Below are 133,882 nucleotides of genomic sequence, written 5' to 3' on the forward strand. Positions count from 1 at the left end.
ACGCTCTCACCGCCGGGCGCACGGGAACGCCCCGGATCCGGGACGTACCACGCGGTAACTCTCGCGCGAGGCTAGTTTCTGCCGTGCGCGCGCCTCGCATGGTCCCCTTTGCTCCACCGGTGGCATGGCTCCGACCCCGAACATGCCATGCCGCGGAAGGAGGCACGTACACCTCCGACGACGGCTTCGACGGGCACGGGACACCCGATCGGAACCGCGCGCGAAGTCAGTCGCTCATGACTACCACCGGCCCCGTCCGGTCATTCTTTAACCCTCCTGCCGGCTGCCGCTGGCCCCTGCTCGACCGCCATGCCACTGTTTGTCAAAAGGAGAAAAGGCCGGTGGGCGGCAGAGGCGGGGTCCGGGTCCGGAGTCCGGACCAAAGCTCTCGGATGGTGGTGGCCGCCGCCCGCCGCGGGCATGTGACGGCCTCCTGACACCTGCAACGGAAAGATCCATCTGTCCCTCGCCCATCTCGTCCTTTTTGCCCGATCGCCCCTCACCCTCAGATGCGTCCGATGTTTCCTACTGTTTCCCCGCGAGCGCCGTACGTGCGCGCGCCTTTTCCTTCCAGGTGCCCGCGGAATCACCGCCCGGCTTCCTTCCTTCCTCGGCGCTCATGGCTGACTGGCGTCGGCATGTGACCCAGATCTACTCGCAACCAAGTTGCTGCACGGCCCATCAGAGCGAGCGAGCCGGAGGAGATGGTGTGGTGGGTGGAGACGTGGAGTGGTGGTGGATCCCGCCGGCCGGCCGCCGCTGTATTCCTGCAGTCCTGCTGCAAGTGGCGCGTGCAGGAGCGAGCGAGCTCGTCGCGTCCAGCGTTGCGATTTTCGGGTCAACTGGTAGGGGGCGCCAGCCAGGTAGACTAGCGATCCGTGCGCGAGGCGGAGTCCTACGTTTTGCTGGCCGGCGCACTCTGCAATGATCATGTGCCGTGTCCGGCGCGTGGTGCCAATGATACACGCACCACCGTGCACGATGCGTGGCGTGGCAGCGCTTTCCCTGCTTTTTTTTTGCCTCTCTCGGTCTGCTGCCTTTTCCAGGTACTCCTATATACGTTGTAAATGTGATCGATGGCTGCAGCCTATGTCTACCACCGGTGCCTGTTCTGTTGTCCATCGAGCACAGAATTCATCGATTTGGGAAAGCATTTTTTAAAAAAAAAACAGCACAGAACTCATCGATGAACTGCGAAGACGAGATTGTTCCGGTTGCTGGCCGATCACGCGTTCTGCGGTGACGCGATGCGGCATTCGGTTCTCAGGAAGTCGCTGGATCCCGAGCGGCAGCAGGTCGTCGCAGAGGCCCCAAATTTCTCATCCATTGAAATCTCATATGGAAGGAGTGAGCAAGGCCGGCATTGAACGGAAACGGAACGGTGCCCTGTTTCCACGACTACGGACGCATGGTACAAGCACAGGAGCTGGACGAGATGTGCAGAAGAAAAGGCCGGAGTGGTAGATTGATCGGCGAGGACCACACCACAACCAGCTCGAAGTGACGCGGTACCAGATAAGATCGCGCGGTGGAGCCTGCTGCCTAGGTCGCCTCCTCTGATTTTTTTTTCCAAGATTGGAATGAGAGCAGAGAGCTGTGGCACTGCCATTGTGCGTGGTCGGGCCGAGCTGCTCGACGCCCTCCCATGTCCCGTCCCCTGCGTCACCAGTCACCTCGTCAGCTTTTGCAGAGAACGAACATTCCTCTTCCCTGATCGACCAACCCATTGTCCCTCTCGGATTCACCGGCCGCGCGAGTTGCACGGTGGTCATTACGGCTTGGACCGAGGAACAGTCTCGGAAAGCGTGCAGCCTGCAGAAAAGGCACGAGTTGTTCCTGCTGCAGATCGTAAGCACATTGCACAGTCCAGGTCCAGTCCTCTCGTTGTTTCCTGTTCACTTCAGAGCCGCCCTGTCACAAGATCAGCGGGTACAGGGCGTTTCACCGGTCACGTCACCACCGGCCGGCCGGCGGTTACCATCGCCTCGTACGGATCTGTCCGGCTGATCCTGAAAGATAGCGCAGCGAGCGAAGGGCGGGGCTTCTACACGCTGTTCCACACCAAATGGGCAGCAGCCTGCCAGCAGTAAGGCCTCGCCTCATGCTTCAGTCGGCCTCACTGCAGCTCGTGATAGCTCAGCCAATTATAGAGGAACTGTCCGCCGAGTTGGTGGAATACGGGCACATCCTCTGCTCACCATCGGCGGAGCTCACTTGACACGTGATGAAGCCGGGGGCGAAAGATTCGTAGATTTGCTGAAACTTGAAAGTAGGGAGTAGAATGGAACGAACAGATAATTTATTAATTGATTGAATAAATAGTGTTATTATATATTTATATATGGTGAAAGGGTGTGTCCAAAGGACATGTCCCTCGAGGGTTCAAACCCCTTCATAAAAGGTCGGAATCTTTCGTGAAAGGTTATATCTATCTGTCTATAAGAGGTATCTCTCTGTAAGGAGGTGCAAAGTAATTAATCACTAATAAACTTAATTCTAACAAGATTGATCGGCGATCGACGCCTGCCCGGGCCTGCCATAAGCCCAATCGATCGAGGTCCCAGCTCAGCTGGGTTGCGAGTCATGTTTTCTGCCATCTTTCTCGAGAATGTGCCTAAGCATGTATTTTACGAGGAGGAAGATAATTATAACGAGCAATTTTCAAGAGAGTACTCGAAGTATACAGTTACCAAGTCACCAAGTGAGCACACGAATAATAGCAAACGACTTAAACACTCAAGAGCAATATAAAAGAAACGGTAATGCTAGGGATAGAGCGTCCGATCCGTCGGACGCCCTAACCACCGTCCAAGCCGATCCCCGACGCGCAATCTCTCTATATCTCTCTCCCTCTCTCTCCCAGTTCGAGCGCCAGGAGAGCTACTCCGGCCGCCGTCCGGGCTCAAGCACCGGGGCGCGACCTCACGCTGGCCGCTGCTCCCCCCGCGGGCGAGGGTGAGTGGTGCCGGCCGCCGGAGGAGCACCGGACGGTGGTCATGACGGGCAGCTCTGGGCGGCAGGCGGGGCGCACGCGATGGAGGTTGTGCCTTCGCTCCCCCGCGCCTTCCTCTGTCCCGGTCGCCGCTCCCCTGCTAGGGGCGAGCTGTGCAGGAGTTCTGGGCTGCGGCCATGGTGGGCAGCTCCGGAAGATCGCAGAGAAGCGAAGGCTGTTGCAGGGGGAGCACTGGGTGGTGATGTTGCAATAGAGATTTTAGTATGTTGCAATGGGTACCTCATGGTGTTGCAGAAGAGATTTTTGGATGTCTGGGGAATGTTACATGAAATATACGTTCGATGTTGCGGCGGAAATTTTTCCTTAGAATACGATGTTTACATTAAACTATTTTTTTATATTTTTTCAATGTTGCAATCTTATATTTTCTATATTTCAGCTGCTTTATTTTGATATTGCAACGGAGCGTTCCATCTCGATCCATCGGCCGTCCGGCGCTAGCAAGCCCGTAAAAGAAATCCACAACGCCATCACACCCGCACACGACCGCACAAATCCGTGCGTGTATTCTTCCCTACGGGGTTATCTTTTTACGGCCTTGGCGTTGTACTCGTGGCGGGGACGGAGCTGTTACCCTGGTGGCTGGGTGCGTGCACCGTGCACGTAAGTGGCGGTGGTGCTGCCCCCCGGGAGAGGAACACCCGTACGGCGCAGTGGTGGTTCAAATGCAAGTGTGCGTAGCTAGCTGGTGCTCTGGAACAGCAGGTACAGCGGCAGACCGATCCGGCCGGGGCGAGGCGTGAGCGCACGTCGCCGTGTAGCTTGCTAGCCAGACCGAGCGCCCAGCTGCTAGCGAGAACTCAGATCCGAGCCGGGCGTCGCATTTGTTGCGTGCGCGAACCGTGTGATCGACCGCCGTACGCGGTGGTCCTCGCGACGTGCGCGCCTAGCACCAGCTGCGCGCCGCCCCGCTAGTCGATCCGCCGCTAGGACTTGAGCCCGGGAGGGCAGATCTACCAGCAGACCGTCACCACTCACCAGGCCGCCGGGCGCGTATCTATCCACGCATCCTTTCCTTTCTCTGTCCTCTCCTCTCCTTTCTGACATTGGAACGAGTGCGTCCTGTTTTGTCACGCCAATTCCTGATGTGTATGTGTACATGGATAACCGTTGAGAACGTCATAGTTCGTGCCCCCACTCCCACGCTAAGTGACACTTGACACCACGAGTGCTAGTGCTAATCGCAGTCGAGCTGCTCTAGCGCACGAGCCGCAAAATAGCTTGTGTAAGTCTGCATCGAAGCTAGCGCGATGCGCACAATCCTTGTTAAACTAATGAAACTAATCCAGTTTCTCTGTCAAGAATAAGCAAGTAGTTATCCGTCGAACTTACTGCCAGCCAACTTTTCAGGAAGATAAGGCTAATCACAATGGAGGTTTCATGTCCATGTTTCCAAGAATGCCACATCAACTTTGTAGGAGGATGAAACATCCTCTCTCTCAATAGAGAGTTTCATCTCACTATTTCATATGCCAACATACTACTTAAATGCTGCAAATAAATAACCAATAGAATTTACTCAATTGTGTGAAGATGAAACAAAACACTCTCAATGGAGGTTTCACACGGTTTCCAAGTTCTTGGAAATGGGTTAACATAGTTTCATCCTCATGAAACTCCATGAAACTCTTACTTCTTAAATGATGTGCCATGTCATCCAAATTGCTGACGTGGCAGGCTAATTAATGCCATGAAACACCCTATAAAACTCCCATTGGGATTAGGCTAAGTAGTACTACCGCAGGATGCACGCAGACCCTGGTATCATCGGGTCGTTGGATACTGCGTCAGCACTAATCTATTCAGCATTATCCTCGCTCCTACACGCATGCATTTGTGTGCAACTGGACGCATCATCATCATCATTATTTCTTTACGCGATTCACATGCATGTACGCCTACCAAAAGCTGAGACGGCGCGCTTTGCTGGTGCTGGTGACATACCTGCTGACCGCATCTTCATTAGTGGCCTGGGGGGCTTCAGTTTATAGTAGGTGGAAGGGATCAGCAGTTGAGCACTGGCGATGAGAGTGGAAGCATGGGGGCGGCTGGCTCTGCTCAACCGATAGCAACGGTTACAGGAGAAAAGAAAGAAAGGGCAGAAAAGAAGCGCGGCCACTTGACGCTGCGCGTCTTTGTCAATGCGGATACGCACTGTGCGTGCCGGATCCTTTTACTGGTCACATGCTCCTCCATCCTCTCATGCCGCTGCGCACCCTTTTTCAATTTTCACCCGACATGTGCCGGAACTCTGAAGCCTCATGCAGAGGCGGCACGAGGCCAAGGTATAATCGGCGTACGCTGGAGACATTCGGTTTACCCAAGTCACCACTCAAGTCCGGCACACGGACCCGTAATCCACGCGCGCGCTCACGATTCGCGCTATCGAACGAAACCCTCCGTCCGAACCGAAGGCTACTCGCGAGGCGGGCATCTTCGTCGCGCCTTTGGAGGAGATCGCCCAGCTGCCTGCCCACGCGAGCTCCGACAGCGCGCGTAATGGCCGGGGACCCCGTGGCCCGTGGTCCATGCGTGCGTCCCCTCCCGTCGAGATCCGCCGATCGATCGCCTAGCTAGCCCACTACTGCTCGGATCGATCCCTGGCCCTTCTACTACGGGCAAACTTAAAGCGTCGCGTCCCACCCGTGATCGATCGGCCTGCCTCTACCTGCCGGCTGCTGGGCGGCTGATCGATACTTTGCTTGCAGGCCAACCTACCTAAGCACAAAACCGTTCGCCCCCGCGCGGGTGGTCCAGCGCGCGCGGTGTCCGTTGCCCGCGGCCTCGCACGCCAGGCCGGCCGGCGTGAGCGGCGGGCGGGGAGGGAGCTGGCGCCGGCGCGCCACGGCGCCGGATCGCGCGGCGCGTGGCTGCGTGTTGTTGTTTCGTCGCGCGGCCGGGGCCGCGCCGCATGGGCTCTTGGGGTCCCGAGCCGGATCTGGAGCCGTCGTCGGCGCCGTTGCGGAGGTGGACATGCTGTGAGGTGACGACGATGGACCTTGGGATGTAAAGTGGTGACTTTTTAGATACACCTCCAACCTTTCTCTCTAACCCTCTTTAGTTTAAATATTTATACTAATTTTTTAAAATTAAATATTATTTTAAAAATGAAGTAGTATAAATATTTAAATTAAAGAGAATTAAAGGTATATTAAACCTCACCAGTTTTGGGCTGACCAATCGAAGCCCCGGTTTTCCCCCGCCCTGCTACCGGTGGTCCTGTATATATGCCTGTCGTGCATGTGGGCGGGGGCGGGCGTATGACGCGGGGCCTCTTTCTTTCTCTCTTTACGTGCCTGGGTGTACCACGGCTAGCATCTCCCTTTGCTTGCTTCCTGCTGCTGCTGCATATGCTGATCGCCCAGGTCTCGTAGAAGATGATCCACCTTCGGTTTTGATTTTCCTGTACGATGCCTGCATTGAAGCTTGTGGATGGTTAAAGTCGGGGTTGTTTGGGTCCTAGGATTTGGGCTGGGGTTGCTGATTTCATATGTCAATTGTCTATGATGCCCTTAGTTATAAGTGCGGCAGGTGAATGTAGCTAATTCCCACTAAACTTAATTTGGCGGTCTGGTCTTCTTGCAATGCACATTCCGTACGGAGAGAGTTTATGAGATTATTACTACGATCTGGACTCAGTCGGCAGTGACCGATCAAGGTGCTGTACCCAAAATTCACTAGGAGAGAAATGGAATGTCGAGCGAGTCTTCTATGTTCCTAGCGTCTGGAGTGCTCATAAACTTGTATTGTTCTCGAAATATCACTTCGGCAGCACTGTGACGTGGTTAGTGTGTGGGCCATCATTTGGGCACTGAAAATCGTTTGATGCCGGTTGTGAAATTTGAAATATTTCGATAGCCTACAGTCAATTTTCTATTTAAAATGAAAAGTGGTTGACGATAGAGATTTGCCCGAGGGGGTTAACTTGATCCGGTCACCATCTTTTCTACCGCTAATTAACGTACGTTCACCTAATAAAAAAAGTAAAATATTCTAACTTGTGTTTCTATCTTTTGAATGCTAACTCAACCAGGCCACCAATCTAGATGAAACAAGACAACTGTTTCAGTACGAAGATTACAGCCACAGCAGCCGAAGGCACAATTTTCTCCTGCCGCAACCGTATGCTGTCCCCGCAAAACGGGAGGGGCATGGCCGTACGGACCGCGCGGGAGCCGTCACCCTCCCCCTCTCTACCACCTCCCGTAAACCCGCCCGCCGAAAGGCGCCGCCGGCGTGACCGCACGAGTCGGGCCCGGTTGCTCTTGCTCGCCACCCTTGGCCCCGCCCCGCCGTCACGCGGAAATGGGAACCGCCCGGGTGTTACCCCACTGACACCGTGGTCCCACGGGCCACCGGCTTCAAGCCTTCAACTCCGCGACGGCCGCGTCCGCTTTAGCCCCGCCGGTTACAGCTGTATACAGACAGACAGCGGGCGGTAATTAACCGCGCCGGCAAATCCCGCCACCATTAGCCGGGCGGAGCGGGCAAAGAGGCGATTACCGCGACGACAGACGATGGCGGCGCGAGCGGGGCAGCGGGCACCAAGTCACCAACCACCCTTAAGTAAGACGCGGGCGGGGGCGGCGCGGCGCCGGGCGGGCGGGGAGATCGGAGGAAGCAACGGGGTCGCTCGCGGTTAGGCTGTCGTCGTGCGCGGGCGCGGGCGTGGTGGAGTGGATCTCATCTGACGCCGCCACTTGCTGCTACGACTTCCCCATCCCTCCCTCCCCTCATCCCCCACACCTCCCTCCGTCACCGTCCCATCGCCTTTGTCTCCCTCTCTCGCGCAATTCGCCGAACACGCCGCGCGCGCCTCGCCTCCCCTCCCCTCCCCTCCCGACGGCGGCGGCGGCGGCCAATGCTGGCGGCGCGATGAGCGTGGAGGAGGAAGTGGAGGAGCAGGAGGGGGAGGAGGAGGAGCTGTTCTACGAGTCGCTCGACCGCATCCTCTCCTCCTCGGGCTCCTCCACCTCGGCCTCGGACGACGACGGCGCCGACCGCCCGCGCCGCCGCCGGGGCTGCGATGCGTCGGCCGCCGCGCTCGACCTGTGGACCTCCCAGCCGGCGCCCGTCCAGGAGCGCCGCTGCCGGCTTCTCCAGCTGCTGGGTCTCGCGGGGGACCCTTCCCTCGCCCGATTCGGGGCGGGCCGGTCCGCCTCCGACGCCGCCGCGGGCTCGCTCCCGGCCTCTCCCGTCTCGCGTTCCAGATCGGGCGGGGCCGCCCTGGGCTACGCCGCGAAACCGCCGCTAGGGAGCGGCCGCCTGCGGCCGTCGTTGTCCGACGCGTCGGATGCCGCGCTGGAGGCGGTCGAGGAGGACCCCAGGTGCTTGATCAGGAACCTCGACGATGGCAGCGAGTACGTGGTGAGAGAGGAGTTCTGCCTCCGCGAGGTCGGCACGGGGCGGCAGCTCACCGTGGAGGAGCTAGGCCGCTCACCTATCGTTCTGGAGCTTATGCGCCGCCAAGCTTTCAGTACTCCCAACTCCAACTGCAACTCGAATTCCCAAAGTGGCGCCTCAACGCCCATCGAGAGGTCCAGCTCCAGCTCCAGCAACGGCGGGGCGCGTTCCAGGCGGCGCAGCAGCTGGCTCCGCAGCATCCGCTGTGTAGCTGGCTCCATCGCCACCCACTCCCGTGACCGCCGCAGCAGCGACGAGAAGGACACGTCTTCAGAGAAAGGCGGGCACCACTCTGGCTCAGCGACGGATGGCAGCCAGGACTGCGTTCCACGCCATGGTCCTGCCCATGTCAAGGTGCGGCAGTACGGGAAGTCCTATAAGGAGCTCAGTGGCCTATTTACCACACAGGAGATACAGGCACACAATGGTTCCATCTGGAGCATCAAATTTAGTCCTGATGGCCGTTACCTTGCGAGCGCTGGCGAGGATTGCGTAATCCATGTTTGGGAGGTGTTAGAGTTTGAGAGGGTGGGGAAGGAGAAGGAGGTGGAGGAGAATGGGGTGTGCAATCCAGTTGCCATGGTGTGCAATGGGTCATCAGAGCTGATTGTGTCATCAGCTGCTCCAAGTGGGAGCCATTGGGAAAAGACGCTGCGGGCAAAGTTACTGCACAGTGGAGGGTCGGTGAGCTCAGACAGGTTGGTCTTGCCTGAGTATGTGTTTGCACTGTCCGAGAAGCCTGTTATAACCTTCGCAGGGCATTCAGATGATGTGCTTGATCTCAGTTGGTCTAAATCTCAGGTAATGTGCACACATTTCTAGTTTCTCTTCAATTCTAATATGCAAATATTATATTTTCAGTGTCATCGCCAAGTGCAGACTGTAATAGAATGTAGAATGACTGGCACCAGAAAGTAGGATATAATTATATATATTAGATCTGAACTTATTTTCTGTTGTTAAGAATGCAAATGTTATGCAACAATTGTCACATTAGAAACGTTATGATCACATACCAGCTAACCTTATTTACTTTTGTTGGGTTTGGGCATACCCTAACTTGGCATCCAGATCTGGCATAGTATAACTGGTGCACTGATTGAAAGGAAAACTTGATCAGTTGCTATTTAGGCATTTTGATTTTAGGATAAAAAAGTTGACTTTATTGCTCACAAGTGTGCCCCAGCTTTTACCATGTGCTATGTCTTAACTAAGGCACGCTTCCTACAAGCTTTCAGATTGCCACTTTACTGCGGTTTCAATTTCCTTCTCAGTGTGTCTATAAAGTTCAGCACAAAGCTTACTAACTTTTTGGCATTGGGCGAATCTATTATCTGGATGATATGTTGCCTTTTGTCAAAATGTAGACATTTGAATCTCAGCTAACCAGTTTCATGGTACTAAACTGCAAGTCAAGGGTGTCTCATTTCTTCGCTGTATTTTTTAGCTCTTAAGGTTCTGTTTTGTTAATCGATATTTGGTCTTTCTCTGCGTCAGATCAAAGGACGTATTAAGTTGTTTCAAGAAAGTTGTAATGTATAAACATAATGAGTTAATATTGGCGTTGCCTTGTGGGTTTGCTCTGGCACACCTCTTTTAGAAGAGTTTATGGATCTTGAAACAAATGAATTTGACAAAATCATGAAGTAGATATATATCTCTAAGATGAGATGAGATTTGTCTTCTTCTAAATAGATTAAAAATGACGTTGATGTACATGATGGTAATTATTGGGTTTAAAAGTGCAAATTAATTATTCCACCAGAGTTGTTATGTAGGAATTAGTGCCCGTAACTAGTCAAGGTAATATGTGCTCAGATACACTGACAGCAACACACACAACATCTTTTGCTAGGCACTTCTCTTGACACCTCTCAGTCTACTTGCTGCTATCGATAATTCAATTGAATTTAAATGATTCTAGGCACAATAATTTGTTATGAATTTATTGTAGTTTCAGCTATTTCAGCATTCATTAGCTCCATTTTTTTTATTCCTGCAGTATTTGCTTTCTTCATCAATGGATAAAACAGTGCGGTTGTGGCACATGTCAAGCACTTATTGTTTGAAAACTTTCTCACACACTGACTACGGTATGAACTTCACTTCAGAATCACCGCCCCTCTCTATCTCAGCACTGTATTAGAGTAGTCCTTCTGATATCATTTCTTTTGGTTAAGTGACTTGCATCCAGTTCAATCCTGTTGATGATAGATACTTCATTAGTGGTTCCCTGGATGAAAAAGTTCGTATCTGGAGTATTCCTAAACGCGAAATTGTCGACTGGGTTGATCTACATGAAATGGTTACTGCTGCCTGCTATACCCCAGATGGAAAGGTTTGAATTTGATCTACTTCCTAGTTTCTTAATTTTGGTCAACAGGCCCTACTAATTTATCGCATGCTCATCAAATGCTCTAATGCCTTGTCTTAGGGTGCACTGATTGGATCTCACAAGGGCAGTTGCCATCTTTATGATACATCTGGTACACTGGCTTGCTTCTAGTTCTGTTCTTAACTCTCATTCAAAGACCTTATTCTGTGTCTTGCGAGCCTAAACTTATATTTTTCCCTTTCTTCTGAATAGATGATATGCTTTGCTACAAAAAAAGAATCGACCTTCAAAACAAGAAAAGGAAATCCAGACAGAAGAAAATCACTGGATTTCAGGTGCTTATTTCGAATAAACATTTTGTTGTCATGTGAATCATACTGCACCAGAGCTGAGATAATGCTGCTTTGTTAAACTGAATAAAGTTCCTCAAATAGTTTGTCCCAGGGAGTTCTTCAAAGGTCATAATTACATCTGCAGATTCAAAAATCCGAGTTCTTGATGGTTTTGAGCTAGTCCACAGGTTTAAAGGTAAATAATTTCTTATCAACTATTTCTTCATATACGTAAAAACTTTATGCTAGTTCATATCATGTTGCAATCATTATTGACAACAGAAGATCAATTGTATCTGCCTTGTTCTTCTTTTCAAGAGCAGTGCTGGAACATGTCAGGTTCCACTTTTCTGCTATGATTGGCTCTATTGTTCACTTAACATGTTAAAATAGCTCGTCCCTATTGATAGATCATAACGGCTACATAGTTTGTTTTCTGTGCATGTCACTCTCTGTCTGTTTGTTATTAAGAAAAATAATCCTTGCTCAATTTTCGTCTTCTGTTCTGCTGGTTGGTCTCAGCTACATAGTTCTTATGTCTTGCCATATTCCAGGATTCCGAAACACCAGCAGCCAAATCTCAGCCTGTTTAGCTGGAAATGGGCGGTATATTATCTCTGCAAGTGAGGATTCCCATGTATATATGTGGAGAAACAATGACGATTTCGAGCCAAGTAGAAAGAAGGGCACTGTTTCTGTCACAAATACCCATGAACACTTCCACTGCAAGAGTGTGACAGTTGCTGTTACCTGGCCTTTTACCAGCACCACAATGGCTTCCAACAAACAAGAAGAGCTGGATTATGGGTCGGAGAATGACCATATACTGCAAACCAAACCTGCAAAAGCACAGGAGATGCCAGATGTTAAGTACCAGAGTACCAACATCGCAAGTAACAATTCAAATCATAATGGTGACAGAACATCTGTGACTTGGCCTGAAGAACTCATCACACCAGCAAAGCAGAGTCACAGGCCTACTACCTGCCTTGCTGACGAGGGAGATCAAGCTCCAAATCGGTCAGCTTGGGGCCTAGTAATTGTCACAGCAGGTCGTGGAGGTCAAATCAGAACATTTCAAAACTTTGGTTTTCCTGTTAGAGTATAGCATGAATCCGAATACGTAAGATAGTCACTGCCATTCAGTACTGTAGTTTGTGTATAGATAGGAGATAGTGCTCGAGTTTCACACCATTCAGGGATTGGATTTGATTGTTCCTTGCTGCGCCTGCTAGATATCACAGAATCTTCAGCTAACATACACTGTCAGTACTCCTGAATTTTGTATGCCAAAGTCATTTACCCCTAAACTGTACATGAAAGGGAAAGCCCTACAGAGAGCAACAGCATCAGCTGAGTGAGAGATCTTTCAACCGTCAGCTTCAACCTTGTTCCACTCTCCATCTTTGGCTTTTCATCAAAACCAATGATAAAAAAGAAATAGTGTTATATGTTGTAGTGATTTCATGGTGCGGTGAATATTTTTTGACCTGGAGCTTTTTAAACAGCGCTGGCAAATGCAGTTTTACTGCATCTAATAAGTTAACAGTGAGCCTTAGCTTGCTTCACCTTGTTTCGCTGCTTGTGAACATAATCACAATTACAATTTAAATAAAGATAGGCTGATATGTAAGTCTAGGTTGATATGTATTATAGATGTTGATATATTATTTCTGTAGATGATTGATCTAAAATAGAAAAGTTTGCCGTAGAATAAAATCAAAATATCTTACATTAAAACGTATCCAGATTGCCAGTTTCAACTTTCAAGTTTTAATTTCCTCAATCCTTTGTACAAGGAGAAGAATATTACCTTTTTACCTAATATATCAGGAAACCCTCATTAATGGCTCCGAAATTTATTTGTCTCATAATCCTATAACAAAAAAATTTGAAAGTAATGTACAGCGAGAAAAGGACGCCGATCTCTCTCGTTTGCTTGTTACTGATTTTGGACGGCCAGGTGGCCAACCACCCTCCCAACCATAAAAAAGAGAGTAAAAGAGGTCAACTACCTTCCTGGCCACTACCAGTGACACACCGCACACGTGACGTGCCACCTCGCCAGAACCAGACGCTTTCGACGAGCTGAGAAAAAGAGACACGCAAAAAAGAAAAATCAAATTAAAATGCAAGGAATAAAACGTAATAATATAATAACTGCTTGGCGATAATACCAGTCCTCTCCACTGCCCTCCCCCGCCACCTGCCAAAATAAATCCATCTGCTCTCCAACTCTGTATTGCTTTCTGATCAAACGCAAGCCTCTCTCCCACCTCTCTCTCTCTCTCTCTCTCTCTCTCTCTCTCTCCCCCCACACACACACACACACAACGCGACCGCCATTGACGCGGTAGCGCACGAACTCCCTCCCGGATCTGAACAAGCCACCCTGCGAATCCTCACCGGACGCACCAAATCTGGTCAGAAACGGTGAAGAATTCGAACACGGTCTTAAGCATCGTGCACTAAGGCCACACACGTCTATCTGCTTTCCCCTACCTGTTTTTGTGGTTTTTCTCTCGTTTCGGACGATTCATAAGAACAGATCCGCAAGGGGGCTTGCAGATCCTGGAGATCTACCTGTGTGAGGCAGGCCCCTTGTTTTGGATGCCCAGAACGAACCCTTGACCTGAAGATCTGCTTGATCCGTTTGGGATCTGCTTGTTGTTTTTTTTGTTGGATCTAGAGAGAATATGTTCAAGTCGATGGTTTATTACGGGAACACCTCAATCGGAGAGGTTGAGGTGTGGCCAAAGGGCGAGGCGAGCGCCGGCTTGGCCGTGGCGGCGTGGGCACGAGAAATCCGCGTTGACCGCCTTTCCCCGCCCAGCGAGCGGTGCCCGCCGCTCGCCGTCATGCACACGGTGGCCGTCGACGCCCGATGCCTCGTCATGGAGTCCAGGCCGCCCGCCGCCTCCGACGTGGCGCCACTGCCGCTTGTTGCCATGCACGCCGCGTGCCTCAGGGACAACAAGGTATATGCAGATTATTCCTGACATAAATAGAGATTCACACCCAGAGTCTAAAACGAGGAACAACCTGGACACATAAAAGAATCTCCTCTAATTTTACATGGACAGTTTGATGGATGGGATATTTTTTATTCGTACATGACAAGTTTACAGGACCATTATTAATCCTTATTAGATATTTATTAGTGCTGGAATAATTTTATTAATTTTACTTGAACGATCACTCTGGACAAGGATTTTTGATAGGATGTGGACGGATGAGTAAGTATGCACTGGAATTTTGACAGTGATAACACCAACTTGAACTTGCATGATCATCACAAAGTCTTATGTTATATGGACATGGACTCATTTTTCAAGCTATAGAGTTTTAACACTACTTTACTGAGGCTAGTTGAAAGGACATCTGAAACAGAGGTTTAATTTTCAGAAGTGGCCAATCAGCCACTGGATGTCCTAATGACATGTACTGGTTCTTTGGAACTGAGGCACACTAGTCTGATGACATGTGAAAATTTGGTATTTATATGATACTCGTGGACTTTGCATCATTGTCTTTAGCATGAGTTGACAATTATTAACATCATATCATCACTTTAATTGAATCTAAATTTTGAATCCTGAACTCCGACAAGTTGAGGGTACATATGAAACATAATCTGGAGCATCTCGGTCTATAACAAAGTTATTGTTACTCTCAAGTGTTTCTTTTTATGGTTTGCCTAAACTTAAGAACCTGTGCTAATGTTTTTCTCTACCATAATTCATTGGTAAATATGGTTTTTGGCAATACCGTAAGTTGAGTTTTTTGGTGCTTCGTATGGACATGTCCATATCCCGTTAAACTCTGCTGCTTTAGAATTCAGGATAAGCATAAGAATAACATGACAATTGATTCTGGTTTTGCAGTGCTGAACCTAGGTTTTATTCCTTTCTGCTGTTTTTTGGCACCCTTATATTTCTTAAATATCTGTGAGAATTTAAGAGCTGCCTTATATATTATTAGTTACCTCTTAGAGACGTAATGCTTTTGTTTAAACATCCACCTTCAGCTGCCACTTAATTCTTTGGTTTCTACTAGTTTATTTTGGAAACTGTATTTATAATTTTATACTGTATACATTACATTGAACCTTTTAATTTCTTGCCCTTGCAGACCGCAGTTGTTCCTCTAGGAGATGAAGAATTGCATTTAGTTGCGATGACGTCCAGAAGAAACTTGACAAATCATGCATGTTTCTGGGGCTATAGATTGCCATTTGGCTTGTACAATTCTTGCTTGACCATGTTAAATCTTCGATGCCTGGGTATTGTGTTTGACCTTGATGAGACGTTGATTGTTGCCAATACATCACGGTCTTTTGAGGACAGAATTGATGCTCTTCAAAGAAAGCTGAGTAATGAGACCGATCCACAGCGTAGGAATGGTATGCTATCAGAGGTCAAGAGGTACCAAGATGATAAGTCCATCCTAAAGCAATATATAGAAGGTGATCAGGTCTACGATGATGGAAAAGTGTATAAAGCGCAACCTGAGGTTGTTCCACCATTGTCTGATAACCAGCAACCAGTGACACGTCCAGTTATAAGATTACAAGATAAAAACATTATCTTGACAAGGATAAATCCTCTGGTATGTGTTAAATTGCTTGAACTTTATTTGGGGCTGTCCATGGCAGCATATCTATCAAGTATCAACACATAGATTTATTATAACTGCATTGTGTGGTGTGCTTTCTGTTTGGATTTTCATTGCACATCAGTACCCTAAGCGAATGTCATATTTGTACTACCTGGTACATGATAAACTTGCTTCTTTGCGGTATCAAAATCTGTCTCGTAATTTTTTATAAGGCAAAAGATCCTAAAGGTCTTTATAAAAGCAAAAGCTCTTAGATTCATGGAATTTGTCGTACTTTCATACCTATTAGTTATAGCAATTATCAGTCAAACTATTTCATTTTGTGTTAGGCCTGTGGATGAATGTATGAGGAGATATGTATTCTTTCTTAGTAATAGCAATTGTTTAGTATCTTACTGATTTGGTCATTCAAGCTTATTGTTTGCACTCACTGTTTTGGTTGCACAAAAATTACCAAACGGCCAGACTGATCTGTACTGCTTTCTGTAGATAAGGGATACGAGCGTTCTGGTCCGTCTAAGGCCAGCCTGGGAGGATCTTTGCAGTTACTTAATTGCAAGAGGGCGCAAGCGTTTTGAGGTCTATGTGTGTACAATGGCAGAGAGAGATTATGCTTTAGAAATGTGGAGATTGCTTGATCCAGATTCAAGATTGATTAATTCTGTTCAACTTCATGATCGAATGGTGTGTGTAAAATCTGGTACGTTATTTCTCTCGTTTCTTGTAGAATAGTAGATGGCAATACTTGATTGATTCTATAGACCGTAGCCCAGGTGCCCTAACCATTGGACACCAGATCTTATGACCTATCCATGTGTTACATCAACCAACATTTCTGAACAAGTACAAAAGGAGCATAGTGTAATTTGACCTAAGTGTTGTCATAATGAGAAGCTGACAAACTGTCAACATTGCAGCTCAAGTTCTAAATTTGCTTTATGCACATTTTCTTGTTTTTTTCCTAGTTCCATCATACGGATGTTAATGTCAAAGTTACCATCTACAGGTTTGAAAAAGTCCTTGCTAAATGTTTTCCATGATGGTTCTTGCCATCCTGGGATGGCATTAGTAATTGATGATCGCCTAAAAGTTTGGGATGAGAAAGATCAATCTAGAGTTCATGTGGTTCCGGCATTCACTCCATATTATGCTCCTCAAGCAGAGGTGAAGTTCATAGACTGTAGCCCTGTACCACTATGAATATATCATATGGTCACTAACAAAGTTTTCACCTTGTAGGCAAATTGTTCTATCCCAGTTCTGTGTGTCGCTAGAAATGTTGCATGCAATGTTAGGGGTAGTTTCTTCAAGTAAGATTGTTTTTTCTCTAATGTTTCTCTAGACTTTTGTGTGTATTTGCTCTTTGTAACATACCACAGTGAGTCCAGCTGATTTTTTACATAGAATTGCATGGCTTAATTGACAGAGACTTCGATGAAGGCCTCTTGCCAAGGATTAGTAATATTTCCTATGAGGATGAGATAAATGATATCTCATCTGCTCTGGATGTTGGCAACTATTTGATAACAGAGGTAAGTTTGGAATGTTCCTTGCTTCTGTGTTCGCTTCTCAGTAAATAACAGTTCTTTTCATCTTCGTAGGATGAGAATGTTGCGGCAGTGAACGGAAATAGAGATGCATTGCCTTTTGATGGTATGGCAGATGCTGAGGTTGACCGGAGAATGAAGGTTTATGCTTTTCATGACTCAAATTTTGGTTTTCTTTTCCTGAAGTCACCGAATTTTGCAAAAAAAAAACATCCAATAATAATCCGTGGCAGCTATTAGCACAATTTCTGAATAAAATTTGTTATATATATTACTAAATCATTTGACAGAAATTTTAGTTTGCAGAACATCTTATATCGTAGCAGCACAAATCACATATGTCCATAACAAACAGTTTTCAAGAAAACTTTTCACTTTCAGTTCAATAAAGATTCTAACATTGCCTAAAAACACAAAACAGTTCAGACTAAGATGTATTTGTTCCATAACTAAGCAGTATAGATATTTATTTGTTAAAATTATGATTTTGATGTCTGTTTTGAGTAATTTGTTTATTTGAAGAAATTTTCTAGTGAGATGCTGACATTTTTGGAGTCATTTTATATTATTCAAAATTAACTCCCGATACGTCATTATGTTCCCTTATTTTTTTAGTTCTTTATGCCCCCGTTTATTCTCTTATACCCATCTTTTAAATTCTTAACTACTTCCAGGAAGCATCAGGCAGTGCTCAAGCATTTCATCCAACAGTGGCGAGCTTTGTCATGCCAGTGGCCCCTGCCCAGAATTTAGTTTCATCTTCAGTCGCACCAGTAGCCCCACCCCTTGGGATGACCCCACCTCCATTCAACCAACCAGTTGTTCAACCAGGTTTTTCAGATCCACTGCAAGGTTCTCCAGCTAGAGAAGAGGGCGAAGTTCCTGAGTCTGAGTTGGATCCGGACACAAGGAGAAGGCTTCTCATATTACAGCATGGTCAAGACACAAGAGATCCTACGCCTCCACTCCCAGCAATACCACCAGTGCAAGTCCCAGTTCCACCAGTGCAAGTCCCAGTTCCACCAGTGCAACCTCATGGGAATTGGTTTCCCACAGAGGATGGTATTAATCCAAGTAATCTGAATAGAGGTTCAGCAGGTTTCACTGTACAATCTGATTCTATGCTCTATGAGAAAAAGCAGGCACCTCATCCTTCATTCTTTCATGGTGGGGATAGTCCTATGTCCTCTGATAGATTTAGCTATCAGAACCAGAGGTTTTCCACTCAGGTAAGTGATTTGAATAAAATTTTTTGAGTCTGTTTGCTTTGCTAAGTATCCATGTAGACACTTAATGACCACATTTGCTTGATGTAGCTATCACATATTGAGGATCACCACATGCTTCAGAACCATGGACCTCCGAAATACATAGCCTTTTCTGGTATGTTTTATCAATTTACACCCCCACCCCCTTGTCATGTGTTACCACACCTATGCTTGGTAAAAAGATGTTAGGTTAGGTATAAGGTTGGTCAGTAGCCGTTGTTTGATTGGTTTGATCTGATTGATCGTTTTGAGCTTATCTCTACTACTTAATGTGATGATCCAACATACAATTCATATTCTGGAACATCTATAATATGGCTGAATGTAGGCAATTTTCTTCAATATTCTTTTTCTTGTCATCACTGCCACTGCATGCTACCGAACACAGCTCCTACTTCCCATTGTACCTATAATTTTTTCATCCTCTCAGTGTTTCAAAGGCGTCGCCTAGGCGTCCAGGCGGGACCCAGCTTGCGTTGGGCAACAGCCACGTCCTGTCGCCTTGTCGTCCAGGCGTACCCAGCTTACCTTGGGTCGCCTTGTCACTTTAAAACACTGCATCCTCTATATGGTTGTCTCTTCAACACATGATTCACCTCACTGGATCTTTCGGCATCATAAAAATATGGCAGCTATGGCCTTGGTAAATGAGGAGAAGCTTCTTGCAATTGTTTTAATTATGCTGCAGCTAGATATGACAAGCAATATGCAGATGATTTTGTGATGAGTTACTGCATTAATGTGGAATAATTAATTATTCCACATAAGGACCCACTAATGCTGGCCTAATTAAGGAAGCTAGTAATACGATAGACCAAAAATTTCGCTTTTGTTGAGCATAGCCAGGTATAAATATGTTCTTTTAGCATGCATTATGCTCAAGTTTGTTTATGCCATGAAGGTGAGGAGCTATCAACTCGGCATGTTCCCTCAAGGCAGAGAAACAACCAGATGGAATCAGGAAGACACTTTGCACAATATGCAGGGACCTCTGCTGGCATACTAGAGGGAATTGCGCTGAAGTGCGGATCTAAGGTAGTGTGTAGCATTCGATACTAGTGGATCAGAAGATTTGTCTTTAATCTTGGTTGACATTTCCCTTTGTGTTTAGGTGGAGTACAGGTCAACATTATGTGATACTGCAGAGCTACAGTTCTCTATTGAGGTAGATTAGAATCTCTTCTCTTGATTGGTTTCATCATATCAGCAACTTCATCTAACAAGGAAGTCCATGGCTAGAATAATTGGACGTTGTGAAAACAGATGTGCAGAAATAATTATTGTCGATAAAATTTCCTACACTTCAATATACCTCAATATAATTCACAGAGGAGATTCACAAATCTGACCAACAACTGAAATTTACTTTGCTATCTGACTTTCCATTGTCTATTTGAAGGAAAACTTCTCTGTACTATCATCTGCTTGCAATAATCAACTGTACTTACTTTATTTCCCCCCTCTCTCCCTCCCTCGCTCTGTTTTATCGCACCTTGTCCAGGTTTGGATTGTTGGCGAAAAGATAGGTGAAGGAATTGGTAGGACAAGGAGAGAAGCACAGCGTCAAGCTGCAGAAATGTCATTAAGAAACTTGGCTAGTAAGTTTGATCTCATCTTATTTATGTCATTGGTGTTGTGCAGCCAATTGAGTTTCATCTCCATAAGTGGCTTGGTTTCAACTTTAGTTCTTTGACAACTAGGTAGAGCTTCTTTTCATATTATATGTGTCGAATGAGGCAAATTGTCGACATTTTTGTATTTTGCTCATTGCTAAAACATTTCTATGCAGCAGTCTATTTTATTGAGTTTGACATAGTAAATTTACCTGCAGATAAATACCTGTCATCTGATCCAAATAAGATGACTGCTCTGAAAGAAAATGGTTTCGGTAGCAACCATAACTTTTTTGGATACTCTGGAAATACGAGGGATGATATGTTGCCAGTTCCAAGTACTTCTGAGGAATCTCGCTTTATGAAAATGGAGGATAATAACTCCCAAAAAACAGGAGGTTCTGTTGCTGCTCTCAAGGAACTTGTAAGTACCTGGTCGTTTATTAGTTGTTCGACTTGATCTTTTATAACACAAACAAATGATATATATATGAAAACACATTTCAGTGCACGATTGAGGGATATAACTTAAATTTTCAAGCTCGTCCGTCTCCTCCAGATGGCTCACTTGGGAAAGAATCTTATGCTCAGGTTGAAGTTGGCGGACAAATTCTAGGCAAAGGAGTTGCGCTAACATGGGAAGAGGCCAAACTCCAGGTAATAAGCAGTTTCGTACTGAATAAATCAATTTGTTTTCCTTTCGTTAGTTTAGTTTCCGTGCCCTAAGAAAGTCTGGATTCATCTAGTTAATCAAAAGGTTAAGTAACATGGAAAAAGGTAGTTCATTGTTATTCCTTCGAAGGTTAAGTGGCATGGCGGATGGTTCATTGTCATTCCCACATGGCAAAAGTTTTGTAACATATGATTTTGTTATCAGAGATGGTCCTGGTATAAAATTTGGATAGGTTAAGGGCTCAGATCATTAAAAGTGGTTCGATTGAACAAGTTAAATAGTTTATGAGATTATATTCAATTGCCTTCACCTCAGATGTAAATTAATGTTTCAATCAAACCATCTTGGCATTCTAGATTTTCGGAAAGCTAATGTCTCAAACATTGCATTTCTAATGGCCACTCTAGCTTGGATATTTTAACATATCTAGGAATGTATTTTATAGTAGAAACAATATATTCTATTTGTATGTGAGGTTTTAATCTATAATGGGCTTTCCTTGATTGGATACAGTATTTTTTTTTCTTGATTGGATATAGCTTAGATGTTATGTTTCTGCCTTGAAGTTTATATGTTTTTTTTCACTTTGCAGGCTGCTGATGAGGCTATTGTAACGTTAAGATCCATGCTAGGTCAACTTGGTCATAAACGGTCTGGTTCTCCAAGGTGATTATCTGTTGGTATTTGGGTATTTGCATATCTGATATCTTTTGGTGTTAATACCAAAAAAAGACCTATCTTGGCTGATGAACCAGCTATAGGACTTCTGTATTGAATGGAATGGCATGATGTTTCTTGGTTCCAACCTTTTCGTTTGCTAGCCCAGTAGGTCTAAGTCCATATTCATTAGATCTTTTATGTTTATAATACAGTGGTTCCATATAACAAAGTGGTGATCAATGGTCAAATTTGATAGGGAAGGAGATATAGTGTTGCCATGTAGCAAAGTGGTGGTCAGTGGTCCAATTTGGTAGGGGAGGACACAGTGCTGTGCTTGGTGATAGTGTGGACCACACTAATTCTAGGTTATTTCAGATTAGGAAAGAGTGTGCAAAGGAAAAATCGTGGTGTCTTAGCTGGGTTGGGTCATGTATGTAGAATGTCATCTCATGTTCCAGTCACCATTCGACATGAATTTTTTTCGGGTGCAGATTGTGGTTTTGCAGCTTTTGGTATGTATGTCACTGTGTCAGATTAGATTTGCTCATTGTCTTTCATTTGTAGTCTTCCTATTATAACTTCTATTTCAGTTTGATTCACTGTGTCAGATTAGATTTGCTCATTGTCTTTCATTTGTAGTCTTCCTATTATAACTTCTATTTCAGTATGATTCACTGTGTCAGATTAGATTTGCTCATTGTCTTTCATGTGTAGTCTTCCTATTATAACTTCTATTTCAGTATGATTTAAATGACCATATAATTGCCATTTACCACAGGTCATTGGCACCGAATTTTAATAAACGCTTCAAGCCAGATTTTCCAAGGGTGCAGAGGGTTCCTTATGGAACATACTCTAGGATTGAAGGCCATGTTCCTTGAGAGTTTCGCATAAATGATGTGCCTGGGCACTGGACTTTAAAACTGGATGAGACTATGAGCTGTCAGCTCCAGACAAGCAGTGCAAACAATGGATTCCTGGCTTCTAGTGGGCTTACAAGGCTCTTCCCGCCACTGGTGACGAAGACTGTTATGGGAGCGCCAAGAAAATTGAAGTATTTATGGTGGCCATGACTTCACGCAGAATTTTTGTCTGGGCTTCTTCCTTGATATGACCGCAGTCGCCCCATGTTGGTGTAATCATTGTGGATCTGGAAATTTGAAGCTTGAACTGGGAGTTGATGCAGCACCATTTCATTTTGGTGATCGAAGAGCAGAGCTGTAGCTGGTGGACATTTTGATCTCGCTCAGGAAAATCTAGCACATTGGGTGCCGATCCACTCGATCCTATGCTATGCATTTGTGACGAAGGCGAGGTTCCAGGTTGCATCATAAGTGAAATTTCAGGCGAAAGTTGGGACCTAGGCATCCAGCGACCCGCATACTCGGGGTCCTAGCTGTAGATTGACAGGTTTAGTATTAGTTTCTCAGGCTAGGTTGCACAGAACTAATCAGTTGATAGGATCACCAGGATATGTTGATGTAGTCGTCTTTGTAACTGTAGGCAACCAATCTTTGTAGCGGTTGATGAATTCAGTAGCTGACAACATTCGTTGTATGTTGTAGGCATCGGTGTAGTATATGGTTTGGTCCCCTTTGTTTGCGAGGTTGGGAGTATGCCCCGTAATACTTTTGGCCCTTTTGTATCCGCATCGCTCCAGTTTGTGGCGTGCGTTTGATTTATGTCGCCATTCTCCACCAGATTTCACGAGTTGGATTACAATCCCCCTGGTATGACGGCTACCCTGGGCGCACCGCACACCTGCAATCTACATCGAGGAAAGCACAAACGCCGCCTCGCGTACGTGCAACTTCTCTGTACGGGTACATTGCCGACCTCGGGCGTTCAACTTGGACCTGCTTCGACCGCCACCAAGCTGCCTACCGCGGAGCGACCTCGCTGTACGTGAACGAGGCAGAGCAAACTGCCGACCTCGCCGCCGCCGGCGGCCACCTCGCCTTCGGCGACGTTTGCACGACTGCGCTCGGGCCGTCCGGGGCTGCGCGGTGCTCGGCGAAGCTCGGCAGGCGCATCATCGCCGCTTCCGTGCAGCGCGACAGGAGGGCCACCACCTGGCCCATCGTGGGGCGGCTGCTGGGCGCCGCCTGCGTGCAGGCCAGCCCCACCCTCAGGTATCGCAGCACCTCCTCCTCCGGGCAGTTCTCCATGCGCGCGTCCACCATGTCCAGCAGGCTGCCCTGCTCGTACAGCACCCACGCCTGCAACCCGCGCAAGAAAAGATGAAGCGAGAGGCAAGAGCTGGCCGGCATGAAGGAGAATTAATCTCATCTCACCTCTCGCACCAGGAACATGTCTGAGTGGATCGTCTGCGAGATCCTCCTCCCGCTGATGATCTCGAGAACAAGCACCCCGAAGCTGTACACGTCGGCCTTCTTGGTCAGCTGCCCGTGCACAAAATACTCAGGCGCCAAGTACCCGCTGCAGAGTGTGAGACAAATGTCAGGAACAAATATTTTCAGATTCTTTATAACTTCACTAAAATCCCATTTGAAACCTTAGAATTAATTCCACTCTAATAATCATAATTTAGACCTAAATCTAATCATAATTTAGACCTAAATCTATTAAGCTAGTATAGTTATATACGGAATATATTTGTATATTATTGTTGGCTATACGAGCGAGATATTTATATGCTATATTTCTAATACAGAGAAGTGAGCTAAAAAAGTACGAAATAGAAATATACATTTGTGGTGTATAGAATCAATTTCCATCTTTCATCCTACAAATTTAGAATAGGTTTATATCTAAACTTTGGAAAGTGATGGGATGTCAAATTCTAAACCAAATAGTTTAGTTTATTAAATAGATTTTAATTCCTCAAAAACAGGATCCAAAATGAAAGGCTTCTTAATAAGATTCTATTTCTCAGAAGGAAAAAAAAGAGCTTAGTAATCTTCAGCACTGCTTTTACCACGTTCCGACCACGCCTGTGCTAATGTGAGTAACATTGTCCGGAAATAGCTTTGCCAGCCCAAAGTCTCCGATTTTCGGCCTGTAGTCTCTGTCGAGAAGAACATTGCTGGCCTTGATGTCTCTGTGCACGATGCTCGGCTCGTGCTCTTCATGCAGATAGCTCAACCCCTTGGCAGTGCCCACGCAGATGTCCGACCTCGTGCTCCAGGTCAGGCTAGCTCCGTTCGCTGAAGCCAAGGTTAAAACAAGCACGTGCGATCAAGAAGAACGCATTCCAGCTTCAAGTAGATGTCAGATGTGGAAGTAGTTTGATGGCTCAGTTACCCTGCAACGCATGGTCAAGGCTGTTGTTCTCGAGGTATTCGTAGATGAGGATCCTGTTTTTCCTCTGGATGCAGCAGCCCAGCAGCCTGACGAGGTTCGCGTGCTTGGCTTCGGAAATGCTCTCGATTTCAGCTAGGAATTCCTTGATCCCCTGCTCGGATTCAGAACACAAAACCTTTGCAGCAAATGCGGTGCCATCTCCCCATACTCCCTGTGTCAGAAAAAACATGTAACACGGTTTCATCTAAGAATCTCTCACTCTTGTTTTTTTTAACAAAAAAAGGAATCTCTCAGACTGTCACACGAGGGAGGAGGATCTGCTTGCAGTTGAGATTAGCAAAGAATCCACACATAAAATATCCTGGACGCAGTACCTTGTACACAGTTCCAAAGCCACCTCGGCCCAGCTTGTTTCTCCGGTCGAAGTTGTTCGTTGCCGCTCTGATCTCCTTATACGAGAACAACCGGAGATTCTCCAAGTTGAGAAGCCCTGTTTCAGGAAACAAGACAGCAATCCTAGTCAGCTGTTGGACGGCTAGCCCTTCCACGAGATATTTAAAACTTAAAAGGTTCTCAACGCCATGATCTGAATTCTGGAACATCGTTGTCGGATGATGTAAAACAAGAGAAAACATTGGCAGAAAACTATACTAATTCATGTCCAGCAGAAAAGCATGAGAACTCGTAAGCAGGGAGAACATGGAGAAGCATCTATCGAGCAGACAGTCGGTTACCTCTGAAGTCTTGCTCGGATCTGCAGAGGCATCCCCTCAGCAGCGCCATCGTCAGGCTAGAGCAGCTAGCGCCGCCTGCGCCGGGGAAGACGGGGTTGGTTGGCGTCTTGGCGAGCTAGCACTAGCAGCCGGGAGACATTAAATTCGCCATGGCGGCTGGGAGCGAGAGGAAAGAGCCGTGCAGCCGCCTAGCCTTCGCGCCGGCGGCCGAGCTCGTCTTCACTGATGACAAGCGCTGATCCAGAATTTATGGCGCCAACGCCGAAGAGAGTGGTGGTGGGGGCCTGAGCGCAATGAATGTGTGAGGGGGGCGGCGGTGGAGGAGTACTAGTCTAGTCCGGACGGCTGGCTTGACCACCATGTTGACTCAGCGGACGCCGTCAGCCGGCGACGGCATTGCTGGCACGGGGCAGTTGGGGTTTTGGGGAACTGATGCTCCTAGAATCCGGACGTGTCGCTGCCGGAGGGCCGACGCTGCGAGAGCTGTCGGCGTCGGAGACGAGGACTCCGAGGAGCGTGCGGTAGGCGAGAAACCAAAAGCATGTGGCAGCAGATTGATGTAAACTCTCAGCCACAAAACTATCGGTTGGTCATATAGTATTTCCTTTCTAAATTTTGGCCAGGTCAACTCTTGGTTGACCGTCCTGCTGCATCTTGGACTGCATTTTGTTGACCTGGGCGCACGTGCCTAGGGTAACATGTGTGCGTGATTCTGATTGCTAACAGCAGGATAGGGATTTTCTTTCAAAAAACATGATGGGATTGACAGATTTTTAAATTGGCGAAATCACCATTGATGAGTTGCTCTTTCAAGTCACTTACGACTAGTTTTTAAAATAAACAAATAAAAACGAACATCCGTAGCATGTTGATGAGTTGATAACAAATAGACATGCTCTATCGTAACATAACTAAGGCTATCTCCAGCGATGTTCCGTAAACCGATCTCTACCCTATATACAGAGAAGATTCCGTTCTCTACATGCTCCAGTAGCGTTTTCTAAATGGTTCTCTAATAGAGAACGCTACATGTTCCTCTATATACAGAGATTCTCTCTCCTCTTCTCTATTTTTTCTTTACGTTGGATTAAATAAAAATAAAATATGTCTATAGCATTTGAGATATGATAAATACGTACGTATAAAAATTTGGAATAAAATACGTTTCTAATATAGGATTTAATATATAGAGAATGAGATTTAGAGAACGTTGTTGGAGAGAAATGAGATATAAAGGAGAGAATCTTGTAGAGAAGTCTGTAAGTGACGGATATGGAGAAGGATACAGACAGAACGACGGTTGGAGATAGGTAACAGCGACTCGAAAAGACTATTGGATCGGTAAAGATAAAGAAAAGGGGTGAAATCGCGATCCAACGGAATAGCATCTTCCTCTCCTCGCTAGCTGGCTCGGGATCCTGTCGCCCTCGCTAGGCCAAAAGTACGGAGGCCGACGCCCTCGCCATCCCCCTCCTTTTTCCCGCGTGCTCCCGCGCCCTCGCGCCCGCACCTTCATCTTCTCCAACGCGCAGCTCAGGTCAGAGCGCCAACCGCCATTGCCAACCTCAAGATCGAGCTCCTCCCCATCTCAAATACTCCCCACACAGGCCGCCAAAATCAAATACCTTGCACAAGCAGCTAGCCCACGACCTCCTCTACGTATCCCCCGCACCGGCCGGCTGAATCCCACGCTAGGGAGGCCGTGCGCTGGTGGGAAACTGCCGCTCGGAACAGCCATAGTCGACCTCCGAGGTGAGCCCCCGACCAACTTCCGGTTCCAGCCCAAACAACCACCAAAATGGGTTCGCCTCACCTCCCTCATCATGGTGCTTCTCTCGGTTTCTCGCGTTTGCAGCCCAATCGACGGGAACGCCGATTTCACCATCGCGGCGTCTTGGTGACCGTGCCGCCAGTTGGCATCGCCGTGTCCCGCTCGCTCCACCGCCCCGCCAACTGCTCTATCTGCGTCACCGTGACCGCCTCATCGCCCTGAACCCGTAGGTATACCCCTTCGCCGCCGGCGACCTCCCCATCGTCGGGAACATCCAACCTTACGTCATGGCCACTCCGGTCGTGGCGTCGCTAGGAGAAAAGGACTCGCGCGTAGGAGGAAAAAGGGGATGAGACGGACCTGATTTGAATAGGGAGAGAGCCTGATTTGGCTAGTTCGTTAAAATGTACAGAAATATAGAGAGCGAATCTTAGCTAAATGGGAATATGAAGAGTAAGATTTGGTTAAATATTTGGAGCTGCTCTAACAAATACACAAACTATGGTAAGGTAGTTCGCAAAATTCAAGATGGGATTGATCAGCTGCGGTAGCATAAATGAATGCAGGATAGTGTGCATCCCCATCCCGGGCTCTTATGACGGGCCTCGTCCAAGGGCCAGTTTGGGCCAGTTACAAAATGTTTCGTAGTTTCTAGTGTGGGTCTCTTGTCAGCGTGGATTGGCACTCCATGGCCCGTATTGGACTGGGCTGGCAATTTTGGCATTGCTTTCACTTGAAGTTCGACCCAACGGCTGGCTTCTCTGCTTTGGTCGATAAAACTCCTCATCTCTTCGGCCCATCCAGGGCCGTCTTGTTCGCTCATCTCTTCTATGCTCTCTCAGCCTCGCTCTCGCCATCGTTCGGTCCCGGTCTCATGGACCTGCCTGCACTGCACGCACTCGCGCCACCGTCTGGGTGCGTACGGAACAAGTGGCCGGACAGGGGGGACCGGGGGAGAAGCACGGCTCCTTATCTCCTCCTCTCCTCTCGGCCACCGGACCCGACGAAACGCCACGGCTCCCGCACTGCACTGGTGACGCGAAGCTCCGCGGAAGGTGATGGGCGCCTACGAGGGGCACCACACCACATCACATGGGGTTGGTAGGCATGGGGTGGAACGGGAATGGAACCGAGCCGAAAACTAAAAAGGCATCTGGCCTCGCGGCGCCGCCGTCTCACCAAGGCGTCGCGTAGCCGATACGTACCCAAAGAGCCAACCCCCGCCATGTGATCTGGCATTGGCCGTCCCGATACGTACGGCGCGCCAAGCTGTTCGCGCACGCCTCGCCGACGTGCTCCACCATGTCCGGCGGCTTTGGCCGCTTTCGTAGAGGCGGCTGCAATGCTCCATGTCTCGATACGCTTTTTGTGCGCCGCGATCAGTACTCGGTTTTGGAACTGGAAGGCAGTGCGTTTGAGGGGACACGGCGCATCTTTCGTCCGATTCAGACGGTGGGATCCGGTCGTCACGATTATTCAAGTGCTGGTAACAAGTTCAGCCATGTGCCTTTAGCTCCCCGGTCGCGGTATAAGGCTAGTCTCAATGATGTTTCATGAAGTACTAAATTCTATGCTACATCATCAATTTTACTGATACGGTGAGCAGAGAGAAGAATAGAGTTTCACACGATATGAGAGGAGTTTCATCACCATAAAACTCATCTAGTACATTTACGTAGTTTCCAGTCTTGATAACTATACTATAAAACTGTGCACTAAAATTAGCCTAAGCATGAGCTATAAAAAAATAAAAACAAAATTGAGAGAACTAGGGCTGCTTATTATAGCCTGTAAATCTGAATCGGAGCGTGATGAAGGTACTGATAGCATGTGTGAGACCACGTGCATGGCTGATTTTAAATTTACTGAGTGTAGTGCACCAAGTGACATGCTGACATGGCACGTGCATGCAGCGGAGCCACCTGCATTCTCATCTGACAGAGTGTCATTGAATTACTCAGACTTTGACGAGCATTTTAATAGAACAAGGTGAAATTGGGGATTCTTCTAGAGGATGTAATTTAAGTCTTTTACTAACCCGACATGGTTATCAAAGATTGATAAGTTAAAGACCGTTTGCAAGGGTTTATCTGTTTATACCGGTTCCAGGTCCACCTGTTTTGCATAAACTAGTGTACCACATGTGAAACCGTTTCAGGTGAAGGTAGTTTTTTGTTTAGCTTCACCGGTAAAACTGTTCGAGGAAAAACCCTCTCAATAACGGCCATAATATTATTACGTGCTACACCAACTACCGGCCAAACATCAGCATCATTCCAACTCATGCTAACCGGACACCATCCAGCCCGCACATCAGCTTTTCTGCCAATTATAAATAGCCTTCACCGGCATACGCGCTCAGCATCAACCCGCGTTTGCACAAGCACATTCATTATCTTCTCTGCGCGCCTCAGCAACTCTCCGTCCGTTCCCCGATCGAGCGACCTGCCGTCTGCGTGCGCGTGCATGGCGGCGACCCTCCTGTCCCACGTCGTCTCCGACCTCTGCATCGGCAGGCCGAGGGTACTCACGCTGCCGCCGTCCACGCCCGTCGCCGCCGCGCTCGCCGCGCTCCGGGCCGGAGCCGACCCGTTCGTCTTCGTCGACGCCGAACCGGCCGCCTACCGCGCGAAGAGGGGAGCGGCCACGGTGTACGTGAAGGTCAGCGTCGCGGACGTCCTCTGCTACGTCTGCGGCGACGCGGGCAACCTCAGGGACCCCGCGGCAGCGCTCGGCCGGCCCGTGTCCGCCGTCGCTGGCGGCCACGGCGACACCCACCGAGTGGACCCCCAAACAAGGTGCGCGCACATGACAGCCGCCGTTTCTGATTCTTGTTTTGTTCCGAGCTGTCAATTATCAGTCCTAGTAACGAAGTCGGCTAAACCGTTTTGATCAAACTTTGCAGGCTGCTCGACGCCATTGACGTGCTGCTGACCGACGGATGCCAAGGCCTGCTCGTTCCCCTCCACGCGCGCGCCCGCAAGCGGCATCACCAGGTCCCCTCCCCCGACGCCGTGGCGACATCGTCCGACTGCTGCGTGCTGACGCGAGAGGACATCGTGCGCCACCTCTTCGGCTCCATCTCCCACTTTTCCCCGGTCGCCGCGCTCACCGTCGCCTCCCTCGGCCTCATCCGCCGCGACGTGCACGCGGTGCACGTCGACGACGACGGGCTCGACGCGATCCCGCTCCTACGGAGAGCCGTCTCGAACGGCACGGCCGTTGCCATCGTCGCCGACGACGGCGCGCTGGTCGGCGAGATCTGCCCCGGCGTGCTCGTATCGTGTGACGTGGAGTCGGTATCGGCCGCCTTCGCCGCGCTCCCCGCTGGCGACGTCATGACGTACATCGATTGCTCTCTAACGCACATGCCGCCGGAGTTCTTGCTCCGCGCCATCCGAGCCCAGCTCAAGGACAGGGGCCTCGACGCCATCGCCGAGCTCATGGACACCGCGGACGCCGCCTCTCTGCCCTCGTCCCCGTCGTCGTCGACCTCCTCCGACGAGGACTCGCCGTCCGTACGCGGACGACGCCCGAGGAGGATGTCATCTGGGAGCTTCGGGTGGCGGTCGACGGAGGACGTGGTGGCGTGCCATTCAGGGAGCTCGCTCGTGGCCGTCATGGCCCAGGCCCTCGCCCACCGTGTCGGGTACGTCTGGGTCGTTGATGAGACCAGCGGCGCGCTCGTCGGAGTAGTGCGATTCGCCGACGTGCTCGCGGTGCTCCGGGAGCATCTCCGCCCTCAGTCCCAGGTGCTATGCAGATGATCCCCGATCTGCGTATCAGCTTATGTTCATCTAAAGATCTCCAACGCTTAAACAGTTGGGAGTTATTTATATTCTTCTGTCAATCCGTCTCTGTCAAATTCGAACCTAAGTCTGTAAAGTTTGTTTTGACAAGAGCGTACTGTAACTCGGCCCATAAGCATAAATATGGACTAACATAACTGAGCCCATATCCAAGTGGACTGAAGTGTTTCGCAAGGAGCGCTTTTAGCCCAGAAGCTGAAAGTTGGCCCAAAATCTTAATTTGCCCGGAAGCCACAATATGGACCCAGTGAATTGTGGGCTCTCACTGCATTGGGGCATTTCTAGCTTCTCTATAGTCTCGTTCAAAAAAAAAATTTCTCCATAGTCTACTAGCTATCATTATTTTCCCTTTGCGAGAGTAGGGGTGTTGACCTCTTGATTGAGAGCACTACCACGCGCTTGCTGAGAGCAGCTAGAGATTTTAGGACTAGCACAGTTGTCTGTAACTTCTAGCCTTGCTGAGAGAATCGGCAGGCACCCAGCTGCCTTCGTATTTGGGCGTCACATTCTGCTCCAACTCCAGCATGGCCATGGCTCATTAGTCATTACCATGCAAGGGCCTGTACCCAGTATTATATTATCACCTCATGTGTACCCAAAAGCGTATGCAGATCGCAGGAGCTAGTGCTACTAATGCGAACACGCCGCCTCCTTTTGAGCGCAGCCAGTCAAATTGCGCCCTGAACATATGATGCCGGCGACCGCCGTGCGCCCGTGCCGCGAGCACACCCAAAAGCCGCCGTTCCCGTCCGTCACCGCCGCGCCCGCGCGCTCTTTTCCTCTTTCCCCACCTAAAGAACGGAGCCGTGCCCTCAAACTCTCTTGTCTCCCTGACCCTCCCCACTGTCCGGCTGACCGGCTGCTGCGGAAGCCTGTCAGATTTCACACCGGAAACCCGCTTGATCTCGGGAAAGGAATCGAAGCGAGGAACGAGCCCTTCGAGAGTTCGAAACTTGGAGTGGTTAAACTTAACCGGACCCCTCCACGACCAGTACGATCGGATCGAAACTACCAGCATCGCGGCGCCGGGAACGAGCTCGCACATCATTCGGCTTCACGTGGATGCACGGCAGGGCCGCAGGGCAAGGGATCGGTTTCGAGCTGGGTGCCTGTGCTCGGGGAAAACTAAAGAACGGACCGGGCGACCGAGCACGTACGGTACGGCAGGAATGGATGGGCTCGCGCGGGCCGTCTGCACTAGGAAAGCCCTCGCAGTTTTGTTTATGTGGGAAACCCCCCGTTACGCTCATCTCACGTCATCCTGGCCGAGTTTGGTCAGGGGAGCTGCCTGAACAACTCTGCCGCTGTCGCATTTAGTGGCTCGGCCGAGAAATCCTTACCGCGCGTGCAATGCAACCTCGTCTGGCGTTCTGACAGGGTGACAGTGCCTTTGACAGCAAGTAAAATCGGAGTACGCGCGCACCGGGGCTGCCATGCACCGTCCATCCGGCGTAATTCCGCAGCCCCGGCTCCCCTGTCCTTGAGCACAAGGAAAGGTTCTCTCTTCAGATATGAGTAGCACGTACGCTGCATGCAAGCAATTGGCTTTGGGCCCAGGGAACATGTGGTGTTTCGACGCGAATACAAATTGCAGGACTGGGAGGCAGGTGTCGCCGTGAACGCTATTGAAAGGCCGCATGAAACTACCAGCAACAAAGTAAAAGGAAGCGAGGCAGTGATGCTCAATAGATGGAACCGGAATAAATACGGTGTGTAGAGTTGTAAAACTTGACATCCAAGTCCTGAGGCCTGGAGCATCGCGCGATTAATTGAACAGAGAAAAATGCTGACAGACAACTATACTGCATTGAGCCATTGACCCCATGGCGATTGCACGGATCTTACCCTAATAATGCTAAAGAAGAAAAGGCAAACCTACATGAACTGAAGTAAAGGACTCAAATCATGAAGTGGACATTTTCTGTGGGGAAAAAAGAAGACCAAAAGTAACCCGCACTCTAGTGAATTCACTTACTGCCACCGTATTATATGTTCCACCAAACCAGGAGCCATCTGCTACGCCACGGATCGAGCTGCTCCTTCCTTCCTTTCCCTGCGAGTGAAGCCATCTCCCCCGTACACTGTTTGCCCGATCGCTTTTCACGGCACGAAAGCGTACCCTTCACCCACCGTCTTCACTGCACTGCACACCGCACCCGCACCCGCACCCGCACCGCGTACGGCGGCAGCCGGTAGCTAGCTGCCCTGCTGCAGCATCGCAGCATCGGGTGGCTAGCTGCTCGTGCTCCTCGGCGGCGCGACGCGAGTACGCGACGAACAAAAACCCTGGTGGTGTCGTGCGGTGACGTCGACCCGCCAACTAACCCCGACGCCCCCCACGGCTCGGCTCCAACGTTCCCGCGCCCAGAGCCCCACCAGGCCACCAACGCGCGCGTCGCGACTCGCGCAAACCAAACTGTCGGCCGGGCGAGGGCGAGGCAAGGCAACCGCGCCGTTACGGCGGGGCGCGCGGATCCTGGACGCTAGCCGCAACGGCCCGGCGCCGGGCGAGCGGGGCAGCCCTCGGCGGCCGGTCGCGTCCGAGCGCCCGCGCGCACATGGGGGAAGGGGAAGAAGGGCAAAAGGCAGCGCAACTTGCCAGGATGCGGATAAAAACGGCGTGTCGACACGGGCCCGTGGCCGTACGCGTGCTTCGGCCGCGCCCGCAGCGCCATCGCGTCCGTGCTCTCCCATCGCGTTGCACTCGGGGATTTGGGGCGTCCCGGGCTTCCATCTGCCTGCCACTCCGTTCTGGAATCTTGGATCCAGGGACGGGGGCGCAGGCGGGCTGCCCCGCCTGCAGTGCATGTCGTTCCGACTCGGGGCTCTGGGTGGATTCACACATGTGGATGTGGTGCGTCGTGTGTACACAACGGACCCCAAGGCGATTGGGAGCTGTAGCCGTGTTGGATGATACGCCCGCTGTTTTTTTCTTTCAAGCTGAGGTAACTTGTGTAATAACAGTATAATCCCAAAGAAGTTTTTTTTTTTACTGGATGCGGCAGCTGAGGGCCCGGATCAATCAACATCTGGATTCGTCTCAAGAAAGGAAGATAGGTTGTTGTGTAAAATGATCGTTCAAATCTTACCCGATTATGTAGGGCATAGAAATTAAAGAACCACTCATAGCAACGAGTTACTAGAACTACTACCATTTGCAGTTAATACCTTCATTAACAGCCGCGCTGCGGTTATCAATGTCTAAAGCGTCATAAAAGTATGACGTCCCAGAAGCATGTAATTACAGCTCTCTAACTATGTCATTCCATTGAAGAGAAAACTATTTTGACTGGTCCTTTTAAACGTTGGGCCTTGTATTTTTCTCGATTATTTAATAATGAATACCTGGATATATTCAATATTTACTTATACAAAAGGGGAAGAAGACGCGTATTGGAACTAGATTCACAATGTCACATTTACGAACAAAAATAATTATTTCAAATGCTAGTTGTTCCATATAAAATGGTGGGTAAATCTATGTTCACAGTGTCACTTTTATGAACTAAATAAGTATTTGAGTAGTGTGCCTTCAGTGAAAATCTTTAACTTTTGAAACCATAATGTGCACCAATAAGCAAGGCCACCCCTCGTCATGTGCCAAAAGCCAAGCTCTCCATCATAGCGAAAACACAAAACGGATGCCACTGGGCCACAGCGGGGCACTCGCATCAATCAAACAGCCATGCAGAAAAGCTAAACGTTCCTGTTTCCCTCTACCCTTGTCCACAGTATAAATCCGGGCAGCCACCACCCTACCGCCCCTACTGGTGCATCCCCATTGTCCCTTCCGCGCCATTTGTGCAGGGGGCCTGGGCAGCTCTGAGCGCTCTGCGCATCGGGGACTGGGGCTTCTCGAAGGCTTGAAAGCGATCCCAGAAAGAGAGGAGGGGTGGTGTAGGCTACCACCGCGGCCATTCCTGCGCGGGACAGCGGCAGTGTCGGTAGGTGTCCGCTCGCTGCTGGTTACGCCGCCGTTCGTGCTCTGTTCTTCACGTGCGCGCGCGCCATGGCCGGCTCCTCGAGCTCTTCCGCCGCCTGCGCCGTGCTCCTCGCGTCGCTCGTCTGCGCCGCGTGCCTCTTCGGCTCCGGGGAGGCATCGGGGGCGGCGCACAGGGTGGTCGACCCCGAGTGGCACCCGGCCACCGCCACCTGGTACGGCAGCGCCGAGGGCGACGGCAGCGACGGTAAGACCTCGTATGCTCAATTCTCACATCCTTCGTTCTGGCAAAGAATTAGCAATGGCGATTGCATATATTGCACCTTCACTGCACCCAAACTTGTGATCCTTTTTTTTCTTCTATAAAACAGCGAGCAGTAAGCATCAAACTAGTAAAACCATTGGATTCGCATCACTGCTACTGTTTTCCGTTTTGCAAATTGTTCTGGCCGTTGCAACATTTTGGCGGTACCTCGGCGTATCCGGCCTTTAAGATTCGTGCGTGCGATTGTGGCCGGCAACGGAGCATGTGGCCACGGCCGTGCTCCACCGTGTCGGGTCCTTAAACTCGCCGCTTTTACTAGCTAGGAACCAACAACCATATCGGCGTATAATCCACCGACGCTCCGTTACATTTTCCGCCTGACACAGACAAACGGGCCGATGGGCCGGGAAGAATTAACCCGCGAGCCAGTCAAAAACTGCATCTCGTGCTACATGTCCGTGCAGTGGTCAGTGGAGGAGCTGGAGAGTGCAGAGATGACGGCGCGGTCACGCTAGGTTTGTTCTTTTTTACATCGAGGGTAGCAGCATCAGCGTGGTTTTTACTCTGACCAAGTGTACTACAAGTGGGAGCGGTCCTGCGTCTTGCTCATGGCTGCATCTGCATGCGATGCAGAGCAAGATGGGTTATTTTTGGGAGTCAGTTTGGTTACTCTCAGCTCTCAACGGAACTGCTCACCTGCATGCTGTTCCCGTGTCCATACTAGAACCGGCCAGTTGCATGCATTTCTGTGCGTCCCCACAATTATTCTGTTGCCGTCTGCCTGCCGTGATTGTTAGTGGATCTGAAAGCACGCAGTAACCACGTGCATATACTCCATGCTGGTTTTATTACCTCCCTTAATCTTGTAGCTCAATAACTTTCTATAGACTTGTGTGAAACTGACAATGATGGTAGCGGCGGCTCTCTGATCTGTGATCTCTATCGCCGTGTTGATGAACGTACCCCAGGCGGCGCGTGCGGGTACGGGACGCTGGTGGACGTGGTGCCGATGAAGGCGCGCGTGGGCGCGGTGAGCCCCGTGCTGTTCAAGTCCGGCGAGGGCTGCGGCGCCTGCTACAAGGTCCGGTGCCTCGACCGCGGCATCTGCTCGCGCCGCGCCGTCACGGTCATCGTCACGGACGAGTGCCCCGGCGGCGTCTGCGCGGGGGGCCGCACGCACTTCGACCTCAGCGGCGCCGCGTTCGGCCGCCTCGCCGTCGCCGGCGCCGGCGGACAGCTGCGCAACCGCGGCGAGATCAACGTCGTGTTCCGCAGGTACGTAGTACGGCGACCAGCGCCCCACCACGGAATTACGCATGCTGTAAAGGGTAGTAAAAAGCACGCGCGGGCGGCGGCTGCCGTCAACCGTATCGTGCGAACTGCATGCCTTGCGTCTGACGATACTAGAAATGCAGACACTTGAACTCTGTCAAAAAGAGATTCTACAGTACTGTATACTTCCTCGCAATGGTACCACAGAGAGTAGTGGACAAGAGTTAAAAATGTGCTGCTGTCAGACGAGGACCATGAGGTACGCGGATACCTGATACCTCTGCAGCCCCTGGCTGCCTGCACGCAGTAGTTGGATCTTGGACGTGCCATTGGCCATGGGCGCACCACCAGGAAATCAATGCGCGCGCCACAGAGTCCACGCTGTCCGTACTCGCCCATGGCGTGCGACGGAATGGATAGCCGCAGTTCGCAATGAGCAGCGACGGCCAGTAGTAACCGTAGGCCGGGTGAATCTTCAGAAAGGAAAGGTGTTCGTGTTACTGCTAGCTCGTACTGACGGGTGGGGTTTGTTCGGTTGCAGGACGGCGTGCAGGTACGGGGGCAAGAACATCGCCTTCCACGTGAACGAGGGCTCCACCAGCTTCTGGCTCTCCCTCCTGGTGGAGTTCGAGGACGGCGACGGCGACATCGGATCCATGCAGCTCAAGCAGGTAACAACACATCAACCTTTCTTCAGCTCACACTTCACGCCGCGTACAAGTCGAGTCCATCTCTCCGCCGGCACAAGTGCGATTCGACGGCATTTTTCCTCTGTAATCCGTGGGGAGGAGTTCGGCGATTTCTTTTCCTAGGGACAGGCAGGTGTTCGCGGGCAGCGACAGTGCGGCATGTGAGTGGGACCCCCTCTTTCTCACATGCGGCTTGGGGGACACGGGCGATGGTTTTCTGGACGGATGGGCCAGCATGGGCCGCAGCAGCTACAGGCCTTTTCTGTCTGTTCCCCCCTTTCTTGCTGCTTGCTCGCGACTTTTCTTTCATCAACTTTTTGTCGTGCGGTGGCCTGTGGCCCTTGCCGGCGGAATAAGTTACATCTCTAGGGCTCTAGAAATCTAGAATCACATGCAGGTCCTCTCCTCTCCCAGACAGAACAACGCCACGGGGAGCTAGCTGGTAGAATGAAACTTGATACTGGTCGCAGCTTTTGCCGGGCAAGTCTAGTGGTAGGGCAACAAGACAGAGTTCTGTTACCCCTACGCCTGAAGCAAATTGTACTACTGCAGTTCCTTAGGCAGATAAAGCCAGGGTTTATATGTCTGAAGTTTTTCAGCTAAACCTAGCAGTTTTTGCTTCGCCCTTTTTACTGCAGTTCCTTAGGCAGATTGAGTTGACAGCTACACATGCCCCTGTTTATTTTGTCGAGAGAATAATCTGTTCCTTTTTCCCTACGGCGTGCTTCTGCTTGTGCAATAATGCTCTACTCTACTACTCCCTTTTTTAACAGTACTCCTCCCATCATGTTGGGGCTAAAGATGACATTGAACTTGTCTTCCGGTCTTACACTTGTGGATTTCTGGGGTGACTGCAAATTGCAACTTGGCTGTGGATGCAGGCAAACTCGGCGCGGTGGCAGGACATGCAGCACATCTGGGGGGCCACGTGGAGCCTCACCCCGGGCCCGCTCGTCGGTCCCTTCTCCGTGAGGCTGACGACCCTGACCAGCAAGCAGACGCTCGCGGCCCAGGACGTCATCCCCAAGAACTGGGCCCCCAAGGCCACTTACACCTCCCGCCTCAATTTCGCGTAGAGAATATATTCTCGCGTAGAGGAGGCCCGCGTGTTCTCAGCCCGCGGGGTAGTCAAATGGGCTTAGATACGGTCATTTTTAGGCCCATATTGTTTCTGTGCAGTGGGCTTGTGCCCATATTAGTGTGTGTAGTAGCAGGGGATGCATGAGCAGGTATTTGGGCCCTGGTAGCCCTCTCCATCAAAAGCGGGAGAGAGAGCGTGTGGGCCGCATGCTTCCTGGAGGATGGAAATGGGGGGAGTTCCGGTGAAGAGCGGCTGGTTGGCATACTTTTATTTCCGCGTTTTTCGTTTGTGACCGTTACTACCATGCCCTTGGTACCACGAACTTGTTTACATGGGTTGTAACTTATGCACTGTAAACTATATCTTGTATTGTTCGTTCATGTTATCTGTCGAGGAACGGATCCATCTGAAAAATTATGCAAGTTCGCATGATCCGCTGTTACTGTTCACTGTCGCGAACTATGTGTGCTGCCCTCTGCGATGCTTGAACTGAAACAGAGCACTGTCCATTAACATCTAGCACTTTGGTAGCTGAAAAGATTTACTGAAGCCAGGTCTTTTTCTACCCTTCGTTTTCAATGAATGGGTGCATGCCCATCGGGATCAGAATCGTATCAATGGCAGTAAGTTGGGATACCATCGTCTCGTTGTTTGTGAGAACTTCAGCAAAAGTTGAATGGATGCTTCTGCACTTTCCAACGATCGGTGCAATCAGAAATCACGCCAGATGTGCCGCGCATGAGTCAGTTCCGATGCAGTTTTCGTACCGTATCTTCAACGTGAAAGCAGCACATTCAATGAAGGTGCCGATTCAATGCTGAGCTAAGATTTACTAATCTGAAAAAAAATAGAATTATACTTTTTATGGGATGGAGGAGTACGCGACATCTGATCTGATCATCTAAGGGTCCCGTTTGTTTTAGTTTCTGCCGATTTTAATAGCTTGATTTTGAAAAATTTAAAAATTATAAATCTTAGAATCGAGAATCTAGCTGATTGTGAATTCTAGATTTTGAATTCTAGAAGTCATCTAACTTTTAAATTTCTCAAAATCGAGCCTTCAAAATTGATTATAAGCTGAAACAAACAGAACCAAAATCCTATCACTTGAAATTGAAATCAATGGCAAACATCCGATCTGTTCACTTGATTCACATCACAAAGGTGGTTTGACGAAGAACCTAAGGCCCAGTGACCTATGCATGAAACATGGGTCTCATGATCACATGATGTATGGAAATGGGCATCCAAATCCAAAAGATAGTTTAGTAAAGGGTTATGTGAACTTTAGCTATAGTTATGGGGAGTAATTTAGACTTTTCCAATCCAAAACATATGCACGTCAAGGTTGCTACAGAAAATTGCACCTAAACTTTTTCGAGGAAATTTATCTTGCTCTACTGCGAAAAGAACGGTACGTTTGGATCGTTGCCCTCTCGTTTTTGTGTTTCCTGAACCATAAAAAAGGTACAGTGAACTAACAGAATGACAGCTATCAGCCTATCGCAGCGGCAAACCGGGGAGAGCACAGAGCTGTCACGACTCCCGATTCACACGAACAGTGCGAGACACAGTACCGCACCACTTCCAGGAAAGCATCGGAGCGACGGGGGCCCACCGGCCGGATCAACAAGTGGACCTGGTCCATAGACCACGGCGCCGCAACCCCATCGCCGAGTCGGAGGCATTTCCGCCGCGTCGCACTGGACGGCGTGGATCACGTCGCTTCGTAGACCTCGACCACCCGGCGTAACTCAACTGCTGACCTCCCCCCCTCTCCTTTTAAACCGTGTCGGGCCAAGCGAAGCCGAACCAGCAGGGGAGCGGCCGAGCAGCAGGCGGAGTGGGCAGTGGGGCGGCCCGCCTGCGGCGAGGGTCGTCTCGAGAAGCCGTAAGCCCCCCTTCCTCCCCCCCCCCCCCCTCTTGAACCTTCTAGAATGTACTCGAACCTCGCTGCGGCCGTGCTTCGTTCGAGGGCGGAGGTTGATCTGGTGCCCTTGCTCCTTCGCCTTGGCCCTTGGGGTCCCGTGGGTGGTCGGTTCAGTGCGGGGTTGGCGCCTTGTTTCTGATCGAGCGGGGGGGTTTGCGTAGGTGGCGATCGGTTATGCTGTTCCGCGATTTCTCCGATTTCAGTTCCCACTCGTTGCGCGATTTCAGTTTTATCGTTTGTGTTGGGTGTTCAACCATGGCAGTTCGGTTCGCCATTGAGGGGGTTTTGGGGTGGGTTTTCTGATTAGATGGGTGCGGCGCCCTGGAGCAGGTAGCTTCTAGATTTTTTTCCCGTATCTTAGTGATTTTTGAAGAATTTTGCTGCAGAGTCAGGGCGATTTCTGGCAATGTCGTTTCTACGATTTTATCTTCTTCGATTGGGCCTTGCGTCCCAGTTCGCGTTTTGCTTGCTTGAATGCATGAGCGGTTGTTCGAACTGATGTCCCAGTGTGTTTCGGAAATAATGAATCGGCTCGGCTCGCGCAAGAGCAGCAGTGGCTGATATGCTGTGCTCTTGGGTTTGCTAATGTGATTATGTGACAAGCTTCCTTTATTTGGCCCCAATTCTGCAAGCGAATGTGTGAAGTTGTGGTTGCATGTCGTTTGTTGGTTATTCAACTATTCTATCTAGACACGTTAGTATCTGTGATGCTCAGATTGCTCTCCTATCAACTCTTTGCGTGTATTTATTTTTGGTTTGGGGATGGTTAGGGCCTTAAGGAATGGGTAGTGTGGCAGCATTGGTTGTGGTGGAGTGTAATTGTCATCTGTTTGCTAGTAATTTACAGCTTGCTTGTACTTGATCCATACAGAGACAAAGTGATATCCAATTTTGCTGAGTCGTTTGGATTATTCTCTTTTCTTTTCGGTTTTATGTTTGAGTTATTTTTAGCTTGTGACGATTGGTCTTGTTAATTAGTCCAGGAGGGTAACTCATATGCCATTTGCTGGTTCTGAGAATTTTATACCAATTTTGGTGGGATATATCTCTCTCTCTCCATAGATACTGTTTCATCAATATGTCAATATTTGATGAATGTTTTGAGAGACATTGAAATCATGATCACAGCAAATGGTTTGTTTGCAAAATTGTTCGCAGTTACTGGTTTCAATGTTGCTATTATACCTATCCTTCAATGGTTTGTGTACCTTTTTCTCAAACCCAAACACCAACTTGGATGAACAGGACCGCTTGTGAGACCCCACCGAACACTTACTGGTTAGCTTAGTTCATGATCCATTTGTAGCTCTTTAGTATATGAATCAGTTTACTGTCATATTGGCATTTTATCATGTATTTAAGCTGTCCAACCATTTTTGTTCAACATTCTCTATGGTTTCTTGTGCTGATAACACTAGTTCTACACTTAGTGTTTTTCATTTTATATATCCTTATCATGTGATGAACACTTACTATTCTTTTGCTGGGCAGGTCTTACAGTTCATAAGAACCTTTTGGGAAAGGTCCTCACCATGGATCTATCACATTCACTAACTTCATCCAGTGACAATGAAACCAGGGCCCTTAATACATTGCTTGATGTGTTTGGATGTGCCTTTTCACTTGATGATATAGCTGATGCGTATGTCAAAGCAAAGGGTGATGTCAACAAAGCTGGAGATTTCTTGACCGACCTTCAACTTTCGTCGCCTCGTATCAGTGATGTCGAGCCAAGTGTTGAGACTAACATTTCCCAGACTGACAAGGTGGTTGAAGAAAACAATATGGACAATTCAAGCCAACCAAGAACTGTTTCCCAGATTGAACAGGCAGTTGAAGAAAAGCATACGGAGAATTCAGATCAAACAAGAATGCCTGAAAAGTTGCAAAAGTCTAGTGCTGCATTTGGTACTGTCTCCAGCATGTTAGGAAAAGAATCTGCCAGAGCTACAACACAAGCGAATAGAGCATCAAAAAAAGACAAACCTCTAAAGGTTGAACTGCCAGAGTACATGCGTGATGATTTTAAGGTGAAGTCTGATGAATCTGGTTCTGCACCAAGGAGAGAGACTTTGAATAACAGGGATGTTGAGGAGTTTCTGTTTTGCATGCTTGGTGAAGGATTTAAGCTCAATATGGAAGTAATTCGTGATGTTCTAGGTTAGCATGTCTACTATTTGACCTGCATTTTGCCCATTCATTTCATTTTTCCAAGATATGTCTTGACTGTTTCCAATTTTCTTTTGCAGGTAGCTGTGGATATGACATTAAGAAGGTACTGATACATCATTGTTGTTATTGTATATTTTGTGTCACTCCTATTTGTCACAAATGTAGTGAAAGGGTCTAGAATTTAGACTTAACTCTTACATTTTCTAAGAAGAGTTTAGACTTTAGATTACATAGTTTCATCTGTCATTACATTTTCTTCTCAGCCTAGTAATATAGCTGATTGGCTGTGTTTACATAGTTCTATTTGTCATTGCAGTTTCTCATTGGCCTACTGATATAGCTGTGCTGTTGTATGCAGAGTATGGAGGAATTGATGTCATTTTCTGAAAAAGATCTAGACAAGAAGGCAGAAAGCAAAAGTAATGCATTACAAGTAAGACTTCTTCTGGCCTCTTCATCTCTAACTTCTAAGCTCTGCTTCTGTACCTGCACACCTTGTTAATTACTCTGCATTGTACTATATATATTTAGGTGTTCCATTACATTCTGTTTGGTGATCTTTATCCTTAACTCTGAATGTAGATTTTTTTTTTTGCTATCCATTTTTGCCAGGTTGGATTACCCACCATTTCTTGTACTGATACTCAATGGAATATGTATAATACTTAAAAATTACCATTTGGTGCCGATATATTTTCTATTTACTGCATTTTGATCTGTAGCATATATCTTTTAGGGCCACCCTTTCTTGCTTGTCATGGTATATGATTTGTTGTGTTTGTGTCGGTTAAGATCTTGTTTTGATCCTTCCGAATGGTAGCTCTGCTCCCGATCAACTGTTGGTCGTTTTACCAATACTCCTACTGTGCTACTTAATATAATACATGAGAGTTCCCTCTGGATGCATTTGGCATTTGTTTGGTTTGGTATAAATATCTGACTGATTGTAGCCCATAATATATCTATGGTGCAGGATGTGGCAGTAGAATGTTCTATTTCCAAGGGAAAATGCTTAGGCTCACAGTCAACCCTTAGGTTCTACTTATTCTCTCATTAATTGCCACCCCCCCCCCTCTATTTCCATTGTGGAGCTGGTAGTTATTTTGCTTTCCGTAACTCCTTTCTTTGTAGTACCCATTCTTCACAAGAGGGGATGCAAAGGTCAAAACCACAGATTTCTCCGGGAGAGTTGATTGAAGCAATCTTCACCGTACCTGGAAGATTGGAGGAGGAGCCAAAACTAAGAAGATATGAATTGGGTGCAAATCGAAGCAGAGTCCCAGATCAGAAACCAGTCTTGAAACCTCTTGAGGACATTTCAACATATTCTACTAATTTTCCTGTCAAAGTTTCCGTAGGTAGCAAAGGTATACTCAGCATACTACTGCTTTCCTTTTTTTTTCTGAATTCAGGTTGGTTATGCATTTTATGAGAAGTATAGTGAGTAAATCTTTGTCCAGTTGTCTGCTACTATTTCTACATCTTTAATCTTTTGCGCCGACATACTCAGTTAAACTTGTAACATATTTACTGTTTAGACTTGAAAAGGAACAATGTAAGATCTCTTAAGTGAACAGATAAAACCAACCATAATACAACCTTTCCAGCGTCTTGACATATGCTGATAATTACAACCAACATCAGTATCAAGCTCTCAGTCATATTAGTTCTTTGATTCTGCTTTGTTGTACTGATTTTTTTCTGTTATAGTTCTCTTTATAAGTCCATCCACTCTCCACGTTGGAAATGTAGTCTGGCTATTTTTTCTTTTGGTACTGAATTCTGCTGAAACTTAACAAATCAGCAAGTTCTCACCTGTGTTCCATGCTTTAGTCAAACCATACTAAGGATGCTTTTGTTTAGAGCACAAAACATTTGTCCCGAATCAGAACAAAGAGCTTAAATGTTTTTCTGTACATGTTGATAACTTGGGTTAAAACAGCTAACATGAAATCAAGCCCCCCTAAATAATTTAAAGCCTATGTTCATACTTTGTGTCATAGTGAAATGTTTATCAGATGATATCATTCTGCATTTCATGGAAAATTCTTATAACTTAATTTGAGCTGTTTGGATTTATATTTAGAGCCAGCTGTGAATGAGGAGGATTACCAGAACTACCGCAGGGCTGCAAAGCAGCATTGGGATATGATGAAGCAGTACTATGAGAAGGTAAGGGTTCCAAGATGATCATTTTTTTGAACACGGACGTCATCCATTTTTTATTTCACTTCTGTTAAATATATGGTGTTTATTTATCACTTGTGCTCTGCTGAAATTGCAGGCAGCTGATGCTTTTAGGGAGGGTAACAAGAAAGAAGTCGATTATCTTATACAGGAAGTAAGTGTTACCCTTCTTTTTGGGGGAGAAGAGAATGGTGGGAGACTACTTTCTTAAATCACTTTTGGGTAATATGCATAGGAACTGCATACAGCTGTTGGAGATTTTGTTGTCGACCTGCTTAATGCCTTTGAGCTACTCTAGATTCTAATAAAAAAGTGAATAATATAACCTGTTGTCAAAATTATTAAACATAAAACATGCTAAGGTTTTATCTTCTTGTCTGGTTATGATGGCTACATAAAGACCATAACATAATTTAAGAAAATGAATTACTGACTGAATATATTCTATACTGAGTATATTCTATGTTGGATATCAAGGGTAAGCGATGTTACCAGATGGCTCGGCTGGCTGATGAGAAATCTGCTGGGGAGATTATTAAGTCCAAGTAAGTCTACTATTCCTCTTGTATGTTGGTTGGAACTATGTTTTGTATTTTTGTATTGAATCTGTTTGATCCTTAACAGAATCTTGGCTCAATTTACTCCCCACCCCCAAAAAAAAACAATTTGAATTGATCAAATCTACCCCCTAAATGAGTTTTTTTGTCTTTTTTTATCGCTGTGTAAAATTGGAGGTTTAAGTCCAAATTTTGTGAGGTGATAAAAGGACATGATATCCTTTGTTAGAAAAATGCTTCAGAAAATTTTCATCATTATTTTTCATGCAAATTTATATCGCTAGAGTTGATTTAGTATTAAATGCTTCTAACCTGTACAACTAAAGAAGAAAGATTGTTAATGTATTTTTCTAACATAAGTGATGACGTTGAAATTAAAACTCAACAGGCTCGAGAAATGAAAAAGAAAAATCTCATTAGGGGGGAAATTAGACCAATTGTAATAGTTTGGGGGGTAAAATCGAGATGAACTTTTGTTAAGGGAGCTAGGCGACAAAATAGATTGTTTAGGGTATTAAAATGGATTTCTTCCTTTTGTACTCTTATCAGAATGTGAACTTATGATGACAAATTATGTTGTACTGCAGGGAAGCAGAGTCCAGAAGTGAAGTTTGTCTTGATCTGCGCTCACAAGATCCAGCAAACGTACCTAATCTCTTGAGATTTCATCTTAAACAGCTGGCAAACATTCCATGTAAGATCAGTGCATGGCTTTTTGAGTTTATCAATTCTTTTGTTGCGAACCATCTAAATTTTATTTATGTTTCATGTTTGCAGCTATGGATTACCTAAACGTTATTATTGGCGTTGATGATGGCAGTTTCAAAATGGGACAAAGAAGAAGAAAGGTGTGGTTTTATCAGATTATCTGCTAGATGACTATTACTTCTGATTTTTGCACTACACCTATTGCTTAGCTGCATGCATGATTCTGAAGTCAATCCTCGGGGTGAACTTTGAGTTTTTACTTGAAGAGTTGACGTACTAGTATTAACATAAATATCTTAGGGTACTGCTAGTATCAAGTGATGCTTATGCTTTGTATCGACAAGATATACTTCATTGTGTTTGCTCTTTGTGCACTATCTTGTAAGATCCTTCATTTTTACCCCCTTGGTTCATATCCAGTCAATGTGGCAAGAAAAAAAGTTTATAAATATCTGAAAGTGATAAGAATAAGGGAATCTGCAATGTAGTAACTAGGAGACCACGCTTAAGCTTCAATATATATTTGTTCAAAGTCAGTATGTAGGTATTGTAGATGTTGTAAATCTCTGCTCACCATTGATTAAATCCCTGCTCCTCGTGGCTTTTGCCTTCTCCCTTCTCTCTGACCCACTCCAATGGCAATAAGTACGTTGTGTGCTGGTCTTCCAACTATCAGATGTTTTGTCTAGTATGTTCCATTTGTACGAGATGCCTCAGAATTCTTGTTTAGCAATTAGCATAATTCTATCTGTAGCTCACGTAGATGCTGTTACATGATTTCATCTGACTAGTTTGATTATTTGAATATTGGCAGGTGATGAAGTATCTGGAGAAGAATTCAATCCAGTGGACTGAAGAAGAACCCCACTCTGGGAACATCCTCGTCCGTATTAATCAGGTGGGAAACCAGCAGGGATAGGTTCATGTACAAAGGTGGCGTGACACAAAACTGACAGAAGATGATAATTAGCTCGTGGTACATCTTCAAATGCCGTTTTGAATATAGGTGCTATCTGTTCTTTTGCAAAAGAGCCATGTAAGCTGCCACTACCGGCATTCTTGTTGCGCGCACGTTGCAGACGTTTTGAGTTAATTGCTACCTCACTAGTGACCCCAGAGATGAGAGAGGGAACACAGGTGATCGCCTGGCAAAAGTAGTAGCGTAACGGTTAGATATTGAAACATTGCCAATAGGCCCAATAGGCAATACTAGCTTGTATGCTGCGAGTGCGCATGAACGTGTGGACAATATTTTCTGATCTACCGCCAATGGTCCGTTGCAGTTTCGAAAACCTGTTTGTTTTGTGGTTTTATAGCATAGTTGCTGCTGGAGCTTTTTTTTTCTTGTTGATTTTCCTCCGCACCCCTTTTTTTTTTGTTCTCTAGTAGTCGTCTTAAGCCTGGACTGGCTTCAGTCGCGTGAGGATTTGAAGTTGTTTGTATTTCCTTAAGCTTCTTCTTCTAATAAAAATTACGGCGAGTCTCTTGCTGTTCCCTTAAAAAAAAAACCTGTCCGTGTTCTTTCTAGGATCAAAAGCTGTGGTCATTGTTGGTTTTCAATTTTCATCTTGAACTCTATCATGCAATCACCACAGTTCCGTTACATTCACATCTACTATGTACAGAGCACGTCAGCCACTCGGCTCTCTTGTTTCTGCACATGGCGCATGGCAGCTTTGTTGTGTGCGCTTCAGAGGTCAGAACAGGAGCAAGCAGAGCAGCACGAACACGAAGAGGAAGAACCATATGTGATGCAGAGATCTTTCGACCTCCATGTGCCGCCGTCTCTGCCTGGGGTTCATCAGGTGGTACGGGCTCGAGTAGTACATGCCCGGCGGCTGCGGCTGCCCACGGAGCAACCACGCCAGCACGGCCACCGCCATGCCCCCGAGCACCCCTCCGGCCGTCGAGTGCATCATCCCGCGATCCCCAAACGGCGGTGGGAGGAGGGCATCGTACTGCGCGGCGTCGGCATGGCGCCGCGCCTGCGGTGGTGCCCAGGCCGGCGCGTCGGTTTCCACGTTCCGGTGGTGGTGGTTGCCGCCGCCGTTGCCGCTGTCTTGAACGCTCTGCCGCAGGGCCGGCCGGCGCGGGATGCTGCTAGCCGGGCCGCGCGGCGGCTTCTTGGCGCGGGAGCTCCTGCCGCGGCCGTAGAGCGGCACGAGCGCGTCGGGGGACACGGCGGCCTTGCACACGGGGCACCGCCGCCTCGCCGAGCTCCCGGTGCCCGCGTCGGGGTGGGGGCGCAGCCACTCGTAGATGCAGGGCCAGCAGTAGAGGTGGCCGCAGAGCGTGACCACCGGCTCCGCGGCGCACTCGAGGCAGATGTTGCAGTCGAAGCAGCCACCTGCAGCCGCCGCCGCCCCCGCGGCCGGCGCGTCCCCGCCGCCAACGATCCTCTTCGCCGGTTCATCGCCGGCGCCGGCCGTGCGCGCCTGATCCATGTCCTACTTCATGCGCTTTCCGCAAGCACAAGGCTGGTGGGTCTCTGGCGCTCCGGCTTTGCTGTCTTCCTCTTTTGTAGCACTGCAAAACAAACCAGACGGTCATGCCATCACCGGCGAGTGGTGACGAATGAGAGGAAAGGAAAACGACGCACATCACAGGGCGCCGACTTGAATGCCGCATCGCACCAATCAGGACATACGGTCGGACTGTGCGAGGCGACTGGTGAGGCCGCAGCGAAACAAAGAAGGATAAAGCGGGCCACGTAACTTCACATCTGCGGCCTCGCCGTACAGGGTCATGTGCGAGATTAGATGTACGTGCGTGTGGGGGTGTCAGAGTGTCACCGAAAGGAAGGACCATCGAATCCCCAAGAGGAGAGTAGCGACGGGAGGGATTGATGGGTCCAGAAACTCTCAGGATCAGTCAGATGCTGCTCAGCAGTCAGCACAGCCTATCCGAAATCCAGAGGGTCCTAATCACGAATTCAAGGTACACGCTCCAGACAAGCAAACAGCAACGCCAACGGCAGCTACTGCTCGCGCCCAAAAATGTCCGATGCCCGATGGTAACCTGACAAAGAAGACGTGCGTTAACCGCAATCACCCTTGCTGTATCCGCAAAAGATCTTCTTTTTTCACCGCGCCTTCTTGTCGTCTGATGTTTTATTTTTTTGAAAGATGTTGCCGTCTGATGTTACCCTTCCTTATCCGGCAACCACGGTTGGCCTGATACAGACATGTCCTTGGTGGGAACGATCAGGCTCCACGCAGGTCAAGACTGTAGACTGTAGTAGCTGTCACCCAGCGTCCATGATTGCCTCGCCTTGAGATGAAGGTGCCAGGCATTCAAAGTTTCTGCTGCTCAATCGGATCAGGCTGCATGCCTGCCGGGCTTGATTTCGGACAACTATGCAGGTTACTGGACAATGACAGGATTAACTCCTGTTCTCCGTCAAGGAGCGAGCAAGAAAAGATCAGTGGAGCAGAGATGACCACACAACAACTGGTAGGAGGGGAGGGAGGGAGGAGGAGAATATAGCCGTGCGTGCATCTGTACCGTAATCCTCAGTCTGATCCTAGTCAATCAATTATTGCTATAGCCTGCCTGTAGGAGCAATTGACAGGCAACGACAGGGTAGGCTACTCAGCTACTGATAGACACCGAAATAATTATGAATTAACTCGAGTATATAACACCGGATGTTCAACGGAGATGAGCACCGCAAATGACTTGTTTTTAATCATATCTACTGATCAGAGAAGACAATAACAGAAAGCAAAGATAATGGTTGGTTACACCTTGAGATAAGATCGGGAAACAAGGAATAAGTTTCTCAACGACTATCTCAAGGATTTTTTTTCCTTGAATCGTACAGGCTCCATACTCGCAGACCATATGGGCTTGACACAAACACAGAGAGAAGTGCGATAGGATCGGGAAACATTGCTCGATTTGGGCAGCAACTTGGAGGAACTTTTCTTAAATTATGCAGGCTCCACACCTAAGAGGCAGCATCATATGCTACTGATAAAGTTAAGTGTTTACATGTAGATTTGGTTCTGTCTTATCATCATCGCGCACTCTCTATTTCTATTCTGATCCAATCAGTAGCTCGAAGCGAGCAGCGTTTCTATAGGGTTCAACAAGCCAAGCACAGACGGATTCAGTCCAAGTTTGATGGTTTACACTGTCAGTCAATACCAAGGTCAGATGGTTCTCCAAAACCGATGTATAGAAATCGTAACCTACACTCGTATCAATGTTTTGGATCTAGTTAACCATAGCACTACTTTCAAAAAAAAATGAGAAGCCAAGCATAGCACTAACACACCTTGCCCGCAAACAAGGCGCCGTTAGCCTTTCAGCTTTTCATTAGGTGCACTCAACATTTTGGCCGATCCGATTATTGTTGTGTAAGATTGAAGCAACATCCTGAAGTTTCTTCTACTCTAATATTGTGCGGTCAATTACATTTCGTATCAAAATTAATGGTAGAACAATTGACAAAATGTAAAATCGCACGCAATAGAACGCACCTGTCTCAAATGGGATGCAGATTCACAAACAGGGAAAACCAGGATCGCATCAGGAACCTCGTATCAGGAAACTAGGATGATCTTAAGAAGTTATGACTTGCAGTTTACCGAAAGGTAGCTGTCAAGAAACGTTTGGTTTCCTTGCCACAAACATAAAGAAATAAAACAGCAACATTTGACGTCCACAAAGAAAAGATTTGTGCATGCATCCCGTCAACAACTGCACCAAGAAAGTAAAAGAAAAAGGAACATGTATAACCACAGCAAGTGAAGAACAGACCCAGTAGCCAGATCCATGGCGATTCATTCGGAAACTACATGCTGGCTAAACGGTGCGTTGAGAGAGGAAATCATGTTGAAACGGGAGCAATTCAAGAGCAGCGATGCTACATCGATCCCCATGGGAACGACCCCACAAACTCCCCTTAGAATGCGAAGCAACAGCACCGATCCAAATTACCATGAGCACAAACACAACAATAGCAAGCAGAACTTATTCCTAGCAAGAAAGTGAAAAACACTCGGATCATCGCATCACCATGAACCACCGAACCAATAAGAATTGACGTTGCAGGAATCATCGGCTGACCTGTGGCAGCAGAGTGCAGGTGACGTCCGGGCTCCCTATCCGTCTGCAGGTTGAGGAGTTGGCTGGCGCAGGAACAGCAGAATGGTGGTCTAGATGCAGAGGAAAGATACTGGCACCGGCGCTAACAGCTTTTGTGGTTGCAAGGGACTTGCCAATTCCAAGGAGGAGGAGATGAGGAGGGCGGCGGTGGATGCGCGTCGACGTCAGCCGCGGTGGGTGCAGGCAGGAGATAAAAAGGCGGGGAGGCTGCGGAATAAAGAAGAGGAGACGGAACGGAACGCAGGCGGAGCGGCGGTGCTGCAGGGGCCGAGGTCGGAAGCGGACGCGGACGGCTTCCCTTGTTGGAACTCGGGAGCACCAATTGGTTGGGTCATTGGCTGCGGATTTTTCTTTAACCTTCAACTTTTTTTTAGGTGAAAAACTTGCTCTTATCCGGAAAGAAACCGTTAGAAAACCCGGGTAGTTTATCGGCTTGTGAATTGTGATGTGATCGTCCGGCGACGGAAAATCTACCCTCGAGTGATCCTGAGAGGCGGTAGCGTGCGTCCGCGGGCTTTTGCCTTGGCGTGCGAGCCTGGGCAATGGGCATCAATCAGCTCAGGCACGCCACTCTGTCCACGGATCGGCTGGCCAATGGCCGCGGATCCGGCCGTGCTGCAGGATCAGCCAGTTCGGCGCACGCGCGGCCGCGTCAGGCCGAGCTCCCGGCGGCAACGGCCGCGCAGCTCGTAGGCGTTCGCCGCCGCATTTTTCAGTTGCAGCTCGTCGGCTAGATCACCGCCTCTTTTGCCTGCACTGCTCCGCTAGCGTCTTTCGGAGTTGCGCCGAGATCACACCGATGACGAGTTCCCAACCGCAGAAGCAACCCAAAAAAGGAAAAGAAAAACCCCTGCTTCCAAGCAGCTTGAATTAGCGGGCCGGCCCACCATTCTCCAATCAGAACCGGTGCCGGGAGCGATTGAGCGAAACTGAAACCTCCCCACCCGGTCGCTGATCCCGTCGTCGACCTCTCGGCTCTCGCGTGAACGGACGTCGGCACACGCAGACTGCAAACCGGCAGCCAGTGTGCTTCATCCGATCGCACCGACTCCGGCAGAAAGGCCACGATAGTTGCAAGGGGCCCCTGAACACTGGGATAAACACCGGTAGCTCTGCCGCCGTAGGTGCCTAGCGTCTAGATCGAGTTGGGTGGCAGGGCACCAAGGGTTGTCTGGGCCGGTCCAGCGGGAATGTTGGTTTCGTTGGCTTCGTGCCGAACTGACGTGAGCGCGTAGCCCACATCGACTTGTGTGTTCTCAACTGCAGTCGCTGTTCTCATGTCTGAATAAAGGTGCATCCGGTCATGTTTATTTCCGATCCTGGCTGCAGCTTCCCATGTGCAGCAGGAGGAACCAGTATCGTGGGACTTGGACTCCACTGCAAGCTGTGCTTTGACCCAGACCATTGCAGTTTCAGTCTCCAGTGAAGTTTGAGCTGTCCTCCTCCAAGTCCCTAGGGCCCTCAACTGTAGTACAAGTCTGAAGAACTTGTTCAGCCACACTTACTTCGGCTCATTACGCTGGCTTATGGGTGATTTCGAGGCGGGGGGCATCATTCGATGGTTATTAGCCAAAGAAAAAAAAACCATTGCTCATTGAATTAAGTTCCAGTGCCCATTTACCACTCGGCCAAACACAAACAAGCCATGAATCCCTGCAAAGCCCACGAAAACGTCACCGGCAATAGCATCCAGGCCCAGCTCCAGACCCATTAACTTGGTCTGAAACAATCATGACGAGAATTTAAGATAAGAACCATTAGGATTAGGTGGCTACTGTACGATTTAGCAGATCTGCATACAGTTACAACCCAATGAATGAAACATGGAGCCTTTGCGCTTCCTTCCATCCAGAGGACTTCTCATCCTTGAATCGCATTTATTCCATGTTATCTCACATTATTATCTACATACAGCTACTCCAGCAGCAGTTCAGTGACAACGGTATACCCATACCCATCCATCTACATATTGTAGTTGTAGTCCAAGGCTAAGCGGCTCAGATTGAGATTTCACCTCCCATCAACATACTTCTCGATGCAGGTGATCAGGGTGCTCTCGGGCACAGCCCCAATTACCGCATCCTTCTTCTCGCCGTTCTTGAATATCATCATTGTGGGGATGCTCCGGATGCCAAACTGGGTCGCAATGTCAGGGTTCTCGTCTGTGTTCAGCTTGTAGCATTTCAGCTTCCCTTCGTACTCCTTTGAGAGCTTGCCGACGATGGGGTCTATCATTTTGCACGGTCCGCACCATGAAGCCCAGAACTCGACGAGGACAGGGAGCTCGCTCTCCACCACAAGCGATTGCCATGTAGATTTGCTCACATCAGGAACTGAAAAGGAAGGAGGTTTGGAGTATATAAGGAACATCAAACACCATGACATAGGACAAAACAGAAACTACTCGATGCTGCTAATAGGGCCAACAAATTCCACATCAAAGTTGACGCACAACTATTCTACAAGCAGTCAAGAGAAATTTACCTCCGTGCCTTGAACTAAATGAATGAATGGTTAAAGTTTATGCAGGTGGAGGTTCTTTTACTTCTTTAAATTTAAGGATCTACCTTTCATGCTTAGCATTAGGATTTTTACCAGAACTCTAAAGATTTGCACAAGCCTAGCATAGAATTACATGAACAGACCTAATGACCGCAAACACTAGATTTAAGATCAGAAATTTGAATTCGAAAGGTGTTAACAGACTACTAAAGGTCCATTTGAATGCGTAAGGAAACTTTAAGCAGTGGCTATACGGAACAGATAAGGAACCATCTTTAATGCTCAATAAGATCATCTGTAATAGAGAAAGAACGTGATAATTTATATGCTGGCACTGATTCAGAACACATAGCTTTCTAGCTCAAGATGCGATCCATAAGCATTTTTCCAGAGATTTTGAGAATAGGTCTTGCTAAAGCAAATTCATTGTGTCCTGTATCAGGCAATATTTTTATTGCTACATCTCACAAAATTCAAGTAGGGTCCAGTACCAGTGTGCAACAATTACCATCGGAGTTAATGGCTAAATAAAATTAGCTTCAGAATAAGAATAATACCATGTCTCAACAAACACACTTATGTGAAAGCATAAATAGAGCCCTCTTATCTAATTGTATGCCATGTTTTCCTGTATTTGGTCAACTTTAAAAATGGCATGTTCCCGTATTTTAGGCGCGTGCTGCCAAAAGTCGGCATAAACCAGCAGCCATAAATTGTGATGTTCAATTTATAGCTTTCTTCAGAACACGACAGAGTGATGCCACATTGGTAGGTATTTACAGGTTCTAACTTGAAAATAGCTTTCACGCCTTTGCGTACATGCAGAGGAAACCTAGAGTGCATACCCACATACATGCATTACAGAATTGGTACACATGATGCCCTTATATACATCTCCTGTTATGTACTTATGTTCGATATGCGCACATAGCCAGATACATGCATTGGTGCACAAAGACATAGGTCTGCGCTGCACAAAACGGTAGGTGATGCAGCTTGGTTGTATAAACATAACATACATGCATGCAGGAATACAGATACTCGAACAAGCCATCGCTCATTCACGGCTGCTTGCTTCACCATCTCATTGTTACCCTGCTGGCCTGCTGTTCCTACCTCCTACTCGTCTAGAAATCAGTTCCAATTTCCAAGCAACAAAAATTGCGAAAACCCTAATTACGTTTAAAAAACTCCCAACCACACGACAGATCACTAACCCAACAGCCTTAACAGTTTACCCGCATCACAGGGCAGTTCCAGAATCCAGATCAGCGGCCCAGCGCCATTTCATTTCAGATCGACACATGGAATCAAAGCCTAGTGGCAGGGGAGTAACCTACGCGAGCATCAATTTACCTTGGATGGCGGTGTCCTGGCCGCCCTGGGCCTGGCACACGACGGCCGCGCCGCGGGAGCGCGGGCGGGCGCGGAGCGCGCGGCACGTCGGCGGGAGGCCGCTGCGGAGGGCGACGCGGGGCGGGGAGGCGGCGGTGACCGGGGAAGGCGACGAGGCGGGCGCGGCGGCGGAGACGGAGACGGAGACGGCGACGGCGAGGCGGGAGGCCATCGCGGCGGATGGGAACGGGAGTGAGCGGGTTGGAGGAGCCGAGGAGGGAGGAGATGAGACGAGGGGAATCGGTGTGGAAGGGAAGGTTGTTGGGAGGGAGTTGGAGTGGAGGAGTGAGATGGGTGGACAGATAAGTACAGATCGGCCGGGGGCCCCGCGGCGGGGGACGTGTGGCGCCGCCGCGTGCTGCCGATGTGGACGCGGGACGGCGTGAGTCGCCCATCAGTCCATCACCATCAGAATTCGCACAAAATCTCACGTAAGTTGTGGTGGGCCGGTGGCGTTTCGAGTCCGAGGTGAATTGAGAGCCCACCAACGTGCAAAATGAGCCCAGCTATCCCAGCCCAGCCCAGCCATTCAGCCAGCTGCCGGCCTCGACCGGCGGCCAGGTGGTGCTTCGGCTTCAACCCCTGACGCGCGTAACTGGCGGTGGCGGGCGAAGCTAATGGCCGTCCGTGCCATGCCGCCTCCGCCTCTGCCTCCATGCGAGGCAGGCAGCCAGGCGCGTATAAAGGGCAGCCAGAGATTCGGATCCACCTGTCTGCGTCTCCGTTCGTTCGACGCCACAGGCAAGGTACAGGGGCTTGTGAGGAAGAGCGAGGAGGAGGAGGACCATGGTGCACGGGACGCTGGAGGTGCTGCTCGTCGGGGCCAAGGGCCTCGAGAACACCGATTACCTCTGTACGCACCGGCTAAATCTTCAGGATCAGTCCCTTTTCCTGTTCTTCATTCAAGCTTAATGTTGTGGTCCATGGGGGACCGAAGCATTTGGGTTAGCAATCATCGTTCAGCTAATCTTTATTTAGCCCTATTAATTGCGTTGCTAACCTAGATTTGTTGATTAATTCAACATTACTTGAGTACCTATCCGGCCTTCGGTGGCTGTTTTAGGGGGAAATGATTTTATGGGTTATTTTTAAGGAATAATTTCTTTTTCCTGCCATTGCAAAGGGCCCAATGATTTTATGGGTTCTTGGCACACGTGTTGGCCTAGAAAGTCCTGGGAGATTGTGGATTTTTAGCAAATATTAGTAGATTTCACGTTTTAGGGTTTGTGATTCTTTTTTTGTGAGCATCAGTAGCAAAAGGCCACAGATAGGACATGAGAGATTATCTTTACAATCAAAAGTTCTCAAATCAGCTGCGGCTCTTGTTTATCTTTTCTCATTTTTTTTTCTCGAATGCTGGTAGGCTATTCTGTGATGAGTTTTTTAATGGCAAATTGATCCCACAGGCAACATGGATCCGTATGCGATTCTCAAGTGCCGATCACAGGAGCAGAGGAGCAGTATCGCATCTGGTGCATATCCTCATCTATGTGTACTTTTTCCTTGTCATAGTTAGATTACTTTCTTTCCTCATTGTGCTTATGCATTTTCTGAACATTTCCATGTTCTCATATTATTGTGTCCTAATGAGACCTAATGGTGCAATTTGATGATCAAAATTCAGAAGTACACTAAAACATTGCATTATCTTGTGCAAATTCTGTTTTGTGGAATATTAGAATGCAGGCTGTGCTGTAATGTAATCTCCTTGAACAATAATAGACATCATGTAAAAGTTGTAGTATGATGCAAGTCAAATGACAGTATCACAAAGTTTCAGGAATTTAATGACATTCCCTTAAAAAAGAAATAATTCATAACTTATTTAGCTAAAACAATACTAGGATGGTGATAAAATAGTGCTCGTAAGTTGGATGAAGGCAATTGTATGGGTAAGAAAAGCTTTCTACTGTGTTGAACGTTTGTATCTTGGTTAACTAATGCAAAAAATATTCATAGTTATTCTGCATAGAAAAAAGTTAGGGGGCTCAAATTTCTATTATGATTCTCTAAAGACTAAACAACCATGCTATTGTCTCGAGTACATATATAACTTCTCTAAGGTACTGTCTGATACTAACACTAGCAACTATAACATGATCATGCATACAGGAAAGGGAACTAACCCTGAGTGGAATGAAAACTTTGTCTTCACTGTGTCCGACCAAACTGCAGACTTGTTAATCAAGCTTATGGATAGTGATACAGGCACAGCAGATGACTTTGTAGGTGAAGCAACGTAAGTAAATATCGCAGTGGAATTCCTATTGTAAATCATGTCTGCAATTCTACTTTCTTTTTTGGAAGAAATCAACAATTGGTAATATTGGTATTAAATTCGTCATAAGCTTTGCAGAGCATATTTCCTGAAGTTACTACTCTTTGTTCTGCCATTGTGTTAATGTTGATTAGCAAATTGTAGTGTCGTAGGTGATTCAAATTTTGAAGAGCCCAATCGAATTGGTTTCTGCAGGATTCCGCTGGAAGCAGTGTATTCGGAAAGGAGCATTCCACCAACGATCTATAATGTTGTGAAAGGTGAAAAGTACTGTGGGGAAATCAAAGTTGGTCTCACATTCGCTCCCGAGGTAGTTTCTGAAAACCTGCCTCTATGTATATATTTAATTGAATATTAAAATACCCGAATCTAACTTTTAACTCGAACACCTTTTCGGGTATGCCCTCGCTTTTGACTGCCCACTTAAAAGTTAACACGACCTCAAATATTTATGATTTTACCATAGTTTCTAATTATTTGGTTGGGAAAGTTATCAAAGTAACAGTTATATGTAAGTACTATTAAGAATGAATCCTTCAATACTATTTTGTATGATAAATTTAATTTACTTCAGTTTTCCTCTTTATATATGCCCATTCAAGGATTCAATTTTGTTTTGTAAAAAGCTATGCAGCACAGAATTAGGCAGATACAAGTGTTCATAGTTACCTTAATTAGGCCATGAATTTTGGCAGTTTGCTACATTAAATTATAATGTTTCATAATTCATAGCATTTCAGCCCGTCGATCGCTTTCACATTATGGTGAAAATATGAACTATGTACCAGCCTGTTTGATATTTTTCTGCTGTCCAAATTTCCTTATCTGTGGTCTTTTGCATAACCTGCAAACTACCGAGGTTCATACCCAGTCCAGGGCAAGGATTTCTTTTATAACATCCAAGGCTCCCATTGTTCGGTCGAAATAAATTGTGATGAGTTCCTAGTTTTTAGGCACACTCCATAATTGAGGATTGTAGCCTGAGAACCCTACGATGCAGTGGTGTCAAGTCCTACCAATTATACATCTGTGCTGATATGCAGTTAGCAGTATTGAAGCTACTGGACCATTTGCCTGAAATGTTTTCATTGGATGTGCAACCTTGGAATCACCTGAACATGAATTTTCAGTCTTGTAGCTTTGTTCAACGTTCATCTAACATGAGTAAACATTAGAGATGCTCTTTTACTCGTCAGTTGCTCACATGAAACCTGGTTGCAGAATACCATGGTTTAAATCCTTACTTTGCCTTGACACGCTAGTATTGGGCTGCAAACAGAAAACGCTGCAGCTTTTCAGTAAGCTAACTGTTGTTCTTTATATAGGATACGCGCCAGAGGGGTCTCCCTGATGACTGCGGTGGATGGAAGCAATCTCGCTAAGAAGAGCAGCAAGATCTTTTGATGTTTCACCAGAGCACAGCAATAATTCGTGTGCTTGAGGCCTTCAGCCCTCGAACACGTTCATGCTTGTGCAACATGAAATTCAGTTGATTTGACTTCTTTAATTGTTTCAAAATATATGTCATTAGTAAAAACAGCTATATATTGTTGTATGTATCAATACAGTTCCTCAAAATTGGAAATTTCAAGGGTTGTCCAGAAAAGGAGAAATTTCTTCATGAATAAGTACGTTTTCTCCAATGAAATTCCACCGTTCTAGAAGGAACGAGTAATTTCAGACGTTACAGTGTCACTATCTCAATGACAGTGTGCAGGCTTCCAATTTCCCCACACTAGCGCTGTGGGTGGGCACTGGGACTGCGAAAGACAGAACAAAGAGCTGGTCATTCATAGTAGCTGGTGAGATGAGACAACTCGCCAGAACTTAAGCCTGACCAGGCTCACCATGTCCCTTTGCTTCTCTGATCACAACACACGAGACCATGAGAGGGACACCAAGGCCCCTCAAAAATCACCACATCCACCACCACCCCAAGAAGAAGAACAATGCAGTCTGCTCAAAGCCTCAAAACTCTCGAGAGAAATTTGGAATGGGTATGACTTCACAACCTTTCTACTAAGTCTTACATCGAAATGGCATTAGTACATCTCGTGTTTCCATGATCTCCTCTACTTTTGTTAAGTGCTAACTAATTACAACACCAAATTGCATGCTGCATCCTCCATGTGCTTTATTGCACAACAGCACAAGAACACAAGAAAGACCAGAGAAGAAGAAAGCAGCAGAAGAAGAAGCAGGTGCACGCACTCCTCAACTATTGCAGTCCTCGGCATGGCAGCACGGGCACGGTTAGGGTACCTGAGGGTTGACCCGCTGAGGCTTGAAAGCTAGTTGTGCAGCGGATTGGGGCCCTGGGGAACCAGCCTCTTCGATTCACCTTGCGCCGCCCACGCGCCGACGTCGCCGCCGCCGACACTGGGCGCCGTCCGCGGCGGGACGCGCTCTGTCCACAGCGCAGCACCGCCGTGCTCGCGCGCCGCGGCCTCCACGTCCGACTTCAGACCTCTGCCGCTGCAGGTGAAGGTGGTCAGCTCGATCCCCATAAACAGCAGCAGCAGAAGCATGGCCGGCGATGGAGCGTGCCTCATGGTTCAGGAGCTGGCTACTAGATGGAGGAGCGGATCGGAAGGGTGGTTTTCCTAGCTTCTCTGCGGTGGCAGCTCTGCAAGTGCAAGCTAGCAAGAGAGATCGCCTGGATGGCCACCTGGAGTTCGAAGTCGATCAGCTCATGGCTGCTCAGAAGTCAGAAGCTTCAGCCTTCAGATGTCAGATGACCCATGGGCTCGGGTGAAGGCAGCACACGTTTATATTTTCCTTGGTTCGTGTGGTCATTTATACGCATTTAATATGGTGGTGCCGGTGGTAATGGTTCATTCGGTACAAGCCATGCAGGAGAAAATGCCCGTATAGTTTGCATATTTCTATAATAGCTTTATTCTCTTTACTTTTACAAGGCGTATTTGATTCCGCTAGGACAAAGTTTTGATCCATAATTGCCTAACTAATTGTTTTTTTACAAGGCATATTTTGTTTTGTTAGGACAAAGCGTTGACTCGATTTAAAATTTTTTTTGTGATGTAAAACTATAATTGTAAGAAATATTATGTTTTAGTATTAATCCAATGACATCAAGTTTGTATCATACAGGTTATATATCTATGTAATAATTGTTGGACAATGAAATGAAATAAGCCTTAAAAGGAAATATTTTGTAATACAAATATAATAAGATCAATTTTGTGTTATAAATTTTATATTAATTAGAGTAGGTGTTGGTCCAAGGTTTGTGCTAATGAAAGGTACAGTTGTAGTTTCAAACGGAGGGAGTACTTCATTTCATCACAAGCATCCATTAGGATATTTGTATAATTTCCAGTATAACATTTTGAGCAGATCTCCAACACCCAGGTTTGACCGTTTGAGTCACCTTTAACTTGAACTTAGAGGTTCTTCTTTTCTCTAGCTTGGATGTCCTTCCATTTTGTAGAAGAGACAACGTTTTGCGTTACTTGCCCGCATTGGCCTCGTGTCCATAGGCTACAGCAGCTCCAACTATGGTACGCGCCAAATTATCATTGGAAGTAGTGGCTCATCATGCACACTCACCATAGCGTTTACTTGCTGCTCACAATCACAGGATAAAAAATCTTGCGATATCATTCACTTTAAACGGCTTCAATATTGTCAGGAGTGGAATGTTGATGAACCATTTTAATTACTCCTAATTTTCTTGTTTAGTTTGAGAAATACGGTAAGCACGAAGAATTCTGTCATCTTGTCAAGTTCATTGGATGATTTCACTTTAGACCACTTCTCGAAGAGTCAATTGCACAGACCAAACACCTCATCATAAAAAAAAAGAGAAATACTGCAAACAGAGAGCAGTACTCTTTGTTGATTAAGCGTATCGATGAAGGCTAGTCGCCCAAACTGTTGGCTCTAATTGCAGGCCCAAGCCGACGACGGAGCCTCGCGCGCGTTCAAATGGCTGTGCGTATCGGTTGCTGCCGCTGCTGGCCAATTTATGTGGCTGCCGGCCGGCCCGTTGATTGCCTTGCCATTAAAATCCTTGTACCCCGTAGTTGCAATGAGCTGGGCGTGCAGACCGGAAGGGACGCGCTTCTTTGATGGACGCTCAGTGAGCTACACTTCTGTTGGGCATCGACATCGAAGTTGAGGTCTTGAGGAGGAGGAATGTGGTGTCATCTGAAGCAGATCCGGTTGAAGTGTCACGTGACTGAACATCTGGATCAGGAGACGGCACGGCGGACGGTTCTTCCACAACAGCTGGCTCTAGTGGTGCCCGTGAAACAGGGCTACAGGGCTACAGGACTACAGGAGTAGGAGGCGTCGGCGCGGCAGCCGGCGATTTTTCCTTCCATGTGCGTGGCTGGCTGCAGGATCGCACAGGCACGCGTTAACCTGAGGCACTGGAGCATTGATCCCCGTCGTTGCCCGCGTGCTGCCGCCAACCAACGCCGGTGGCTTTTCTCACTTGACTGACTCCATGCTCGCGCAGTCGCCGCCGGCTCGCCGCCCCGTACGTGGTCACGGGCTCACGGCACCGCGCCGCAGCGTTTGGATGGGCCGAGCGGCGCAGCTGGTGGGTTCACTGGGCTCCCTATTCCACCCGGAGCCTAACTCGCATCTCGCTCGGCCCAATAAACATTGGGACCCCCCTCACCTTCGTTCACCTCTAACGTGACGGCGAGACGAGAGGATTCTGGCGACAGATGCGAGAGGGAAGAAGAGAAGAATTCATTGTTGATTCAGACAAGGCGAAAGGGGGAAATCTCAGCCGAGACCATCAGGTCCAGCTCCCGCGGTGTGATTTGGGCTCAGCTCCTAGTCCCCCCTCCCTGCGCCGCCACCTGAGCTCTGCTCCCACTTGTCTCCCGTGATTGCGTTCCGTCTCCTCCTCACAATCTAGCACTCAGCACCAATTCTCTATCTCGGCAAGGTGAGTCGGCTGCTGAGAGCGTGGAGCTCGTTGGTTAATCGGTTCTGAACTTCTGATTGCTACTGATCCTGCAGGTAGGAACTAGGAAGGCATGTTGAGTGGCCACGCCGTGACACTGAGGGAGAGGAGCCCCTCCGGCGCGCGCCTGATCGAGGATGTCCTGTCGGAGGCCGGCGACGAGGAGGAGGCCGAGGCCACCGCGCGGGTGCTGTACCGGGCCTCGTTCCAGGAGCTGATGCCCGGGTACCTGCAGTACGACACCATCATCTGGGCGCTGATATCCCTGCTGCTTGTCCTGGCGTGGGGGATCGGCCTGCTCCTGCTCCTCTACCTGCCGTACAAGAGATACGTGCTCAAGAGGGACATCCTGTCACGCCAACTCTATGTCACCGAAAATAACATAGTGTACAAGGTAACCGTAAACGGCAGTCCTGCTGTATTGATTGGTTGGTTTGGTTGTGCTGGAGTTGTCAAAAATTGGTGCTCAATGAGCTTGAAATGTTCGCAGGCGACCAGACCTTCCTACTTGCCGTTCGTGGGGATAGTCGAGAAAGAGACTAAAATACCTCTCCATTTGATCGTTGATGTTATAATTGAGCAAGGTAGATGGAAGCATAGGATCCTATTTCGATTTCGACTACTGGCATAGTGACATGTTACTTCTTCTTCTTTAGGCAAACCAATAGTAGCAATACACCTTCTGCATTTTATTGTGCTGAAAATACTGTATGATGCCTTTGAAGATTCATATAGTGAAAGTCTTCTTTGATCTTTGTGATGGATGAAGCTTTGGAAACATTTTTTTTCTCTAATTCACCTCTATAGTCTATACTATCTTGGTGTTTCATTTGCAAAATGTATCTACCATTTCTATTACATACTTCGGTCATGTGCTTTTTTTTTTGTTAAACTTCACTGAAGAAGCACATGTTAATGAATTTTATTTATGTTATATTTAAGATAATATCTGCTTTTCGTGCAGTTCATATCGCATACATGAACTTGAACAAAAAGCTGTGAAACGACCTTGATTGTATGTTTCTGAAAAAGAAAATCAATTATGCAGGCTGTCTACAATCTGCTTATAGCTTATACACATTTAGAATAGAAAGCATAGCCCATGGGAAACCTGCTCCAGTGGATGAACTGCAATTTCATGGTGTCCATAATCCAGATCTTCTGAGAAAGGTATTTACTGTGTGCAATTGCCAATAACTGATCTCTTATACCACCTTATATCCATAGTACTGTTTTTATGATTAAAAATAATAATCCAGTTTGGGGTTTTCTGCAGTCATAAGATTAGCACATGTATACATATTCTTAGCTGATTGTTTGCTGCTGTCTGTTTCATTATTTTGTGAAGGTTATTATCAGAGAAGCTTCCAGGAGAAACCAAGAAGTCCAGATTCAGAGAACTAGATTGTACTTTGGGGAAGGCCCTTCCTGTATTCCACCAACTAGTGGATTTCACTCTCCTGGTTCAAATGTAGTGCTTTGGCCCTGTACTATGTGCATTGCTCCTGCTAGGTGTCCTTGATTCTAAGGGTGGAATTAGTATGTGCAGGTCAAAGCTTCCTCAAGCCGTGATGTCCTCTATTCTAAGGGAAAAGTTCCTGACGGTATATTGCTCCACAAGCTTGAAGAAGTTAGTCGATCAGTAAAGGTACAGGACTTTAATATCTGTAATGCCACATCATGTAATTCCTGGTGATAGCTTAACATTCTCTATTGTCCTGTTGTTTTGTGCAGAATCTTGAGTCTCTCCTCATAGGATCGCATACCAGAGAATGATCTGATAGATGATCAACACATATTCTGATATCATCTTCTATGATTTACTCTCAAACATGGAAACAACTGGAGGCACGAGTCGAGTCCTGCCAACACCATGGAAAATTATGGAACAACTGTTGGTGCTGAGAATGAGTTTCTAGTTTGATTTCCTGGCAGTTATTTGCTGTACATAGGTCATGCTGATTCTTCCATGTTTCACAATTCCATGTACAAAGAAATACAGAATCAATGGGTTGGGTTGCAAAGTAGATCAACATACATGTAAGCTTTGTTTACTATCCAAAATGGTATTTGGTGTTAATATCTTGCCTGATGTGAATATGCTTTGTCAGGCTCTAATTCGGTGATGTAGAAGCATAAGATCTTTGAATGTGAATATTGAAGAGTTATGCATGGTGCAACTATTACGCCTGTTGAACTCAATGCTGAAGCCTGTGGTGATGATTAAATTGCCATTGTGTAGTATAAATGGTGTCCAATAAGAGGTAACATCGTTTTTTGGGGGGTTTTAAACCAACCATTTGAAGGTGTAGAACTGCATGCTTGGTCCTGCTGCTTGTTCTAACCTGATTATTACCTGCTCGTTATCTCCCTCCGTTTTTAAATACATGATGTTTAGGACAAGCTAATTATAGTCAAGCTTGTCCTAAACGTCATATTGTACCATTCTGGCTAAATTCAAATAATGTGCACGTTTTCCAATAGTTAACCAATGAACAAAATCAGTAAGCAATTTCTGATTACAGCTTTCCCAGCTGATTCTACCATACTACATAAGATTGAAAATGTTTACATGTACCGTACTAAATTAATAGCGTGCATAATTGAACCCCTGATGCAAATGTGAAGGACGGTTCACCTTGATCGAAATGTACATATAGTTTAATAATTTTAGTTCTAGTTTTAAGTGCAATTATACTCTATACAAGGATTTATAGCTGAATCCAGGCCACAATGTCCATTTCACTTTATTATTCTAACTAACTGCAGACAGCTAGAAAGCTTCATGGCAGCAGTCACAAACTCTATGCATTCTTGGCTTCTGCATCTGAAGTTTCCTTTGGCTTCTCCTCACCATCTTGACTACTGCTTGCATATTTGTCATCTATATTCCGCATTTCCTTTGGTTGCCCAGCATCTTCATGGCTGGTTCTGTTTTTCAAACCTACTGCATCTGCTGCTTCATTTGACTTCTCTGTTGCATCTTCAGGTTTACAACTATTCTTCCCGTCTACTACCTGAGGTGTTTCCTTTGGCTCAACTGCTTCTTCAGTGCTACTACGGTTCTTTACAGCCGCTTCCGGTGTTTCCTTTGGCTCAAATGCTTCTTCAGTACTACTGTTCTTTACAGTCACGTCTGGTGTTTCGTCTGGCTTCTCTACTGCATCTGCTTGGCTACTCGCATTCGTGGCATCTGAATCCGGCAATTCCTTTGCCTTCTCCCCGTAGCTGCTTGTGTTCACATCGACATCTGGTGTTTCTGTTGTCTTCTCCAGAACGCTCCCTTGGTTTGTCGCTCTAGTTTCTTTTGGTTCTGGCACATGGTTACTTTCAAGAATGCTTGCATCGATGTCTCTTTCAGTTGTCACAGTACTCCTTGCACTATCTCCCTCTGCGACTGGAACGGTCTTCTTGATTGTTCCAACTGTAACGTATTTGCTCTTGAATTTGTACTCCCATTCTTGCAAGGCCTCGGCCTCAAAAGGGCCTAACCCTGAAATGTCACTGGTTAAATCACTTGGTTCAAATGACATCTTTGCCAAAGCCCTACTTGCGTCTCTGCCTGCAAACAATGCGTATGGGCCACCAGGTCCATAGAACATCCTGCAAAAGCGAGATGAAGATGAAGGAACATGTTGCAACCAGGGTTATGTAACGCTCAGGGGGCGCTATCTGTTCCCGTAAAAATCAGTTGTGGAAAAAAGTGCTCAACTTGGAAGAAAAAGGATATAATATTGTTCAGAACCAAGTAATTTGATGTTACTTGGTTGACCATCCAACTCTTCTCATGCTATCAGATAAGCTATTCCTTTCTGATGAATCTTCTAAAAGGGTAATCATACTCTCTTTTTTAAAATCTATTATCTATGATATTAGGACAAGCTAATTAGTTCAAAGTCACATATTTTAAAAATAGAGGGAGTCCTGATTTTTCTCTGAAAGGCCATATCATTTGATTAGACTGGGAATCACTCGAATATCTAAGCTCAGATAGCTACAGTTCCACATGGACAGTCTAGAGTTTGACAATGGAAAACGCCTTGCTGAGTTTAGGTGGCCTCAAGCACTCTCGTTCACATGAGAAGTGAATTTTATTTGGGACTGATCAGTATCTAAAAACCACAAGCATGTTCCCACCTCAAATTTTTGTAGTTCACTATTTGTGTATCTTCAAAAAGTCGCATAATTACAGAGTAATCCGCTTCACGTTATTCTGGCTAAAATGTGAAGAACATAGATATGCTCATTTAAAAAACAGGGAATTAAGATGAATTAAGCATCCTTATAAAAGTTGATTTTTTTCCCTCCTGCAGAACAAGAGACTTTTTCCTTTTATTTCACATGGAAAGGTAGTAAATTCTGCTTTTGCACGGCGAAAAAATTGAAATGGTTCACCATTCCGTTGCTTGTGCAGATATGGAGATAACTAAATGAAAAGACTTAATTTCCCGCACTAACCGCCATCCTTTTGCTAATTTGCTTTTGCAGACATGAAGATTATAAACTGAAGATTCCTATAAGAACTTACTGAAGCAACATCTTGCAACTAATGCTTAAAAAAACAGTACTGCAGATTACTTTTCTTGCTCCTCCTAGCCTCCTAGGGGAGTTTTGTGTGAAGAACGCATGTACCTGCTCTGCGTGACGTCGTAGATTTGGCCCTTGATGGCCATGAGCAGCGGTTTCTTGGGGTCGGACCCATCGTAAGCTCTCAGCTCCTCCTCGGTCACCACCCCGAGCTGCACTGGTGGCGGCAGCGGCCCGAACGTCCTGTCCTCCCCCTCGTCCTCCGCCACTCGCCTCCTCGTTGACACCTGCGCCGGCCGCACGAGGACGCCTGAAACCACGACGTACAGCGCGGCGACCGCCGCCACGGCCGTGAAGAACGCCGCAGGGGTCATCCCCGTGTACGCCACGATGGCCGCCGCCGCCGCCTCCCACCACTCCGCCGCCGCCATGGCCATGGACGGTCGGAGCAAGAACCGGCCGGGGCTGGCACCGGCAAGGACGAGAGTCGAGAGGGAGTTTGTGTGAGCGACAGAGTATGGTGGAGGGAGCAACCGCGAAAACAAGCGGAATGGGGCGCGCGAACCTTGTGGCTTTTCCTTTTCTCAGAGGGGTCCGGGGAAAATCGCATGGTGGACGGGACTGGGACACTGGGTGTGGTCTGTGGACGGTGCGGTGGAGTCGACGACGGTGGCGACCAGGCGGGAGCCTGCGGGTCAGCGTCGGAGAGGGGCTTGCGACCGCGCGGTGTGCCGGTGATGTTCATCTTTTCACCATCCTATGTCCTTGCTGAAGTAAGAAACGGAGAAAAGAAGAACCAGATTCGGAGATTGGAGAGCTGGAGGTAGGTTTGCAGTCAAGTCACATTTTCTAGAGAACAAAAAGTTGCCAAGCCACATTGTTTGACATGAAAAAGCGGAGTCGTGGTTTCATTTATTTATAACATGAAAATCAGTGTGTCAGGGCGAAGGCGACTCTCTATTTTTCCTTTCAAATTGGTGGGCTGGGGAAATCTCAGTATTGGGCTTCGGGAGACGTTTGTGTGGAGCCAAGCCCATGTTGTGGAAGAGCCCAATATCCAATTGATTGGAGAAAACTGGACTGTTTGGGCCGTTCTTTCTTGAATCCTCATTTCAGATCACCGTAGATATGGCCCATGTAAAGACTTGCTGCATTCTGAATCTTCTTCGGAGAATGGAGAATTTCAAGAGCTAGTGTGTACATTACGGTGATGGAACAAGCCCGTATCTAGATGGTCAGAGTTTCATCTAACGAGAACGAATCCGATTAGTATCTCGATGTGAAAGGAGAGCCTTGTGGGTACAGGTGGATACATCTACCTCACTTTCATTTTATCATGATTTTTCTTGCTTTCGAGTCCAGACTCCAGATTACTTCATTTAGATGAGTTTTGAGTCAATCTAGAGAGCCAGAGAAAAAAAGCTTGCATCCTTGCTCCTACCCAAGAGCTATCATCGATTATAATATGACAAGTATAAAGTTTGGATACATGAGGTATCATTTTTTTAGTAGTTGAATATTAAAACCTACCAGGTTACAATTTATAATCCTGAACACTGAACACAGAGGCACTTGTGGTCTTCTTTTCTTTTCCCAACTAACTACAAACATATAATCCTGCTGCGCCATGGCTGATAGCCACATTATGCATTGAAGAATGCCGGCGCTGTGCTGTATCCATCGCTGCAGATAACAACGACCCTGTACCTGCCCTACTTGTCTTCATCTGCTTGCACTCCCGTCAGTTTATTGCGCGAGGGAACTTCAACGATATCCGGCGTGATCATATGAACGCTGCACGATGGAAGCAATTCCAAAAGTCGACTAGCAATGCATTTTTGTTGTACGAAACCAGCAACGCAGATCATATCAGACCTAATTTTTGGAAACTCCCCAAATAGTGGTTGCTGTTAGCCAGTGTCAGTGTGTCATTATGTCCCAATCAAATGATTGCCCCAATTTTCAAAGGTTTTTTGACATCTAACGCGAATGACCTACGGTTTCGTAACAGGATCAGAGAGTTCGCAGTCTCCAGAGACGTCAATACTTAGATCTCCCAGAACAAGTAGATTCGCCAAATCAACATCGCAGCTGACTACCTTGAATTGAAATGAGAAATTTAAACAAAGAATTACAGAGGTCATCGCTAAAGCTTTCAAGCAAGTTCACCACGCGAGGATGAAGATTCCTTCGTTGTCTGCTCACCTTGCTACAGGGACGTCAGAGATGTTGCCGGCTACGGTCGATGGTGAAGAGTGTGGGTTCAGCGCCTGGTTTCGCATCAGAGCCTGCAGGTTGAGGCCTAGGTGAGCCTCCGACAGCTCCGGGAGCGGCGCGCTACCATCCAGGAACTGCGTGATCTGCCGGATGCCGGGGCGCGCCCCGGGCAACGGGTGCGAGCACAGCAGGCTTAGCTTCAGCACCAGGCTCGCTTCTTCCACGGCGAAGTCACCCCGGAGGCGCGGGTCCACGGCGTCGGCGACCGTCCCTCGGCGCCACTGCTCGGCCACCCAGTCTACCAGCAGGTGGTGGTCGCCGTGCTCATCTTGCACGACCGGCCGCCGCCCGCAGGCGACCTCCAGCATGAACACGCCGAAGGCGAACACGTCGGATGCCTTGGATGCCCTGCCGGTGTGCCCGAGCTCCGGTGCGAGGTACCCCATTGTGCCAACCACGTGCGTGGTGTGTGGGTCGGTGCCATGGTCATACAGTCTCGCCAGGCCGAAGTCGCCTAACCTCCCGTTCATCTCGGCGTCGAGGAGCACGTTGCTTGCCTTGATGTCTCGGTGCAAAACCACTTGCTCCCAGTCTTCGTGGAGGTACAGTATGCTGCACGCGACGCCTTTGATGATTCTTAGCCTTTGGCCCCAATTCAGAATAAGACTATTTTGATGGTGCAAGAACTTCTCGAGACTGCCATTTGGCATGTAATCGTAGACCAGCAGGAGCTCACCCTGTCGCCGGCAGTAGCCAAGCAGCTGGACAAGGTTCCGGTGCCGGAGTTGGCCAATGGTGACCACCTCGGCGACGAACTCCTTCATCCCCTGCCTCGACTCATGCGATACCTTCTTCACTGCAACCTCCACGCCGGACACGGGAAGCACTCCCCTGTACACCCTCCCGAATCCGCCGATGCCAAGCAGGCGCTCGTCGCAAAAGCCGCTGGTGGCGTGGAACAAATCCTTGTATGAGAATCGGTGCGGGCCGAACGTGGCCTCCCAGTCCTCTTTAAGCTCTGCGTACTTGTGCCACCGCCGGCGGATCACAAGGACAGTGATGGCCAATGCCAGCACGAACCCCGCTGACGCAATCGGCAACACGATCTTGAGTGTCTTCGACGGATCAGGCTTGGGCATCGCCACCGGCAAGGCTGGCAGCTTGGAAATGTTGAGCGGCGGGGCTGGGCCGTCCATCTTGAAGCTCCAGGCGAGCACGTAGTGGCGGCTGGAGACAACGCCGGTGGACGACGAGAAGCCGACGAATGCTTTTTCGCCCTCGATGATCGCCGAGAGGTTCACCGTGGTGGAGAGCAGCGGCTTCCTGGGCTTGGGCAGCTCGAGGGGAGCCATGGTGACGTTGACCAGCGAGGTGCGCGCGTCGAAGTCCACCCACACCTGCGCCGCCGTGCGGTTCAGCAGGCTCATGTTCCGGAACGCGCCGGTGCCGTCCTCGTAGTAGCCCGCGTTGTCGGCGACCCGGGACACGAGGCCGTTCACGTTGACCCCGACGTGGTTGTCGCTCATGTCCCCGAACTCGGCGTTGACGATGGTGTCGAGCTCGACGGCCAGGAAGTGGTTGGTGGCGTTGCCGTTGTTGGCCGCGTTGGCCAGGCCCATGTACTGGCTCTGCAGCGCCGCCGAGAAGTCCTTGCTCTTGGCCACGACGAAGGCCAGGCCGGGGCTGCTCAGGTCGGCGTACTCGCTGGCGATGCCGAACACGTAGGCGGCCGAGAAAGACCGCGCGGCGCCGCCGCTCGCCGCGTCGCGGTGGAACCGCAGAGGGGAAGGGTAGAAGGCGTGGCCCTTGAGCAGGGTCGTGCCGTTCGTCAGCCGGAGGAGGCCGTCGGCGGTGATCGCGGCCGTGCCGTCCAGCGTGAGGCTCGCGCCGGCGAAGCCGTCGAAGGTGAACTGGTCAACCGCCGCGGCCGCCAGGCGAAGGCGATGAAGAGTCAGGGAGAGAAGCAATGGAACGTGGAGCATGATTGGCATGCTAGGAGCTAGGAAGAACGGAACGATCAGTGTGATTAGACCATGGTTTATCCTAGACCTTCTGATAGACAAGTGATGGAAGACGATTAGTCTGCTGTCAGCTGTGCTATTGGACTTTGGATGTGCGAATTGTCTTCTCAATTCCCTTCAGCATGACGTACAAAAAAATAAAAAATAAAAAACACAATTGAAACCAGAGGATAATGCTAGGCCAAAAGCCCAAAACTGATGTGGTCATCGTTGCACGGTCACCCATGAAAGATACGGTTCTGCTAACAAAATCATCTAGAACTCTGCTAAAACGCGTCCCCTTCTCTGTTTATAATTTCTTTTTTTTAGAGAGAGTGACCCATCAATTTTGTTTTACGCATGCTGATCGAATGGTTGTGAAACTTGCTTGAAATCTTATCGTTAACCGAGAAACGCATGGATTCTATTCTCTTTGCAAATTATGCCTACAAATGCCGAAATGTTTCCTCGAAATTGACTTGGATCAACGTTTATTTGTCCATCTTTCTTTCAAGGGAAAAGTCCGATTTACATCGTCGAACTATCGTAAAAATCCGATTTTCAACCTTCAACTGTAAAACCGGATAACAGATGTCATCCAATTATTGAAACCAAACAAATTTGGCTCTTAGGTGGTTTCGAATGTGGTTTTGTATTTTAAAAAATTAAAAAATTCTAATTACATCTAAAAAATCAAAACTAATTCATTTTAAATCAAAAAAATATGAAACTAGTATCAAAAATTTTCTAAAAATATAACCTATTGCTCTATTTGAATTTTAGTTATTCAAAAATAATAGACATAACTATAAGCAACCAAATATTGTGAACATAAAAAAATTGGATCTGAATAACTGACAAATATCATGCTAATAGATAGGTTACATTTTTAGAAAACTTTTGATACCCATTTCATATTTTTTTGATCTAAAATAAATTACTTATGAATTTTTTAGTTTAAATTTGAATATTTTAAATTCTCATAAAATGGGAAACCACCTTCGAAGCCACTTAAAGGGCCAAATTTATCCGGTTTCAACAGTTAGATGGTCTCTATTATCTGATTTCGTAGTTAAAGGTTGAAAATAAAAATTTTATGATAATTTAAAGGTGCAAACCAGATTTTTCTTTTTTTCAAGGCTTACTTGTCAGTCTTGCCTTCTCTGCAAAGTACTTTTTTTTTCTTCTCAAAATAACGGAAGTACTTAGTCTAACTTTGGGCCCTTAGAATTTGTAGGCCCACTGAATGCAGATTTGAAACAGAATTTGTAAATATGAGTCGGCTCAAAAGAACACGGGTGCTAAAAAGACTGTCTGTTTATTAGGATGGCCATCCTCGTTCTTGTCTCATTGGCCCATTCAGTTTCTCGTTCTTCTGAATTTCTTCTGACAGCTTGTTGATCAAGTCGAAAATGTTGGGACGGCCCACCATTGTGAAATAAGAGCCCAGCCCACTGGAATCACAACATCGAACATTGAACATTGTTGAACTAATGAGACACGACAAGACTTATCTACAGTTCTATAATAACTTAAGGAATCACAACATTGAACATTTATGATGGCATCTAAATCTAAACCATGTGACATGGGTGGGTGGTAGGATCACTCATGTTTGACCTTCCTGCTTTATATACATTTGGATAGCCGAGAGTGCTCTCTGGGCTTCCACAAGTCCATCAACGCGTATTGGCAAGCATGTGCCACATTTTGTTGACAGAGTACCTAGGCGTAATATTAGCCTAAACGGTAAACACTAAACGATCGGCAGGTGCCGTGCAGCGTGTAGACTGTGTAGACAGAATTAAACGAATTACACGTTTTTTACTATATTAATAAAAAATAGCTACAATAATAATCACAACTCAAAAACTTAAGAAGGTGAACATCAGTAATCATAGACCAATAGGTAAGCAGAGTTTTGAATATTTAATTTGCTATACATGAATCAATGATCAATTAACATGCTACTTGCTGATTCAACCTACAGCTCCCTCAACTCTTCATCGCCTAAACATTACTTTAGTCGCTCAACTCGTCTTGCAAAACCATGTTGCGGTCGTGTCGTGGCAATCATGTAGGCCGTGTACGACCGAATTTGACCATGTAAACGAGCTGCCCGTGTAATCATGGTTTTTGCCCTAAACTGCACGGATGACTACCAAGTAACGTTTACGCACTGTATACTCGTTCTACACGGCCGTGTAGGCGAACACAGGCGCACCATGAGTGGTGTCCAATGTAAGGCACTCGAGTGACGTTGTAGAGTTAAGAATATGGCATGTCAGCTCAACCAAGGTCTTCGCGGAAGAGAAATTGGTCATGTGCACACGCTTGAGCTTCTTGTGACGGTGATCCGACATCTTCCTTAGATTTGAGGGCTCTTCAGGAAGCGAGATACGCTCCATGCCTTCCGACCGCACCTAAAGATGGGTAACCAGAACTGAAATAAGGATTCTGCGTGCAATGCTTACTTAATATCTTTGCAGGGTTAACAATGACTTACATTCAAGTTGAAAGTCTCCAGGAAGGAGAAGCATTAAAAAAAGAAACCAGAGAAAAAACATCGTATGCCTGTCCACCAGAGCAATATCCAAAGACTTGAGGTGAAGGAACTTGCTAGGCACCACTGGTGTATTGACTGTCTGCAAAATATCATGTCGAATTTAATTACATTATAGTGTATTGCTTGTATAAAATAACTATAAGCAGTCGCCGCATTTGTTCATACCTCAGCGTCAGAATATAAGGTAAGAGTTTCAAGATTTGGCATGCCAGATGGAAGCAAAATCGTTCATATTTCTTAATGCGTGATGCTCCCAAAAGCGAGAGTTGTACATTGAGGTCACCTGCAAAGCGAAAACTTGGTAGATTCGGAGCTTTGATCTCTACGCATGCAACCCGATGCAGGTTAACACCTCCAGATGGCTAAGCTGCTGCAGGCAAGGTATTTTCAGGCAAATGATTCCATGGCAGAGCTTGAGTTCCAACCGCTCCAAAGCAAAAGAACCGGAAAGTAGGCATTCTAACTCGTCCTCAGCAATGCACACTGCACACGATCGAGTCTTGTCAAGCTTCTCAAGCAACCAAGTCTGACTGTGGGGTGAAAGTTACAGCTGCCAAGGTGAAGATATCGAAGTGAGTCTCCAGTTCCATCAGATAAAAGTGAGCATGGAAAGTTGTACGTTGCAGTTCTTAGACACAGAGAAAGGTACAGTTCTTCAATCCCTGGTTTAATGGCAATCTGAAGCCAATTCGGGTGGAGGAAGGGGAAGAGAGGGCGCGGTGTTGCAGCCCCGGGGCCGGTGAGGTCGTAAAAACTCAATCCACGAAAACAGCTTACGTTCACTCTGCACACTGAATAAATTACACCTACACTGCAAGCTGCTTACGTTTTGTTCTCGCTTCGGCTTCGCGTACAAGATTATAGTAAGGTTGCAATGGTTTCTAGAATTGAGTATTTAAGCTGATCTTCCTCGCTTTAGATCAGTAAGGTGGGACTATCTCCTGTACTCTTATTGTTACGGTGGAGTGAGCTAACTATGACCACGTTTGACCTACGCGTTATAGAGGCGCCCGCGGCCGCGATGGGGGCGGGGCGGGGACGATGGGAAACAGAGTAGAGGAAGAAGATGAACAGTGAATTTTTAGTGGGCTGTAAAATAACTTGCTTATCTATCTGTTTGATGTATAGGGACCCCGTGGTTGCAGAGGTCGCGGCCCAAACCCCGTCGTTCCACCCGTGGATCAAATCTCTCGTCGCCCCTGACCGCTCGCGCGCCGCCACCTGTAGCGGCGGCTACTCTCGCGCCCTCGTCTCCTCCGGCGGCGAGCCATCTCTCCTGCGTCGATACGCCCGTCATCATCTGGGACGGGAAGACTTCGCGGCCCTCCTCGCTGACCTCAGCATGCAGTCTGCTGGTTTCGGCGAGCCACCTCCGCCGGATCTGATCTCCGCTCCGCAGCAGGTGAGCTGCTCCTCCCCTATGTTCTTCTCCTCCTTCGTCGATTATCCCGTTGCTTCTGAGAGTCTCAAACTCCTCCGTCGATTTGGGAAGAAAAAGAAATTGATGTTGCGCTAACAGTGCATGGCTAAATTGACATACTCCGTCGATCGATCGATCAAGTAGTGTGTGTGTGTGTGTTTTTACCAAGTCCAAAAAAAAAACACCCGTAGTCCGTAGAAACAGAACTTATCAAGCCGCATCCACCGCTGGCCAATATTCGGGAATGAATTGAACCCGAGAGATGGCAGAATACGCACTACTGCTAACAAGATAGTCGGGTGGAGCCCCCTGTAGAAAAGCGAAGACTGCTACTGAAAAAGAGATGCTCCCAAACAGACTGGAAGCAGCAACGATAATGAGGTTTTTAAGTTTCCAAGGTTAGAAGTTTGGGTGAGTTTAGAAGCTACAAACAAGTGTTGGCCCTCCCAAAGACAGGCTCCGGTCAGCACTTCCGTGTAAGTGTATACGAACAAAGCATCAATGGATGAAATCATCGATGCTCTAGTGGCAATTTACTAATCTGAAAGTCTGAATTAGATGCGCGCTTCTATTATTTATATAGTTGCCCTGCCACTTCCCTCCTCTCACAATTCACCTCTTTACCTCATCACCCTTCGCCACCAGCATAGGCAGTAGCAATGGCAACCAGGTATTGCAAGATGCTGCATAGTGAACATACTAGCTTGAAAGATGCCTCTCTCTGACGGGCGTGCATACATCACCTGACCTCAGGGTTGCAGTGGTCACCGGAGGGAACAGAGGAATCGGGCTGGAGATCTGCAGGCAGCTCGCGAGCAGCGGCGTCCTCGTCGTGCTGACGGCGCGAGACGAGGAGAAGGGCTCGCGGGCCGTGGAGGAGCTGCAGGGGTCCGCCCTTCCCGACGTGATCTTCCATCAGCTAGACGTCGCCGACCGGTCGAGCATCGCGCGGCTGGCGGAGTTCATCAAGACCAAGTTCGGCAAGCTCGACATCTTGGTGAGTTTCCTTTCTAGTGCAGCAGCTTCAGGCGAATCGTTACAGGGGGTTTTCAGACAGTCTCAACTCTCACGGTTTGGGCTCTTCAGGTGAACAATGCAGCCATTGGTGGAACAACCATCGATCCTGAAAGGTTGAAAGAGCTCCAAATGCAGAATCCTGAGGCAAGTCTTCCGGCAAATAGTCTGGATGATTCCTTGCATTTTGCAAAAAAAATATATATATATTGCGCATATGACAAGATATGCTGGATCAACATGTTTCTGCAGGAAGATGTAAGAACTTTCGTGGATGGTTATCTGGGAAGCCTGCAACAAAGTTATGAGCTGGCCAAGGAGTGCTTGGACATAAATTTCAACGGCACAAAGGACGTTACAGAGTGCCTGATCCCCCTCCTCCTGCTGTCCAAGTCAGGAAGGGTTGTGAATATTACTTCACAAACTGCGCAGCTTAAGGTAGCTTTAATTCAACCACCAAAACAGTTGTATAACTCTTAGCATCCGCAGCTACATTCAAATTTGAAAGGCGTATCAGTGCAAAAATTGAACCTAAGCAGACAATGAAGAGTTCGCAAAAGTAGAAGTTTGTGTAAAATTTTTTGAACAAATTCATTACACAATCCTGTTAGTTCCTCTAGGATTCTTCTATTACTAACGCCACAAAATGAATGACGTTCTGCAACTCTTTTCTTTTTCTCAGTTCATGTCAAACGAGGGGGCGATAAAGGTGCTAAGCGACATCGACAGCCTGTCGGAGGAGAAGCTCGACGAGGTCACCTGCGCCTTCCTGGCGGATTTCAAGGACGGCAACCTAGCGGCCCGTGGGTGGCTGCCGGTGGCGTCGGCGTACGCGGCGTCCAAGGCGCTGGTGAACGCCCACTCGAGGCTGCTCGCCAGGAGGCACCCCTCGCTGGCGGTGTGCTGCGTCACCCCGGGCTTCGTGAGGACCGGCATGAACTACGGCATGGGGCTGGTCTCCGCGGCGGAGGGAGCCCGGCCGCCCGTCGCGCTCGCCCTGCGGGACGAGCCCGGCGACTCCGGACTCAACTTCGAGCTGTTTGATGAGTGCGAGTTCTGAGTGAGGATGAGTGTTCAGATAAGCACGGTTGTGACACGCTGCTGTTCTTAATATAACACGGTTTGAGATTGAGAGTTCAGATAGTTTCGTACTCTGTCAGTCTGTCTGATGTAAAGAGAGAAGAAAAAACATGGTTGAGAGCTGAACGCCTGAATCTGTCGTGTAAACACAGATGGATCGAAGTTTCAAATCTTCTTAGTTGGTTCCTGTGATATCGTAAAACAATAATGGCATCGCTTGTTAGCCGATCAGGTGATCAATGTGTATCTTGGGGTCGGAGCTTTCCCCGTGCTGACCACGTGTTGGTTAACCACGGCGACCGTGACGATGTCGGATTGCCGCCGGTGCTGCTTGCGCGGCGCCGCGGCGAGAGACCAGGCCGCAGCAGAGTCACGGCATTGGGGCGTGGGCCGCCGGGCCGCGCGGTCTCGGACTTTTGAGTGGGCCACCAGCCGTGCACTGTGGGCCATTCTTCACACAATTTCCATTGTGAATCTCTCTCGATCCGCACGCATTCCTCCACGTTTCCGACTCCAACACAGGCGGGCCCAGGAGTCGAGTCCGACTCCGACCTCACTTTCGTCGAGACGACGCCCAATAAAAACGAAACCCCCCGTGACTCCGTCACATACCAAAGATCCAAAGAGACTCTTGCTGCGAGCCCTAGTTCGGGAGGAGCGCCGCCGGCCGCGCCAGCCGATCAAGATGGACAAACAGATGGTCTCCACGTTCATGGAAATCACGTCCTGCGAGTCGCAGGCGGACGCCGTGCAGCACCTCTGCTCGTGCCGCTGGAACCTGGACGAGGCAATCAATCTCTTCTTCAGCACCGGTGGCGCCGGCGCCGGCGCCGGCCCGTCTGGTGCGCCCGCCCCGATCTTTCCCAACGAGGAGGTATTGATGGAGGAGGAGGAGGAGGGCGACTACGGCGTTGGTGTCGGCGGCGAGAACGGCGATGACAACGACGTGCGCGCTCCTATCCGCGCGCGCGTTGAAGCGTTGTACGAGGACGACGCGTACTACGGCGATGGCAGCACTGCCCACGACGACCACTCCTACGGGGAGGCGCCGTATCCAGCGCCGGTGCGGATTGAAGCGACGGGGTGGGGAGATGCGGAACCCGGCGAGATTGAGCCGACCGGGTGGGGAGAAGCGGAGCCCGGGGATGGCGGACAAGCCGGAGGGGAAAACGTCTACGGCGGCCAGTTCCCCGACGACGCGGAGCAAGAAGATAGCTGCAACAACGAGGACGACGGCCGCATGGGCAGCAGCAACGAAGAGGACGACGGGCAGGACAGCAATATGAGCTACAGTGACAACGAGATGAACGACGACTACGAGATCGACATGGAGGAAGACGACTCCTACTACGACGCCTCGCTAGCGGAGGACGACACGGAGGATGGGGAGCAGCCGCGGCCGGCGCGGCGGCAGCAACAGAACTCGCTGGCGGAGATGTACCAGCTCCCGTTCGACCTGATGTGCGGCGGGTCCTTCCACGACGCCAAGGTGCGCGCGGCGAGGGAGGACCAGTTCCTGCTGGTCAACCTCCAGACCCGCAGCGGCGTCGGCGACTTCCAGTCGCAGCTGCACAACCGTGACCTGTGGTCGGACGAGCGAGTCAAGAACGTGGTCAGGGGTAGCTTCGTCTTCTTCTTGGTCCAGAAGAGGAACAGCTACCTGCACCTGGACGAGTGCGCCAAAGTGTCCTCGTTCTACAAGCTCGAAGACGACCAGCTGCCCGCCGTGCTCGTCCTGGACCCCATCACGGGGCAGCTGCTGGACAAGCGGAGCGGCGCCATGACACCGGACGAGTTCATGGAGTACGTTGACGGGTACACGAAATCGAAGCCGAGCACCATGTCCATGCCCAAGTTCGTCAAGACAACCTCCGCGCCTGCTGTTGCGGGCGGCGAGCAAGAACGGCCGGCACCTGCATCTGCCGCTGCGGCCGTCGAACAAGAACCGGCAGCGCCTGCGATATCTGCACCTGCCGCTGAAGGCGTCGAACAAGAGCCGGCAGCGCCTGAGATCTCTGCACCTGCCGGTGCCAGCTGCAGCGAGCAAAACGACGACGACGAGCCCATGGAAGGCGAGAAGATGTACAAGCTGAGGATCCGGCTCCCCGATGGCACCACGGTCGCCAAGGAGTTCGGCTGCAGGCGGAGGGTCGCGTCGCTCTTCGCGTTCTGCAGGTCGGCCGTGCAAGGGCACTGCGGAGGGGAGGCGGAGCAGCAGAGGGCGTTCCGGATCATGAGGTTCGCCCGCGGCGGCTTCGAGGCTCTGCAGGGCGGTGGCGGCGAGACGTTTGAAGACCTGGGGCTGAAGTACGCGGCCGTGTCGGTTGTTTTCGATGCGTAGGCTTGTCATTAGAGAATGGGCACAAATAATAGTAGTCCACGCCGTCGACGGTGTCTCTCACGTAGTACTGCTACTTATTCATTTATCACCGATGCGCTTGGCAGTATTATTCATTTATGATTTATCACAGTATCCACGACAATTGTTTTCTTTTACAATAATTTCTATTTTCTCTGTTCCCGAATAATTTGTATCTGTGTTGTTGGGCTATGTGGTCGTAGTCAAAATACGAAAACGGGGGTCCGTGTCTCCCCCCACCCTTTTTCTCAACACTTTCTCGGCTGCAGAGTCATCCTCGCGGCTCCTGGTCCTGGATCAAGCAACCTGAGGTTGGCAAACTCAACTTTAAGAACAGATGCAATGCGCTAATGCATGATGTATTGATGCTATTGCTACCCTGGCCTTGAGAGGCTGAAACCTCGGCCAGGAATCTGCCGGTTCTGAAACGTCAGAGCTTGAGGTCAAGCACGCCCCCCCAAATCATGACCTGCATACTGCTGCTGACCAGGCATCCTCTCGCAACACAAGTTTTGAAAACGACCATCAGCATATAAACGAACCACCCATCTGTCTGCAAATGCCATCGTTTCAAGCCTGATCCAGTAATCCGCCCGTCTCCACTCATACAACCGCTGCTCTGCCGCTGCGCCGGATCAGCCGAAGATCATGGAAGGAGCCATCCCCAAGCCATCAGAGAAGAGGTGCAGCCAGGAACTCGACAAAATTTTCTGTCCGATCAACAGCGGCTGAGTGCTGCATCTCTGCTACCTGCTGTCCTGATGTGTACTTGCCCTTACCTATCTGCTTGGCCTTATTTCCTTTGGGTCAGGGTCGCCCTTGTCACCGGCGGGAACCGGGGCATGGGGTTCGAGATATGCCGGCAGCTGGCGTCCAGCGGGCTCGCCGTCGTCCTGACGGCGCGGGACGAGAGGAGGGGCGCCGAGGCGGCCGGCAGGCTCCGCGGGCTCGGCCTGCCGGACGTCGTGTTCCACCAGCTGGACATCGCGGAGCCCGCCAGCGCCGCTCGTCTGGTTGACTTCGTCAGGAACAAGTTCGGCAAGCTCGACGTACTGGTATCCCTCTTCAATTTCAACTTTCCTTCCCCGGCCACGACGTCATGAGCTCACGCTTCCGTTTCCGTGCCTGCTACTTCTAGCGGCCATCTTGGTGGGCGTAACTCGTCGCATCCTCGACGTGTTGACCTAATCGCTTCTCGCGCTATGCAGGTCAACAACGCAGGAATCATGGGGGTGACGATGGAGGTCGGCGACGAGGCAGCCGTCAAGGAAATAATGGTACAGTAAACAGTACTGGCAGAACCCTCCTCCCTTCTGCTATGTAGCAATATTCTTGGATTAGCATCTAAAGTATCAGTACTTCTTGATCCATGTTAACCACTGACTCAGTTCAGTTTGGCCGCATCAAAACAGCGTTCAGGTAAGGATCAGAACGAGATCGCGGAATGGCTGAAGCAGCGAACCACGCAGAACACCCAGCAAGGAGAGGAGTGCCTGAAAATCAACTACCACGGCACCAAAAACGTCACCGAAGCGCTGCTCCCACTCGTCCAATCCTCCTCCGATGGAAGGATCGTCAACGTCACTTCAGCGTTTGGGCTACTCAGGGTACGCGCCCTCGTACATCACAGATCATCACACTTGCAAGTTAGAACAGAAAAAAAAATCTAAAAATAATCCAAAATCTTACATGTATCCGGCTCTTCGATTGGTCCAGTTTTTCAGCGGCGAGGAGCTCCGGCAGGAGCTGAGCAGCATCGGCACTCTGACGAAGCAGCGGCTGGACGAGCTGTCGGCGCTGTTCGTGGAGGACCTGAGGCGCGGCGAGCTGGGGCGCCGCGGGTGGCCGGCCGACCGGGTGTACGCGGCGTACCAGGCGTCCAAGGCGCTCGTCTGCGCCTACACGAGGGTCCTCGCGAGGGAGAACGCCGGGCTGCGGGTCAACTGCGTGCACCCGGGCTACGTCGAGACCGAGATGAACTGCAACACGGGGAACCTGACGGCCGCGGAAGGTGCCAGCGTCTCAGTCGCGGTCGCGCTCGACGAACAGGGCGGCGTGACCGGCGCCTACTTCGACCGCATGGAGATAGCATCTTTTGTCTAGTCCTGGAGTACAACTCGCAAAGAGAAAACAACGTACTCCTACAGATATAAAATCCTTTGACCCTTGTAGTTGTATCGTGACAAGAAATACAAGTTAAAATATCACCAGCCAACAGAATGAAAAAAAATCTTACTACTACTAAAATGTAGGCTCCCTTCAAAATCTCCATATGAAGCCATTTAGGATTCTAGGTGGATATTCTAAAAGATAAAAGAAATTATAGAAATTCTCTAAAAAAAGCAAAACATCTGATCATCATTTGTTTCTAAAAAAACTAGCAAGGTGCCCTATGCAAATAGCGCGGTTATCTAGTTTTTTTCCAAAACTTTTAGATTTTTTTTTACTTTAGAAAATTTGAATGCAAATAGTTTTGTTTAGTTCTATCTTTGTAATTATTTTGTCCTCATAGTCATGAGACAGAGGTGCAACCTTTATTTTTTTTAATTATATTTTATGCTATATTTTTGGATAATAATTTAGAAGAAAATGATCTTTTGGGTATTACTGGAAGTAACTAAATATCTATATATTTTATATTGACATCAATATTATTTTTTCAAAAAAATACTTGTGATGTACAATTTTTCTTGAGTGTTCTAGTTACCGTGCATGATAAATAAATTATCCCTACATAAGTGGTTCAATATAGATACCACCAAAAGTATAGTATATTTTCTTTTCATTGTCCTCCAATCACCCCTTAATACAGCCCGGTAATGCATGCTCTCATATTGTCTTAGGTATAGCTATCTACATTATTCTCCTAAGAATCTTTGCCCGTTTTACAATGGTAATCGAAGATGTACCACTGATAGTGCACGCCGTTACTTTTGAACATTATCCATGGCTTTCTATGGACCAGCGGGCATATCAAACATGGATTTTCAAGTTGCTTTGTTCTATATCTCGCATCATCACTCTACAGTGCTGTATCATCTACGTTCCTTCTCTTCTAGTTTTTAGCTCTTGACCATCAACAATTGATAATGCTACATAGCAAAAGTTACTGTCTCGGTTCTTCTCGTTGTCGTTAGTGGCGATCACAATGCTTTAGTAACAGAGACAATCCAATCTATGTTAGAGTATTCATCAACCTTATTAGAGTAATCATCAACTTGATGACTGAGCTAAGAGTATGTCGTGGCTACGATATGGCTGTAACACAGTGCAATCATTGCTATGCCTCTAATTTTATCAGGCTAGTTACCTATGGGTTTTCTATGTTTAGAGACTCTCGTTTGCTCATCATTTTCCAGATCAAAATCACTTCTTAGCCACTTTTCTATCTTCTAATTATCAGAGTATGATACTATTTGACTAAGCTTCTTCGTGGCTAACTCATCAATTTTCTCTTTTTTAATTAATATGGTAATTTTAAATCAGCGAATGTGATGGCTTCTTTTAACACTTTGTTCAAAATTCATACACAAATTAACTACTAATTTTATTAATTATAATTCTAAATTTTGCTATTTATTAATTATATTTGACATAAAATGTTGTGAACTTGTAGCCCCATTTATAACTCAAATTTGGAATTTTATTATTTGCATTTGACCTATATTATTTATTTAGTGCTTCTTATTTCTTAACCACTATACAAATCAACTACTAATATTTTTCTATATTTTAGTTCTTGCATTTATTTACTTATTAGTTATATTCAATATGGACTCTTTGATCAGCTATTAATTTTCTTATATGTTGAATTTTGAATTTAGCTATTTTGCTAGTAATAATTTTTTTATAAATGCTAATTCTAATTTTCTTATTTTTATGATTCTTAATTTAGCTATTTACTAATTGTATTCAACATGGACTCTCTGGTTATATCTTATTTTTCTTTTTTATAATTCCAAATTTACCTATTTACTAATCATATTCGGTTGGACTCTTTAGTCATATCTTAATGACCTATATTATTTATTTAGTGGTTCTTAATCACTATACAAATTAACTACTGATTTTTTCTATATTATAATTCTTACATTTATTTATTTATTAGTTATATTTGATATGGACTCTTTTGTGAACTGCTAATTTTCTTATATTTTTAATTTTGAAATTTAGCTATTTTGCTAATAGTAAATTTTTTATCAATGCTAATGCTAATTTTCTTACTTTTGCAATTTTGAATTTAGCTATTTACTAATTGTATTCGACGTGGGCTCTTTGGTTAAGTTTTAGTTTTCTTATTTTTTTAATTTCAAATTTAGCTGTCTACTAATCGTATTCGGTATTGATTCTTTAGTCATGTTCTAATTTTTTAAATCCAAAAATAGCTATTTATTGATTGTATTCGATATGGACTTTTGAGTTAATAGATATAGTTAGATCTTCACAAAATCCAACGATGCAAATTCTTCTGTTTCTTAATTAACGTGGGAATTTCTAGACCCTCTCGGCGAACGGGGTGACTTATTTTAACACTCTCTTATTAATATAATAGAAGATTACCCACCTATGCTATTACGAAGAATTAACCTAAATAACCCCCTACATCTATACGTAAATTACCCACCAGTGCTATTACAGGAATAATTAATATAATAGTATCCTACCAGTCACATCCAGCATAATAAATCTCTCCATAAAAAATAATAAATCTCTCCGAATAATTAATTCTAAAATACAGAACAGGTTATATCTACCCTAACTAATCTCTCGCTCCTTCCTGATCTCTCTTTCTTATTTAAATTAGAGAGAATCTCTATCCTAAAATTGTTCATTGCGAGGCATTCGATGGCACCGACAAACATGCTCCCCTGCAACTACCTAGACCTAGACGGCATCACCGTCGTCATCATAACAACCTTCAAATCTGCAACGATGTTGCAGAGATCAACCAGTAATCTCCCAATCGCCTCCCCTTTTCTATATGCACTAAACCACACATGGATTAATTTTAGGCAACACAAATTGGATATTAGTTTATATTAGCAACGTACGCAACATACATACATGCAGAGATCATATAGGAGCCGGCCAACCTAGATAAGAATCAGAATACCGGCACAATTATAGATAATATATAAATCATCTATCCTACCTCATTTGGTGGAGTTAACCCCTAAATTACACCAGGGGATGTACCCTTTTTCAGAATTCAGATATATGCACAAGATCATTTTAGATACCTTTTTGTTTCACTAGCTATTACACCCTAAATACTTTAGATACCTACTTCCGTTTATCACACGTACTGAGCGATATAGGGAAAACTGGAACAGAGAACATCCTGGTGAAAGGAGCGACACAAGAGCTGACCAGGTTGGAAACAGAATAATATTACCGTCTTCTTTTCGAGGACGCGCTATTTACAAGGGACAAAACTTCAAAGATGCTATGATGACATGTCATTTGGTTGGTTGGACACCTTGACCTTTTTGTACCATTTACGTGTAACACCAGTGAGGAAGAAGATGGTAAGAAACTATCACCGGGCATACATGACATCAATGGTATGATGTTTCACTACAGACAGAAGCAATTGATGTGACACATAAAACCTAGACTACACTGTGGGGGAATTGTTGCAATTAATGATTTACTCATTATTCATTTACATGTGAACTAACAATTTGCCATTTTGAATGTAGTTATCTGCACGCTTGAATTCCAAAAGAGGGGCCTCCCACATGGCCATATATTCAAGTTTCTTTGTACCTGCCACTGGAGAAGACAGGAACCATAGTGATTTCTCCTTGTGGTCGTAGATATTTGAAATAGAAACAAATTTAGCAATTTTCAATCATATTATGCATTACAATCTTCAAATAGTACTATTGATCTCGCTCCTAAGATTAAAATGTTCATTAACATATTATGTACTATTAAAATATTATGAATATATGTTGCAAAATTGTGTGATCCTTCTTATGATGCCATAAATGTAAGAACATTAACACATACAAGGAAAAAATAACAAATTTGATAGATTGTTCACCCCTTTGAAACAAAAAAAAGCTTCTAATATTAATATCACCTACAAATGCTAGCCCGTGTGGAAGCATGGGTTGATGGACTAGTAAAACAAATGACAATTTGTTGAGAAATGTTGTGGAGGAAAATTTTCTTTTACCACGTATTTGTTTTATGTTCTCTCTTCTACTATTGAAAAATAAAGGCTTTCCTTCAGCCCTTTTGTCTGTTGTATTTGTGCTACTAGTCTACTTGCATGTGAAAAACGAAGATAACCTGAGGGTTAAATTAAAGTACCGGCTAGACTAGAAGACTAGTCTCTTTCTGTCTCTACAAACACTGGTCTAAAAATGTCATTGTAACTTGTAACCGATCAGCCATGACTTCAGCGAGGATGTTGCGTCACTTGGTGCATAAAATTGTCGGCATGACGAGAGGGGTGACGACATCACCAAGACGGGAGCCTACTGGGGGCGCACCACTATATATTGCTGAAGAGCCTGCTGTCGGTGGGGTATCATTGCAAGCACAAGCACACCACTCTTGTCTCTGCAAAGTGTCCCACTCTGACTTGCACAAGACAGACCTCGGCCACCCAAAAAAATGGAAGGAAAAGTACGCTGCCAATATGAAAAAGAGTGAGCATTTCGGATTTTTCTGTTGTCTTCTTACACATGTTCTCAGCACGCCGTGGATCTCTTCTACAGAATAGTATATGTAATTCCTCAGTCAAAAGCACATAGTACAACACAAATAGTGTCGATGTTAATAGACTAATTATGAAAAATAATTTCATAATATATAATTGTTTTAATTTGTATTGATATAATTGTAGCCAAAATTTTATAGCGGGGATCGTACATCACATCGATGTTCTAAAAGACTTATATGAGCATGTAGATAGTAGTCTCTTAATTTTCTGTGTATCCTAAAACTTCGAGACACCTATTTCTCTGTTTTTTCAGGGTTGCCGTGGTTACAGGAGGGAATAGAGGAATTGGGTTAGAAATATGCAGGCAACTTGCTTCCAAAGGAGTCACGGTAGTATTGACAGCGAGGGACGAGAAGAGGGGTGCAGAAGCAGTCAAAACCCTTGGAGCGCCCGGCCTATCCAACGTCGTGTTCCATCAGCTGGAGGTTGGCGATCGGTCGAGCACTACGCGCCTTGCTGAGTTTATAAGGGAGAAGTATGGCAAGCTGAATATATTGGTAATGCCTTTGATTCTTTTCCAACGTCATTACATGTGAAGGATTCTGATTCTGAAGTTATCCTGAATCATTGGTAGTTGCTGGTTTGATTCTTTGCAGGTCAACAATGCAGGAATTGTCGGGACTACAACAGCGATCAGCGACCCGGAATCTTTTCAGCAAGAGGTCAGCTAGCTACCTTGTAATAATCACGATTCAGAATTCACTACCAATTATGTTTATCTGCAGAATTTTAATATATTTATTACCTTCTGAATAGCTCTTACAATAAAAGAGAGAGTAACAATTTTTGCCGCATGGAAATAGCTTGCAGGCATGGTTGGCATGGAAAAGCTTGAATGGATCAGGAAACACACCACGGAGCCTTACGAGAAAGCAGAGGAGTGCTTGAGAACAAACTACTATGGCACCAAAATTGTCACAGAAGAACTTCTTCCTCTCCTTCAATCCTCATCACATGGAAGAATAGTTAACATATCCTCTTACTTTGGACTACTCAGGGTAACCGCCTCCGAGAGATGATTTAACAGTTAGGTTCAGGTATCGCATTTGTATTTGCAAAATTCTAATCTTTTTACGCGGCTTCAGTTCTTCAGTGGCGAGGAGCTTAAAGAGGAGCTCAACAACATTGATAACCTATCCGAAGAGAGACTAGATGAGCTATCAGAATTGTTCCTCAAGGACTTCAAGGATGGTCAACTGGAACCCCATGGATGGCCTGCTGAAGGAGGGTACCCTGCATACAAAACGTCCAAGGCTCTTGCCAATGCTTATTCGAGAATCCTTGCAAAGAAGCACCCAAAGTTATGCATAAATTGTGTGCATCCTGGCTACGTCAGTACAGACATCAACTTCCACACCGGAAATCTCACGGTCGAGGAGGGCGCAAGGGGAGCTCTGGTTCTGGCTCTCGTATCCAAGGGAGGCACGACCGGAGCGTTCTTGGATTGCACGGAGGTCGCTCCCTTCGTGTAGTTCTGTACCAGGAAAGGATAAAGCTTGAGCTACTAGGTTCCTAGCAGGATACATGGACTACCAGTCCATCAACCTTCGTGGGTGCACGGGCTAGGAATCATAGAAGAACATGAAATTAATGGAGAAGTCTGTGGCAAAATTACTGCATGTTCAAGATTTACAAAGTGGAGATCTTCCTATTAATTATGCTCACGTTTTCAAAATATAAATGCATTTTGTGCACGAGGGCACTAGAGATGCTCTCTCCGGCTGAGATTTATGGTAGACTTTTGGTCCATGCTCCAATTTACAATCGTCTGATAGTGTCTCTCTAAAATTCACATCCAAATGTGTTCTCGAAGAATTTTTCCTCCTCGTGTAGTTGAATTCCTGGGTTGGGCCGCTTGGGGTTGTTTGTTGGGCTGGGTTGTTTTCCTTAGACTGCCAAAAACGGGATATACCGCTTTGGCATAAACGGGACATCACGTAAAAAAAAAAAGGAAATGTGAAAACAATCAGGAAAACCCCCAAACCGTTTTCGTCCCAAATTTGTATTTGATATCCTGTATTTCATACCACTTCCGAGTTTGTCCGAGAATATAAGAAAGAGCGGGTACAATGTAGAAAACGGAGCATGACACGGAAAGTGATTTATCCCAACCGTTTTCACCTTTTTAGAGACCTCAAACTGGAAGCTTAACAAACCAACCAATACCAGGCGTCCGGCGCTGGAAAAATCTTGCACAGCAGCCTTTCGTGCCCTACCAAAGCACTTGGCACCTGTGACGGATGCAGTGGCGTCCCCTGCATAGTGTTGTTCCACAGGAACTTTTTTTCTTCATTCAGATCATCAAGGAAAACCTGATCCAAGTTCCAACGGAAAGCGATGAATTGGTCAAGAATATGAAAGCGGTACGACCTTTGTACAACAAGCCATACTGCCAGTGACGAGAGGGGTGACCTCAAACAGACAAGCAGAGCCTCCAAGCATGCAGACCACCGGCGCTATACATGCGGACTGGATCCTCCAAGCTCAGTGACCCAACTCCCGTCTCCACTCTCTAATCTACTGCTCACCTGAACACCATCTTGCGCAAGAATCAGCTGTCCGTTACACATGGAAGGAAACGCAGGCAACCAATCTGAGTGAGCATCAAATCTCTTTGGCAGTAGTATCAAACAAATAAATCTTTCACATGCCATTTGTGGTACTAATGTCACTTTTTTTCTTTGTTTTTTACAGGGTCGCTGTGGTTACAGGAGGGAACAGAGGAATTGGGCTGGAAATATGCAGGCAACTCGCTTCCAATGGAGTCACGGTGGTACTGACGGCGAGGGATGACAAGAGGGGCGCCGAAGCAGTCAGCATCCTTGGCTCGCTTGGGCTATCCAACGTCGTGTTTCATCAACTGGACATCAGCAATCCATCAAGCGCTGTACGCTTGGCTGATTTTGTCAAGGAGAAGTTTGGCAAGCTGGATATATTGGTATGGACGTGTGGTTTCGCTTTCTTGTACTGCAATCTATGCGTAGTAGTTCAGACAGAGCTAGAGATAAAGATGAGGGCGATTAATGGGTGTTTAATTTCTGATTTTAGCTTTGCATTACTGGCGTGTGTCGGTTTTGTGCTCAGGTCAACAATGCAGCAATTGCTGGGACGACAAGAAGTGAGGTCGACAACCCAGAAACCTTTCGGCAAGAGGTTAGTTAACCAGTAACTTCTCAGAACGCAATCCTCAAACAGAGTTTTAGTGTACATATTTATAAAAGACAAAAAAATTACTATCAGAGAGTAGTATCTTTTTTCAGTTTTGGAAAAAAAACTAAACTGTAAAAGAAATAAATATTTTTTTTGTTGCGTGGAAACAGATCGCGGGCATGGATCTCATGGAAAAGATTGGTAGAATCAGAAAGCACATCAGGGAGCCTTACAAACAAGCAGAAGAGTGCTTAAGAACCAACTACCATGGGACTAAAGCTGTCACAAAAGCATTGCTTCCTCTCCTACATTCCTCATCCCATGGAAGAATTGTTAACATATCATCTCGCTACGGACTACTCAGGGTAACTGTCTACAAGAAATAGCATACAGTTATCTCACAACTCATCAGTAAAGTAAAATCAAATTCATCATTTATATTTGCAAAAGAGGATAAGTTCAAAAAATTGCAAAAATAACAATAACATCTCCATCCTGCTCAAGTTTTTCAGCGGAGAGGAACTCAAACAGGAGCTCAACGACATCGACAAATTGTCTGAACAGAGACTGGATGAACTGTCTGAATTGTTCCTCAGGGACTTCAAGGACGGCCAACTGGAGCGTCGCGGATGGCCTACGGAAGGAGGGTTCACTGCATACAAAGTGTCCAAGGCTATCATGAATGCTTGCTCCAGGATACTTGCAAAGGAGCATCCATCGTTGTGTATCAATTGCGTGCATCCTGGTTTTGTCCAAACAGACATGAGCTTCCAAGTTGGAGATCTGACAGTCGAGGAGGGCGCAAGGGGAGCTCTCATGATGGCGCTCGCGCCGAAGGGAGGCATGACTGGTGGGTTCTTGAACCTCACAGAGGTCGCCCCATTCATGTAATATTCATGTAAATTTTAGTCACTCTCTTGATAAAGAAGTAAAGATATTTCAGATATAGTGTAAAGGTCCGAGATTACATCCTTTATCTAAAAGATAATAAAAATAAAAAAGGCTATTGGTAAGCCTCCTCTTTTTCATCCTTCACTTTCATGGGATGTCAAGAAAAACTTCCTGCAATGGACTAGGAATGAAGAAGAATGTTAACACCAGTACTCTCATTTCATAGTCATGAATCCAGAGCCTCATACAGGGAAAAAAAACGTGCATGTGTTACAATCACAGACTGACAAAAACCAAGCTGTCAGAGGCAGAACAAGAGAAGGCGAGGAAATAACATATATTTGCAAACTACTAGCTGAAAATTGCAGAGATCGTGTATATAGATATATGGTTCTATTTTTCTTTGCTTCACTGGTAACGGTTGTTCTATGCCGCTTGTGGGGGGGAGGCGCTTCCTACTCCGCCGCCCCTGCATCCGCCGGCGGCTCCGGCGCAGCCTCCGCGGCCTCGTTCTTCTTCTGCGCCGTCTGGATGAGGTGGTTGTAGCTGCCCTTCTCCTTGAACAGCTGCGAGAAATGGATCTTGCAGTAGAGGATGCCGTTGAGCGCGGCGTAGGAGGAGGTGGTCAGGATGCAGCCCCCGTGCGAGCACTTGAAGCAGCTCTTGTGGTAGGACTCGCCTTCCAACGTCATCTGAACAAGAAGATCAAGAGTGTCGACATTATTAGCTGTTCTGATTTGATCAGATAAATTTGATTTTTTTTTAACAGATCTGTTGACAGCCTGATATCATGTGCTGCTTTTTCAGTCACGGAACAGCATTTCTGTACCTTCTCCAATGGATACACAGTTTTTTGGCAGGCTGCGCATTTATCTTGAGTTCCAGAGAATGCAGACGATAGCTTGCTCGGTGCTTTTGCCTGCAAAAAGAAATCAATTTCACAGTGTAAATATCATTCAATTATTATTGGTGCTGAGAGCCTGAGGCCTTTTATAACTTTTGAATCATCAGTCCAAGCAGATTTTCTGAACCCTACCTGGTCGTTCTTGGTTGAGGATACACCACCTGAATGACAGAATAAAAAATATCAGAGATGTTTGAGAAGGTACTCTGTTGTAGCATTAGGTTGATTTTTTTTTCTGATGTATGTTACGGCATTACCTTGGAATTTCTTTGAGAATGTCCCTGTCTCTTTGAAGAGCTGCTCAAAGTGGGTCTTGCAGTACAGGACACCATCCATGGAAGAGTAGCTGCTAATCTATACGGGATGCAAACGTACAATTTTTTTCTCAAATCAAATAAAAAGAAGGAAAACTAAGCGATTCCTTCCCAATGCAAATGTAGGACAAAACTATGGGCCGTGCCCACGTACCGAGAGCGTCCCCTTGCAGTGGCTGCACTTGAAGCATGTCTTGTGGTAGGAGACCCCGTCGGCGGTGAGGAGGTCGATGAAGTGCACCGTCTTGTCGCAGGTTTTGCACTTGTCCTGCGTGCCGGTGAAAGACATGATGGCGGCCTATCTGCCAACACGCCGGCCTGGGCAAAGCCTCTCTCCTCTCTCTCTCTCTCTCTCTCTCTCTCTCTCTCTCTCTCTCTCTCTCTGGCTTGCTTCTCGTCTCAGGCGAGGCGCGTCCCCCGGCCGGCCGGCGACGAGCAAAGGAACGGCGCGGGTGGGAGGAGCTCGACAGGTTCGCTCGATTCGGATCACGAAGCAAACGTCTCGCGGGCGAGATGGATGCTATAAAGGACAGGGCGGGCGTGAGCCGCGGAGCAAAGGTAGGAGGCGCGAGCGGCTGTAAACCGCGCAGACGAGGTCAACCGAAGCCTGTTCTTTTTTAGCTTGGGGAGATCGATCTTTTTTAGCTTGGGGAGATCGAGGGGTGACGCCCTCGTGCCAAGCCTCCATGGCAACCTGCGGCTTATCCCCTGTTTACTTCTCCTATTCTTCTGGGCGTGTTGTCTGGACGGACGAGACGGTCGTTCTCGTTGTAGGGGAAGGCGTGCGAGCCACGACCACGAAGACGACGTGGTGGGATCGATGTTCTCCCGTTTCCCGCTGCCACCGGTCGTGTCAGGCAGTTCTTCCCCCCAATCCCCCCGTTTAATTTGGCAGCGAAAGATGGGAGAACGGTGGGCCGAGAATTGCGGTCCAGAAATTATTGAACGGGCCTCGTAATGGGCCGAAAAATGAACTCTCACGGGCTTTTTTTTCCTTAGATCTGCGAGTTTTTTTTTCTGATGGCCCTCTCATGTTGAACCACGAGATTGAAAGAATTTGCTGCTCCAATATAATTAGTTACCTGGAGCGTTCCATACCCTGGTGACAGTATGCAAGGGACAAGCCCAAGCTTCTGTCAGTGCCAAACTCAGCCATTGCTTGTATTTTGTTGCCCTGAACGTCGACAGCAAGAACCCATGCCTTGTGTTGCCTGAAGCAATAGAGAGTGCTGCAACCGCCACTCCATTTCTCGATCGAGATTGATTTAAGAAGCTCTGACTATGTGGTCCAAATCCAATTCCCAGTCCTCCCAAGCTTGTGGGCTCTTATGGACCGAGTAGCTGGGCCAGGCTTTCAGAACCGTTCTAGGAGATAGGGCGGGGCCAAGAAACAGGAAAAGGGGGAAATCCTATCCGATTTACGAAATTTTTTCCTTACATAACTTCAGTATTCATGCTATAAGTAGCTGCGTGGCTAATATGATATGAAGGAGCAAGTACTATGATATGGAGGAGCAAGCTAATATGATATATGCAATGGCTAATATGTATGCTATTATCCTGGATTTAAGCCTAAGAAAAAACTACAACAATTTTTGTAGCTTGTTCTATTGATTTGCTACTCCATCTGTTCTGCTATGTCCTCGTCCATGATCTTAGGAAAAGTTATCTGTCCATTAAAAAAAGAGAAATGTTACATTATACTAGGCACATGCATGCACATTGACTTTTACTTCGAACAATATTTTCTTGGACATTGAGCATGGTGTGCTATGAACACACACATTGCAGAATGGGGAGAGTATTGTGAACAGTTTCATCTCAAAAGGCACTATTGTGTGAAACAATTTGGTTAACTGGGTATGAGACAATACAAAACCTAAGCTTATAAACCGAGCTAATTGTATATCCGTCCTCACTAGCTCGTGGTGCACTCTCCAGCTACACAACCTATGGGATATCTTTTAATGGAAGATAACGTGCCCGTCATTAGAGAAGCGCGTATGATGATTTCTCATATGCTGACTTTATTAATCTCTAGATCTATTAGTCAAGTCTTCCAAAGATGTTTATAAATATAAAGTTATGTCCGCTAGCGGCTGCTTTTTAACATATTTCATTTTCAAATCTTTCTTGCTCCTTTCTCACACCATCTCGATCGTTACACTGTTTCAAACATCCATCATTTCTGAACTGCCACTTCTCATACTTAAATCCAGGTTAATTGTGGACTTCACTGACGACCAATGGTCCAATACCGTCTGGCGTCTGTACATGACACTTCAGACTTCCTAATTGTCATCCAAATCACTCAAGTCAACTAGAATCATGCCCCAATATTACATATCCTTAGCATTCATACCCCGAGCATGATGATATGTCAAGAAAAGACCTCAATGTTACCTCGGTCTTCATGTCTTCAATGCACCAAATTGAAATCCGACTAGATGAAGTGCAATCTTATCTCGAAGACTAAACAAACGTGAATCTGTGACCAAGATTGGATGTTGGAGGTGGAGCGACGAAGAGCGAGTTTGTTTTTTCCTCTGTTCAAATTTTATGTTGGATCGCAGAGGAGTTTAAACTGCATCAGCATCTGAAACAGACACGCGAACTCCAGTAGAATCCGTTTACCATGGATGCAGATGCAGATGCAGCGTTGGCAGGAAACTAATGGGCCAGCAGCGAGCCCTTGACGTGGATGTACGGTACATTGTCCGTATAATGTGTAGTATACACCGCAGCACTACTAATGCCACGAACAATTACAGACATGCAAAAAAACCATGGCAACAAAGAACCACCGAAAATACTTAGTACACTGGATCTAGATACGTATGCGTGTATTGCTACTGACGCCAATGCGATCATCCAGAGAATTTTGTAATACGCTTCGCAGGACATGCAGAGATGTATATCAGCATGCATGCGGTATGTATAGAAATGGACAGTGCAGTATACTGTCACAATCTGGAGGACATATCTAATAACGACCAGAAATGCTATAGTCTTGAGGAACGTATTTTTTCAGCCGGCTTTTGTCGAGGAACAACTTTCGCTTTCCCATACGTACGTATGCAGACAATATATAAGCCAAACATGCATATTCCAGCCTCATTTCCTCTATGTAGAGTTAGATCATAACCACGGGGGATAGAGAGAGAGAGAGAGAGAAACATCAAAAGCAGTAAACAAACTACTAAGCTCTCTGATTTCATGCCAAATTCCGGAGATAGCACTGCGGATCCCTTCCTCTGAACGAATGAGGCTCGCCACCTCAAATTGTCCACCTCCAGTATCACCTTTGTTGCTCCCTGCTCAGTTGCAAGCAACACGCCGTCCCTTGCCGCCAATGCTTCTGCCATAGTCACATCTGCAATGTTGGTGTAGACGCGAGCCACTGCTGCCAAAACCTTGCCCTGGGAGTTCCTGAGCACCACGCCGCTGGCTCCGGATGCTGTCGCAACAGAGTAAGAAGCATCCGTTATGAAAGGCCTTGATAAGTACTTACTCCCACTGCTCAAATTATATGTTTTTGTTTAAGAGACTGTTTGGATTCGTGGACTAACTTTTAGTCCGGGTTATATCAGATGTTTGGATGTCAGTTAGGAGGATTAAATATGAGCTAACTATAAAACTAATTGTATAAATGGAGACTAATTTACGAGATGAATCTATTAAGCCTAATTAATCATCATTAGCACATGTTTATTGTAGCACAACATTATCAAATCATAAACTAATTATACTTAATGGATTCATCTCGCGAATTAGTCTCCATTTGTGCATTGGTTTTGTAATTAAGTTATATTTAATACTCCTAATTGGTGTTTAAAAATCTGATATGACAGGGACTATAGTTTAGTCCCCTCCATCCAAACACCCCCTAAGTCAAGAATTCAACTTTGACTAAGATTATAAAAAAATGCATCTATATTTACAATACCCAATTAGAAATATTAAATCCACCATATCAATGTTGATAGTGCATTTATCTCAGTATTATCGGTGTTAGTATATTTTTAGAAAACTTGATTAAATTTAAAAAAATTAACTTAGAACAAACTAAAGCGAACCATATTTTGGAACAGATCTGGAGTACTAAGCAATTCCCTACAATGACTGGTAGGGCATTATATTTTACAATGGAAAGACCCTGTACGAGGATTAATTTTCTTTTTCTTGAAAGCCCAGGATTATTAGAGAACGACGAACATAAAAATGCTTGCCCGGTCAGAATGATATGTTTTCCCCCTGCAAAGTCTGGTTTACTTTCTGGTGGATGTGACATCTCTGGGTGTAACACTTTTTTTTGACTGACCTGGTCTCTTATACTGGACTGGGTACTTGGTATTTCTCACAGTGTGACGGTGAACCCGCGAGAATGATCTAGTGTTTCTCAGCTGAGCAGTTCTAGTTTGAGAGAATGCATGACAGCTAGTGAATCCGGGAAATCGATTATTCGTTCTGTTTTATACACTTTATCTCCCTTTGTAATTGAAGTTGGCTTCACGCCGGCTGTCCTCTGAGGCTCTCAGTCCTCTCCTGACTCCTATCCCTCTCAATCCGGAATTTATTTTTTAGAATAATCAATCCGGAATTTGTTGACCATGGCCCAAATTAAATGAGTTTTCTCATGTCCAGAAAATCCTTTCACTCCTCCTCGCCAAGCCGCCGCAAGAGCCACCCTTGCCGCCTTGCCGGGTTCTCCAGCTTGGGTTGGTGTGCTCCTGTGCAGCGTTCGGGCTCCTGACAATGATTCCATTCAAACCCATTTGAAACCTTGGAATTAAATTTTATTTTAATAATTATAATTTAGATACAAATCTATTAAACTAATATAATTATATATGGATATATTTGTATACTATTGTTGGCCATACGAGTGAGACACTTGTATGCTATATTTCTACTGTAAATAAGTAAGTGAAAAAGTGCGCTATAAGTTACAGAATAGAAATATAACTTGGTGGTTGATAAAATTAATTTCCATCTCCCATCCTATAAATTTAGGATAGACTTATATCTAAACTTTGGAAAATAGTGGGATGTCAAATTCTAAACTAAATAGTCTAGTTTATTAAGTAGATTTCTATACCTCCGGAATTCAAACAGACCCTCGTAGAGGTGAACGTGTGCACGAGAGTCAAGAGTGTTTTTTTTGGGGGGGGGGGGGGGGGGGGGGGCGGGGATAAACAATATGGCTCATCATTCTCGTGCGATTATTGTCTGGAGAATACTATTTTCAGTCCTACAATGAACCACTTGTTGGTCAGAAAAGAGTGCGAAGCCTAGAGAAGAGATATCCACGGATCTACCTGAAAAGTAAAAGGAGATATAGCAGAAGGAAGCGACACCGACTACAATCAAAGCACGTCGACTTGAGTGTGGGCAAAGATTTTTACGTTAGTCATTATCTAATCCTCATACCAGAACTTTCCATGATAAAAACGGCCTATCTACTGGTCAGTACTGCAAACTGCTAACACTTCACCAATGCAAGGTAAGTAAACAGCCACGTTTTCCTCTCGTAACCGACAGCTTGGTGGCTTTGGTCTACGTAACCGTAAGTAACAGTTGGTGTAACTTTCTAGGAACCTTTTGGGTCGTCCATTTGTAAGCAAAAGTCGTTGAAAAATTTCTGTGGACGGGTAAAACTGAACTGTCTGGCTAGTACGTGGTCACTGTTCTGTGACTCCGCGAGAGGTACATACCACCCGGTATTTTTGTAAGGACGCCAAGGTAGTCGGTATATCGAAAAAGGTGAAATCATTTTCTTTGACATGGAGAAAGCAAGAGAAGTATATTGGGGTCGGTAGAATCACCGGCCAGCGACTGCAAGCAGCACGCACATACTACGTCTTTCTGAAGAACAGAACGCAGATGAGAGGAAAAGCAGAGTAATTCCTGGGTGGTCGCACCATCTTTCTGCAGAACAGAACGCAGTATGGTCTATTCATTTGCAGTACGAAATAGTACAAATCAAACAACTTGGCTGACTTGTGAAGTTGCGATGCCTCCATCTCAAGAACATAATAATGCTGTTTGCCAGTGATGTGAATGAATAAGCGCACCGATCGAGATCGTAGTACCTCCTCCCACCACTAGATCGATGACTAGAAATCTACAATATCCAGCATGCGTGACACGAATCGAATCGCTCCTTCTCTTCGCCTCATTAACAACTCCCATTATGGGAGTGTTTGGGTAGAGCCTGCAATTCCGAAGTCCTATTGGTACTGCAGCGGTCAGCGTCGCAGTTGTTGTTGCGTACCAACCCGGCCGTCCGGTTCCGGTACTAGGTATATACAAAACGGCTAGCCAAGGAGAAAGCGAGATGCGTGGACACGTCTGAGTCCTGACACCAAGCAAGACCATTTGTCCATTGCCATGCATGTGCTCCTACTTGTACTTGGTCTAGGTTTTACCAGAGACCTGCAATTCTAGTATCTTAATTTGTTGTTATCACTACGACTAGATTGTATTGTGCCGTTGTCGCCGCAGAATGCGATGGTTGGATGCCCTGCCATTTTCATGAAGTTGTGCGGTAACTTCAGAAACATTGATGCCTCACGACCTGCAACACATTGGCCACACAGGAAACACACAAGTCAGATGGAACAGGCAGAGTGTCACCGGATCTTAATAAGGGCCAGGGAGAGCTTCAAGCTTCAAGGCACGGTCGTACTGCTGATCCAGGCCCTGCAGCACGACTCGAGATGGAGTTGCTGATTTCGGAGGCAACGCTTGCTGCTGCTACAGCAAGAGTCCTACTCCGTCCTGCCTGTCCATCTCACGTCGCCATGGGTCGATGGATGAAGTCTGAAGCGCACAGCTAGCTGGGCCACACGACGGACGGAGAGATCGTCGCCAATAATTGATGTTTTTAGCACGTAGCTACACTAAAAAAATCGCTTTGTTCTTCCCTTCAATGAGTGTGGTTCGAGACCGTACCTCCGATGACGGTGAGACAACACGCAACTCTCAAGTTTGTCGCTCGTTTTAGTTGTGCTTCCGACTCCTTGCGACGCCACCAATCATCGGCTACAGTCGTGATGAACCGGCTGGCGGCTGCGTAATGAGGTTTGCCTGTCCGTGCATTTCAGGCGAGGCGAACTCACCAGAAACTTTTTTTTTCTGTTTTTTTCACGGAATCTGGACAAGTGCATCCATTCGTCCAAGCAACAAGTGCAGTGTCTGTACAAAAGAAAATAAAAGCAAAACACTAGTTGACTCTGACTGAGAGAAGGCCATTGCAGCTTGACTACCACCTACTGATATGCAACTCATCAGTACCATAGGCAAGGACTTGTAGAAGACCACAAGTATATGCACTTTTTTCCCCAAAAAAACAAAGCATTTGTAGTAGTTATAGGTACTGACCAATCATGGCTGGAGTTTTAGCAAGTGATTATGCTTAAGGCGAATGCTTTTATTTGATTAAGTACTTTGTTCTTTTGAGTACTATTTGAACCAACTATTGTAAGAAGTATTGGCCATATGCATCTTTAGACGTAGGGGCTAGGATAAGCTTTTTGTTCCATCTTACTATTACTAATAGAGGCATCTTTGGAACCTCCACTTGAAGCCACCTAGAATTTTAGGTGGATACTGAATAAATAGAGAAATTCATATAAAAACGGAAACATCTGGCAATCAATCTGACAATTCTAGTCATAATAGTCTAATTATAATAGTCATTGGATCTGTTATTTTTTCTAATAAATTGCCCACCTCTGCAATTATGAAAATAGGTAAAGTAACCCCTAAATATGTATATAAATTACTCACCTCTGCCATAATAAAAATAGGCTAAACTAACCTCTAAATATGTATCTAAATTACCCACCCCTGCCATTATAAAAAATAATCTAAAGTAACCCCTTAATCTTCATGTAAATTACCCACATATGCTATTATAAGAATAATGCCAAATATCCTCCTAAGTTTGTATATAAATTATCTAATTATGTCATTATTAAAAGTTAAAGTAACTCCTAAATCTAAATCTAAATTATATAATTATAAAAAACTCTTAAAATGCACCAATATAAAATTCTTAATTACAATCTCTATCATTATTAATATATTATTTATGTTATTTCTTATATAAAATACTACCCATGGACCATGGTGCATGTTATGTACGGGGAAGATATAAGAATACCAATTTTTATAGTATTCGCATAGCTTAAACAGATGGTTCAATTAAATACATATCAAATACAAATGAAGGTGTCATACAAAGTGAAAATATTGTTACTAACTATAATATTACAACTAGATAATGATAAGTATGTATCTTTAGAGTATTGTATGTTAGAATATTTAATAGATAAAAGAGAGCATGAGATAGATAATTATAATTATTAGGTATGAATTTATTTTTATATTAATTCTAATTAGCCTCGTGCGGGAGCACGGGTTGATAAGCTACTTATCTAAAAAGGTATTGGCGAAGTATATATCGACCTATAGTTGTTCCGCATTGTATATACTCCCTCCGTCCTAAATTACAATTCGTTTTGGCTTTTCCAGACACATAGTTTTTGCTATGTATCTAGGCACAGTGTACATCTAAGTGCATAGCAAAATATACGCATCTAGAAAAGCCAAAACGAATTGTAATTTAGGACGGATGGAGTACTAATGACCAGTTAAGTTACTAGTGGTCAACTTGGACGAACTTGATATTATTTTTCTCCCCCTTGCTCATGAAAGGCATGCAACTAGTTAATCTGCACGGTCATGACCGACGTAATAGCACCTTGTTGTCCACAAGCTTATATTAAGTTTAACCACCAATCAGCAAATTAATCCAACGGCCGGCTTCAGAACCTGTCGTCTTAGGCGAGAAATTTTCCAGCACTTGCTCATGAGAGGCATGCATCTCTGCATGCAGCAGTTATTTTAAAAAAAAATATTACATCAACCTCCATAGAGATGCCCATTGGCTAATCAACGCGTGACACCCAATCCACAAGCTTATTATTAACTTCAGGCACCAGTCGGCAGATCCAACAGCTTCACGATTCGTCGCTTTCCCTCCCAGTTTGTATCCCGTCAAAGCATGCCGGAGAAAAGATTCGTGGGTCTCGATCTGAACCGACGGCGCCAGTATTCCGCTGTGTTTTCATGCTTCGCTTTGCAACACGCATGCTGCATTTTCAAGCTTTTTTCTCTCTCTATCGTGTGGTCACGATCTCACTCTACACAGAGAGAAAAGGACGATGCTGGTATGCTTGGCTCATTGTCTGCATACGTACAGCCTCTTTTTGTAGCCGACAATAGCCCGCAGAAAATACGTTCCATAAGACTTGGCATTATTTCTGGCCGTTAGAGTATCATCCGGATTGTGACAGTATACTTCACATGTCCATTTCTCTAGACCCCTCATGCTGGTATACATTTGCATGCCTTGCGAAGCGTATTAAAAAAACTACAAATTGGGAGGAGTATCTCAAGAACCATGCAACTTCTGAAGAAGAAAAGGTGTTCATCAGTACACAGACAAAATTCTCTGAATGATTGCATTGTGCTGGCGTCAGTAAGTATACATGTATTCTACGTATCTAGCTTCAGTGTAAGTATATTTTTCTGTAGTTCTACGTTGCCATGAGTTCCATTAGCTCTTGTCCCCTGGACGATATGGCCACCAAATGGATATGTCTGTATGTGTTCGTTATGTTAAGTATACTTCGTTGATACGGACACTGTACCCTACATCTACGTCAGGGGCTCGCTGGCCCATTAGCTGCCTGCCAACGCTTGATCGATCCATGGGGCGGATTCTGATGGAGTTCGCGTGTCTGTTTCAGATGCTGTTGCAATTGAACCTCCCCAGTTGACTCTGCAATCTGATATAAAATTTGAACAGAGGGGGAAAAAAAAAAGAGACCCGCGCTTCAGTCGCTCCACCACCAACACCATTTCTCGCCGCAGATCTGGTCACAGAGTCACGTTTTGTTTAGTCTTCGAGATAAGATACAGCTTGATGTAGTCGGATTTCAGTTTGGTGCATTGAAGGCAAGAGGACAGAGCTAAACATTGAGTTCTTTTCTTGACGAAACACACACACACACACACATACACACACACACATATATATATATATATATATATATTCTTATTATGTAGTGGAAACGCCTCACCCCTAATTTCTCGTATTTAGTCAAGTTATATATATATATATATATATATATATATATATATATATATATATATATATATATATATCCCAAAACACCATGCCATCATCTTACTCAGGATCTGAAAACTAAGGGTATATAATATTGTGGCATGCTTATAATTAACTAGAGAGATTTGGTTGTATGAAAACAAGGAATCTGAAGCGCTATGTACAGACGGTATTGGACCATTGGTTGTCAGAGAGGTCCACAACAAACCTGGAATTTAGTATGAGAAGTGGCAGTTCAGAAATGATGATAAGGAAGCTTCTTCTACCGTGCATTGGCTGCATGTACCATTCATCTCTAGTTCCCTGCACCGGCATCTTTGAAACAGTGTTACGATCCATGCAACTCTTTTTGTGCAGTTGTTCTTGTCCTAAAAAAAGAAACGAAGAAAAGGTTAGCCCCAGTACTACCTGAGAGGCCACTGTGCACCGCATGCCACCGTAAACTAGCAATCATGGATGAAACTTCTGTAGAGTGGGATGGGGGCCTAGCTCCCAGGAGGAATCATGGAGTAGTGGCGGCTACTGTGCATGTTGTTAACAGGCGATAGTGGAAGGTAGTGGTCATAGATAAATTAAAAGTAGTTGAATTATTATATTCAAAATTGATTTGATTAACTCCGCATGTGGGGGGACTACTAATGGTATAGCTGCTTTGCTTCTTCCGTCGTTTACCCTGAAATTGCCAGTGATAAACTGAAACATGTTTGAGTGGTTGGTACATGTCATTAGTAAGATTAAGATACTCTGGTTTCAGCAGCTGCTGTTAAGATTTTTGGAATAGTAGGATATGGTTGGACAAGGACTGTCGTCAGACAGGCACACAGCACATAGCATTACGCTTTCAACCATGCCGCCATCAGCGCCTCACCGGAAATGTCCGCGTGGTGGCGATACGACGTGCTACGCACACCGCCGCTAGCAACATTGGAGCGAGGCGCGGCTCGAATCTTCCTCGGAAAGCGTTGCGCGCTAGAAAATGGATGGAGGGCGCTCTCGCGCGTTCCATCAAGTAGAAAAATCCAGTGCACGGGGCGGGGCCACCCCTGCCCTGCTGCGTGCTGACAGTGCGGCTCTATACATACATCATCACCGACTCACCGTGGCACGACCTCCCCAATTTTATCCCCACGCAGGATGTCGCCAGCCACGGCGGACGTGTCTACGCACTCTAATATTGTAGGAGTTGTTACGATCACAGACAGAGCGTGCATGGCTGTGCGGGTCAATCATATCATCAAACTTTCATGGCATGCCCATGCATGCATCTACGTCACGGTGAGCACTGTGCGGACGCACCGCTCCATCTTAGAATCGGTATTCGTAGCCGGTAGCGGATTTATTATGCTATTTTAAAACCTTAGTTGGATCTTAGCTCAAACTAGTTTGTATAAAATATAATCTACAATATATTATCCAGAATATATTAGATGTGCAACTATAGTTCCTCTAATATGAAACTCTCATTCCATACAAATTAATCTTGATGGCCGAATGAAGGGGTATCTTCGTCCCCGTACAAAGCCGCCCTCGCCGCTCCACATCAAGCCGGAGGATCGAAGACTTGCCGATGAGCCACGAAGACTCCAAGGGACCGGCACACCGAGGTACAAGCTTGATGTTCACTCAAAAACCATCACAAGATTACAACATCTTGCTCTCACACTCTCTCTAGACCTAGCCTGGCACTACACCTCATAAAGCTTGTGCTAAACCTAAGAATTTGATCAATGAGCTCCTTGATTAGCTTGAAAAACTTCAACAAAGCTTGTGCTAAATCTAAGAATTTGATCAATAAGCTCCTTGATTAGCTTGAAAAACTTCAACAGAGTTAGCTTCTCACGAACTCCAGCAACCTCAAATGATCCAGGTGAGGCCTTATATAGGTCATAGGTTAGATTGCTAGCTTTTCTACCAAAAGCCCTAAAGCATCGGTTAAACCGGTTGGCACTGTCAGTTTAACCGCTCACATTTAGCCTGCATGCTAGCCGCTGAACTCCAACATTCACCTTCTGCTGACCTCATTCACCGACGAGCGTGGTATAACTGGTCGTAGAGAACTTTTTAAGGTAGTTAACTCCCAAATCTCTTGATCAATCTAAATGACAATTGCACCGACAGCTTCTCTATGAGCGTCGGTTAAACCGGTCATGTAGTCAGTTTAACTGGTCGTTGTGTCATTTCTGCACTTGATCATCATTTGAACTTTCAATGCACCGACCCGTTATTTTTCATGGGCATCGGTTCAACCGGTCCTTTGTCCAAATCGTCGCTGCGGTTATTTGGACACCCTAAATATATTCTATCTCTGGTTTTTCGCTTCGATTTGGACGTCTTGATTGCGATTTGAACTGTCTTGTATATGGATTGGACTACATCCATAGGGATAGGGCCATGTTACTTACCTACCGTGTGCGGTTTAGTTCGACATGGAGGAAGTAGCATATTTGTCTATAAAGGAGAAATAGCGTATTTGGCATGCAATTGGAAGAGGCCCCTCTCGTAAGAGAGCATCTCCAACAGTTCATACCTCATACCTAAAACATACTCTATTTTCATTACCTATAACTACTTTTGCATTTTTTAATAGTTATTGCAGCAGACTGCTAAAATCCAATCACCAAGAATAGGGTAGAGGGATCAATCCCCTTCGTTTAGGTGAGAGGGAGGTGTATTTCGGTGATTAAAAAAAATTAGGTAAAAGGATTGGACCGTGGAACACTTCCGATCACCAAAATATCAATTTTTTATATCAGAAAGAGGAACGACTAATTTTTTTGCTAGCCACGGGGATACAGAAGACTTGGCTGAACTTCATCACGTTACGACTGAGACATGATTCATCTCGCAAAAAAAAAGAAAATAAATTTTTAAATAAAGTGAAATAAATAAAGCGTTTTCTGATTGTAATGATCATTTCAAAAGGGTTTATGGGTGAGACTACAAACAAGCACGACCTATTCGTGCTGCGCTTTTCTATTCGACCAGCTGGGCAGCCCCATGCGGGCACGGACGGGCGGCGGCCACGTACACCGCATCCCCGATTTGTTTGGACCCCCCAGCCCGCCGGATCATTTGCTGGGCGACGCCGTGCAGCCGCCGCGCCAGCAGATAAACCCCTTTTCCTAACTCCTGACAGCCAGGCACCACCTCGCCCCAGAGTCCGGAGCCGAGACAAATCGAAGCATCCGCACACGCATGCGCTCCCGTGACACGGACCACCGGAGTCAGTGGCAGGACCGGCTGGGAACGGGCGCCGCCGATGAGTTGGTGCGCGCGATCCCCCTGGCCGGCTGGCTCGCCAGGCTAGCTAGCTGGAGTCAAGCCCGGCCGCGCCCCACTACGTCCCCATGCATTGACCCAACGCCCGTCGGTGACGGACGCGCCCACGCCGCGCGGCGCGGGAGGAGAGGAGGTCCGCCGCGCCCGCGTGCCCGTGATCTCGTGGACGCTTCGCCCCCGCGCGGTTCGGGCTCGTGCCGTCGTTGGGGCAGGTGCGTGCGAACGCGTACCGGCGTACGGCTCCGCGCCGGCCGTGCGCGCGTCGGCGGTTCCGCTTGCCCCCACCTAAACACGGGCCCGGCGGCGGCCGCCGCGCTTACGGGCACGGCCGGCTTAATTGGGGGTGGCGCGCACCACGGCACCGGCGGTACCCGCCGGAGTTGGCCAGCGAATCGTGCGGGGGATGGGCGCGCGGCGTCGCGAGCCCAACGGTCCGATTTGAAACCAAGCCAAGCTTTCAGCCTATGGGCGAAACTACCTGTCATGCAATTGCAAAGCGTTGAATAGCTGGGGGAACGTGATGACCTCCCCGGCCGGGGCTGCATGCAGTTCGCGCCTTCTTTTGGACTTGGCGCACGCCCGCGTTGAATGCAGGGCAAAGGACTCGGCGTTTGAGTGAGAGAGTCGGTCATCTCCTAGTCCTGGACTTCTTGGCTGGCTAAGCCGGAATGCTAAGCTGCTCCAGCTCCTGTTACATTCTTAGCTTCTATTTGAAGCAAGTCTCTTTCCGCTGTAAAGGGAAGGGAAGGGTCGCAAAGTCAGATAAATATTTTTGCGTTTTAGACCCTGCCGCGCGCTTTAGGAGCAAACGAGGGGGGGAATGCAAAAGCGCGAAGAAAAACGAAGAATAATCCAGGAGCCAAGGATGATTCTGGGCTACAGCCTACAGGTGTCTTCCCCGTTACGGTGGATGCCGATTTTACCGTTCGAAATGGCCATCCAGGGGCAGACGCGTCTCGTGCTAGTAGCTGCCAGTTATGTAGAAAGTGACCCACGTCCAATATGGGGAAAATTTGCCGAGCCGAGGAAAGTGACGGCCTCCGGGAGTCGTCGTCCTAGTCACAGGCTCACTCACTCACAGGCGCCCGCACCCCCAGCAAGGGCGCGTCTCGAGCCGCATGCTACGTCACCTCTTCCACTGGAAAATTTCCAAAGCTCTCGAGTGTGGTAGCGGCCCGTGCTTACTTATTCTGCACTTCAAACAAAGGCCGTCCTCTCGCAGCTGGCCTCGCCTGGTACCGGACGGATCACTGGAGCAGTTGAGCGTGTTCGTGTGCCAGCCCCGTGACTAATTCCAATTTTCCAAGGACTTGCATCGCACGCTGCGTGCTTACTGCCTCGCTGCCTGTGAGTACTGAAACTCTGTAGGCGGATGCGGAAATTCAGAGAACGCTAATCAAATCGTCCTACCAACGTCTCGATTTTTCCATAATGCAGCAGACAGGTAGCGCGAGGAAAATTTTGCTGTGATGACAGCGCCTTTTGTTTATTTCGCGGCAAAAGAGGGGGGGAGAAAAAAAGAGAGAGCAGAGAGCAGAGCATGGGGGCCTTCGCCCTTCAGGGAGGGTTTCGTGCCTATAAAAAGTCCTACCAACTGCGCGTCCTGTTGACAGGCCCCAGAGCGCTCCATCCCGAAGGCGTGTAGCCGAAGCCCAGCCCCTCCTGTAGCGGCAGCTAGCTAGCTGGTCTCCCTCCCTCCCTCGCTCCCTCTCCTCTGCTGCCGCCGCCTCCCTCCTGCTGCTCGGAGTCGGGGGCTCGGCTCCGCGAGCTCGCGGCGGCGGTGGGCATTCTCCGGCAATGGGGTGCAAGGTGTGCGACAAGCCCAAGCCCAACTACCGCAAGGGCCTGTGGTCGCCGGAGGAGGATCAGAAGCTCCGCGACTACATCGTCCGCCACGGCCACGGCTGCTGGAGCGCGCTCCCCGCCAAAGCCGGTAAGACCAACCATCTGCAAGCCGCCGCGCGCGCTTCTGCATTTCTGTCGAGTGCGAGGGGAGCGTAATTCAGGGGGTTTCGGGTGCATTGCACCCGGAATTCAGAGCTTGAGCGGCGGCAATTGCCGATCGGTGAGGGCAAGAAAGAAGAACGGGGTCGTTATCCGGAGGAATTCCTGTGGGCCGGGCCGGCCGGCTCACTCTGAACTGGCCAGCTCTGAAAGAGAGAGCTCTGTCGCCTGACGTTTCTGGCACACATGTATAGTGTAGTACCAGCAGCTTCATTTCATCTTATCATAAACAAATGCGCATTGGTCTTGGAACTGAGAATTCTCCGTGGCGTCTGCGTGCGTGCAGGGCTCCACCGGAACGGCAAGAGCTGCAGGCTGCGGTGGATCAACTACCTGCGGCCGGGGCTGAAGCACGGCATGTTCTCGCCGGAGGAGGAGGAGACGGTGATGAGCCTCCACGCCACGCTCGGCAACAAGTAAGCGCACTGCAGCCTGACGCCGCCTGTTCCTGCTCCTCCACGCCCGCGCAAATGATTGAGGCGACACACACTTCTCCACGTTGCCCCGCCCTCGCTTTTGCTGGCATAATTCTCGTCCACACTGCTAGTCCGCTACGTAGCAGCAGCAGCAGTAGCCGCTGCCGCGCTCCCTACCCTTCCATCGTTCCTGCTGTCCCGGCCCGGCACCGGCCGAGCTGGCGGCCTTCTGGAACACGCAGAAAGGAACAGGCGGGACTGAAAGGGAAAACCGGTGACAATGGCCGCCGGGGGGACCTTTTTTGCCGTAGTGGAGTCGATGCTGACGTGCACGCTCCACGACGCTGCACATTCGAATTTCGGAGGAGATCTTTTCCCTTTCCTGCTCGTCCCGCTCCGAGAGTGCACGTTGCGAATTCGATGATTAGAACGGCTCTCCTTGGCGTAAACATTTGTTAATTGCGAAAAAAGTGTGGGCCTCTTTAGTGGCGCAACAGGGACAGTTTTTTTCTTCTTGAACAAGAGGGTCAAGTTGTGCCGGCGAAACTAATTCGGACCTCAGCTTGGAGACGCTAGCTGCTAGCATGCCATACACACTACAGTGTGGAGTTGCGTCCGGCAGCACGTCATCGCGAACCCGCTTCTCCTCTCTCTTTTGGTTTTTTTTGGCCTGTTTGAATTTGTTTGTCCTCTTGTTTTATTGGGTGTACAGGGAATCGGAGCCCTTTCGATTCGTGGAAACAGTGACGATAACATGCCGTCGACTTCCTTGGACAGTTGGACCAATCCGTGTCGGCCTGCGAGTTAATGAAACAGCTGCTTTGACAAAATCCGAACTGGCACGTAGCAGCCAGGAGGCTCACGAGAAGATTAGATTCTTTATTGGGGGGGGCCCTCGCAATTATGCCCGCCAAAAAAAATCAAAGGCCCGGGGGCCCCACGTGAATAGACTACGTACACGCTTGTCGCTCTCAACCAAGTGACACATTTTTCTTTTGGCCATCGGCGGCACGGGGAAACCTCTCTGCTCGTAATGCGAAAGCGGGGTGTTTCCACTAACCCCACCGACAGAAAACGGGGCGCTTGATCGAGTGAACCGCAAGGCTGTGCGTGCGTGCGTGACATGCGAGCCTGACTGTTTTGGTTTATTGACGCGCCGAATTTCTGGCTGCTGCAGGTGGTCGAGGATCGCACGGCAGCTGCCTGGCAGGACCGACAACGAGGTCAAGAACTACTGGAACTCGTACCTCAAGAAGAGGGTCGAGGGCAAGGAGGGCCCGAGCACGCCCGCGCCGGCGGGGACCAGCTCCGGCGCCGACTCGGAGGACTCGCAGAGCGCCAAGCCCGGGGACGGCGCGGCGGCCACCGACCGGCCGGCGGACTCCGGCGGCTCGTCAGAGCCGCGCGAGTCGTCGTCGGCCGACTCGAGCTGCCTGACGGGCCCGCCCGCCGTAGCCTGCAGGCCCCACGCGGCCCCCGTGGCGCCCAAGGTGATGTTCGCGGACTGGCTGGACATGGTGGACATGGACTGCCTCGGTGGTGGCCCGGCCGCGGCAGCACCTGGTCTGGACGCTGCTGCGGGCGTGGTTGGTGCGAGCGCCAGCACGGGGGATCGCGACCAGCACCACCAGGTGATGAGCCAGGGGTCCGTGCAGGTGGATGGCCCATCCGGTGTCGACGTGTCCCTGCACGGCTTCGGTGACAGCGGCGCCAGCTGCTGGGAGTTCCAGGAGCACTTCGACGGCATCGATCAGATGAGCACCACCGGCTTCTGCGACCTGCTCGCCATGAGCGAGTTCTTCGGGCTCAACTAGGCTCGGCGCGTTGGTGGTGATCGTTGGTGAAGGGATTTGCGGGGGGGTTTTTTCATAAAACTTTATTTAGAAGTTTCGGTGAAAGGCTTGTTTGTGATTGTAAATTATTGTCGTGTACGTATAGAGGAATTTAAAAGCAGATAAAGTCAGGGGCCATGACGATTGTTGCTACCGTGTAAAATATTGCCGTGTTTGGTGCGGTTTGCTTTGGAGAGTACAGCACCGACGGAAGGGAATGAAAGAGAATTAGGAATAGAAGAATGTTATAAGAGTTGCACGCTTGCCTCTGGCTCTTGGGCCGCACAATTTGTGCTTTGTTAATTCGAAAATGGGTCATCATCTTTTTGTGCCTTTCTTTTCTTTTTTTTTTCTGGGTGATGGGAGCTTATTTCTTATTGCAATCATCTTTGTTAGCACTGTATCAAAGAGGAATCATCGATGCAAATCTATATTCCACGGGCCCGCTTCGAGGTGGCTACTTTTCCCCCCCTCCATTTCATTGGCGTGGGGACGCTAGCCATGCGTCTTTACACTATATTGTCACCATGTACATATTTGTATTAAGATACTCTTATGATAGTACAACTTTATTTAGGATAAAATGTATATTTTTGGAAATCAAAGTCTTCATAAAAAGCTAAAGATGCATGCCTTGAGACAAAAACAAGAATAGTCTGAAAGGTTAGTACTGAGTAGAAAATAGATAATTACACATTGAATAATGTCAAGCATGGGGTGTGGGATCATTCGAATTGTTTAGGGTTTATGAACAATCTTAATCGCTCCACCATTAACTTAAATTTTATCAATCTAATACCTGCAATTTCTTATTTGGTGTCAAATTATATATGAGCTGGAAATCTGATTAAATAATCCCTGGACATTGAAAGCCACACTAGACAAGTTGTACAATCCTAGGAGCCAGGCTCTATGATGGTATACACACATGAGTTATGGATGCCAAAATGGTGAAAAGGAAGATATATATATATATATATATATATGTAGTTGTTTGTGTTGTTCAATGTGAGTGTGTGCGTGCCTACAGGCTTTTGTAGCTTATATTCAAAAAGATAGTTCGAATATTCCAGACCCCAAGCAAGTAATTATAACAGACTTTGGGGGTGTCTCTGCAATTTTCACCGGAAGACCGCAAGTCCGCAACGCGCCTAGCCCGCTGCCCGCCTACGCAGCGGAAGTGCGGAGGTTGCCACTTGCCAGGGCCATTCTCGTAATTCCTCCTCCACTAATCCTAACCCACCGTTGCCCTAGCTTCGACGATCCGGCGACGCTCCCCTCCCCTCCTCCCTCCCCTCTCGCTCCTCCCCCACCCACGAACCCTCCTTGAGGGGCAAAAAAGGGGGTTCGAATTTGCTCCTGATCCAAGCGCCAAGCTCCTAGATTCCGCCTCCCAAATCATCTTCCCGATCCGATCTGCCAGTTCCCGTTCGATCCCGCATCCCCCAGCAGATTCCTGCGAAGATCTGAGTCCTCCTTACCACCATGGATCCGCGCGCCAGGTACCCTCCGGGCATGGGCAACGGCCGCGGCGGGAACCCCAACTACTACGGCCGCGGACCGCCGCCGCACCAGCCGCACCAGCACAACTACCAGCACCAGCAGACGTCGGGGGCGCATCACCACCAGCAGTACGCGCAGAGGCAGCAGCAGCAGCACCATCAGAACCACAACCACAATCACCACCAGCAACAGCAGCAACACCACAATCACCACCAGCAACAGCAGCAGCAGCAGTGGCTGCGGCGTAACCAGATCGCCCGCGAGGCCGTGGGCGCGGCCGGTACCAGCGAGCCGAAGGCCCTGGTGCCATCCACGGCCGCCGATGGCGTGGATTCGAGGTGAGACGACTCGAACTTAGGGCTTTGGTGATAGCATCGTGTTGCCGTGGTGCGTGGTGCTCTTTAGTATGCTGATTGCTGAAATTTGTTCCCCTGGCGAAATTGAACCAAATGCAGCTTGATGCTTGCTATCTGTGCGAGAACCATGATAATTTATGTTTCACATCGGCAATTATGTGGTCTATAATGCCTAAACACGTGTTCTGACTTCTGATGCCACATACGTTGGGATGTATAAAACTAGGGTTTGCTGCATTTCAAGTTTGTAATTAAACTGGGTCGGTAGTATTACCCTGTACCTGTAGCTACTGATATTTCCCAATTGTTTGGTTGATTTATTGCTGATGTCACATGATTATTAGCAGTAACTCTTGTGGAAATATTTGTTCAGCAATTATGTTTGTTTCTGTGCAGTTCACAAGATTGGAAGGCTCAATTGAAGCTGCCGCCTCAAGATACACGCTACAGGACAGAGGTATGGCATTCCCAATCCCCCCCCCATCCCCGCCCCCACCCCACTCCACACACACAGCAACTAATTGTATCAGCATAGGCATAGAAACATTTAGTTCTCTTCTGCACCTTGCCCAGTTATTGATTGTTTATTGTGGGGAAAAATTTTGACGCAGGGCTCCATTTTTTGCTGTCCCAGTTCTTTATCCATTGTGCTGTTTTAGAAAAAATCCAGAAGCTTTTTTTAGTTTTTAATGTCTTACATTACAAAGTCACAGTGGAATAGTAATTCTGATCACCTGACATTTCTGAGAGACCTACTCATCCAAGAATTATCTTCAAGGACACCCATATCTTGTAGTTATGTGTCACATGGGCGGTTGATAGTAGCTATTTATATTTGGGCAATTCCTAGTTATGTGTCCTATTTATTACTAGGATCCACTTCAATTCATGCGTAGTGATGCCAAGGAAATATGATTCAACTATGCGATTGTATGTCGGCACTAGGAAGTAGTCTTTATTATGCATTTGCACTGGTACGGTTTAACTCGTAAATGTTATGCTGCCCAGCTTTCTAAAGAATAAGTGAATAAGACATGCTTTTTGAATAAGGGAATAAGAACATGTCTTTTTAGGTTTTGTTTTCCAAACAGGAAAAGAAGTTCTGACCAGCTATGATTGGATTTTTATGTTTTTATTCCCCCATTCTTGCTTTACCACCTACACTTTTAGTCTTATGTGGAGCCTTATGCTGTGCTTGTACCACCTGCACGCCTGATTTATTATCTTCTTTTCCTTTTCTTTTAAATTTTATTCAGGATGTTACAGCCACTAAGGGAAATGAGTTCGAAGACTACTTTCTCAAGCGTGAACTCCTGATGGGGATATATGAGAAGGGATTTGAAAGACCCTCTCCTATCCAAGAAGAAAGCATTCCTATTGCTTTAACTGGTAGTGACATTCTTGCAAGAGCGAAGAATGGAACTGGCAAGACTGCTGCATTTTGTATTCCTGCTCTGGAAAAGATTGATCCAGATAATAATGCTATTCAAGGTCTCTTCTAGACTCTAGAACTTTATTTGATATCAAACGACTCTTGTATGGTCTAAGCTCTAAGGTGTTAGGCAAACCTGTGCCCATGTGATTGCAATCGTCTAATAGTTGGTGTAAGCTTGATCTTGTGTACAGTTGCATCGTTCTTTTTTTTTAATTATTCAGGTGCCTTTTTTATGTACATGGCTTTTCTTTGATATTTAGATGTACTTTCTTGTCATTTCATATTTTTTATAGCCATGTTTTATGCTTGAATAACGCCTCTGTATGATTTGCAGTTGTTATATTGGTTCCCACTAGGGAATTGGCTCTACAGACATCACAAGTTTGCAAGGAGCTCGGTAAACATTTGAAGATTCAAGTTATGGTTACCACTGGTGGAACCAGCTTGAAGGATGATATTGTCCGTCTGTACCAACCTGTACATTTACTTGTTGGAACACCTGGGCGTATTTTGGATCTTACAAAGAAAGGTGTTTGCATTTTGAAGGACTGTTCGATGCTTATTATGGATGAGGTAATTTATTTGAAGCTTTGTCTAAATGCTATAATGTTGCTACTCATGTAAATGACCAGTTTTACCAGTCTTGTGCTACATGTTATTCAGTAATGTATCTTGCCACTTGTTTAATCCATTAGTGTCTACACTTTTCATTAACAACCAATACTAGTGACCACCAAAAGCAAAAATTGTCAAGAAGCCACTGAACCATTGGAGTGCACCCTAATTAGATTACCTAGTGTTGGATTCTGCCTGCCCCTATCGAGACCCGGATTTCACCCTGAACTTGTTTATCAACCACCTGTCTTTTGCAATTCAACATAGAATGAGATTTTTTTTTTTAAAATCTGACAGGGAAAATCTGAATATTAGATCTAACTCTTAAATAGCAGGGGTTTGTGTTGTCTGCAAGGTGGTGGTAAGCTCTTTCTTGGAACCAAGCTGTTTATTGTGTCTGTCAGTTGGGCTCTGTCAAGTTTGTTGCATATAAGATGTGTAAAATAAGAAAGAGCAAGGTGGCTAGAATGATCCTAATTCCTAACCCTTTATTTAATCCTAAAAAATAAAATGAGAGATCATGTGCCTAGATGCTAACGAGTCCATTTAAAAGGATCAAGTATGAAGCTATGGTTCGTAAGCCAAAAGTAAAGTTGCCACTGAACTTATTTTTAGACTTCTGTTGTTTTGATTGTTTAATTATTGGGATTTGGTCCTTCGGTCTTGGCCTTTCCACAAAAATAATACTTGTCCTATTTTCCAGGCAGACAAGCTTCTCTCTCCTGAGTTTCAACCTTCCGTGGAACAGTTGATTCGCTACCTCCCTGCTAGTCGACAGATTTTGATGTTCTCAGCAACATTCCCTGTGACGGTTAAGGAGTTCAAGGACAAATATCTGCCTAAACCTTACGTGATTAACCTTATGGATGAACTTACACTGAAGGGAATTACACAGTTCTATGCGTTTGTTGAAGAAAGACAGAAAGTTCACTGTCTTAACACCCTCTTTTCCAAGGTTTTGCTGATGAACACCTCTATCATTTCATGATGTTTATTTGACTTGGCATTTTTCTTCCCTCATAAATCATATAGCTTACATGCCATTCATTTCTTCATTGTTTTGGTACAGCTTCAAATCAACCAGTCAATAATATTCTGTAACTCTGTAAATCGTGTTGAACTATTGGCGAAGAAGATCACAGAACTTGGTTATTCTTGCTTCTATATTCATGCGAAGATGCTTCAAGACCATCGTAATAGAGTTTTCCATGATTTCCGTAACGGGGCGTGCAGGAACCTTGTTTGTACTGGTACGTTGTTAATTTTCTTGTGGGCTCACTCTCACATAGACTTTTTCCTTATATGCAAGCTTCTCAGTAGTTCAATGTCAGTTTTAGTCACTTATTTCCCTCCCTGTTGCCATTTGCCAGTTGGTAGCATAATTCTGAACCATTACATACCGTTAGGTTGGTCCATAATCACAATACGCACTAACCAAGGAAGTATTAGACACAAGCAATAAATCAGTATGAAATAGCCATCCATACCCATACTGAGTGACACAATACAACCCGCTTTCTTCTTCCAAAGTAATTCGGGGTAGAGAGGGAAACATTGCACTTTATTTTTTAACTATAACTATGCTCTTTGTTTCCTCAATAGACAAACATTTTGAAATGTATTCTCCCAAGGCTGTAGACAAGTATAGTGAAATAGAGGGAGTGCAATAAGATTACAAACCTTTCTGCTAATTTAGTTCATGAAGTGAAAGCTGAAATGATAAATCCTTTCCATGTTTGTCAATTCTGCTTTTGGCAACTTTTTGTTATATTAATTGGTTGTTAGAATGTTAAGGTAGTTTGGTTTACTGCTTGGTTTCTGTTTCTAAAAGATTTCTGTCCCTTTTCTTTTGCAGATCTTTTTACAAGGGGAATAGATATTCAAGCTGTCAATGTCGTTATCAATTTTGATTTCCCGAAGAACTCTGAAACATATCTCCACAGGGTAGGATTGAACAAACTGCGCCTTTTATTTGTTTTCATAACCTGACATTTAAGTGTGGCATGTAACGATGCTTCTTTTGACTCACCATCTGTTTTGGCAGTTTTGAGGCACTTTGAAATAAAAAAATGCTTACATTTATTATGTTAATGGCTTATCCTTATTCATATTTAAGAACCAAATATATGACTTGCATTTTACTCGTGGCTACCATCTCTGGCAATTTTAACGCTCCTTTTGGCTTACCAGGTTGGTAGATCTGGGAGGTTTGGCCACCTTGGTCTGGCTGTGAATTTGATCACCTATGAGGATCGGTTTAACTTGTAAGAAGATTTTCCCACTGCAAGTTTGTTGACCTTTTTTATTTCCCACTTTGTTCTGACTATCATTTCTTGGAACAGGTATAGGATTGAACAAGAGCTTGGGACTGAAATAAAACCAATTCCTCCTCAGATAGACCAGGCTATATATTGCCAATAATCTGATAAAGTTTTCACCCTCATTCATTTCTCCAGGAGTAATAAGGAGAGAACTTTTGTAAATACCAGCTCATCAGGTAAACCCTTTTCTTTAAAGAAAATTGGGTCTGTTGTCTGTCTCCATGATCCATTAGCACCTGGTACCAAGTTCTTTAAGCATAACTTCATAAAGCCTCAGCAACGCTGTTTCAACTGATCTTTGCATGCTCCATAGACTGGTTCAGTGGTTTTGTTGCCAGAGCACTTAAAAATTGCTCGTAATGTTTGGTAAACTTCACAGTTTCAGTGGTGTAGTGCTAACATTTTTTTATTTTAGAAAAACATGTGGAAGTATGAACTAAGTAATTTTTACTGTCGGCTAGGCTAGGATGTTTTGACCTGCAATTTCTACTTGTTATTAGTCTAGCTTTAGTTTCTGGCTCCTTGGCAACTGAGTTCAGACCTGATCTCCAATGAGCCATCAACTTCTTTAACTGCTTTACACATTTAATATCTTGTCATTCACATAGCGGTGGAGCTTTGCATTGTTGTTTTAGATTATTTATACATGAACTTAAATGGTTTAAACTTCAAATCTAAATTCAAACCTGAAAATCTTAACATTGTTGCTGGAGGTAATTTAAAGCATGTCACTCATTTGGTTTCTACCCTGATATAAGATTTCAGTTGGTTGTGTTTATGTGTTTGGTGTGTTTAAGCGTGTGGGAAGAACCAGTATCCAAAAGCTTAGTTGACCTTCTGTTATGTATGCAGGTTTTATGGTGCGAACTTCTGTGGCGCATCGAGACAATTTAATGTTGGTGGATGACGTGAGATGAGGCATCCAACTTTTCTGAAAACCTTGTTATACTGACACTATTATGGCTATCTGAGGGCGAACGTCCTGCCACATTTAGGCACATAGTAGTGCATGTTGCTAGGTGCCTGTTCCTAGGGCTGTCCTGATCTAGTTTCTTTATATTTCTCGCTTATTTTTTTGTCAGTCTGTGTCGTTAGCTGTTTCTCACAGGACATTTTAACCCTGTTGCTGGTTCTGGGCTTGTGGCCTGTGGGTGCACGCAAGCGTGTTTCCCAAGTCCAACTTGGTGCTATGTGCCGTGGATGGGTAGTTGGGTGTGACGAGTCCCCCATTGACTTGATGTCAGAAGTCTGGACTGTAGTAGTTGCCTTGAAGTGTGGGTCGTCTGAAGTGGATACAAGTTTGCCAATAATATGTGGTATGCTGCATTATGGTACTCAATCTTCCCTTGCAGCCATGCCACTTGGCTTCGTGCCATGTCGTCATTTAGATTCCGCAGGCCTTAATTGAGCATGTAATTGTCGGATAGAATGTTCTTCACCTGTCTTGTGCTGAATTGATGTGTCAGGCACAAGCAACTTGTCCAGGTTATGGGTTCTAAACTGTTTCTTGATGTTTTTATCAGAATAAGATACTTTGGTATTCTCCGTTGTTTTTGCACCTAAACAATTGCGGGGCCAGAGGTGCTCTGGTTTGAGGAATCCTTGAAAAAGTTGGTTTCTTTAATCATTTTGAACATATTATATATGGGTGGCCACCTGGTTGCCCTTGTTTTAACGATCCTTTTCCGTGGCTTAACAATGAAGCCTTTTCGTTAACAGGGATGTTTGCTTATTTAAAATGGTTAACGTCAAGTTGCCTGTTGATCAATCCGTTTATGTGAAATTTGATTTTGTTCGTCGCCATCACACCACACGTGGCTGGTGGGATTCCCTTGTCTGTGCAGGTCCATATATGGTTCAGAAATCTCAACATATTGGTGCCAAGAACAAAAGGGTAACATGATCATACGCAATGAACGATGCAAGTTTCGTGGACTGTGCATTGATTCACCTTCTCTATCTGGACGAACCCTTTTTAAGCCATGGCTTTAGCCCGGTGAGCTGAAAGCGGCAAAACGATCTCTCCGTCTCTCCGCCCTCGTGATGCGCCTTTCTTTGGCTTCAGTCCGGGCAGCATGAGGGCAGTCAAGCACGCTATCTTGGGAATATTCAAACTCCTGCTCGACTCCCATGGAAGCAAGAAATAGCCATATGCTTCTGCACCCCCTTGCATGCACACAGCATCAGTAGGTCTTTCCTCATTTCTCCTATTGATTTTGCAGTGCCATGTTTGTTTTGATATTTTAAGCGTTGCCCTGCCTGCCGCACCTCTTTTTTTTAGATAATTTTCTGTCTGTCGCCATATATGAGGGCAGCAACAAATAGCAGTACCTTGGCTTCACAATTTGATGAGGTTGATTTGCATTTGGACTACCAGATACAAACGAGCAACCAAAAGAACCACCGAATTATGCTTTGCCATAGGGGATCTCGATCCTCATGACAACAGGACTAGATGTTCTTACCCGAGCACAGGGCTAGAGGAGGGGATTCTGAGCTCTCTGGGGACTTCATGCGGGCGAGTTCTTGAGTTCCATCAATACGCGTAATCTCATCGGGAAAGTAGTAAAGCTTCTCGCATGATTGAGCCAGAGCACTCGCGCAGCACTCCTGCCACGCCTGCCCGGACCATCCATCCTTGAGAGAGAGAGAGAGAGAGAGAGAGAGAGAGAGAGAGAGAGAGAGAGAGAGAGAGAGAGAGAGAGACCAGTGTGTCCACGCTACATACCCTGTGCACACATACAAGTACCTTGTACCGCCAGCAGATTTAAAGTGAGCAGGAGCAGTGTAGCCCTACCAGCGTACACATACACTGTCAGCCAGCGCGCCCAGCGGAGAGAAAAAAAGAAACCGAGAGCAGCGGCAGCGGTGCGGTCCTGTTGTGTCCTGAGCCCGCGAGCACCTGTCCGGCCGCATCATGATGGCGACGCCCCTCGCCACCCTGCGGCTGCCACTGCGGCCGGCCAGCAGCAGCAGCAGCGACGGCCAGCGGCCGCAGCGAGACAGGAACTCTCTGAACTCCGCATTTACTCCGGCCCCCTTGCTCAAAATCCGAGCTACACTCGTAGGCCAGGCCCCCGCATTGAAGGCCACTCCATGCCCTTTACGTCTTCATCTCCGCGTCGTCGTCGTCGCCGGCCGGCCCGATTTATTTACTCGGCCGCAGTGTGGTACACCCCTGCGCGTCCCTGCTCGTCGGCTCATCGCAATTAGTCTAATCTAACTTACCACAAAAATAATGTTTCAAGCGATCCTTTTCTATTCCTTTCTGTTCAACAGTGTGCAGTGAGATTAGCAGAGTAGTTTTTTAATATAGTTTCTTCCATCCATAAGCTTAGAGTTACATGGCAAATCGACAGGCATATCCTATGGCGGCCACAATAAAGTTGAGAGGGCGGGACCATAGAACATTGGGAAAATTCCCTGTAAGGCCCAGGAGCAAATGACGCTTCCTTCTATGGCCCTGCAAAACTGAGACGCCCTTCTGTGGCCTCCTTTTTATTTTCGTTCCCTTCCACGGCCCTCCCGTTACATCTGCAGTTAAGTCCCAGTTAAGTGACTGTGAAAAGACAATAGTACCCCTGCCGCGCGCCCGCCCGCCGCCCGCGCGCAGCCGCGCGCCGGCCCGCTCGTCGCCGCCTGCCGGCCGCCGGGCCGCCCGCCCGCGTGCCCGCGCGCCGCTCGCACGCCGCCCGCCTGCCGCAGCCCGCGTGCCCGCGCGCCGCCCGCGCCCGCCCGCGCCGCCGCCTGCCGCCCGCCGCCCGCGCGCCCGCCCGCGCCGCCGCCTGCCGCCCGCCTGCCGCCGCCTGCCGCGCGCCGCCCGCGCGGCCGCCGCCCGCCGCCGCCCGCGTGGCCGCGTGTCCGCCCGCGCCGCCGCCTGCCGGCCGCCGCCTGCCGGCCGCCGCCCGCGCGCTCGCCCGCCCGCGCCGCCGCCTGCCGCCCGCCTGCCGCCGCCTGCCGCGCGCCGCCCGCGTGGCCGCGCGTCCGCTCGCCCGCAGCCGCCGCCCGCGCCGCCCGCGTGCCCGCGCGCCGCTCGCACGCCGCCCGCCTGCCGCAGCCCGCGTGCCCGCGCGCCGCCCGCGCCCGCCCGCGCCGCCGCCTGCCGCCCGCCGCCCGCGCGCCCGCCCGCGCCGCCGCCTGCCGCCCGCCTGCCGCGCGCCGCCCGCGCGGCCGCCGCCCGCCGCCGCCCGCGTGGCCGCGCGTCCGCCCGCGCCGCCGCCTGCCGGCCGCCGCCCGCGCGCTCGCCCGCCCGCGCCGCCGCCTGCCGCCCGCCTGCCGCCGCCTGCCGCGCGCCGCCCGCGTGGCCGCGCGTCCGCTCGCCCGCAGCCGCTCGCCCGCGCCGCCGCCCGCCGTCGCCCGCGCGCCGCCGCTCGCACGCCGCCCGCCTGCCGCAGCCCGCGTGCCCGCGCGCCGCCCGCGCCCGCCCGCGCAGCGGCCTGCCGGCCGCCGCCCGTCCGCCGCCGCTCGCACGCGCCGCCGCCCGCACGCCGCCCGCCCGCCGCCCGCCTCTGCTCCGGTCGGGGCTCACGGGATCGGATTGGGGGAGATGTGGTCGGGGACGTGCGTGGGAGTGGCAGGGGTATTTTAGTCCAAAAAATTTTTGCTTCACATCTCAAACATCAAGTTCTAACAGATTGGCTTAACGGGTCTGACGGAAGGCCATGGAAGAGAAAAAAATAAAAAGGAAGTCATAAAAGGGTGTTTCAGTTTTGCAGGACCATAGAAGGAAGTGTGATTTGCTTCAGGGCCTTCCAGGGAATTCTCCCTAGAACATTACCGTGTTGGGTTGGTGGTGTCAAAGTGAGGTGATAGGAGACGATCTAAATAGAGTAGCAAAGCTAGGTTAACATGGGGGATGGAGGGATAACTGTGGATCTACGCCGGGACACTATAAAAATATGAGACGGTAAAGCGTCCATAGATGAGGAGGAGAAAAGGAGGCAAGGTTGACAAAAAAAAATCTGGGTTTACTTTGGTAACATCATTTTCTCATCATGTCTGAAAAATAATATAAAATTAGTTAGGATAATTCCAATCCATAGTGTCCATCCGTAGTGTCTATACTGCTATATTACTATATTAGTAAGACACTTGTTTAATAAACTACACTCTATAATCTAGATTTCTTAATGTGGATCTTCAATAAATTCACTCTCTTCTTTTTTTCATATATCATATTCCTTCTCCATTTATTACGGTGATGTTACTCTTTCCTGATGCAAAACTTAATAATATTTTATGCATAGATTTTCGTGTTGAAATTAAATTTTACATACGATCTGATTTTCTCTCTCTTTTATTACAGCAAGCTATGTTTGTACACTCGTACCACATGCTTTCTTTACTCCAAAATAAGTGCACTTGTACTTTAGCCTATGTCAAATAGTTTTAAATTTGATCAACTTTGTAAAAGAAATATTCCGATACTAATGACATCCAATAAGTATTACTAAATTTTTCATGGAATACTTTTTAAATTTTTTTTGGTGTTATAAGTATTATTACTAATACTCTTATTTACAATAGTTTGATTTTTTGACACCTGGTATAGTTGTAGTATATCTATTCATATATTCATACAAGTACACACGCACACCTCACTCTGAACTCGAATGCGAGCTGGTGGGCGCTACAACTAGCGGCCATGAGCTACGAGCTCGATTGCATGATAGTTTGAATTATGATAAAGTTTGAATTGTACTGATTTTAGGAGAGGAAAAGTTAGTGCCTGGTAATGCTGCGACTTTTTCGAGGGTTCGTTTGGGAGAGCTTTGGTTGGCTCCGGCTCTCTCTGACAGAACACTGAAGCCGTTTTTCTTTCTCCTCTTCCTCACAGAGTCTCCGGAGCCGGCAGGAGCTCTCCCAAACAGATAAAAACAGCTCCGGCTCCGGATGCTCTGGCAGAGCGGCTCTCCGGTGGATCGTAAAGGAGGAGCCGCAGTAGAGCTAAATTTTTTAACTCCATCGTCACAGTGGAAGCCATTTTAGCCTTCGGCAACGTCCAGCGCTCCAAACCCCAAACCCCCGTGCCAGGGTTTCGGCCGGAGTCGGCTTTGGAACAGACGGTAGAGCTGGGCCGTTGGTGTTTCCTTTGAAGAAGAGGCTCCTCATCTCAGCCTGGGTATATTGTTCTGTACTTGGACAGGGACCCTCGCCCTCACTCATCAGTCAGCCCAGCGCCATATCCAATCAATCAGCCAGGTCATGGGCATGGCCCGATACGCAACGCCAAAACCACTGCCTCCCTCCATCATCCTCGGCCCTCCCCTCACGCCACCCTACGCCGTCGTCTCGTCGCAGGCAGCAGGTGAAAATCTCCGGCATTAAAGTGCGCCCCGGGGATCCTCCTCGGCCGCAAACAAAACCCTCCTCGTCATCCGCGCCTCCCTCCCTCTCCCCCTGTCTCGCCCAAATCTTTTCTTCACCACCCCAGCACACCTCTCCCCTCCTCTCACATCACACTCACAGCACAGAGCGCGTGTGCGCGCCGCGCCATCTCTTGTGCTTGGCGTCAACGCGTTAGTTTCAGCGCGCGCGCGCGCGCGTGCGTGGGAGAGGAGAGAGCGATCAGTTCGGCCGTCGGCGGCCGGCGGGCGGCGGCCGATGGGGAGGGCGCCGTGCTGCGACAGGACCAAGGGGCTCAAGAAGGGGCCCTGGACGCCGGAGGAGGACAAGCTCCTCGTCGACTACATCCAGGCCAACGGCCACGGCAGCTGGCGCCTGCTCCCCAAGCTCGCAGGTCAGGATTCCAGATCAATCTATCCAACCTCTCTTGCTCCAGTTCTTCGCAGTTCCCCCCGTCTTCCTCCGAGTTCTGCTGCTCGGCCTAGCTCGTCGCCTAGCTGCTGGCCCGTGCCCTTGTCCTTATGTGTGTTAGGCAAAATGTTTGGTTTATCCGTCAAATTCCTCAATCATGATACGTATTCTGGGATGGAATCGTACTGGTCAATCCGTGCTCTGCGCTCGTGCCACTGGCAGGCAACACACGGTTGTGTGCTCCGCTCGCATGGTCTCAGGCAGCTAACGGCTCGCGTTTGCACGCATGCAGGGCTGAACCGGTGCGGCAAGAGCTGCCGGCTGCGGTGGACCAACTACCTCCGGCCGGACATCAAACGCGGGCCCTTCAGCCCCGAGGAGCAGAAGTCCATCGTCCAGCTCCACGCCATCGTCGGCAACAAGTAAGACCAGCACGTTTCCTCTCTGATGATGCACTCACCTAGAGCTCGCACGGGCAGCGTACTGCCCGGCGCAGCGTGCCACTGTTGCTTAAAGCGTCGCCGCATTGAATGGTGGCGCCTCCGCCCATGGCGTCGCGCCCAAAACCGGTCGCGTTGAGCTTGCCGGATGTGTAGCGGAGTAGTAGCTCGTATTTACTAGAGCCTGGTCGTGTTTCTGCCATGGTAATTGGTCTTGATTGGTCTTCCTGGTGATGGTTCTGGTGCCTCAGGTGGTCCATGATCGCGGCGCAGCTGCCGGGGCGGACGGACAACGAGATCAAGAACTACTGGAACACGCACCTCAAGAAGCAGCTGCGGCGGATGGGGCTCGCCGAGCCCCCGCCCGGCCCGGCCGCCGGCTGCCCCGCCGCGCGCCACATGGCGCAGTGGGAGACGGCGCGGCTCGAGGCGGAGGCGCGCCTCTCCCTCCTCGCCTCGTCCTCCTCCGGCGCCACGGGGACCACCGCGGCCACCACCACCATCTCCGCCTCCTCGTCGTCGACCTTCGCCGCGGCCGGCGAGAAGGCGGCGTCCAAGCCCGCGGACATCTTCCTCCGGCTGTGGAGCTCGGACATCGGGGACTCGTTCCGCCGCAGGGCGGCCGCGCCGGCGCCCGTCAGGAGGAACGACGTGGTGATCATCAAGCAGGAGGCGCAGGCGCCGCCGGGCCCCGGGGACGACTCCTCGGCGGCGTCCAACGAGACGGAGGCGCTGGAGGAGTACCAGATGTTCCTCGACTTCGCCGGCGAGGAGCTGGGGCTGTTCCACGGCCGGCACGGCGGCTTCTCTCTGTTCCCGCCGCACGACGACGTGCTCGCCGAGGCGTCCCTGGACACGGCGTTCTAAGCTAGTGAAGACGACGTAGCCATCGCCACGTACGTACGTACGTACACGTCTACGCCTCCGCATGCGCGCATGTATGCATGTATATACGTACGCATGTGTCGCGTATCGCGTGCGTGGCACGCACGTGTGGCTCGACGCATCAGGGAATTTTGGGGTTAGGGCAGCAACTGCCCGTTTAGCTTGTTAACTGGGGTTGGTTAAGGCAGGACATCAAGGTGTATTATGGCTTGTATTGAGATTCTCTGGGTGCATTGCATGGCACTGGAGATGCTGTAATACATCTAGTGATGTTCTTCAGTTGATTTTGGAACTGCCTTTTGCACCAGAAGCAGCTCACTGAACCTTTGTTTTATTTTAGGATGGATCTCATAAGTTTCTCTCATATTCTTGCCTACGCAACTTCGCGTACGTATCATAGGACTGTAGGTAACATGGCATTCGGGGACGATTGCAGGGGCAACATGGCATTTGGGGTCAGAAGTAGTTCCTCTGCAGTGGAGTCCATACATCAGTGAGAGAGCGAGTCCCTGTGCACTTTCTCGGGAACAAATGTCTCATAGTTACTTATTAACACCCTCACAGATATTAAAAATGTACTTCCTCAGTTCTAATAATTGACGTTTTGGCGTTTATTTGCTTGTCTAGAGAACAGTTTAGTTTTGGGGTTATTCTAAGTTAGCTGTTTCAAGCTTTAGTTGCATATTACTTTATTCGAGTCAAAATACATATTATTTTAGGATTTATGTCTTGCCAATCTTTTTAAAATTTGACAATCAATATATAATATACAATTTGACATTTGTAATACATATTGCTGGACTCAACACAAAAAAACACTTTAAAAATATTTAATGATGTTTCTTTGAAATATCATATTTTTTATCAGGATGATCAGTGAAATGTTCACCTCGTGATCATGTTGATATCCTAAACAACATGCTTTTCTGAATCAAATAGAGTTTATTTTATATTGTACTCCCTCCGTCCTGTAATATAAGGTATTTTAGAAATTCTAAAATAAATTAAGATAGAGAATAAAAGACACATGTGCCCTCCGAGATGTGCCCTCCGAGAGCTTTTCGTTTACCAATCATAATTAAAATTGTTCCTAAGATTAAGCAGGGGTGGAAGAAATAGAAAAGATAAGTATGCGATGCTTTATATTTGGATACAAATTCTGAAACCTTCGATATATTATATTTTAGGACGGAGGGAGCACATGACATTGATAGAATTTTATTTCCAAATTCGAATACTTAATTACATGCATGTTGGTTAATATGCCCGCAGATACTAAAAGGGCAGCGTTATTTAATCATTTGGATGAGTCTATTTAATAAGGACACCAGGTTAATTCTACAGTAGTGCTAATCTATCTGAAAATACTAAAATTGTATTTTTTAGGGCATAGAGTACATATATCTGTGCTTTCAGTAGTAACCTGGCGTAAATTAAAATGTAAAAAGCAGCAGCTGGACATTGTTACGGTAGTCCGTTGGTCCAATCCTGCGCATGTGCCCCACCCGATGGTCGGCTGATGCAACCCCAAGAAAAAAGGGAAACGGTTCCGATTCAGTTTTGCTGGGAACCCTCCCCTGTCTCCGCTGCCGCGCCATACCTGCATGTCCTCCAGGGAATTCGATCATTGCGTCGCCCCTGGCGTGCCATCATGTTTAGGCTAGTCGCGCCGTGGACCGCTACACGCTACTGAGCTGCAAATCCACCGATAAAACTCCCGTACCGTGTACCTGTATATGGTACTGTATGCTTCTGTTTGCTACAGCAAATCGGTAAACCCAGCGTTGACGGAGACGAACGCTATCCTCTCCACTGCAGCAGCCTCTCCTCTCGCGCCGGCCTTGCGAAGTGTCCGCGCAGCACCGTCTCCTCTCCAGCCCTGTGGAGCGGCATCCTGTTCCTTGGTTTCGTTGATATGCAGATCGAAATACAGGAGGTGCGGCCGCAGCATTTCATGGAAGGAACCTGGAAAGGTCGATGGACCATATTGTCCATGCCAGACTCATTTAGCGCCGGAGCGGTGCGAATAGCCTAGCACGCTGAACCTTCATCATCCGTCTACTGATGCTACAGTATTGGCGCGAATAATGCCCGTTCCGGTGCCTAGAGTGCCTGTACGCAGCCAGCCTCTCCACCCTATCTATAGTCTGCCCACGGCGCAGGGAAAAGCCAGGCGGCCAGCCTGAACTCGACGCGAAGAGAGATTACGCGTAGAACGAGGTTTCTGAAATCGTGAAACGAATTCAGCGTGGGATAACCGAGTCACCATACGTGCACACGAGATGTGTACCCGGACAGAGCATTATTCAGGTAAGAATTCCGGCAACCAGTTGCTGCATCGCGACGTTTGTGGTGTGGTCACGGTGGCAGGTAAGTAACGCTGTCTGTGCTAGTCTTGCCGTCGTACAGCTGGCCCATTGTGACATGCTTGCATGCGTGCTGCTGGCGCCCAACGATTTAGGATCTGTGCTAGGTCAAGGCTGAACGGAACATACAATACGGTCGATGATGCTCATCGTGTAAAAAGTGTCCTACTACTACCTAACATTTTCAGAGACAAATACATCTACTCTCAGAAGAAACCAGGCACGCACACATAGACATTGACCACCACATTGCTAAAACTACACGAACTAGAGATACCTCACTGTTTCCCCCGTTTCCTTTCCCACTGTTTTTCCCGATCCTGACTCGTGCAGTAAAACAGGGGTGGGGGTCCCCAGCGAACGGCTGTCTTTGACTTGTTTCTGTTCAGTAAATGGACGGGGTCGCGGGGGGAGGGGGGCCAACGCGACGAGAGAGAATTCATTGCCGAGTTCAGGCAAGCGGCCAAAACGGGAGCAGTGAAAAGTTTTCCAAACACCTGCAGCCGCCCGTGGCTTCATGGCAGGAGAGAACAGAAAAGATGCAGGGCCTCAGCTCGTGCTCGCCAGTCGCCCCTGCGCCACGGCTAATGATTATTTCCTCTCCGAGAATTGAATGCCACGGCAGCTGATATCATGGTCCTGAACCTGAAGTCGCTGCAGCAGCCTGAGTACTGACGGGCGCATTCTGTTACTGGGATAATTAGCTGTAAATTGTGCTAAGTGGACGGCTGCTCACAGTGTTGCGCTGCAATAAGCCCAACAAGATGAGCTATATTTATTTCGCAAAACATACTTCTCCTAAGATCACATTTTGGAGCCATATAGAAAGATAAAATAGCTAGTAAGTTGCAAAACGGAAGGGTCAAACTTAAAATACAAAACTCGCCAGTTTTTAGGCAACTGCCTGGTGCCTGGTGCGAGGTTAGGGACGAGGGGTTGTCGTAAAGGAAAACAGGGGCGAACCTGCATCGAGATCAGTGGAAAATTAGCAATTTTTTTATCCTTATGTAATTAGCAATTTTTCAGCACATCTAAGCTTACAAAAAATAGATGCTATTAGGGCATGCCGCCACTCAAAATTCTCTCTAGGTCCGCCCCTGAAGGGGAAAATCACAGCTGTCGGATTTAAAACGGAGCGTCGCGAAGCGGACGAGCATGTCCATGGAGGCGGGAGAGATGACGCATCGGCTAGGGCATCCTTGGCCTTCGGCGGCGTCGAGCTAGCGATTGCGATGAGTCAGGTGGAAAATATATGGCGGCTGGTGGGACGCCGGCATGGAGTGGTAGCAAAGCATGCTTTGCCTGAAGTGATGGCTTGCTGCTAGACGGATGTGGGAGAAGCACAATGCCGCGATCGATCGAGACGATTGCTTTCGGTTCGTCGCTGAAGAGTAGCGAAATCTCAGCCGCAAGGATAGCGTCTCCGGATTCAACAGCCCATGTTGCCCCGTTCTATTTTCAAACGTTTTAAGAAAGTTGGAAATATATCACGTCACGGTAAGAACGAGCTCCAAATATACTCCAAGCCAAGGCAGCAGCCCGGAGCTGGTGTCAGTGCCGCCCTACTACCCCACCTTGTCGAGTGGAAACAAACAAACAAACAGACAGCAGCCCGAGTCCAGTGAAACAGCGTCACCGCACAAGCGGAATCGAATCGACCGTCAGCTCCCGGGCTCACTGAGAAACGGAACGCGAGCGCGGGCCAGACAGCAGGCTCCCCGCCCCCAGCTACAGCCCGTCTCAGAGCCGAGCTCGTGGCCTCGCAGCCGGCCGGCCGGCCTCCCGCAGCGGCCACGACGAGCCCACGACGGGCCCGGGACGGCCATGAATGCGGCTCTGGGCATCACGCATTGAATGCGGGGAGAGGACGACGGTGGGGGCGAGAGAGAGAGAGGGAGGCCAAGGGCCCGAGGCCGTGTCCATGCCTCCATGGCCGTGCGTGCCCTTGACGCAGCGGCGACGCATCCGCCGCGGACAAGCGTCGGAGCGGTAGGACGGGAGAGCAGCCGGCAACAGCGTGCGTGGGGGCGAGGAGAAGAGATTTGCAGGCTTGCAGCCGCTGCAGCAGCAGGGGATCATTGATTGCTTGTGAATGTGCACTGCCTCTGCCACCCACGCCGAAACGGGGAGGGAGCAGCGAGCGAGCGCGCTCGGCGATTTGACCGGTCGGAGCGGCGCCGACGTGGGCGTCTGGGCGAGAGCGCCGGGCGGCCAACCAGACGGACGGCGACACCGAGGCAAGCGAGCTCCCTTGGTTGCATGAGCGTCCCCGAGCGATCCGCCTCGGCAGCACCACCGGCGGGGGGCGATCGGCGATCGGCTGCGTGCGCCGTACGCGGCGCGGACCCCGCGCCCCTCGTGCCCGAAGGGAAGAGGAAGACAGCGCAGGACAATAACTCCGGCCGGAAAAGGTTGCGCTGCGCCAGGGAGAAGGGGTCGGGGGAGAGCGCGAGAGGAAGGGGAAAAGGCTGTGCCGATACGGTGCGGCAGAGCGCATTCAATGGTTGCGGGGGGAGGCTGCGCACCAGTGATGAAGAACAACGTTTTCTGTGCTCCTCCTTATCCTAAGCGAGGAACAGCACGACGCAAGGAATCGGTTGTAGGAGCTTGCCGAGTGTTTGGATTTTACTCATTGGATGATCTGAATTGGTATAAGATTTGGATCGACTCCGGTTTTTCCACGACTTGCTTCATGAGCTTCTAGGGATGGGGTGAAGTGAAGAAGGACGATGACATGGCTACCCGGCAGGAGGGAGAGAAGAAACCCTGGTGGCCTGGTTATACTGTCTTTGTGCTTTGTTTATCTCATGTACGTACTATATGTGTAAGAATAACGGGTAGGTTGCCTTTTCTTTTTTGAGATTTGTCCTTTCTCCGTGCACATTGATGCATGTCACTGTACCTTCCTACTACTGTATGCCTTGCCCTCGTCAGCGGCCGGTGACAAAAGACCAAACCTTAGGTGCTGTGCTCTCTCAGCAACAGGAACGCATCAGTTTCACTGTACTAGAGAAAAATCCCAAGTAAGCTACATGGCATGGGACGGGAACCATGGCGAGCGCTCCGTATCCAACTACAGTCACACTGCGCCATTCACTGTAATGTAATGCTACAGGTTGCAGACTCGCAGTACCACAAGTAACTGCAAACTACAGGAACGTTGCAAATAGACTAGCAGATATGGTTCGGGAAAGACGAACGCGTTTTCTTGCGTCCTTTCCCGCCAAAGTATCTGCTGCAGATCAGAGTCAACATCTATCTGTTCGGCCGCAGTGCTTGCGCAGAGAAATATAGAGATGCATAGTGGTTCAGAAAGGTTAGGTTTTTAATCCAAAGTTTAGGTTTCTAGAAATCTTAGAGAAATTGAAAATAACACAATGGTACAATAGTTTGTTTTGATGCAATAACCAAATAACCCGAGACAGCTCGAGACGTGGCCTCTTGGGCATTTCTGCGAGACCCGGTTATTGGCAAGGGGTAAGCACGAAGCAGGCTAAGGCTCCGTTTGTTTTTTTCCGGACTAAAGTTAGTCTTATCATATTAGATATTTGATATAATTAGAAGTAATTAAATATAGATTAATTATAAAATTAATTGTATAAATATAGACTAATTCGTGAGACGGATCCATTATATCTAAATAGTCCATGATTTGATAATGTTGTGCTACAGTAAATATATGCTTAATGATGGATTAATAGGTTTAATAGATTCATCTTGTAAATTAGTCTTCATCCCATTTATGCAATTAATTTTTATAATAAATTTATATTAGTCTTCTAATTAGTATTCCACGAGCCCGTACGGCTGTATCAGGTAGTAGGGCTGCAGGGGCTGGGTTCAATCGTCAATCCGTCCGACTCATCTAGAAATGCACACGGGTAATAATACAAGCCTGGGCCGGCGCGGCGGCCTACACGACGGTCCAAGCAAGACGCTCCAAGTCCAAGCCCAGTTCTCTCGTAGCCTGCCTGACACAGTTGCAGTCAACCTCTGCGTATGCAGGGGCCCGGCCTAATCCGGCCCAGCTCTCGTAGCCTGCCGTGGTCTGTACCGGGCCACCTGCCGCCTAACGGTGCGGCCTGTCGAAAATCTAGCCCGGACCACCACTCTACTCACACCGGCGCCCGCGTCGCTGCCGTCTGCCGCGCGCGTACCGCGCCGGACGGGCAAACCCCCGATGTGCTCGTGTGTGATTCGCCAGACCACGCGCGTAGCCTCGCACTTTTCCGGCGCGGGGTGCTCGGCTCGATGCACCGCGTCCGCAGCTGCGGACCAAGCCGTCGAAGCGCCGCCAGATCCCAACCGTAATCCGGGTCACACGCGCCGCGCCGCCATGTCCATGTGATCGACCACTTGAAGCCGGCGTGATCGACCCTGCTGCAGCGTCTGCCCGCCAACTCGCGGCGCGGCCCTGCCGACGGGAACCGATTCGCATGCACCTTCTGAACTTTTTTTCTTCTTCTTCTAGGTTTAGTTATCCGGTTTGTTTGCCCCCCTTGATGGTATCAATATGATCTGTGTTACTGTGTACTAGCACATATTTGAAGGTTTCAATATCAAGCTGTTCGTGCGCAACTTCTGAAGTTCTGAATCTTGACACAAAGGGAACGGAACAAAATGGCCATCTGCACTGAACTAGAGCGCGAGGCTTATTTTTAGCTGCACATGTGAGTGTTCCTTGCCTTCTCACATTAGTAATAGGTAAGAACAAATAATAGTTCTACTATATATGTACCGACAGATTTCTGTCTGAGACACAGCACATTTTGCAACATGAAGGGGGCAGGCTTTACCTTTACAGAGAATAAGCAGGGCACGTTTACATGGTATGAGTAAACAGCACCATATACCTGCAGCGCGCAAAGAAGCAAATAACTTGTACATGTGGCCAAATCACCTCCCGGGCCCGGATCATCAGCTTCAGACGTTTCCTTATGCTCCAAAGCACCCAAGAAATTTCTTTGGGGCTATCCCGGTGGCGCGGTACTTCGCCGCCATCTCCTCGGCCTTGAGAACTTCTTCACCGCGCTGGGCCATAACCATCGCTCTCTTCTCTTCTGCCCGCCTGTGGATGACTGCCTTCTTGTTCTTCATCTTCTCAGCGTATTCAGCCTTCTTCTTTTCTAGTTCTTCCTGAACATTAGCACCGAGAGGTCAGGCTTGATGTATTATTTTTCTTTCTTAAAAAAACCGTGACATGTCTATATTGTGATCTGCCTATCACCAACAGTTTTTTTTCCCTTCTGAAATGCAACTAGAACATCAACACTAAAAACTAAATACTTTCTTTTCTCTCTCAAAAAAAAGCACTTTTGAAGACCTTAGGGATAATATATACAAGTACTGAACAGGATAGACTCATCGGTGAAAACAAGATGTAACAAGAACAATGAAAAATGACAGCTTACTTCCTTCTTTTTAAGCTGAGCTTCTACGACTGCCTTCTTTGTGTTCTCCCATGAAAGTATAGTGGATACTTTCTTAGCAGCCCTGTATGATAGGTATTAGTTAATTTATCCAAAGTCACAGTTTTTAATTTATTTTCTTGACTCTCTCTCTCTCTCTCTCCCTCTCCCCCCTCTCCTCTCGCTCTCTCGAATTTCTAATGAAATCATACAACCACAGTAAGGCGTAACGTGATTAATACCATTTCTTTCATACATTTTGTGATCCAGCTTACTATGTTTGTTTCTCAGTAGCATTTTTTGAATTAAAAAAATAAAATATGTAGCACAGAGGCCATATTTAATCAATTAAGAAGGTTGGGGTGAGAGCCGTTCACTACTATTTGAATTAAACGTACTATACCATTACGATTTGATCTCAAAGAGGGAGACTTTAGGTGCCATCAATGAAAAAAATTTATAATAGCATTTTCCAGGAACGGGCAGTATTGGTTTGTTTGAAGAACAATTGTGCTCAAAGAAATAACCGGAGGATAAAAAACATACTTGTTCTCTGCTTTCGCCTTCTCATTCTCTTCCCATGCTTTAATCAAAGTGTTCCTCTTTTCTGCTTCCACTTTTGCGAGAGCAATGTCTAAGCGTAGATTACTTCGATTAGTCAATTTTTCATGGTTGTACTCAGTAGGAAGAAGAAGAATGGCCAGTTACTTACCTCTTTCATTTGAGTTCCTCGGAGTGTTCTTCTCAGCAGAAGGTTTGTCAGCCACCTCTGGGAAGCACAGAAATGTATGAAAATAATTCATAACTTATTTTAAAACAAACTTGACTGAACATATGGAAAACATGCAATAGCGTTCACGAAATCATGCATATATGAACTTCAAGCACCTTTTCTGTGTGTGTTAGAACTTAGAACAAATCATACATCATTGAGAATTGTTATAAACTCAGACGTACTCCTATTTACTAATCGCAAGCCTATGAAGTTCCATCTTCCAAATTGGCGTCAAAGTAATGTTCTCTGAAACAACACTACTACGGATTGAACAAGACATTGTTTTGCCTGCACTTTGATAGCCTCCAACATTATAATACGATAGATAATTAGTAAATTTCTCTATCTGTATCGTAGAGTACCTTGCAAGAGATGTCTCAGTATTTCACTATTTTGAGGTTTGGAGTGAGATTGGATGCTACGGAAGAGGCAGGATGTGTCTGTTCACCAGCAGGTCTGCAACTTGCTGTGAAAATCAGTTTCTGAGATGACACGCACACGCCTGAAGCTATGTTCTGGTCAGTTCCGTTATCCCGACAACTGCTGAATTATTGCAGTAGGTGGTCGTGATGCAGGAAAAAGGTAGCAGCAGAGAAAAGGCCTTTTGGAGACCTAGGACATATCAGTTTGGAGAGATTAGCTATTGACAACCTTTTTCAGATCGATTTCAGGACTATGATCTCCAGAACACATGTTTCTTGGCTAACTGAATTGATACTATCCGGAACGAAACTGAAATGGATAAGATTGCACAAACCATGCGACAAACTGTCAGCGCTCTGGAAATTCACGAGGAAAAACTGCATGTGCTTTGTTCTAAGAAATTGCAACTCGCATGTCTCTGCTGCTGCTACTACAACTACTACTAACAGAAATCATAGAGCTCAAGAACAGGGTGAAAGGAAGAACTGGTAGCGAAGTAGGAAGACGAAGCACTACTCACTGTCGACGACGACGAGGGCCGTGGAGTCATCCGCCGGCGGCTCGGGCCCCGGGACGACGGCCTTCTCCTCTGCCGCGGCCGGGGCCGCCTCCGGCGCCTCCGCCTTCTTCGGAGCCTCCGCTGCCATCGCCCAGCGCCGCAGCTCTCACACACGCTGCCGAATCTTCTCGAGTTGTTTTCGCCGCTGCTGGGCGTGTGTACGTGGCCTCACGCTGGTGCTCCCTGATAATATATAGAAGCGTCGCCCGCGCCGGCCCGGTCTAGCTGGCGTGGGGGCGAGAGGCTCGGAGCTTGGAAAAAAGGGCTTTGCGAGCCGGCGCGCGAAAGTAAACACGAGTTGGGTGTAGGCGTAGGACACCCGCTGGTACGCCCGCTGCGCAACGGCCTCAACAGCTCGTTCTCTGTACATGTTCCGTGGAGGCTGAAAAATTCTCGATCTGTATCCGCCATGCATGTTTCTGTACTTCTGTGGCTTATGCAATGGTGCGCGCATTTGTCGCCGCGGCGACGGCCGTATCGGAGCTCGGACGGCCGGCGTTGGCGCTGGAGTAGTTGGCGTGTTGAGCTGTGGAAATTCTTCAGGTGGTGTGGCTGTTCAGGACTGAAAATCGATGCAGCTTCCAGACTGGTGACTAGATGAGAGAATTGATTCCACTGTGTGGGGTTCAGTTTTTTTTTTTCTGGAATTAGATACCGTTGTTGGACAGCTGGGATGCGAATGATTGTCGGCGCTAATCGAGCTTGGACCCAATGGTAAAGCTCAATCATAATCCTCGTTCTCCTTCCTTTCAGGTTCCTGCATCCGTCTTTTCTCGTTTCATTTTCAGGCACATGCCGATAAGCTGTAAAACAACCGCACAACGATCAGCTCCTTTTTTGTATTTTATTTGCGCATTAAATCCCTGTCACGACGCACATTGGCCTATTGATTATGCATTGCATAGTTTGATAATCGCACAGGCTAGTGTTCTTCTGTCGCGTTGTATCCTTCCACTCAACTTTCTTCAGAGACTTTTCTTTTCCCCTTTGATAAAGACTTCCGTTTCTCTATGGTCATGGCGGTACGGAGGATATCTGGCAATGTGCTCCTGAGTCCTGATGGT

General features: G+C 47.5%; 21 protein-coding genes and 1 pseudogene across 32 annotated transcripts; 14 read left to right on the forward strand and 8 right to left on the reverse strand.

Moving 5' to 3' along the window:
• Nucleotides 1-7,417: 7,417 nt before the first annotated feature.
• Nucleotides 7,418-12,541, forward strand: LOC112891403 (WD repeat-containing protein 44-like). The gene is made up of 7 exons (XM_025958252.1): nt 7,418-9,217; nt 10,419-10,509; nt 10,597-10,754; nt 10,851-10,902; nt 11,004-11,086; nt 11,186-11,279; nt 11,638-12,541. The coding sequence occupies exons 1-7, from the start codon at nt 7,889-7,891 to the stop codon at nt 12,189-12,191; spliced, it is 2,361 nt and encodes a 786-aa protein (XP_025814037.1). The 5' UTR covers nt 7,418-7,888; the 3' UTR covers nt 12,192-12,541.
• A 776-nt stretch (nt 12,542-13,317) lies between these two features.
• On the forward strand, nt 13,318-23,108 carry LOC112891387 (RNA polymerase II C-terminal domain phosphatase-like 1). 2 transcript variants are annotated; one of them, XM_025958242.1, is made up of 16 exons: nt 13,318-14,061; nt 15,215-15,691; nt 16,190-16,400; nt 16,707-16,864; nt 16,940-17,010; nt 17,127-17,232; nt 17,302-17,388; nt 17,922-18,476; nt 18,564-18,630; nt 19,417-19,550; nt 19,627-19,680; nt 20,017-20,113; nt 20,347-20,552; nt 20,720-20,785; nt 21,394-21,467; nt 22,240-23,108. In XM_025958242.1, the coding sequence occupies exons 1-16, from the start codon at nt 13,780-13,782 to the stop codon at nt 22,340-22,342; spliced, it is 2,748 nt and encodes a 915-aa protein (XP_025814027.1). In that variant the 5' UTR covers nt 13,318-13,779; the 3' UTR covers nt 22,343-23,108. The 2 variants fall into 2 exon arrangements, with proteins under 2 accessions (XP_025814027.1, XP_025814020.1); XM_025958235.1 differs by having other exon boundaries at nt 13,319-14,061; nt 20,636-20,785.
• A 17-nt stretch (nt 23,109-23,125) lies between these two features.
• LOC112891422 (putative serine/threonine-protein kinase) lies at nt 23,126-25,901 on the reverse strand. Its single transcript, XM_025958275.1, has 6 exons — nt 25,460-25,901; nt 25,100-25,215; nt 24,726-24,936; nt 24,400-24,628; nt 23,756-23,900; nt 23,126-23,680 (listed from the first exon to the last, which is right to left on the reverse strand). Exons 1-6 carry the CDS (start codon nt 25,506-25,508, stop codon nt 23,342-23,344), a joined length of 1,089 nt encoding a protein of 362 aa, XP_025814060.1. The 5' UTR covers nt 25,509-25,901; the 3' UTR covers nt 23,126-23,341.
• A 3,795-nt stretch (nt 25,902-29,696) lies between these two features.
• Nucleotides 29,697-31,343, forward strand: LOC112891413 (CBS domain-containing protein CBSX5-like). The gene is made up of 2 exons (XM_025958262.1): nt 29,697-30,028; nt 30,136-31,343. The coding sequence occupies exons 1-2, from the start codon at nt 29,697-29,699 to the stop codon at nt 30,995-30,997; spliced, it is 1,194 nt and encodes a 397-aa protein (XP_025814047.1). The 3' UTR covers nt 30,998-31,343.
• A 3,413-nt stretch (nt 31,344-34,756) lies between these two features.
• Nucleotides 34,757-38,716, forward strand: LOC112873330 (expansin-B16). The gene is made up of 4 exons (XM_025936313.1): nt 34,757-35,226; nt 36,213-36,519; nt 37,058-37,187; nt 38,087-38,716. Exons 1-4 carry the CDS (start codon nt 35,049-35,051, stop codon nt 38,279-38,281), a joined length of 810 nt encoding a protein of 269 aa, XP_025792098.1. The 5' UTR covers nt 34,757-35,048; the 3' UTR covers nt 38,282-38,716.
• A 1,386-nt stretch (nt 38,717-40,102) lies between these two features.
• On the forward strand, nt 40,103-47,132 carry LOC112896257 (putative nuclear RNA export factor SDE5). 2 transcript variants are annotated; one of them, XM_025964211.1, is made up of 12 exons: nt 40,103-40,177; nt 41,708-42,376; nt 42,466-42,491; nt 42,747-42,821; nt 43,362-43,423; nt 43,520-43,755; nt 44,475-44,560; nt 44,673-44,729; nt 45,053-45,120; nt 45,720-45,826; nt 45,910-45,980; nt 46,655-47,132. In XM_025964211.1, the coding sequence occupies exons 2-12, from the start codon at nt 41,749-41,751 to the stop codon at nt 46,757-46,759; spliced, it is 1,521 nt and encodes a 506-aa protein (XP_025819996.1). In that variant the 5' UTR covers nt 40,103-40,177; nt 41,708-41,748; the 3' UTR covers nt 46,760-47,132. The 2 variants fall into 2 exon arrangements, with proteins under 2 accessions (XP_025819996.1, XP_025820062.1); XM_025964277.1 differs by having other exon boundaries at nt 40,111-40,177; nt 41,717-42,376.
• Nucleotides 47,133-47,331: 199 nt separating this feature from the next.
• Nucleotides 47,332-51,256, reverse strand: LOC112896391 (E3 ubiquitin-protein ligase RMA2-like). 8 transcript variants are annotated; one of them, XM_025964899.1, is made up of 3 exons: nt 50,914-51,256; nt 50,325-50,381; nt 47,332-48,366 (listed from the first exon to the last, which is right to left on the reverse strand). In XM_025964899.1, exon 3 carries the CDS (start codon nt 48,282-48,284, stop codon nt 47,538-47,540), a length of 747 nt encoding a protein of 248 aa, XP_025820684.1. In that variant the 5' UTR covers nt 48,285-48,366; nt 50,325-50,381; nt 50,914-51,256; the 3' UTR covers nt 47,332-47,537. The 8 variants fall into 8 exon arrangements, with proteins under 8 accessions (XP_025820684.1, XP_025820448.1, XP_025820606.1 ...); XM_025964663.1 differs by having other exon boundaries at nt 50,325-50,395; XM_025964821.1 differs by lacking the exon at nt 50,325-50,381 and adding an exon at nt 48,440-49,229 and having other exon boundaries at nt 50,914-51,255.
• A 1,441-nt stretch (nt 51,257-52,697) lies between these two features.
• On the reverse strand, nt 52,698-55,122 carry LOC112876787 (thioredoxin M1, chloroplastic). Its single transcript, XM_025940969.1, has 2 exons — nt 54,811-55,122; nt 52,698-53,285 (listed from the first exon to the last, which is right to left on the reverse strand). Exons 1-2 carry the CDS (start codon nt 55,019-55,021, stop codon nt 52,963-52,965), a joined length of 534 nt encoding a protein of 177 aa, XP_025796754.1. The 5' UTR covers nt 55,022-55,122; the 3' UTR covers nt 52,698-52,962.
• Nucleotides 55,123-55,421: 299 nt separating this feature from the next.
• On the forward strand, nt 55,422-58,712 carry LOC112876211 (elicitor-responsive protein 3-like). Its single transcript, XM_025940270.1, has 5 exons — nt 55,422-55,702; nt 56,256-56,321; nt 56,962-57,088; nt 57,323-57,437; nt 58,453-58,712. The coding sequence occupies exons 1-5, from the start codon at nt 55,636-55,638 to the stop codon at nt 58,507-58,509; spliced, it is 432 nt and encodes a 143-aa protein (XP_025796055.1). The 5' UTR covers nt 55,422-55,635; the 3' UTR covers nt 58,510-58,712.
• A 3,054-nt stretch (nt 58,713-61,766) lies between these two features.
• On the forward strand, nt 61,767-64,249 carry LOC112878741. 2 transcript variants are annotated; one of them, XM_025942953.1, is made up of 7 exons: nt 61,767-62,051; nt 62,126-62,463; nt 62,560-62,653; nt 63,118-63,239; nt 63,418-63,540; nt 63,610-63,717; nt 63,804-64,249. In XM_025942953.1, exons 2-7 carry the CDS (start codon nt 62,143-62,145, stop codon nt 63,843-63,845), a joined length of 810 nt encoding a protein of 269 aa, XP_025798738.1. In that variant the 5' UTR covers nt 61,767-62,051; nt 62,126-62,142; the 3' UTR covers nt 63,846-64,249. The 2 variants fall into 2 exon arrangements, with proteins under 2 accessions (XP_025798738.1, XP_025798739.1); XM_025942954.1 differs by having other exon boundaries at nt 61,768-62,051; nt 63,619-63,717.
• Nucleotides 64,250-64,574: 325 nt separating this feature from the next.
• Nucleotides 64,575-67,138, reverse strand: LOC112878740 (membrane steroid-binding protein 1-like). The gene is made up of 2 exons (XM_025942952.1): nt 66,702-67,138; nt 64,575-65,672 (listed from the first exon to the last, which is right to left on the reverse strand). The coding sequence occupies exons 1-2, from the start codon at nt 67,031-67,033 to the stop codon at nt 64,874-64,876; spliced, it is 1,131 nt and encodes a 376-aa protein (XP_025798737.1). The 5' UTR covers nt 67,034-67,138; the 3' UTR covers nt 64,575-64,873.
• Nucleotides 67,139-68,617: 1,479 nt separating this feature from the next.
• LOC112895184 (L-type lectin-domain containing receptor kinase IV.1-like) lies at nt 68,618-70,853 on the reverse strand. The gene has a single exon (XM_025963102.1). It carries the CDS (start codon nt 70,802-70,804, stop codon nt 68,798-68,800), a length of 2,007 nt encoding a protein of 668 aa, XP_025818887.1. The 5' UTR covers nt 70,805-70,853; the 3' UTR covers nt 68,618-68,797.
• A 1,569-nt stretch (nt 70,854-72,422) lies between these two features.
• On the reverse strand, nt 72,423-75,447 carry LOC112898240 (annotated as a pseudogene).
• Nucleotides 75,448-75,458: 11 nt separating this feature from the next.
• On the forward strand, nt 75,459-77,040 carry LOC112898249 (salutaridine reductase-like). Its single transcript, XM_025966612.1, has 5 exons — nt 75,459-75,469; nt 75,511-75,796; nt 75,886-75,960; nt 76,066-76,251; nt 76,496-77,040. Exons 1-5 carry the CDS (start codon nt 75,459-75,461, stop codon nt 76,871-76,873), a joined length of 936 nt encoding a protein of 311 aa, XP_025822397.1. The 3' UTR covers nt 76,874-77,040.
• Nucleotides 77,041-77,538: 498 nt separating this feature from the next.
• On the forward strand, nt 77,539-79,367 carry LOC112899768 (putative plant UBX domain-containing protein 14). The gene has a single exon (XM_025968374.1). The coding sequence runs from the start codon at nt 77,579-77,581 to the stop codon at nt 79,232-79,234; it is 1,656 nt and encodes a 551-aa protein (XP_025824159.1). The 5' UTR covers nt 77,539-77,578; the 3' UTR covers nt 79,235-79,367.
• A 459-nt stretch (nt 79,368-79,826) lies between these two features.
• Nucleotides 79,827-81,598, forward strand: LOC112899776 (salutaridine reductase-like). Of its 2 annotated transcripts, XM_025968393.1 has the most exons (5): nt 79,827-79,935; nt 80,064-80,307; nt 80,461-80,529; nt 80,665-80,859; nt 80,969-81,598. In XM_025968393.1, exons 1-5 carry the CDS (start codon nt 79,901-79,903, stop codon nt 81,353-81,355), a joined length of 930 nt encoding a protein of 309 aa, XP_025824178.1. In that variant the 5' UTR covers nt 79,827-79,900; the 3' UTR covers nt 81,356-81,598. The 2 variants fall into 2 exon arrangements, with proteins under 2 accessions (XP_025824178.1, XP_025824170.1); XM_025968385.1 differs by lacking the exon at nt 79,827-79,935 and having other exon boundaries at nt 79,955-80,307.
• A 4,203-nt stretch (nt 81,599-85,801) lies between these two features.
• Nucleotides 85,802-90,093, forward strand: LOC112898259. The gene is made up of 10 exons (XM_025966618.1): nt 85,802-85,914; nt 86,242-86,485; nt 86,585-86,650; nt 86,792-86,986; nt 87,074-87,456; nt 88,538-88,585; nt 88,683-88,926; nt 89,037-89,141; nt 89,309-89,503; nt 89,643-90,093. Exons 1-10 carry the CDS (start codon nt 85,880-85,882, stop codon nt 90,027-90,029), a joined length of 1,902 nt encoding a protein of 633 aa, XP_025822403.1. The 5' UTR covers nt 85,802-85,879; the 3' UTR covers nt 90,030-90,093.
• Nucleotides 90,094-90,217: 124 nt separating this feature from the next.
• LOC112893998 (LIM domain-containing protein PLIM2b-like) lies at nt 90,218-91,942 on the reverse strand. Its single transcript, XM_025961587.1, has 5 exons — nt 91,402-91,942; nt 91,191-91,287; nt 91,066-91,094; nt 90,859-90,948; nt 90,218-90,721 (listed from the first exon to the last, which is right to left on the reverse strand). The coding sequence occupies exons 1-5, from the start codon at nt 91,534-91,536 to the stop codon at nt 90,485-90,487; spliced, it is 588 nt and encodes a 195-aa protein (XP_025817372.1). The 5' UTR covers nt 91,537-91,942; the 3' UTR covers nt 90,218-90,484.
• Nucleotides 91,943-106,311: 14,369 nt separating this feature from the next.
• On the forward strand, nt 106,312-109,239 carry LOC112903673 (transcription factor LAF1-like). The gene is made up of 3 exons (XM_025972917.1): nt 106,312-106,657; nt 107,015-107,144; nt 108,322-109,239. The coding sequence occupies exons 1-3, from the start codon at nt 106,522-106,524 to the stop codon at nt 108,956-108,958; spliced, it is 903 nt and encodes a 300-aa protein (XP_025828702.1). The 5' UTR covers nt 106,312-106,521; the 3' UTR covers nt 108,959-109,239.
• Nucleotides 109,240-110,190: 951 nt separating this feature from the next.
• Nucleotides 110,191-116,833, forward strand: LOC112903587 (DEAD-box ATP-dependent RNA helicase 8). Its single transcript, XM_025972858.1, has 10 exons — nt 110,191-110,817; nt 111,232-111,292; nt 112,092-112,326; nt 112,605-112,843; nt 113,589-113,840; nt 113,955-114,135; nt 114,741-114,829; nt 115,076-115,149; nt 115,228-115,382; nt 116,059-116,833. Exons 1-9 carry the CDS (start codon nt 110,462-110,464, stop codon nt 115,304-115,306), a joined length of 1,566 nt encoding a protein of 521 aa, XP_025828643.1. The 5' UTR covers nt 110,191-110,461; the 3' UTR covers nt 115,307-115,382; nt 116,059-116,833.
• A 4,723-nt stretch (nt 116,834-121,556) lies between these two features.
• LOC112872307 (transcription factor MYB41-like) lies at nt 121,557-123,501 on the forward strand. The gene is made up of 3 exons (XM_025935438.1): nt 121,557-121,945; nt 122,255-122,384; nt 122,654-123,501. Exons 1-3 carry the CDS (start codon nt 121,810-121,812, stop codon nt 123,267-123,269), a joined length of 882 nt encoding a protein of 293 aa, XP_025791223.1. The 5' UTR covers nt 121,557-121,809; the 3' UTR covers nt 123,270-123,501.
• Nucleotides 123,502-130,324: 6,823 nt separating this feature from the next.
• LOC112903738 (remorin-like) lies at nt 130,325-133,035 on the reverse strand. Its single transcript, XM_025972977.1, has 5 exons — nt 132,780-133,035; nt 131,774-131,830; nt 131,608-131,695; nt 131,065-131,146; nt 130,325-130,789 (listed from the first exon to the last, which is right to left on the reverse strand). The coding sequence occupies exons 1-5, from the start codon at nt 132,904-132,906 to the stop codon at nt 130,589-130,591; spliced, it is 555 nt and encodes a 184-aa protein (XP_025828762.1). The 5' UTR covers nt 132,907-133,035; the 3' UTR covers nt 130,325-130,588.
• Between the last annotated feature and the right edge of the window lie 847 nt (nt 133,036-133,882).

Source organism: Panicum hallii, chromosome 1, assembly GCF_002211085.1.
Source record: "Panicum hallii strain FIL2 chromosome 1, PHallii_v3.1, whole genome shotgun sequence".
NCBI lineage: Eukaryota > Viridiplantae > Streptophyta > Magnoliopsida > Poales > Poaceae > Panicum > Panicum hallii.

Coding starts and splice junctions, on each gene's coding strand:
- LOC112899776 (XM_025968385.1), top strand. CDS start 80,014: ATGTGTACTTGCCCTTACCTATCTGCTTGGCCTTATTTCCTTTGGGTC. Junction 80,308..80,460: donor TCGGCAAGCTCGACGTACTG/GTATCCCTCTTC, acceptor CGCGCTATGCAG/GTCAACAACGCAGGAATCAT. Junction 80,530..80,664: donor CAGCCGTCAAGGAAATAATG/GTACAGTAAACA, acceptor GCATCAAAACAG/CGTTCAGGTAAGGATCAGAA.
- LOC112898249 (XM_025966612.1), top strand. Junction 75,797..75,885: donor TCGGCAAGCTCGACATCTTG/GTGAGTTTCCTT, acceptor TGGGCTCTTCAG/GTGAACAATGCAGCCATTGG. Junction 76,252..76,495: donor CACAAACTGCGCAGCTTAAG/GTAGCTTTAATT, acceptor TCTTTTTCTCAG/TTCATGTCAAACGAGGGGGC.
- LOC112891422 (XM_025958275.1), bottom strand. CDS start 25,508: ATGGCGCTGCTGAGGGGATGCCTCTGCAGATCCGAGCAAGACTTCAGA. Junction 25,216..25,459: donor ATCCGAGCAAGACTTCAGAG/GTAACCGACTGT, acceptor TTCCTGAAACAG/GGCTTCTCAACTTGGAGAAT. Junction 23,901..24,399: donor ACAGGCGTGGTCGGAACGTG/GTAAAAGCAGTG, acceptor CACACTCTGCAG/CGGGTACTTGGCGCCTGAGT.
- LOC112878740 (XM_025942952.1), bottom strand. CDS start 67,033: ATGGCCATGGCGGCGGCGGAGTGGTGGGAGGCGGCGGCGGCGGCCATC. Junction 65,673..66,701: donor TACGACGTCACGCAGAGCAG/GTACATGCGTTC, acceptor TCGCTTTTGCAG/GATGTTCTATGGACCTGGTG.
- LOC112891413 (XM_025958262.1), top strand. CDS start 29,697: ATGGCGGCGACCCTCCTGTCCCACGTCGTCTCCGACCTCTGCATCGGC. Junction 30,029..30,135: donor CGAGTGGACCCCCAAACAAG/GTGCGCGCACAT, acceptor CAAACTTTGCAG/GCTGCTCGACGCCATTGACG.
- LOC112899768 (XM_025968374.1), top strand. CDS start 77,579: ATGGACAAACAGATGGTCTCCACGTTCATGGAAATCACGTCCTGCGAG.
- LOC112903738 (XM_025972977.1), bottom strand. CDS start 132,906: ATGGCAGCGGAGGCTCCGAAGAAGGCGGAGGCGCCGGAGGCGGCCCCG. Junction 131,831..132,779: donor GGCCCTCGTCGTCGTCGACA/GTGAGTAGTGCT, acceptor TGTGCTTCCCAG/AGGTGGCTGACAAACCTTCT. Junction 131,147..131,607: donor AAGGCGAAAGCAGAGAACAA/GTATGTTTTTTA, acceptor CCTATCATACAG/GGCTGCTAAGAAAGTATCCA.
- LOC112873330 (XM_025936313.1), top strand. CDS start 35,049: ATGGCCGGCTCCTCGAGCTCTTCCGCCGCCTGCGCCGTGCTCCTCGCG. Junction 36,520..37,057: donor ATCAACGTCGTGTTCCGCAG/GTACGTAGTACG, acceptor GTTCGGTTGCAG/GACGGCGTGCAGGTACGGGG. Junction 37,188..38,086: donor GATCCATGCAGCTCAAGCAG/GTAACAACACAT, acceptor CTGTGGATGCAG/GCAAACTCGGCGCGGTGGCA.
- LOC112903673 (XM_025972917.1), top strand. CDS start 106,522: ATGGGGTGCAAGGTGTGCGACAAGCCCAAGCCCAACTACCGCAAGGGC. Junction 106,658..107,014: donor CGCGCTCCCCGCCAAAGCCG/GTAAGACCAACC, acceptor GCGTGCGTGCAG/GGCTCCACCGGAACGGCAAG. Junction 107,145..108,321: donor CACGCCACGCTCGGCAACAA/GTAAGCGCACTG, acceptor TGGCTGCTGCAG/GTGGTCGAGGATCGCACGGC.
- LOC112876787 (XM_025940969.1), bottom strand. CDS start 55,021: ATGGCCTCCCGCCTCGCCGTCGCCGTCTCCGTCTCCGTCTCCGCCGCC. Junction 53,286..54,810: donor CCAGGACACCGCCATCCAAG/GTAAATTGATGC, acceptor CTTCCTTTTCAG/TTCCTGATGTGAGCAAATCT.
- LOC112893998 (XM_025961587.1), bottom strand. CDS start 91,536: ATGTCTTTCACCGGCACGCAGGACAAGTGCAAAACCTGCGACAAGACG. Junction 91,095..91,190: donor ATTCTCAAAGAAATTCCAAG/GTAATGCCGTAA, acceptor TCTGTCATTCAG/GTGGTGTATCCTCAACCAAG. Junction 90,722..90,858: donor CTGTGTATCCATTGGAGAAG/GTACAGAAATGC, acceptor CTTCTTGTTCAG/ATGACGTTGGAAGGCGAGTC.
- LOC112898259 (XM_025966618.1), top strand. CDS start 85,880: ATGGAAGGAAAAGTACGCTGCCAATATGAAAAAGA. Junction 85,915..86,241: donor CGCTGCCAATATGAAAAAGA/GTGAGCATTTCG, acceptor CTGTTTTTTCAG/GGTTGCCGTGGTTACAGGAG. Junction 89,504..89,642: donor CTCGCTACGGACTACTCAGG/GTAACTGTCTAC, acceptor ATCCTGCTCAAG/TTTTTCAGCGGAGAGGAACT.
- LOC112891403 (XM_025958252.1), top strand. CDS start 7,889: ATGAGCGTGGAGGAGGAAGTGGAGGAGCAGGAGGGGGAGGAGGAGGAG. Junction 9,218..10,418: donor TCAGTTGGTCTAAATCTCAG/GTAATGTGCACA, acceptor TTATTCCTGCAG/TATTTGCTTTCTTCATCAAT. Junction 11,087..11,185: donor AGAAAATCACTGGATTTCAG/GTGCTTATTTCG, acceptor TTCCTCAAATAG/TTTGTCCCAGGGAGTTCTTC.
- LOC112876211 (XM_025940270.1), top strand. CDS start 55,636: ATGGTGCACGGGACGCTGGAGGTGCTGCTCGTCGGGGCCAAGGGCCTC. Junction 55,703..56,255: donor CGAGAACACCGATTACCTCT/GTACGCACCGGC, acceptor TTGATCCCACAG/GCAACATGGATCCGTATGCG. Junction 57,089..57,322: donor GACTTTGTAGGTGAAGCAAC/GTAAGTAAATAT, acceptor TGGTTTCTGCAG/GATTCCGCTGGAAGCAGTGT.
- LOC112903587 (XM_025972858.1), top strand. CDS start 110,462: ATGGATCCGCGCGCCAGGTACCCTCCGGGCATGGGCAACGGCCGCGGC. Junction 112,327..112,604: donor AGATAATAATGCTATTCAAG/GTCTCTTCTAGA, acceptor TATGATTTGCAG/TTGTTATATTGGTTCCCACT. Junction 114,830..115,075: donor CTGAAACATATCTCCACAGG/GTAGGATTGAAC, acceptor TTGGCTTACCAG/GTTGGTAGATCTGGGAGGTT.
- LOC112878741 (XM_025942953.1), top strand. CDS start 62,143: ATGTTGAGTGGCCACGCCGTGACACTGAGGGAGAGGAGCCCCTCCGGC. Junction 63,240..63,417: donor ATCCAGATCTTCTGAGAAAG/GTATTTACTGTG, acceptor TATTTTGTGAAG/GTTATTATCAGAGAAGCTTC. Junction 63,541..63,609: donor TTCACTCTCCTGGTTCAAAT/GTAGTGCTTTGG, acceptor GGGTGGAATTAG/TATGTGCAGGTCAAAGCTTC.
- LOC112896391 (XM_025964899.1), bottom strand. CDS start 48,284: ATGGATCAGGCGCGCACGGCCGGCGCCGGCGATGAACCGGCGAAGAGG.
- LOC112896257 (XM_025964211.1), top strand. CDS start 41,749: ATGGATCTATCACATTCACTAACTTCATCCAGTGACAATGAAACCAGG. Junction 42,492..42,746: donor GTGGATATGACATTAAGAAG/GTACTGATACAT, acceptor TGTTGTATGCAG/AGTATGGAGGAATTGATGTC. Junction 42,822..43,361: donor GCAAAAGTAATGCATTACAA/GTAAGACTTCTT, acceptor TCTATGGTGCAG/GATGTGGCAGTAGAATGTTC.
- LOC112872307 (XM_025935438.1), top strand. CDS start 121,810: ATGGGGAGGGCGCCGTGCTGCGACAGGACCAAGGGGCTCAAGAAGGGG. Junction 121,946..122,254: donor CCTGCTCCCCAAGCTCGCAG/GTCAGGATTCCA, acceptor GCACGCATGCAG/GGCTGAACCGGTGCGGCAAG. Junction 122,385..122,653: donor CACGCCATCGTCGGCAACAA/GTAAGACCAGCA, acceptor CTGGTGCCTCAG/GTGGTCCATGATCGCGGCGC.
- LOC112895184 (XM_025963102.1), bottom strand. CDS start 70,804: ATGCCAATCATGCTCCACGTTCCATTGCTTCTCTCCCTGACTCTTCAT.
- LOC112891387 (XM_025958235.1), top strand. CDS start 13,780: ATGTTCAAGTCGATGGTTTATTACGGGAACACCTCAATCGGAGAGGTT. Junction 15,692..16,189: donor TGACAAGGATAAATCCTCTG/GTATGTGTTAAA, acceptor TGCTTTCTGTAG/ATAAGGGATACGAGCGTTCT. Junction 17,233..17,301: donor GCAACTATTTGATAACAGAG/GTAAGTTTGGAA, acceptor TCATCTTCGTAG/GATGAGAATGTTGCGGCAGT.